This window comes from Leptodactylus fuscus, chromosome 6 (assembly GCF_031893055.1).
Source record: "Leptodactylus fuscus isolate aLepFus1 chromosome 6, aLepFus1.hap2, whole genome shotgun sequence".
In the NCBI taxonomy this organism is placed as follows: Eukaryota; Metazoa; Chordata; class Amphibia; order Anura; family Leptodactylidae; genus Leptodactylus; species Leptodactylus fuscus.
Genome location: NC_134270.1, coordinates 73,690,664 through 73,812,559, shown reverse-complemented (window position 1 = coordinate 73,812,559; position 121,896 = coordinate 73,690,664). Strand labels below are relative to the sequence as shown.

The following is a 121,896-nucleotide window of genomic DNA, read 5'->3' as shown; positions in this document are numbered from 1 at the left end:
GCCTATTTCGCAACATGTAACACATGCCTATGTAGATTTTCAGCAACATTTCTGCCATGTCTGGACCCAGGGTTTGAAAAAGACATCCAATAAGGGTCATATATAAAACACATTAAAAATATTTGTTCATAACAATAAATGAGAGAACTACAATTATTGTCTGGTAGTAGAAACCATGAAAGATAAGAAAAAAAATCCAAACAAGAAGTCTAATGTGGGGGGAATGATATGATAGTGAAGAAACGGCAATAAATATTGGGAAGAAAAAAGCATGAAGGGAAAGAGGCAAAAACATGCGGTTCATAAAAAGGAAGTGACAATAAGTTACATTTCTCAATATATATACACATATATTTATATTTATAGATATATAAAATTTACAAATAGAATAACCAATTTATAATAGCTTACAATATCACCTGCCAGGTACGTGTGGGCAGAAAAAAATAAACACACATTCTCCATGTCTACAAAATTATTCATCAAATCCAAATAAATTTTTCATTTATAATATCCGGCAGTTCAGCATTATTCATGTAAGGTTTCCATAGTGTAGTCATACAGGGAACACATAGATTGTCCGCGGGTCATTTCTTATCATTTGTGATAAAATTCAGTTTAGTTCTTCACAAAACTGCGCAAATTCAGAATGAAAAGGCACTAAATTTAGAAAGCACGGAGGGGTGACAATTTTGTCCCATCCTATGTGTACTGAGATCCGTATGGTTTCTTTTTGTATCCAGTTTTGTGCTCCTTCCGAACATGGTAAAGTTAAACCACTCCTGATGACAGCTGTCGTTCATGACGCTTCCATCCCCCAAACATAGCGTGTTTGTGGCATGACTCCAGGAATGTGTGATGTAGGCCATTATGCCATATTGTAAACAGCTTAAGGAAAACAACAGGAGCTCCATTCCATTTCCCTAACCACAGTAAACCATGAAGAGGACAACCGTCTGCCCTCTCCAATTTTACGTCCTTCCTCTTCTGCTCAACAGTGTGCAAACACATGCTGTATCAATCCGAATCCAGCGCCAGCCCACAAGCTTTTCATCCATGGTCAATGCTCTTACATAAGACTGCTTTTGTTTGCATTCTGATAACCACTGTCTTTTATCTACCCCACGACAACCATTGGTGGTACCTCCTTCGGGGTTACACTTGGTCTCAAAAAAGTACTGCTTTAGTGGTCCTGTGAGTGTCTGAATTTCAGATAGGATAGTGACAGTCTTACCATGTATATCAACAGCTGACCTCTTGTCAGTCACCCATATATGCCTGGTATCACACACAGAAAGCTCTCCTCTTCGAGATGGACTGATTGCATCTGACCCCTGTGCCCTTTTCACCCGAGAAGTCCTATTGGCTGGTTCTGAATGTGAAATCATCTCTTCTGCCAAAAACAAAAGAGGGGGTCCTGAGGGCTCACTACTAGTGAGGGCCACTCTTGGGGAATAAAGGTTCCACTCTTTACCAGCCATGTCAGGATACGTGGTTGCTAAATCTGGAAAATAACCATCATGTAGTCCTTCAGTAAAATTAAAGAAGTTCTGTGGTTGGTCTGTGGAGTTGGATGAATTCTTAGGGCCATAATCCAAATCAGTGGTCTGGTTTTGTAAGGGGGCAGCTTTGATGGCACAAAGGTATGAGATCACCATGACATAAAGGCGGAGGAGCATTACTTAATCCACCTCAAACAACTGTAAAAGAGAAGAGAATATAGTCATACATCATGAACTTTATATACACAACATATATAGAGTAAGGTCGTTTCTCCTATAATCACATCTCAATACTCATATATTATTAGACACATATTACAAATCCTCTAATACGTTCATTTTGATGTAAGAAATGCTAACAAATATGTGGACATCCAAGATATAGTAGAATTTCATTATGTAATATCATTGTGGCTTACAGTATTCTAAATTCTGACTTAAGGTGCATGTGCAGTGTACATTGGGGCTATACATTGAGAGAATATCCTGACAGATACCTCGGACAGATGCCTCAGGCTTATGCCAGTGTATAGTTGTACAGAGACACACATAATCTATAGGCTCTCATGTATAAGATAAGATAAAATAAGATAATCTTTTAATAGTCCCACCATAGGGAAATTCAGTGTGTTACAGCAGCATGGATAATACAGTAATATATTACAAAAAAGAACACATACAAGCTCAGAATAGCAGATAGAAAAGATACCAGGAGTCATAGCAACTAGGAAGAAAAAAGACTCAGGATCATTTAGTTCTCTGTGCGGAGTGATCTCCACTTAGCCTGATGTTGATTATACAGCCTGAAAGCAGTTGGGAGGAAGGATCTCTGATAGCGCTCCTTCTCACACTTGGGGTGAAGCAGTCGGTCACTGACAGTACTGCCCAGTGCTATAACGGTCTCATACATAGGATGGGAGTTGTTCTCCAGCATGGAGCTCACCATGGACAATATCCTTATGCTAGTTTTATGCAAAGTTTCTCATATACTGTAGACCATTGAGGAACAGTGGACCTCCTGTCTAATTTAGCATTGCTTCCACAAAGACAGAGCAAATATTTCTCCAGATTTTCATGGATGCACATAACCCAGTGGATCCTTGTATGTGCCCCGGGGTCGTGTCTGGCAGTTCTTTCTTATGACTTTATAAATTGTAAATTGATGTTTAAGGACCGACCACCCTTTTAACTACAGTTCAATGGACAGCCAAGAGAACTGGTATATGACCATCGCTTTACTGATAGTAGTGCCACAAATGTTTCAGTAAAATTTTGTAAAGGATTCTTTGAAAGACATTTCAAGAATGCAGCAAAGAAGTAATGGAAGGAAAGTCGATATCTAACGTTAGTACATGAGTGCATTAAATTACTTAAGTGAAAGCTAAGGGCCCCTTCACACGGAGGATACGCTGGCTGATTTTGAACGTGTAAACTTTCCGAATCAGCAGCGTTTAAAACAGGCCCATTACTTTCTATGGGAGCCGGCATACGTGAAATGAATGGGAAAAAGCAGCCCATTCATTTCTATGGGGAGCACACGTATGCCGGCTCCCATAGAAAGCAATGGGATCTGTTTTAAACGCTGCTGATTCAGAACGCTTACACGTTCAAAATCAGCCAGCGTATCCTCCGTGTGAAGGGGCCCTTAGGCCGTGGAAAAACAGTGTTTTAAAGGATCAGCATAGTGACTGAGATTCTGGTTAATACCATCCACACATTGCAAAAAAAAAAAAAAAAAAAAAACAGCTACAGAGAATCTACATTCTCAAAAGGCAAAGCATGTCAATTTTAGCTGCGGAAACGCTGGGTTTTCCCTATAGATTTCATAGAGATATAAACAGCAGAGAAAAATGCAGCAAAAATACAATGCTTTTTTCCACAGCAGTTTTTTGCTGTGTTTTGCTACATGGGGTCTTAACCTAAATTGGTTTTTAGGCCCCTGACAGATTTCATACTAAAGAGCTCTCCTCATCTAATATGGGGGTGTGCCGGAAACTATACAAGAGACAGTGCCAGTAGGAGAAAGTACCATCCACTGTATACGGTCTGTGCTAGGGTGCTGCAGCTCTACATTTTTTCCCTGCAGTGTTTTTAGCTGTGGTTTACTATGTAGAGCCGTAGCCTTAATGAGTTATCCACGATCCCAATAATATAAAAAACAGCATCATACTCATCTACAAGTTCTGGTATTACAGCTTAGTCACATTCACTTCAATGAAGCTGAGCTGCAATACTAGATGAATCCATGAACAGAAGTGGTGCTGTTTTTGGAAGAAAGTAGCAATGTTTTTCTATTCCTGAACAACTATATTATATATTCAGTGTGAGGCATTCACCCCTTCTTACCATAGCCATCTAATAACATGGTACAGTAGATTACAGTTGCCAATGAAACCTAGATTAGCTTTAGTGTCAGCTTTAACATAATTCAATAAATACACCAAGAAAGGAAAAAGAAACTTCAGAAAGCTATAGGAATTTGTGACCAGACAAATGACAGCAAAGTTTCCTGTTATGTGGAGTCATTTATTTGTCATCACAATTGTCCACCTGTGTATAACTGATATTTTCTCGGAAGCAGTAAATTGTAAAACTTTAATAGGTACAATTTTCTAGTAGTTTAGATATAAAAGTTGACATTTAGCAAGTTCCTTTGTCAACACTCATAGAAACAGAACTTCAGAGAAGAGGGAGAAATTCTCCTCAGATTTCTTCTTCTTCACATAGTTGGTTAATTTACACAACAATTAAGTCAAATCCATACTTGACTGGAATTGCTGGGTCTTGACCTGCTATGCAGCTCTGTAGTATATATATCCGTAAGCCAGTTAATCCTGAGATACAGATGGGGGAAAGCTATAGAGTGAGAAGGGAGGATTTCTGAAATACTCCCTTCATGGCAATATGCCAAGTAGTAATAGCAATAGGTTTTTCCTACCTTTCCCTATATGAAAGCTGCTGCCTCTGTGATGTTTTAGGCCAAGACCCCACGTTACAAAAAAACTACGATTCCGCAACGCGGGGCTTTAGCCTGAAGAACATTTCCTTGAGCAGTCTTCAACTCTCATTAATAAAAAGAAATAATGAGTAATTATGGGAAAAGTAGATGTCATCCAATATGGCTACTCTTAAAGGAAGTCAGTTACCAGGAATAAGTAAATGGTAGTAAACATCTGAATGTAATGATCTTCTTTTTGAAATTCGGTCCTCCATTGAAAAGACATGTTTATCAATTAGCACTTATGCAAATGAAATTTTTTTGACCATAACCACCTCTTACACTCACCAGGCCGGAGTGAGTGTAGTGCGTAAACACAGATACTGCAAAGTTCAAGAATACAGGGCCAGGTAAGATTTTGGGATCTCTGCCTGTCCCTGTCGGTCAAGGCAGCCAATCGAAGTGCAGTGCTCCAGGCTGTTACCCACAGCACTATAGTTAACTATGAGTTGCTATTGGCAACTGCACAATTTAACAGTAAAGCAGATACCCCACATAACTGTAATACCGTATGCTGTTAATAAATGGAATGAAAAGAATAATGTACAAAATGCTGTTGATGTTGACATTAACATAGAAGAATATATGAGAAACTCATTGTATCTGTCAAAGGAAATAATGAAAGAATGAGCAGATAAAAGTATTAGTTATTTTTAGAATTGGTTCATGAAGAAGATAGATATGACTGTAACCCACTATGATCTACGCTTAACCCAAACTCTTGTCTTTACCTCTGTTACTATACTATCACATCACATCGTTTGGCCTGACCATGCAGCATTTTCTTCCTTTGTACATATAAGAACAACATACTAATACTTTGGGGGGGATTTGCTCTCTGTGCTGAGTCAAAATTTGCCTGAGGATGTGTAGGCCTTGTCATAGTTTAGGCACAGTCTGTACACCGAAATCTACAAAGATCTTGGCTAGCGTAGATTTCAATCAGTATTTATGCCAGAAAACTGACGTAAGCATGATAAATCTGGTGGAGCCAATGGTCCCACCCACAGTACACCCTCAACACATCTCCTTTGCAGAAAGTGGTGAGGGTGGTGCAGACAAGTCACTTATTGCAAGTGGCATTCAAAACATTTTAACCAGAGATTTGAAACCTCTGCCCCTGAAAATAACTACACCCCTGAGGTCACCCCTCCCATCTCTTTTAGATTACAAGCTGTAGCAGGGCCCTTTTGTTTTGTTATCTTAACAACTGTTTGGTGTTTGCTGGTGGCCCCTAAATGGGACATGGTCAGTGACAAAGTCACCTTCTGGGCAAGGCTCTCCAATGAGCTGTGCTCATCCAAAGAGCTTCAACACTACATGGTTCTGTCTGTAGCCATAACATTTACCTGCTGAAGCACGATCCATGGAGCATTGCAGAAAGGCACTGAAATATTTATAGTACATGAAAAAGAAGCACGTGTGGAGATGTAGGAACGTTTCGGATGTGCTTTTGATCTGGACATCTCTTGAGTCTAGGAGACTTGGTGAAAACAGTACGTATGTTTCAAATTATCTTCCCTCCTGTGATATGAAGAAACCGATACACACTTGCACATAGACACAGACTCGGAAGAGATCGCATTGCTTTCATCCACACCAGCTTGGTCCCTGGCCAAGAACCTGAGCACGCTCCTCCGGCACAGATCAAATAGACTTCTGTAATTCCACCCCAGGCTCAGGTTAATCCTCACATGGGGACTGAAGAACAGATCGGGACCCGCCTGTCTCTATTCTAACGCTGATAGTACTGATAAGAACCATGCCACCCAGCTGCTGCTTTGTTGGCTTGCTGACATGGAGTTGCTGCCCCTGGGGATAGGTTCTTCTTGTAGCTGGGCCTCCAGCTGTTTTAAATGGCATGGTTAACTTACTGTAAGTGAGCTGTTGTACCCATCATAGCTCAATCTGTCTAACTATGGCACTATGTCATTCATGTGGCTCTTCTTGTGAATGTTAACTATTTGCTTACTCCTTACATTTTAACCTACAGCAAGCAGGATTCTGTCTCCAGTAGATATATTAGGTGCCCCTGTATTACTGCATAAGGCGTTTGTGATATTCAAAACGTGACTTCAAACAATGTGTGAATTTGTTAAAAAATATATACAGTATATATATATTGAAGGGCACCAATTGCCAGACAGAGCTTTTTTTTCTTTAAATGGAAACTATGATGCCTACTATCTTTCTCTTTTCTAGAATTATGAACAACACCTTTAGTTATCTTCATAGTCGCCTGATTGGGAAAATACAAGAATCTGACCAGGTAATTCAACCTTTTGCATAAAACTGTATTATGGCTGCTTACAACCTCCAATTTGTAGGGGTTATAATTGCACTCATATTTCTATGGGGCCTCATTACTGCTTCTGATTTTACGTCATGGCATGCTTCATTCATAGTATCTCATAAGCACTTTGCATTTCTAGTACGCAGCAGCAGAGTCTCCGTATGGCCCCATAGAGACTTCCTGCACAGCACTCAGCCGTGTAAATAAAGCCTTAGTTGTTTTAATCATTTCTATTATGAAATATCGGAGATGTGGGATCTCCATGGGTGACAAAGGAGGATACATGCTTATTTATCTACTCGTGCATAATCCTTTAAAGCAAAATGATAACAATAACGTAAACAAGGCATGAGGATATATAAGGATACAGCATGAACAGCACCATAGCAACCCATATTTAGAGCTACTGATAGAGTACAGCTCTACGATTCCATACTTCTGGGAATATATCTAAACAAGGCCTGTATTTTGAAGAGTTGCCATTTTGAGACCCCAACACTTAACAATGGAGTACAGATCCTAGCTGCAGCAGGTTTTTATGTGCAGCAGCCATCATCCAGAGGGACTAGGTTAAGAATAAAAACACATCAAATTACTGCCTTGATCTCTTATAAACAGGCTAAGCCTTGTAAAGCCCAAGTTGGCAGAAAACAGGTTAACTCATGATGGTTGTGAGATCCTGCTATGACTGCAGAGAGCACGTCCAGCAGGAAGCTGGGATCTTGATATAATTACATTCTGTTATGGCTGCAGAGCTGGCTTGCTGCACTCTTATTTTTTGTGTGTTTAATGTAAGACATCATTAACGTGAACCATGTGTGCTGGAGAAATCCAACAGGTTTATATTGTTTAAACAGTTTACCTTTGTCAGTGCCTGGAAACATCGAATCACCAAAGAAAGGAAGGGAGAGATTATAAATTACTTGACCAGAGTCAACTAGATTTACTGGAGGTTGTAGGGATGGGCCATAGATCAATCGGGAGTGGCCACATATACCCAATGGTTGGACCTCCACTATCTATTTTTTTTTTTTTTTTGTCACCTATCCTATTGATGCTAGTTTCACATTAGTGTTGGGGTTTCGGTTCTTCGGGTCCACTTGAGGACCAGAAAAACAGAAACCCTATTCGTTTAAAAAGTGGTTACCCTTGGAAACCCATAGATTACATAAACTATAATGGGTCCGCTGGGTTTCCACTCCAAATTGGTGAAGAGAGAAGTCCTGCTTGCAGTCCCCAAATGGTTCCCCAACACTGGTGTGACCACAGTCTTATTGGTCATAAAACTCATTTTGAGGAAACCTCTGAAGGCAGGGCCCCACGGGCTGGAAACACCGCGATTTGCCCATGGCTGAAAATCGTGTTATACAGTAACTGCAAAGTGGATGGCATTCATGCAAATCCCATGCCCATATTTAGAGCTACTGATAGAGTACAGCTCTTCGATGCATGCTGGAGAAATCGCAGCATGTCAATTATATCTATGGAAACGCTGGTGGCTTTTGTAACAAAGTCCGCGGAGGAAAAATCAGCGAACTTTCTGTTTGAAGCGCTGTGGGAAGGACCGTGATGCATTCCCGCCTAAGGCTAAAGCCCCACGTTGCGGAAATGCAGTTTTTTTTGTTGCAGATTTTCTTGCGGTTTTATGAGCCAAAGCTAGAAGTGGATTAGGTAGAAGAAAGAAGAGCCTTAGCCTCAGTCGGGAAAATTCTGCAGAGTGAGAGTGCCTCCGCAGATACGTCCCAAAACTGAGTGACTCATCTGAAGAAATCACCACAGGTCACCAGCTGTCGACAGTCTTTGCAATGTAGGGCTTACTGTCCAAGGCAAGGAATAGGCACCATGTTAAATATCTATTCACACATTCGCTTTTAGTGGATGTGTTAGGACAGCACACAATCCTGCCAATCTTTGGGTAATGTGCAGTCAGTGGTTAACCAGGTTTTCATCATTTCTGGAACACCAGATAAAGCTTTTTTTTTTTTTTTTCATTTCCTAAAAGGGGATATTTGAATAAGCCCTAATAAAAAAATATGGATTTTTTTAGTTTGAAGAATTTGCAAATGTGGGGCAGGAACATCTGCATGTAGCTGTACTGTGAGTGCCTGGAATTAATTTTACTGATGGACCCTAGATGTATCCATTATACAATTATTTTATGGAAGCATGAAGTTTTTTGTCAGATGCATATGAAATTTGTTAGAACAAACATGGCATCTCTAAACAGCACTGCTTCTAGGAGAGAACAACCATGCATTACCTGGCCTTATGAAGGTGCCATATGGTGGCACATGGATTGTTTCTGCTGCTAATAAAACACAACAGGAACACAATAACCAGGAACAGAGACTACCATACTAAATAACTACACTATTACATGCAAATACAAAACTGCATCATGTGAACATATACCGTACTTGTGTGTAAACATGGTGAAACACTATATCATTCTGGTGTATTTGTGAAATTACTGTTTAAGTGGCCGCACACAACTCCAATTCACTTATCAAATTACCACATCTATAATCCATATATTCATGCCTGCAGTTAGCCAGATGGAACATAGTTGGCAATACTGTAGTAAAAGCAGATGAATGTGGTGTATGAAACCCTATAAAATGCATCTGGATTCGGTTCAGAAAAAGCTAGCATTTGGTCAGACTTGACAATACAAAGCGCCTGTTAAAATACACTAACAGTGCGGAAGATTATTCTCTAAACGGAATAACAATTAGATTGCCACTTGCATTCTCCAAAGGTTCCCAACAAAAGAAAACCGGAATCTAATATATTCTATCTCTGACTTCAATGCTATCTTCATGACAGTTGTATACTTAAAGGGGTATATCCATCTCAGTATTTATGACTACTGTATATCCATATTATATATGATAAATACCAAATGGATACAGGTTACACATCTAGCTCAAGGCTCTGTCTGTTCCTGAAAATAAATAGTGAGTGGCAGCTTTGGCTGTTTCCATAAATATAAATAAATGGTGCACATACGCACAGCCCCTCTTCATTCACTTACGGGAACTTATTCTAGATCCAAAAGTAGTACCCGCAACTGTAAAGTATTTATGACATATCCTATGAATATAAAGCACCTTGCACTATTCCATTTTGAAGATGGTAGCAGCCATCTTGACCATTGACACCCTGCTGAAGTGCCCAAGAAACTTTGATTTGAGGCACTTATTCCTTTAGATCTTACAGTCAACTTCTAAGGGATTCCCCCAACTGACTTATGCTACAATCGGTAGTACCATGGCAGCAGGGGGTTTGATTAAGGTCCCAGGATCTGCCATCATTGTCACTGTATCATCATCATAGTTACCAACTGTTCCTCAATGCCCGCGAGGCTCCCAAAAAAATGTCTTCTGGTCCCAGTGGATAGCAGTCAATTCAAAGATGACTTGGACATTTTATGTGCCTGTCACACCCAAAAATGGGCCATGGTAGCATATTTCAGGCTCTTATCACAAGACAAAGGGTATAATGATGTGCTAAAGGGTGTTCTCGTGGACATTTTTTGCAGCACACTGGCACTGTTCTTCCAGACGTCTCACCCTAAATATTAGCAAATGTCATCAGAATAATAACAGGGCGGATGACCATAATAAATGACAATAGATCAGATGAATACAGACTGTAGTTTAGTCCAACCAGTGGGAATAAATTTTTTTAAAAAAGTTTGAATATATTTAAAATATCAAAAGTCATCCTAGGTAAAAAAAAAAAAAAAAAAAATTGAATAAAAACCAATACATATTAACTATTGTTGCAAAATCACTTCTTGAAATGCTGTTTTTGGGGCAGTTCACACGGAGTAAACTGGCGCGCAATCTGGCACATATACGCGTGTCAGAGTTTCCGCGCTCAAAAAAGATCCCATTGATTTCAATGGGGATTACGATCGTATAACACGCATTATTTTACGCCTGTAATTTTGCGGCCGTGTGAACTGCCCCTTTGGGTCATGTCATGAAAAAGTTATGGCTTTTAGAAGAAGTCAAAATTAGCAAAACATAAAAATAATATAAAAATGAGTTACCACTAAAATATTGATAGTTTGTAGTCATGGAAACACACAGCTCTGCATAGGAGTTGTATGCCCAAAATGATAGAGTACACTTCTCAACACTGATATTGCAACACCAAGAAGGACAAACTTAAATCAAGAAATACCAGGAGTCCCTAAAATATGCAAATGATAACATTTTCAAGCACCTAACACTAATCTGTGGCATGTGGCATAAAAGCCAGATCAAAAGCAAAGTTTTTAGCCATAAGAAACCTGAAACTTAAAAAATTGGATCAAGCGGCCTGGGATAACTGTGATGTCTCCTGTTTTTCAACTTGCCAGTTATCGCTACTTGTCACAAATTGAGAGGGACAGAATCCTTGAACTGAGAGACCTTGGTTTACCACTCGCAAATTGCTACAGGCCTAGGCCCAGATGTCAGCACTGTTCAATGTTCAAGTTGGGATGGTTGGGAGACCAATGACCAACTGGAACAAAAGCAAGAGGTACGCAAAGGTGATTTGATTGGATCGTCTGCTTAGAAAAATAGCGCATAGTGATCCATTCTGTACTGCAAGTGAAATTGGATGTCACATCCCAAGCTTAGGGTGGCAATAGTGTCAACACAAACCAGCAGAAGGTATTTACACAACATTGGACTACACAAATGAGCTGCTCTTAAGGTCTATCATATTGCAAAGCAAGGCAGCAATGGAGGCTGTATTGGAGATCTTTCTTCTTTAGTGATGAGACCTGCTTTTGTTTCTGATGTAATGACAGCTGTAGATTGCTCTTGAGACCACATAGACAATGCCATTAAGAGAACCTTCACAAGGAAACTTTACACTGGTCACTCCCAGGATTATGGTATGTGGTGGTATAATGTGTGGTAGTTGGACCACTCTTGTCTTCATTTCATGTACACTAACAGCTTGGGGTTACATTGATTTGGTCGTGGAACCAGTGGTATGGTCATTTCTCCAAAGTGTCCCAGGAGCCATTTTTCAAGGCCAACAGTAGCTCGCATGTTGCTTGTGCTACTGTGAGCAGCCTATGCGGCCTAAATTTGCTACCACGACCTGCCTCTCTGGACTTGTCTCCCATGAAGCACACCTGGAACATCATCAAATTGCAATAGAGTTGCCAGCAGTCAATCTTGATTATTTGTGTATCCAAGTGTATTCAGCCTGGCATAACATTTCTCAGACAGCCATTAACCCTAGGGGGCTTGAACCTGCAATCCAGTACAACTGTACTGCAGTCTATGGGAGATTCGCTACATTATGACCAGCCTCAATATTAAAGGAGTTGTCTGGGATAAATTCATAATTCTAATCTAAAATAAACACCCCTCCCCCCACCTACCTTCTAATTACTTAGGTTACCAAAAATCTATATTTACCTAGATTGCCGGGGCACATTTTCTGATTTTCCAGTGATGTTTTGTTTCCCCGTTTCCGGTAAAAACATCAACAATACTAACCCCCGTGATTTCCATCATTCTTAAGCCGGATTCACACAGGGATTTTGGACCGGATTTTGAGATGGAGGCCGCCTCAGAATCCGGTCCAAAAAATGGCTAGCTGCATGCTGCATTCCGCTTCGGACTAGACCCAAATGAATGGGCCTAGTCGGGAGGGAGGTGTCGCGCCGCAGATGCTGCGGCGGATTTCGACGCAGAATGCACGTCAAGCAAAGGCATGTCGGTTTGTTCCCGCTCGAGGGAAAAAGGAACCCATTGAATTCAATGGGAGGCGGTATTTTGAGGCGGATTCTGCGGCAAAATCCTGTCGAAAAATCCACATGTGAACCCAGCTTAAGACTTTTCCTTCTTGATGTTGCAATTTTAATATTGAGTAGTGTATTTTCAATCAATACTATATGAAAATCTGCCTCATTTTTTCTTTTTAGATGTATTGGATACATAAATAAGAAACAAGTTATGAGACTACTGGAATGGTGGTGTATATTTTACAGGTGAAAGAGATGGGTGTACCAAAGATAACATACAACTTACATGCCAGACTCCTGTGTGAAAGACATGTGCTGCAGAAAGGGGCAAGGCTTTCCTCCCTGAATGATCCATAGCTCTGTTTACACACCTCTTATTCACTTGTTATCAGGGGCAGCAAATCCCTCTAATAGTAAAATGAGCAAACAAAACTTTGCTTTCATCTCCGCTGCATTAAAAGTTTCTTGCAATCTTGGAACAAAATCTGTTGAAAGATCATAGCCAAGTGTGAGACAAAAGGAGATTTCTTTATTCTTTTCACTCATTCAGCGGCAGATGCTGTTTAACTAATTCACATAGACAAGAGTCACCTTGCAGGTGCTTAGGTCACATGACCTTAGATATGTTCGGCTGGCCTCATGGTAGTGGGAAGGTCACATGGCTTTATGCAGCAAGAAAGCATGATAAACCATCAGACCTTAAGGCACACATTATAAATGGAATGGAATTGTTAGTCTGAATGAAGCTGTATACAGGCTGTATACACATGACACATGAGTGCCCTATATTTTAGTAATGGATGTCATAGTAAAATATAAAATGGGGCCATCTGAACTGTTTCAGCTTCTCTTATTGGCTAAGGTTGGTTCACATGAGGGCCTCTTCCAGGAGAAAAGTTTAATCAAATGTCTTGAAACATTCTTATGGAATCTGGCAGGTCCAAAATGCATCCCAAACCAATTGTTTAGGGGCCTTTAGTAGGTGCAGAAACATAACTTTGTGATCACAAACCGATGAAGTTATATAAAGAAAATAACTATTTTAACCGGTTAAGGACCAGGCCCAGAAGTACATTAAGGACCGGGCCTCTTTTTTCAAAACTGACATGTGTCACTTTAAATGGCAATAACTTTGAGACGCTTTAACTTACACAAGTGATTTTGAAATTGTTTTTTCGTAACACATTATACTTCATGTTAGTGGTAAACACTAATCAATATTTTTGTATTTATTTATAAAAAAACTAGCAAATTTGATGGAAATTTGGAAAAAATTGCAATTTTCAAAATGTGAAATTCTCTGCTTTTCAGGCAGATAGTCATACCATCCAAATACATGAATAAATATTATCTCCCATATCTCTGCTTTATATCGGCATCATCTTTTGATCGTCTTTTAATTCATTTTGGATGTTACAAGGCTTACAAGTGTAACAGCAATTTTCCAGATTTACAAGAAAATTCCTCAAACTAATTTTTTAGGGAACACTTCAGTTCTGAAAGGAATTATAAAGGCCTATATAATAGAAACCCCCATAAATCACCCCATTTTCAAAACTACACCCCTCAAATTATTCAAAACAGCATTTGGGATGTTTGTTAACCCTTTAAGCATTTCATAAGAATAAAAATAATATGGAGGTCAAATTTAGACATTTCATTTTTTTTCACTAATACATTCATTTAGACCTAAAATTAACACATTCACAAAGGGTTAAAGGAGAAAATGCATCTCACATTTTGTTATGCAATTTCTCCCGTGCACAGAAATACCCCACATGTGGGTGTAAACTGATTTTTGGGCACACGGCAGTGCACGAAAGGGAAGGAGTGACACTGGGTGTTTGAACAGCAGATTTTGCTGGAATAATTTTCAGGCACCATGTCACATTTGCAGAGCCCTTAGTGTACCAAAACAATGGAAACCCCCCAAAAGTGACCCCATTTTAGAATCTACACCCCTCACAGAATTCATCAAGGGGTATAGTCAGCATTTAGACCGTACAGTTGTTTCACAGATTTTACTAACATTGGAATGTGTAAAAGAAAAATTACTAAAATGTCACTTTATCCCCAAAGTTTTCATTTTCACAAGGGGTTAAAGGAGTAAAAGCCCCCCAAAGTTTGTTAAACAATTTATCCTGAACACGGCAATACCCCATATGTGGCCATATTCTGCTGTATGGGAACATGGCGGGGCTCAGAATGGAAGGAGCGCTATTTTGCTTTTGGATGGCAGATTTAGCTGGAATAATTTTTAGGTGCCATGTCGCATTTGCAGAGCCCCTAGAGTACCAATACAGTGGAAACCCCCTAAAAGTGACCCCATTTGGGAAACTACACCCCCCACAGAACATATCAAAGGGTAGAGTGAGCATTTTGACCCTACAGCTGTTTCACAGATTTTATTAACATTGGGACATGAAAATGAAAATTTACTTTTTTTCCAACAAACTGTCAATTTAGCCCCAAATTTTTCATTTTCACAAGAGGATAAAGGAAAAAAAGCTCCCTAAAGTTCGTTACACAATTTCTCCTGAACACAGAAATGCCCCATATGTGGCCATAATCTACTGTATGGGAACATGGCGGGGCTCAGAATGGAAAGAGCGCTATTTGGCTTTTGAAGGGCAGATTTTGCTGGAATATTTTTCAGGTGCCATGTCGCATTTGCAGAGCCCCTAGTGTACCAATAAAGTGGAAACCCCCTAAAAGTGACCCCATTTTGGAAACTACACCCCTCATAGAATTTATCTAGGGGTTTGGTGAGAATTTTGGCCTCACAGCTGATTCACAGATTTTATTAACAATGGGACGTAAAAATGAAAAATTACTTTTTTTTCCAATTAATCGTCCATTTAGCGCCATATTTTTAATTTTGCAAGTAGCTGAAGAATTAAAAGCCCCCCAGAGTTTGTTACACAATTTCTTCTTAACACGGCAATACCCCATATGTGGCCATAATCTGCTGTATGGGTATACGGTGGGGCTCAGAATGGAAAGAGCGTTATTTGGCTTTTAGAAAGCAGATGTGGCTGGAATAGTTCTCAGGTGCCATGTCGCATTAGCTGAGCCCCTAAAGTATCAATACAATGGAAACCCCCCATTGTGACCCCATTTTAGAAACTACACAGGTGACAGTAAACTGGAATTCACCAAGAAGTGACCCCATTTTGTAGGGACAATTTTAGGGCCTCTGCAAATGTGATGTGGTGTCCAAAAACAAAGAATATAAATCTGCACTCCAAAAGCACATATCGCTCCTTCACATCTGCGCCCTGCTGGGTACCCAAATAGCGGTGTATGCCCACATGTATGACACTGGTGTACCCCGGATAACGGACTTAATGCCATATGTGGGTATAAATGGCTGTTTGGGCACAACCGGGCACAGAAGGGAAGGAGCGCTATTTTGGTTTTTGGAGCACAGTTTGGTTTTAGGACACCATGCCACTTTTGCAAAGCCCCTGAATTGCCAATAAAGTGGAATCCGCAGACATGTCACCCCATTTTGGACACTAGCCCACTCATGGGATTTATCAAGTGGTGTAGCAAGCATTTTTAACCCCTGAGTGTTGCATTTATTTAGTTTCCAGAAATGAAATCACAGCTGATAATGAGAAGTTAAAAATGAAAAATTTCCAGAGATTCGCCATTTTAGTGCCCGATATGTTGTGCCCAACTTATGTCAGCATAGACACTCCAAAAACTGGTAAGCGGGTATCCTGGGCACAACAGCTTTTAGAGCGTTCATCTCTGATACAAGCCGGGCACAACATATTACGCACTGAAATGACGGATTCCTGGAAAAATTGTCATTTTCACCTCTCACAATCAGCTTCGTATTCATTTATGGATAATAAGTTATAGCAACACTTGGGGGTTAAAAATGCTCTCTGTACCCCTGGAGAAATCCTTCAGGGGTGTAGTTTCCAAAATAAGGTCACATATCAGGGGATTCCACTTTACTGGCGTTTCAGATCTACAAAAGTGTCATGGCATCCAAAAACCAAACCGTCTGTGCTCCAAAAACCCAATAACCCTTCTTCCCTTTTGCGTCCAGCTGTGCCCTAATATCAGTTTATACTCACATATGACATTACGTCCGATATAACGGGTACACCAGTGTCATACATGTGTCATAAACTGCAGTTTGGGCGCACAGCAGGGCGCAGAAGCGAAGGAGCGCGATGCGGCTTTTGGAGTACAGATTTTGATGTTTGGTATCTGGACGCCATGTCATGTTTGTAGAGCCTGTAAGGTACCAGAAAAGTGGATTCCCCAAAGGAGTGACCCCATTTTGAAAACTGCACCCCTCAAAGAATTTATCAGGGGGTGTAGTGAGTATTAGTATCCGGACGTGACTGCACAGCGGATGGCGAAGAGGGAATATATAAGCTGTGCGGAGAACATTGCAGACACCAAATTCCCTACTATGTCCCAGTAGCTCCTATGATTGGTGGAGTTACTCTGGGGGTCACTTTGGGCGTCACTTCTGGTGTTTTTTCGCTCATAAGCTGTAAATCTGGGGTGTCCCCTGATATTCGCTCGCACAGCTTATATATTCCCTTCCTGACGCAGCCAGTTGTGTTCTAATAATTTGGCAATTTTTGGGGGGTTTTGCCTTGACATTGCTAGATGCTATAATTTCTTTATTTTTCTGGTGACATGGCCATATAAGGGCTTGTTGTTTGCAGGATGAGATGCATTTTGTAATGGCACCATCTTTGGGTGCCTACAACTTACTGATTACATTTTATTAACTCTTTCTTGCTGGATTAAAAAAAAAAAAAATCAATCCTGAATAGAGTTTTACATTTTAAATTTTTCGCCATGCAGCGTACAGCATAAGTAACATGTGGCCTGTATTCTGCGGGTCGGTACGGTTACGGCGATACCTCATTTATGTTATTTTTTTATGCGATACTAAGTCTGCAGAACAAAAACACATTTGGGGACATAAATCAGTGATTTTTGCATCGCCATCTTCTGAGAGGCGTAACATTTTTATTTTTCGGTTGACAGTGTTGGTTGAGGGCTTATTTTTTGCGGGAAAATGTGCGCTTTTTATTGGCACTGTTGTGGGGTGAATATGACTTTTTGATCACTTTTTATAGCATATTTTGTAGGATGAGATGGCAAAAAATCATTATTTCCGGCGAGTTTTTTCCGTTTTTTTTTTTCCGACGTTCACCATGTACATTAAATATTATTTCAGTTTTATTGTACAGGTTGTTACGGACGCGGCGGTACCAAATATGCATTGCTTTTTTTAATTTTTAGTGCTTTTTTTTATATAATTCATTTTGTATAGAAAAAAGGGATTTTTGGACTTTAGAACTTTATTACTTTTTTCATACACTTTATTTATTTTTTTTTTTAACTTTTTTTTTAACTTTTTCATGTGTCCCTTTAGGACACTTGAATCAGTTGATGCTTTGATGAAAGCATCAGCTGATTCAGCACAGTAGCAGACAGGACACGAGCAGGACATGAGCCTGCTCGTGTCCTGTAAGCTGCAGAGGAAGTGAGACACATCGCTCACTTCCTCCACCGCCTGGCAGGATCACCAGGTATGTGGGGGCTCCGGTAGTCTGGGGTCACTGGCCAGACCCCAGACTACCTTGTACTGACATCGGCACCCCCCGATCTCGCCGCGGGGGGTGCCGATCGGGTTAACCTGTCGGCGGATCCCTTTCGATCGCGCCGCGATGTTTGACGGCGCGATCGAAAGGGTTAACACGTCCAGTCGGACTCAGTTCCGACTGGACGTTATGGAGGAAGGGGTTAGGTGTTAGTAACACCTAACCCCTGTCCCCCCCGCACCCCTCCCCCCGCCAGAAAGGTACCTAAAGGCCGGACGTATTTCGGCAATAGTCCGGTCTTTAGGTACCAGCACATGAGGCCGTAAATTTACGTACGGCGGTCCTCATGTGGTTAAGCTAAGGCCCCATGTAGCAAAAAAGTGCTGCGGGAAAAAACATAGTGGCAATGTATTGTGGTTTTTCCCACATCGCCTTTCATGAAAGTCTGCCGGGGTTTCCTCTTCAGACTTTCTGCTAACTATAAAGAAACCGCCAGTGTTTCCATAGGTATAATTGGCAAGTTGCTATTTACAAAACTTCGATGTCTTTGGAGATTGCAGCATTTCCACTGCGCATATTTTTCTACAATGAGTGGATGGGATTCGCTAGACTGTAAAATGCTAACAGTTTCTTACCGCAGCATTTTCACCACGGCGAAACCACTATGTTTACGCCATGTGGGGCCCCAACCTTATAGATAAGTAAATTAGCCTACAAGTGAACCACATGAGGGCCCAATTCATCAAAGTTTCATACAGACGCAGGCACAAGCTGTAAATGTCGTTCACAGAGGGATTGCATTGGGCAGTGATTCTAGACCACTTGTGCACTTGCTGTTCAACAATTCAGATTTGCCCTCAATGCACTTGTAGGCTTATTTCCATATTCATAAAAAGATGATCATCTCAGCATGGCTTTATTGGTTTGTATGCAAAAACACACTCACCACACTGCTCTACCTTAAGGAACGACTCCAATTGAAGTGTAAAGAGCATGAAGCTATCGGCTGCTTGGACAATCTGCGGACTGCTACTCGGAGCAATAATAGCATAGAAAAAATACCTTCTCCAGCATGATTTGTATATTGGTTTGTGACTACACAAGTTTGTTTCTGCTTCTATTAAAGGCCCCTATATCACTAATATTGATCTGGGGAACAATTAAATTTCCTTATCATATTTTAGTCCAGTCTTGTCAGATGCTTTAGTCTCATAAGATGTAATCGAATCGTAAGATCGTATTTTTCGGACTATAAGACGCACTTTCCCCCCCCCAAATTTCGGAGGAAAATGAGGGTGCTGTCATGACCTGATTGCGTGCGTGTGTTGGTGTATGTTTCTGTCGGAGATTCAATCCGGGCTTCTGTGATCTGCTGGTGGGTTCCCTACCATTGAGCCATCAGTGTGTACATGGTGTTCTGGTCTTCTGAACACACTTGGGGTTATAAGTGTAACCTCAGGTGTTATGTATTTCCATTATCCCATGGAAGGAGGCTGGGGCCTTTATTAGGCAGAGGGCTGTCTCACCAGTTGCCGGTTTTCATGGTCCCAACTTAGAATTCTTGGGAGGAGGGAGGAGGGGTGTTCTGCTTGTGCTTACAGACTAGAAAGGAGTTTGAGTGTTGTTTGTGTGTGAGTTGGTTTTTCCCTCCACACTTCTACTCTGCCCTTCACGTCTGTTTGTTTGGCACTGTCTGGTTGTTTGAGGTGGGTTCCAGTTTATTTTACCCCAGTCTTGTGTTTACCCTTTCCTCACCTCTCCACTGTCCCTCTCCTCATTCCTCTTGTTTTGTACTTTGTTGTGCTGCGTGTCAGTTGTCCAGCACCTCCCGTCCTGTTTGTTTGTCCGCAGCTGCACCTTTATTTCTGCAGGGGTCACCACCCTAGAATCCCCAGTCCCTAGCTTCTTGCAGCTCTTGCCCTGTCTGTCTGTCAGGTCTTCGTGCTAGAGAGCCAGGAGTCGTCGGGGCCAAGGTTAGCTTGGAGACAGCTGACCACCACCCGTAGGCAGGGCCTAGCTAGCCACCGTAGTGCCAGGGATAGTCTCCTTCCCCTGTCTCCTTAGCGGTGCAATCTGCAGCCTGGAATCTGTGTCTGGACTCTGACACGAACGTGACAGGTGCGTTTTATAGTCCGAATGTGGGGGAGGAGCATGGCCGCGCTACTGCCACCGCTGGTTTTCTGCAGCGGCAGGAGCGTGACAATACTGCAGGCCCCGGCAGCTAAAACACTCCCCGGCATCCGCTGGTCTATTACAGCAGATGCCGGGGACTGTCTTAGCTGCCGGGGCCTGCAGATTGCCACGATCCTGCCGCTGAAGAAAACCAGCGGTGGCAGTAGCGCGGCCATGCTGCAAATCCGCTCCTCCTCCGCAGGTCCCGGCAGTTTAAAGTTAGCCTCGGGGCCGGTCCCCACCGGCCCCATACCTTTAGTGATGCAGGCCGGCTCCTGCACGGCGAGGCCACAGGAGCCGACCTGTTCCGATGACAGCCGGGAGCCTAATGAAGGCTCCCAGGCCTGTCATAGATATATATTACTATCGCGGCTGGTCTATGACATGCCGCGATAGTAATGTATAGAATCTCCCATAGACGGCAATACACTTGTATTGCCGTCTATGGGACTTGCAATCAAATGATTACAGGTTCAAGCCCCCTAGGCGGGGGATAATAAAATAGTAAAAAAAAAAAAAAAAACCACTTAAAAAAATATAATAAAAAAATAAATAAATAAATGTTCACCTCCTTTCCCTAGAATACATATAAAAGTATAACATTACTGTGAAACATATAAATGGTATCCCTGTGTCTGAAAATGCCCGGTCTAATAATATTTTTATGTACAGTGAACGTCAAAATCAAAAGTGCTAAACCGCCGGGTTTTTCTCACCGTTTTGCCTCTGATTTAAATAAAAGGTGATCTAAGCAATACACATTTCCCAAAATGGTATAACTAAAAAGTACACCTGGCCCCACAAAAAAAACGCCCTATACATCCCCGTACAGCTGCAGGGTCACCTGTCAATGTGGCCTTGCAGCTGTTCCAAAACTACAGCTCCCATACATTAAATATTTTACCATTTTTTGCCTGAAAATTTTTTTTCCCTATTTTCTCCTCTAAAACCTGGATGCGTCTTATAGTCCACATCTGAGGAGCACAAAGCATGGAATCCCTAAACGGTCCTATGCACAGAGGCTGTTTGGGACAACCTCTTTGAGGTTAAGGCCCCACAGGACGTCCCGCAGCCAAAAAGTGCTGCGGGAAAAACTGTGGTGGCAACGCATTGTGCTTCTTCCCATAGCGCTTTAAACAGAAAATTTGGATTTTTTTTTCTGTGGATTTTCTGTTACAGTTATATCTATGGGGAAACTGCTGGCATTTCCATAGATATAATTGACATGCTGCGATTTCCAAAACTGCACCCATATCAACAACATATTCCTCAAATTTCCTCCAATGTCATTTCTAGGAACAAATCAGAAAAATCAAAAAAAGTTGGGGCACTGTGTAAAATGTAAAGAAATCAAAAATGCAATTACTTGAAAATCTCATTTAACCATGTCACAATAGAACATAGAACCTTTTGCATTGATTACAGCAATAGATATTAAAAAAACACAGGGCTAACAAAGGCCAGAAAAGTAAGTGGATGTAATGAAAAACAGCTGTAGGGTCAATTGTAGCTGTCAGATGACTGTGCGTAAAAAGAGCATGTTAGGCCAGGACCCCACGTTGGTGGAAACACAGTGGAAAAACACGCAGTGCGTAGCAAATCCCATTCACACCTTGCAGAAAAATATGTGCGGTTTTGAAAATCGCTGGATGTCAATTACACCTACGGAAATGCCAGTGGTTTCCCTATAGGTATAATTGAAGCAGAAAGACTTTCTTACACCTCGTTCACATCTGCGTTTGGTAATCCGTTCAGGGAGTCTGCATGGGGACCCCCCCCCCCCGAACGGAATACCAAACGCACTGGCAAGCGGGGTGCAGTGAAAGCACACGGACTCCATAGACTATAATGGGGTCTGTGTGCTCTCCGTGTGGTGTCTGCACAGAACATGCGGACAGAAAAGTGCTTCATGATCTACTTTCATGTCTACTTGATTCGTGTGGGCAGCACACGGAAAGTACACGGACCCCATTATAGTCTATGGAGTCCGTGTGCTTTTGCCTATGCGTTTGGTATTCCCTTCGGTAGGATCCCCATGTGGACTCTCTGAACGGATTACCAAACGCAGATGTGAAAGATGGGTTAGAATTAGGGTCCATTCACAAGGAGTAAACGTGCACTCATTTTGGCAAAATACACGTGTAAAGAATACACATGTAAAAATAAGACTCCCATTGACTTCAATGACATTTTACACGTGTATTTTGACCTGTACTTTGACGTGTATCTTGATGTGTTTTGTTACACGTGTAAAAAAATGTCATTGAAGTCAATGGAAGTCTTATTTTTAAACGTGTATTTTGCCAAAATGAGCATACGTTTACTCCGTGTGAATGGACCCTAAGAGGCAGAGTCTCTCACAAGCAAACATGGGCAGAAATTCACCAATCTGTGAAAAACTGGGTCTGAAAATTATGGAAAAATTTCAGAAAAATGTTCCTCAACATAAAATTGCAAACACAATATCAAAAGATTCAGAGGATCTGGAGAAAACCATGTGCACAACGGACAAAGTCGCCGGTCATTACTGGATGCTCATGATCTAAGGGCCCTCAGACAGAAATGCATTAAAAACAGGCATGACTCAAACGTAAACCACTGCATGAGCTCAGGAATACTTCTATTGTCTGTGAACACAGCTCGCTATGCAAATAAATGTAACATGAAACTGTATCATGCAAATAAGAAGCCATATATCAAGACAATCCAGAAATGCTGTCGTCTTCTGTGGGGTAAAGCTCATTTAAAAAGGACAAAATGGAAAACTGCCCTGTGATCAGATGAGTCAAAATCATAAACGGTTTATGGAAACCTCAGACACCATGTCCTACGGAGTGAAGAGCGTTAGTGCCTATGGCATGGGCAACTTATACATCATGAACGCATTATCAATGCTAAGCAGTATGTAGAGGTTCTCATCTAGACAATATCTTTTTAATGGAACGTCTCTTGTATATTTCAGCAAGTTGCTAAACCACATACTGCATCCATCACAACAGCATGGCTTTGCAGAACTAGCCTGCCTTCAGTCCCGGATTTTCACCAATAGAATATATGTGTGGCATGAAACAAATCAGGCAAACAAGATGTAGGGCTCTTAGGGTCAGTGCACACAGAGTTTTTTGGCATTGATTTTGACGCTAAATCCGCCTCAGCCTTGGAGGCTGATTTTGAAGCGGATTCAGTGTCAAAATCAGCGCCAAAAAACTCTGTGTTCACTGACTCTTAGGCTAAGGCCTCACATTGCAGAAATGCAGCTTCTCTTGTTGCAGATTTAGTTGCATTTTTTGAGCCAAAGTCAAGATTGGCTTCAAAAGGAATGGGAAATACATAGGAACCTCTTATATTTTTCCCTTCTGCTCAATCCACTCCTGACTTTGGCTCAAAACGTCGCAGCAAACTCTGCAACAAAAAAAAGCTGCATTTCTGCAATGTGGGGCCCCAGCCTTAAAGGGGTATTCCCATGTACATAATCATATCTAAATGTAAAGCACCATGGAATTAATGCTGCTATATAAATAAACAATAATAATAATAATCTATATTTGTAGATAATTAAAAAATAACATTTTTGAAAATATAAGTAATTAAAAATTCTGCAAAGTTTTAAAGATTTTCTCTAACTGTCTTAGTGGTGACAGTCTGTTATCTTGATCGGTTGCCAATGGTTACGACCACTAATGCAGAAACTTTCTATGGTCTTTGTCTTGTCAGGAACCCAGCTAGGATTTTCTTATTGTAGCTGGGTTATCACTACCTGTATCAGAAGATATCCCGGCCACAATAAAGAAATCATGGCTGATTTTCTGACCTTAGAAAGTTCCTGCATTCATGGTCATATCCACTGGCAACCGATCAAGAAAACAGACTGTGACCACAAGATATGTAGAGAAAATCTTTAAAACTCTGCAAAATGTTTAATTACTTATATTTGCAAAAATGGGAATATCCCTTTAAGCATCTAAAATCCTAAAGATAACAACTATATTCCTCACACACAACTCAAGCAATTGCTCTTCTTACTTCCTAAATGTTTACTGACGGTTGTAAAAAGAAGATGGGATGCTACACAATGGTAGACATGACTTCGTACTATTTTCAGATTTGTTGCTGCCATCAATTTATAAATAAGTTTATTTTTTCAGATAAAATGGAAAATGTCCAACTTTTAACTTTTGTTATGTGTCCTATGTTCCCTTGTAAATACAACATGGTGATAATAATGGTGAATATAGCCGATGAGTTTCATTGTTCTTTCTTTTTTACCCAAACCACAGATCAGTTTTTAATGGACGTCAATTTGTTTTTCTTCCGATAAAAACAGATCCAATGATTTGTTTGGGTCTGTCAAAGCATGGGTCAGTTTTTTCACTGCCGTTAAAAATGGTAAAAAAAAACAAACAACAGATGTGAATAGACACGTTAAAAATCAATGTTTTCTCAAAATGGCTGTGTGATGGATGTTGAATAAGGCATTTGTGTGACTAAGGCATTAGGGTTTATACACAAAGTATGGTTATGCTGCGGGTTTGCAGCATGTTTTCCAAAATTGCTGCAAAATCAATTTTTCGCTGTGATTTCAGGAAACGTATGCCAAATATGACAAGACCTTAAAATACATTAATCTTTGTGATAACCATGTGATAATTTTCTGAATCTGCATTTGTTGTCTCAGCTCTGCATTGGTTATATGTTAATATATTATAGGTGTGGAGGACTGTACAATACCTGCCACCAGTCTCGGGTAAAAATGTATATATATATATTTAATGAAGAACACACGGGTGACAGATTTATGTGCGCAGCTCAGCTCAGACTTCACAGCTGGGTAAAACATATACTGTGGGTGGAACAGACAAGGCTAAGACAAGAAATACACTGCTTCTGTCAAGGAAACATGTTTATACTGCAGGTAAGAAAAACAAAGCCATGACAGATATGATTTAAAGACAATTAAGTGATTTTCACCATGATAGTTATTTAACCAGAGGCCTAAAGCAATAGAAAAACTGAAAGACAAATGATTAAAACAATCCAAGAATAAATGATGATTCACCGATCCAGGTATATAAGGGCAAAACCAAGAATTCGATTCTGCATGACATTTTGTGAAATGGGTACTTGACTCTAATAACAGAGACAGGGCTACCCTAAACCCAATACTTCCACCACATCCATGTGTCAGTGCCTATATTGCATCATAAACTAATCCCGTGACGGAGTAGGGGACTGGCTTAGGCAACTTTCACACTGTGTTGTTTTAGTCTGTTGTTCTGATCTGACATAACATTAGAACAAAAGACTGAAAAATAGACTAGATTGATGGATGCCGATGGAGTATCTTCCCTTTGTTATTTGTCACCATTCACTCTAATGTTAAAAAGAATTAGAAGCTTTCTTCTGCATTGTTATTGTTATACACAGAAGATAAAATCCTGGATATATATAAATCCTGTAGACTTTATCCTCCATTTGATAAATAAACAAAGACGACAAAATAAAGAATCCGTCTTCTTTTTAGCATTAAAGTGAATGGTGACGGTTACAAACACAGAAACCTGAGAGTGAACCACAAGAAAAAACATCCAAATTCAATTTCAAGCGTTATTTGCCTGAGTGGCTTTCAGGAGTACACGGTGTCTCTGTGGCCCCAGGAAACAAACAGTGGTCACTATTGATGGCATCTCCTTGTAAGAATATAAACATTGAAGCTGCTTATAGGAGAAGAACATTAATGAATAATGCCTGACAAAACGCATTTCAGAGCCATACTGGTACGAATTAAAGAGAACCTGTCACATTCCAATCTGTGAGCAGCGTGTGGGAGTGTAGCAATAGGGGAGCAGATTGTGTATGGATAATAGCTGTGCACTCTGCTTGGAGTCAATGCCTCCCAACAACATACTGTTCATACACTTGGTACACACTAGTGTTTGCTTGTTTCTGTCACAGATTCCGCTTAAATCGGCAGAGAGAAAAGTCCTTCAAAGATAGCAGAAACCCGGCAGACCCCATTATAGTCTATGGGGTCTGTGGGTTTCTGCTTGTAACCGCGTTTGAAGTGTATAGGTTTCCATCTTTCGGGTCCCCATGCATAACTCATTACAGTACGGGACAGTATGTCGCTGGAAGGCAGGGACTCCTAGCAACATAGATGACTATTATGTTAGAAGTTCCATTCTTGGGATTATGATCAGGCCAATAAATCCAGAAAACACACAGACCAGATACATGTGCTGTTTTTATACATCAAAATGAGTAACCCCATATTCACACAGCCAAATTAATTTCACGTTCTGTAAATGGGGGCTATTCAAATGACAAATAGGATCTTACCTTGAGGGCCAGCTTGGGACTGCCCTTGTTAGGGCGGGAGTCTATGGGGAGCTAGGGTGTATCGGCAGGTTAAGAACAGGGATTTATTATCCTCCTGTGGTATGCCTAGCACTGACTGTGGTTCCCTATCTACAGCCTATGGTAAGACCATTTCATTATTATTATATCCTTTCTGGCAGACTGTAAGTACATATGTTTATGGTCACCATGCTTTCTCTATTCACTTAGAAGCATAGGGTGCCATGATGGATATTTCTCCAGTATATTGATGTTGTGGAGCTAAGTGGGACACACGAGCATACATCAATTTTCTATTTTGTCATTCCTTGTATAGGTTATTAATGTTATATGTCTGTCAACACATTTTAAATATATTTATTAAGTGCTAAGTTTTATTTTGCATCAGAGCGCTAGTTGTATTTGGCTATTCAAATGATCAATATTTTGACACTCCATCAAAATATAGGTCATGCTCTATTTTTCTGTTTTCACGGATCCCTTCATATACTACAGAGTATGAAGGATCTGTAAAAACGCGCACCGCCTGGGTGAAAAACAACCTTAAAAAAAGTACGTTTTAAACCTCGGCCATGTGAATGAAAGCTAATATACTGATCAAAAATACAAAGCATTTTGGTTTCAAAAATCGCAGGCTTAAACGCAAGCAGAAATGTGTTATAACACCATCATGCAGTATAAGATTAGTCACATTTGTGCCGGTGTCACCATCACGATGTCCACCTGAAATCAGCAGATGACAAAGTCAAACAAACACAAGTCCTATATTCATGATTTGCACCTTTTTTTTTTTTTTTTTTAAAAAAAGGCCCAAAAAAGGCGCAAATGCATTCAGGTTATAAAGCTTTAAAAAGGGGCAAAATTTTTTTGTGCCTTTTTGACCAGAAAAGGAGGCAAAATGCACATGGCTTAAAAAGCACATCTACACTAACATGTACACAACATTTAACAAGGAGGTGCGCCTACATCATAAATAGGCACCACAGTAAAGCTAGTCTAAAGAAAGGCGCACCTGCAAAAAATATGGCCAAAAAAGGGAAGATGATAAATAACCCCCAATAAGTTTTGGCTGGAGAGTTCTTTTACAGTGAGGCAATTTCTCCCTATGTTATGAATGTTGGAACAAATGTCACCAATTTCATGAGCGTTACACAAATCATTAGCTGGTCTCTTCTCATCTTCTTGCTTTTTCAGTACTTCTTAATATAAAGGTCTCTCTCAACATCTTCAAAATATGTATATCCTAAACTGAATTACATAAACAGCCAGGGTGTCATGGAGTCTGGGAATAGATCACTCTGATTATTTGTCTTAGGGTAAAGGCCTTTGATCCTTAATGCTTGACATTTACTTGGTCACTTTGAGGTCTATACCCTAAAGATGTATTACAGACTCCTTGAAGAGTGGTGTCTGAAGTGATCTGTGACTGATCTGTCACCCCAGCTGCAAACATTTTCTACATTTAATTGGATAATCTTGTTAGAACAACTTCCCTTTTATATACAATCAAAGAGAAGTTACGGGCAAGGATCAATAATCCCTCCACAAGTCATCATAATGCAAACATGAAGCACATTGAGCTTAGGGAATATGTTTTTAAGAGGATTAAAACCTGATGCATACTGTCAGAGTCCTCATCCACATCATGTATTGTTTGATTGTTGCTATGCATTATGCTTGAGACTTTTATGATGTTCTGTTACGGGCTTGTACATACACTATTACAATGATTGGTGGACACAACTCCTAAAATATGTGTATCAATATATGCAGATGGATGCTGGGACAGGCAGTCACAATGAGGCAGATTTACTGTACTAATAGGGGGAATTTATCAATCCCTGAGTGCCAATATCTTAAACCCCACTCTTAATAAAAGTCATGGGAGCAGCAGGGAGTTGCGCCGGAATACAGGAGTGGTGAGTACCACTGGACTTTCACGGTGTGCCGCACCTCCCATGAGGCGACCTGAAGCGAGCGCTTCAGGCGGCGCTATGGCAGGGCCTCAGGGAGGGCGGCATTTTTTCTTACCTAAGCCAGTCCAGGACAAGCTGTCCTGGACTGGCTTAGCACGGAGAGGTGGATTGGGGAGGCCACTGGAGCAGCGCTGCTCCGGCAGCCTCCCCTCACACTCAGGCAGAGAGCAGGCCTGCTCTCTGCCTGCGAACGGCGCTAAGCCCTGCCCCCTCACACTCAGGCAGAGAGCAGGCCTGCTCTCATGCCTGTGAACGGCGCTAAGCCCCGCCCCTCCGCCAAGCCCCGCCTCCTCCCCGGCGGGGGGGGGGGGGCGGCTTTCTCTCGTTCGCTTCGGGCGGCGAGAGGGGCAGGTTCACCCCTGCTTTCACCTCCTCAGGGCCTCTGCTCATTAGACTCTGGGGTGTGAAAAGGCCTATGGAATATTTTACTGTCTGGAGGCCACTTTGGGACATTACAGTGTGTGGAAATGGGATTTTATATTGTGTGGAGGCCAGGAAAGGGGACACCATGCCATGGAGCTACCCAAATCAAAAGTTTGCTATGGGGCCCAGCCTTTGCTAGTTACACCCCTGCTTTGGCTAAAAAAAACCGCAGTAAAATCAAACGTCACTGATGTGAATAAGGCTTAAGGGTATTTCGAGAGGATTTTTAGGCCGCCTTCCACCTCAATTGCTCTCCAAAAACCAGCTCTATTCTGCCTCTCATTGTTTTCAATAGGCAATAGTGACAAACACTTTCCAGTACACGGAAAAAAAGTATCTTGTTTGATCTTCTTACAATTTCTGCAGCAGTATTAAAGCTGAAACCAAGACCTTATGTTGTTTAGCACCATTGTATGATGCTACAACAGAAACCCAAGGCTCAGTCCTGACTTTCTGCTCCATGTTCCACAGTGCCAATTTTTGGAGAGGATTTTGAGGTAGAAGACCATCTCAACAACCTCACCAAGTTTCTCTCTGCGAACATACCCTAAAAACGTGAAGAATTGTGCTTCTGTAAAGACGTGTCTGTCCTCTACGAGAGACTATATGTAAACACCAAGGTAAGTACTGTTGTAACTACTAGGCAGAAATTCGCATGGATTCCGCCTCAAAATTTTCCACAATTTTCCACCTGACTTTCCCTCCCATTCACTTCAATTGGAGTCATTAGCATATTTTTTCCCGTCTAGCTGATATGTTGATGCCTTATCTTCATATGAGAACTCCCACAGAAATGAATGGAGGGCAGAAAGAAAAAATTCAGAAACTATGTTCACACAAAGTATTTGGGAGCTGATTTTGCGGCTGATTCTCCTCAAAGGCTAGGTTCACAGGGTGGATTTTTCACAGCAGAATCCATTATTAAACTGACTCCTGTTTATTTCAGGTGGTAAAAAACAGCTAATGAAAAATAGTCCAGGTTTATTAAGCAGAGAGTAGAAGACCACCTAACATTCTGCTCCAAATTCTAGCCGTGTCCATCCTGTGCTGGAAAACTGAAGCAGAGCTCAAAAAGCCACAGTGAAATCTGCCACAAAGAAAGCAGATTCTCCACAAGGTGGGTCCTTAGCCATAGACTGTTTCCCCTTGTAATGTTCTATCGCACACGACCGCTTCATTCAACTGTATGGATCAGTGAAAATCACGGATGACACTTAGATTAGTAGATATAGATATAGTCCACTATACTACACAGAATCATGTGCATTGAGCAGAGATCTCTATAACTACCAAACCTGTTGCCTTAAATCTTCAGTAAACACCTGTGCTAATTCTTCTGTTGTGTCTTCCTGAATTACTTCTCCTTGAGTGGGGCTCCATGACATGTCACTCATAGAGCCCGTGTAAGTTCACACGGGTTTTTCTGGATCGGAACCTGAGGCAGAGGCCGCCTCAGGTTTCGATCCAAAAGCCGTGTAGCCATGGCCGAAAGCCGGTGCAGTATACCGGCATCCATCCGCGCACTCCGATCCGAATAAGGTCAATGAATGGGCCTAGTCTGGAGGAGGGAGTGTCTTCAGGCCAAATTGCCAGGCGAAACGGCCTGAAGAATGAGTATCTCGCTTCTTTTTCCGGGAGCCGGCTTCCATTGATTTCAATGGGAGCCGTCTTTTTGGTCAGGATTTTGAGGCGAATATGGCCTCAAAATCCTGAACAAATAATCCCAGTGTGAACTTACCCTTACACGTTGGCTCTGGACTTGATTATAAGTCAATGAATAGGACACTCCAATACTACAGGGCCTTGTGCTGCTGACCTGCTGCCTGGCTTATAGAATAATTCACATTGAGCTTTATTACACACTCAAATGGCCTATGTAGAAGATCCAAGAGCTGGCACGGGATGACATCACCGTGCAGAAACTCTAATCATATTTGTCATAGTTCTTTACTCTGTTCTGGAATATTAGTACCAGCGGAAGGGCAGATGTTTGCCACGGATGCCCGATGACAGGAGAATGATTGATTAGCTATTTATGTTTCAAATCTGCTTAGCTGGATACAAAATACTAAAAAACAGACTTTATTCTTTTTATACAACCTTTTGAAGCTGGTGCTGAGGATTTACTGTAAGTCATCAATGGCTTCACGCCAAGTACTCTTTTACTGCCGTATTCTCTATGTTGCCTCCCGTCATTTACAGCTTGGCCTTATGCAGCTGTTGATTGTTTCAGCCTGTAATATTATTGGACTTGTAGTTCTCTTCAATATTACTATGCTGCTTAAAAAATTTCTGTATGTACATCTATGTAAATGAAAGTTACCAGTCTGATCATTAATTGTCTATTCTTAAAATAAGTCATCAACATACCGTATAGTGAGTAGCGTCAGACCCTTGGGACCTCCCCTAAATTAAGAGACCTGTGCAATTGAATGGGTTGTGCTGGGTCTGTTACTTATAATGTATCCATCATGTAGATCTTATTCAGTTACATTTGGTAGATTGTACTAGACTCACTTTACACATGGACTTTCAATGTAGCGCTATATTCTGTGTGTATTATTGTGTGTGTCACACAATTAGATTTTCTTTATTTTGTGAGTGTGACCCATACAGCATCCACACCTTTCATGCTCCGATAAACCTCCTTATTTAATAAAAATTATCCAGCAGTCAGCGAAAAACTAGCGAAACCAAGCATTTCAGGGAAGGAAAGCACAGTCTATTCTCTATGCACTAAGAAATGGATATGCAAATTGTATAATTAATGCAAGCAATGCAGGAGACAATGTGGATATTCCTGAAAATCTATTCTCTGCTTTTCTTCAACTGGCTAAATTCTTAAACATATCATTATATCAGAGTGTTAAAAGAGTGCAATACTAAAGAGATGCATACGTCTAGAGCCATGTGTGCATATTAATATGGACACTGACCTGAAAGGCTGCCAATATATCTTGCAAAACGTTTATTTAATATATATTATTTTTGTACTGATTTAGATTTTCCACTATTTAAGGCTGTGGCATTTTACAGTACCTGCAAAATGGATGGAATTCTGGATCATCCCATCCACACATTGCAGAATATCCGCAACGGACATGCTGCGATTTCACAGTATGTCAATTATACCTAAGGAAAAGCTGGTGTTTTCCATATAGGAAAACTCTGCAGACTTTCTGTGAAAAGCGCTGTGGAAAAAAATGAGTTGCGCAGTTCCTCAGCGCTTTTTGGCTGCAGCTCGCTACATGTGGCCTCAGCTTCAAGGAGAATTTCCCCAAAAAGTCATCTTCTGTCAAACTATAAGGAGTCCTTATAGCTTGACAGAAGATGACTTTCTGGGGAAATTCTTCTCAGAAGCGCATTATTTCTTATATGCATCTGTTTTCACATCTGATCACCAAAATTCTCCCTACTATAAAACTGATAGCATAAGATATTCAGGTGTAGACATACCATATGTGCAATCTGTGCAGGTGTACAGGACCTACAGGCAAGGCAATGGCATCTGTAGAGGCTGCTATGAGTATGTGAATATCAGCCATTACCTGCTGGGATAATCCAGTAGGTAGCGGAATAATGTGCCACTGTGGGGCCAGCATATTGTGTGCAGGCTCGTATAGAGGGCATTATACTATAGGGAGGAGGGGGGGGGGAGTAAAAGTCTCAATATACCATGTGGGATTCATAAAGGGGACAATATACAGTACTGTGTATGGGCCATTAAAGTCTTGTATCTGCAACTTTTGATTTCTTAAGGGGTTGGTGGTGTGTAATTTGTTATTGCCCCTTATGTCCCTGTCTTTACTAGTTATGCACCTCAGACAAGAATAGTCACTACCACCGTACAGCCTTTGGCTGATAATGTCTGCAGCAGGGAAGCACAATGAGCACCGAGCCGCAGAAATTACAGTTGGAGCCTGCAGCTCCACAGCAATGCAGTTCGGTGAGTATTTATTTATTTTTTTAAATGTAACATTGATGGTTGAGGGGGGCAGGAGAAATTGAGTTATGGGGGGTTATTGGGAGGCCCACTTTCAAAAAGTTTGCTCATGGCCCACAATACATTAAAATGGCCGTGAAGCCTATATATTTGTTGCTGTTTACCTGTAGCCTACAGTGACATCACAAGTTTAGTCTGGCTGGCAGAGGTGACTTCACAAATGTGGTAGAGGAAAAACAAACAGGGAATAGGACGGGTTCACACCTGCGCCCGGTCTCCACTTTGTAGGTTTCCTGCATGTCCGACTTTTTGTCCAGTTTAAAAAAATTGTTTCGCCACGGAGAGGCACAAGACGCTCATGGGCGGACACTTTGCAAACCCATTCAAGTGAATGGGTTTGAAAACTGACTGCCGGTATCCGTGTCCTGTCCAGTTTCTCAGGCAGAAGACGGAAACCTGCAAAGCGGAGACCGGGCGCAGGTGTGAAACCGCCCATACAGAGCAGCCAAAATACAGTAAGAAAGGTTCAGCTATCCTAATTGATTTAGATGGCAAGTAATGACACTGTATTGGTTTCTTCCTCTGGTACAAAATGACAATGGCCATGGAGTCATGTTTGCTTTCTCATGTACCCCATTTGACCTTATAGAAACCATATCTGTGCCTTCAGTCCAGGAAAGGACTTAGTAACCCCCTCTACTCCCATGCAATATCTTTATTTACAGTACTTAAGTTACCAGTAAGTTTTAACAGATATATCATAAACCACCCCCAAAAATGTAACTTAAAAAATAAAAATAAAAAATTCAAACATTACACTTCAAAAGAGAACCCATAAAGTATTCTTAACAGTATTTAGTACAGTGTTGACTTGTAGTCGTATTATAGGATCCGTCTTAATACTCTTCTTTCTCATAGGAGTGAAAACTGTTCCTGCAGAGCCCAATCATCTGTGCCAAGAACCCTTGCCAGGCTACTTGACATGTAGCAATAGCTTGTTTGAGACCCAGACAGACACAGAAAGTTAATGGGAAAGTCTATTGTACCCCAAGAGGAAATCAGACTAGAATATCAAACTGTGTAACTTTTCCTTTTTCCCAGTTGATAGTATACTTCAAAAAGGGCAATTACTATCAGAAAGAGTTGATGAAATGTCAGTGGCAATTATCAGCAAAGTGCACTCTCTCCTATGGTATTGTGGTTTCGGGATATTTTGCAGGAGGAAACAGACACCCTGCAGTTGATGGGTCATACAATAACAGCTCTTGACAGGTTGTATAATCGACGACAATACCTCCTGGTGTAAAGGGCCATAATGCACCCAGTCACATCTTGTCACTAACTGCACTGTCTTTAATATTCTGATGAAATTAGAGGGCGCCCTCGAAGCAGGTTGTTAATATGGAGTCCTCTTTCACATCTAATTGTGACAGCTGGAATTTCTATCATGTCCTTGAGGCAAACAAAATTGCAAATATCGCCGCGGTTAATACCTTGAAAGGCCACTTCACAGAATTTCTATTTACAGTGTTTAGTGAGTGAAAACACAGACAATAACACATAATCATTCCAACCTTCAAAGGGTTTTCTAGTTTAGTTATATTCTAATGTGTCACTTGGTTACGACAATTATGACGCCATTAGGCTGGATATACACAATGGACTTGTACCTTCAGTTTCTGGCCCTATGCTTCCTAGGGTGAAGCAGAACTTCGGCTTTCCACTATAGCAGGTCAGCCCTACTTTATCTGAAGCTGCTCAGCACAGGTTCTAGTGCTGTGCGCCTTCAGTGTCCTCCTTGAAAACAAGAGGAGGCAGATTGCAGACACAATTTGGAGCTTATTTTGAGGTGGGATCTGCCTCAAAATCAGCTCCGACTTATGCCGTGTAAATATAACCTTAGGGAGTTATAACAAAGGGGTACCAGTACAAACAAGGCCCCTTATGGCCATTTAGGCTCAGGTTCCACGTTACAGAAAGGCTGCTTCTTTATTGTAGATTTTGCTGTGTTTTTAGAGACATATTTAGCAGTGGATACAGAAGGAATGGCTAATATATAGGAAGTACTTAGACTTTTCCCTTCTGCTCAATCCGCTCCTGGCTTTGGCTCCAGTAATGCAGCAAAATCTGCAACAACAAAAGAAAAGATACTTTTCTGCAACATAAGGTCTTAGTCTTAGTTATAGCCATAACTTGATGTACTAGGATATTCTAGGTTCCACTGGTTTGTGATATATCAGGGGCTGCCAAGCTCTTGAACCCCTTAGACCATTCCAGTTTATTTGTGCCAAACATCCATGAAAAATGAATATATTGGTGCGTTTTTGAAAGTCTATGGTTGTATTAAAATGTTCTTTTTTTTTTTTTTATGAACAGTGAAAATGGCCTAATAAATAACTCACATATGCTATATTTGACCGACACAAGTCAATGGATTTATTTCTAAGGGCCCCTTCACACGGCGTAAGCGCTTGGCTCATTCCGAGCCATACACGCGAGTGCTTCTAAACACTTCCCATTCACTTCAATGGGAGCGCTCGTAAAGCCGGCTTTACGCACGCTCCCATTGAAGTGAATGGGAAGTGTTTAGAAGCACTCACGTGTACGGCTCGGAATGAGCTGAGAGCTCACGCCGTGTGAAGGGCCCTAACAGTCATCAAAAACAGACTGTCATCTGAATGATGGTGGTTAAAAATGCAGCTATTGACTTATGCACCTATTGAGTCTATATGCCCATCAAAACGGACAAATAGGGATGTCAGGTTTTTTGAAGGACCATTTAATGCAAAAACAACCATATAATTTTATGGTTTTAAAAATGGCCTGGTGATGGCTGTTCATAGACTGTCAGTCACTTTGCTATCACGTGAATGAGACCATATAATAATTGTTTATTAAGTTGGGATGTTCACTTCAGGTTTAGTATAGTTATAAGAGTTGTGTGTACAGGCCTTTACAACAATATTACAAACCACCTGTTCTTGTAAAAAAAAAAAAAAAAAATCATTATAGTTGTTTGATTTGGAAAACGATTTCCCGCATTTAAACCCTGAGTTAAAAGGGCTGGATCAGCTTTTTGTTCCAGAAACTGCCCCTCTAGTCCATTCGCTGTATCTAGGTATTGTAGTTAGAACCATCAAAGCAAATGTGACTGAACTAAGAACACAACACAAGACACAGCCATATCATATTTTATAATCCCTGACAATCTGAGTCAGGCTACATTCACGCTGGAGGCTCAGTTTGTCTAAAATTTCAGATGAAAGGTCTTAAAAGCACAACTTTTCCAACTGGTGATATCATGGAGAAAACAAAGAATAAACAACCATTGTGAGATAACAGAAAAAATGGCTGAAAACAATGCAGGTGTGAACCAAACCTTAGGCCCCATGCACACGTCCATTTCAGCTCTTCATCCATAATCCATTTTGATGTCTGAGCTTTGTATTTTTTCGTAAATACATTAGACACACCATATGCTCATAGATCTGTTAAAAGAACTGATGTGTGTGAATTACCCCAAGGCATAAATGGGTCAGTGTCCATGAAAAAAAAAATGGACAGAACACTGAAACTAAAAATTGAGGCATACATGATCCCTAAGGGACAAATCTAGCATTTCCCTTCTGCATTGCTATGGTTATATATTTAATTTTTCAAGTTTATTTTTCCAGCCATTTATTTTTGATGCATACAAGAGTTTGTAAATATAATTTGGGCAAGCCTATTTTTGCATAGTCAATTATAACTATTCCTGACAAACCGACCATGACCAGTAATGCCCCATTATTTTTCAGTCACAAGGTTTACTTTTTTTGGGTGATCATATTATATTATGAAAAGTCTGCAAAAGCCTCTACAGAAGAAGGTGCTGTCAAGATTGAGACTAAGGCCCGCAGCAAAAAAGCTCTGAGGGAAAAACCGCAGAGGCAAGGCGTCACGGTTTTTCCTGCAGCACTTTTCACATAAAGTCCGCAAAGGTTTCCCTCTGTGGACATTCTGCTTCCATCATACCTATAGGGAAACCACCGGTGTTTCTCAGGTATAATAGACATGTTGTCATTTCCAAAACTGCATGCATTTTTCTGCAAAGAGAGGATGTGATTTGCTAGAATTCCATACACTTTGCCCTCTTTTTTCTGTGGCGCTTCTGCCATGTTAGGCCCCGGCCTAACTTTGGTTTGGTAGCTGCAGCACCGCTATGGATATCATCTTTGTGCAGAACACATCTGATGGTTGTCACTTATGCTGGTGCCATTAACCCTAGATTTAGCTGTGATTTGATTTTTTGGCTACAATTTGACAAAGTTCTATTCTGTCCCTCACACCAAGCTTTAGCTTTCAATCACATCTGCAGATGTTTTGCTGGTCTTTGCATACTAAGATCACAGAACCAGTAGACAGAAAACCCATCATGTTATCAACTCTGGTCACATTCACCTCTACCAGTCTTGTATCCGTCCCCTTTGGAACTCTATCAGGTCTGACATTTCATGCCCTTAAAACAAATAAACAGATTTCAGCTCACTACAATTAGTAAAGTTTATTAATATAAGTTATGTGACTGACAATGAAAAGATATATTACCAGTGACTGCAGCTGTGTCAGAAATAATTTAATATAATTAGGTGAAAAAGGGGTGTTCAAGTCATTTTGTGTAAACCCTGTATATTTGAGGGTATGTTCACACAATGGAAACCATCCCGTTTCGACATCCCGCTCCTGATTAGGCCCGAATGAACGGACCTAAGCAGGAGTGAGTCTCAGGAGTTGTGGAATCCATGGGAAGATAGGGCATGTTGCTTCTTTTTTCCACTAGCTGAAAAAAATCGCTAGCTGGAAAAAAGCGAGGGACTCCCACTGAAATGAATGGGAGACATTTTTGCAGGCGGATTTTGAGGCAGATTCACACTTTGTGTGAACATACCCTATGAATTTTATTTAATAAGATACATATAAGAGAAATGCACTATCTAGGGATACCAAATAAACATATCTTACTTATCACATGACACATTACTCATTTTTATCTAATTCACATATTTTATATTTTATAAATCCAAAATCTGATTAATCAGCTCTGTGGTTCTTTCTAGAGATCCTATATTTCCTACGTGAAACCAAATGGGAAACTTTTACTTACCCTAAAATTAGTGTTGGTTGCAGTATTTGAAGAGTTAAATTTCCATTGCCTCTGCATTTCACATTACCTGCAAAGTGAATGGGTTTCTGGCTAATCCCACCCACACATTGTAGAAAAAAATCTGCAGTGGAAATACTGCAATTTCAAAAACCATTGCATGTCAATTATACCTATGGAAATTGTGCATTTTCCGCAGTGCTTTTTGGATGCAGCCCCATACATGGATCCTTAGCCTAAGGGTCTCTTTTATATGGGCAGATATCTGGTCGCAATGTTTTTTTTTTTTATGTAGATTGTGAGCCCCATATAGGGATCACAATGTACATTTTTTTCCTATCAGTATGTGTTTGTAGAATGGGAGGAAATCCACACAAACACAGGGAGAACATACAAACTCCTTGCAGATGTTGTTCCTGGCGGGATTCAAACCCAAGACTCCAGCACTGCAAGACTGCAGCGCTAACCACTAAGCCACCGTGTTGCCCCATCTGGTCACAATGTTTTCCTGTCAATGAGCTGGTTGGTTGTCTAATCCATTACACTGCCAGATCAATTTTTACACTCACTGATAAATGCATACAATATGGCTGGATACCTACAAGGAACTTTACACTAATATATCATATTATTCTGGCCACAACATACTATAATATTCTAGCTGTGTCAATTTTCGTTCTCGTTACTGAACTCAGTTGCCCAGGCAGTTTCTTGTTTGACCACAAAACCCAATTTAAGCATGACCAGATCATGGTAATAGAGACTTACGCTCAAAGTTGTAAGGTCTATTCTATTCCACAGCCCAGAAAAAGTTGAAAAGATCATTACGTCTAGTAGATATCATTTGTCTGACTCTTAATTTCTATGTTACAAATCCTTTTTCCTTTCTCACAACACCTATATGTGACAAGGCTATATGATAAATACAAATCCAACATCTATACCTAATCCTACTTACATAAACGTTCAGGCAGCAGCACAATGCTTCCAATCTCCATCATGTTTTATACTAGTGTAAAAACATGATGCATTAGTCATGAATGCCGTCAACCACAGAACAAGACATGAATAGCATGTAAGAGGCCATACAAGTTCTTAGAATTAAAAGCTGCTAAATGTACCTGTCACTCAGCCAACTTTAAGATAAGTATGATGATTTTACTATTCTGACTTACTTTTGGCCTCTACGCATGATTTTTTGCACCCGGGACCAGGAGCCTTAGGGGGCCCATAAACCCTGGCATAACCTAAATGGTTCACAGTGGTCTCATCTACCACTCGGTCCATACACCTGGGGGTCCATAAGTCACCCTCAACACACAAAGGCTGATTAAACTTCTTAGATCACCTTTCTGAATCCCTCTGATCAATGGCATTTTGCTCATTGTAAATTTATTACCCCCATCCTCTGGTGAACTGGAATGAGAAAATTTACCTTTTCATGTCAAATGGAGCAACTGGTCAGAGTATAGTCAAGGGAAGGGAGGGGGAGAAATTGTACCTCAAAAGGGAAGAACATTGCTGTGGGGGGCCCCAAGATGGAATTTCGCACCAGGAACTTTAAGAATCTAGTTACGATTCCGCCCTTCACCATTTATGGTCTGTAGATTGGTGAACAATCTCTTTGGACATCATAATAATGGCTACAAGTGATAGGAAATCCACTACCTGTATTACACAACGACGAGACTATAATACTATATGATGTCACATATGAGGAGCATTCTGGGACTCCTTAGTTATTTGGGGATTTTTTTTATTTTTTTTTTGTAGAAATACTCTATTACGAGTCCATGAACAGAATGAATAATGTGTGAATACTTTACATACCCTAGTAGTGTACCTGACAGCAAACATGCCAGTGGGGGTTTAGCAAATAATTTCCTCGCTAACAGTTTTTTACAAACAACTTAAGAATATTCTACACTCTACAAAACCACCACAGGGCATGACAACATTAAAGCCAAGAGAAAAGCATGTACCTAGAAGGAATTTTAGACTTTAGGTTTGTGACCTTTAAATCAAGACTGATAGAGTTACAGGAACAGCGACCTCCATAATGAACTTAATATTAAATGTCATTTATTTTACATACATTCTCATGGGAAGGTATAGGGAAGCCTTAAAGGGGTTTTCCAGGCAAATGATACTGATGACCTGTCCTTAGAATAGGTCATCAATATCAGATCGCTGGAGGTCTAGCACCTTTGATCAGCTGTTTTCAGCAGCTGGTGTATGGTGAACAGGAGCAGGTAGATCTGTTAGTGTAGTGTCACTAGCGCTGCGTAGTGTCTGCACTGAGTTACTGCAGCTCACTTCCCACTGACTTGTATAAAGGGCTAAGGAGCAGTACACAGCTAATAGACAGAGAACAGAACAGTACACAGCTAATAGACAGAGAACAGAGCAGTCTGCTTCTGGCTCTCTTATCCGTATAGTGGCTGCTGAGAACAATTGATTGGCGGGAGGTCCAGCTGTCGAACCCCTGCTAAAATGGTATTCATGACCTATTATAAGGATAGGTTGTCAATATCATTTATAGAGATGAGTGAATTGAAGCTGACAAATTGGAATTCGATCCGAATTTCAAGAAATAATCAATTCGCACATCCAATCTGGATTTTCTCATGCTTCGTGGTAACGAAGCACATTTTTTTTCTAAAATGACTGCTGCACATGTTAGGTCATGGGGCAAGGAACTCTGGGAGTGCGGGATCACCCACAATGCCATGCGTGCAGCCAGCCCTGTCATGTCACAGCTCTATAACCGCTACACGACCGCCCACTGACAGCTAACACCCGGTGAACGATTACATGATTTTCAATGGATTCAACCAGTTAAACAGGATCCTCTAACTATCTTATATATCTGTGGGTCTCAGGCAATCCCCTCATTTGTAACCAAGAATGTGTCATACAGAATTGCTTGCAACACTTGTATCTCCATTTGTGTCATCTCTTAATAGAGTGTGGAACTATAAGCTCTAGATCTACCCTTACAGGATAGGCATACAGTTGTCTATGTCATGGGTCTCAGGAGTAATATGAGTGGTAGAACATTTCACGTGGCCCTGCAGGACGCAAGTCCCTTTTCTTTAGCTTTTTCAGCCTTTATTTGTCAATCATAATTCTGGGAAATCTGTTTGAAACCCCCAGTGGGAGCTATTAAGATCACTGTATATATGTTTTTCCAAAATGGATATAAACTGGTAACTTGAATTTTTGACTTTACAATAGAGGAATTTTTTAAAATTAATTTATTTTTATGAATATTTTTGAGAAATTGCTTTTAATTTTGATAACTATTTCTTTAGGTTCAGTTCCTCTAGTAAAAATGCAACTTTTGAGCAAAGCTATGTCACCTTTTGAACCTCAGTTTTTTCTCATGTATGGTATGCACATAGCGATATTTTCAGCAGGTTTAAACCACATAGGCTAGTTCAGCAGCAATTGTATAAGAAGACATTTTTCATGTGTGGCTGTAATCTAATAGTAATGCACCTCAAGGTAAGGGTAACTTAACCCCACAAATGTACTGTCAGATGTACAACGTAGGGGGTCAGAAGCAGATATCCACCCAACACCTACAATTCATATTCCTGTTTCACAGCTTTACTGACAAAAAACAGAACTCCCAACAAGAAATAAATCAAGAGAATGAGTTTGGGAATATGTCAGAAACCGCACAAGGTGATGAAGTGGCAAAATGCTTTCTGGATAAAATCAAACAATAGAACAAGGGTCGCTGTGCAGGACTTTAGAGGAAATGTGTACTGCCAACTTACTTAAGTTATATTCACATGACAGTGATTAATGGCCGTGTGACGTCCATTTTTTTAATGGACGTCACACAGCAGCATTTACCGTATTTTTCGGACTATAAGACGCACTTGTTTTCCCCAAAATTTGGGGGGAAAAGAAGGGTGCGTCTTATAGTCCGAATGTGGCCGCCCGGCATCCGCTGTAATAGAGAGGTGGATGCCGGCGAGGGATAGACGCCGGCACAGGTGCCGGGGCCTGAGACATCGCTACGTTCCTGCCCTGCATGAAGCCAGCAGTGGCAGGAGTGATGCTGCTATTCCTGGCGGTGGACGGAGGAGCGGAATGTCAGCATCGTTCCTGCCACTGCTGGCTTCATGCAGGGCAGGAACGTAGCGATGTCTCAGGCCCCGGCACCTGTTCCAGCGTCTATCCCTCGCCGGCATCCGCCTCTCTATTACAGCGGATGCCGGGTCTGTATTGGCGGCCCCTTCTCCCCTGGGTCCGGTCCCCACCGGCCCCATACCTGTAAAGTTGCAGGCCGGCTCCTGCGTGGCGATATCGCAGGAGCCGACCTGTTCGGGTGACAGCGGGGAGCCTAATGAAGGCTATAATCACTGCTATAATACCATTGCGGCTAGTCTATGACCAGCCATAATAGTAATATACAGAATGTCCCATAGACGGCAATACAGTATTGCCGTCTATGGGATTTGCAATCAAATGACTGCAGGTTCAAGCCACCTGGGGGGGAAATAAAATAGTAAAAAAAAAAAAAAAAAAGCTTTAAAAATATATAATGAAAAAATGAAATAAGTAAAAGTTCTAAATCACCGCCTTTCCTTAGAATATATATAAAAGTAGAAAATCATATGTCAAACACATACACATTAGGTATCCCTGAGTCCGAAAATGCCCGGTCTACTAAAAAAAAAAAACACTCTATGCGTCCCCGTACAGCTGCAGGGTCACCTGTCAATGTGGCCTTGCAGCTGTTGCAAAACTACAGCTCCCATATATTAAATATTTTACCATTTTTTGCTTCAAAATTTTTTTTCCCTATTTTCCTCCTCTAATACCTAGGTGCGTCTTATAGTCCGAAAAATACGGTAATTCGATGTCAGTGAATGTGTACTAATCCCAGGAAGGTTATTCTGATGGGCCGTTGTCACAAACTCTCAAAATATAGGTCATGTCCACTTGTCCCTGTATATACTGAAATGTATGGGGAATCCGTGAAAACGCGTGGTGCTTCGGTGCGAGACAGCCATGAAACATGGAAGTTTTGCAAGGACGTTTTATACCTCATTCATCTGAATGTAGCCTAACTCAAAATATAAAAGCAAAACTTATGAATTTTTTACCCACTTACGCATCACCCATTGGGGATTTACAACTGGATAGTGGTTCTCTTGTTCTGCAAGGACGTACCAGTACGAAATTGTGCAGCTGAAGAAGTGGGGAGCCGGCTACAGCCAGAGCTTCTCTAAAGAAGACAGGAATGGTTTATTATCATCGCTACCTTTCCGATTTCTGTGTACACAGTCCTCAATATACGCTGTATACACAGCTATGGGAGCACCATGATTTGGCTCCACTCTCACCCGGCAGTCATATGATCTGCTGGGATCAGAGGCTTTTAGGGCTCATGGGTCCTGGAGGACCCAGATCAGATCATCAGTTATGGACAGGAAGCTGTATTCCTCCTGTAACTGGGGATAAATGTATCAGCCCCAGTTACAAAAGAAATCAGCCTCCCCCATCAACAAAAATAGTGTTCATGTGCCCCAAAGGCCTATTATGACCTTATGGGAAGACAATGTAAAAAAAAAAAAAAAAAAAAAAAAAGTTAAGTAAATAGAAAATTAAAAAGAAAATTAAAGTAAAATAATGGGAAAAAAATGCCAATCACAGAAATCCACATTAACAATCAACATCACAGGTTCTAGCGCCACCCATGACAACACAATACAGATTAAAATTACTGTATCTGAGAGGAAAAACTATTTTAAAAAGTTTTTTTTAGTAGCCCTATTTGTCACCGAAAAAAAGATGCAGAAACTAGTTGAATGACCCAAATTATAAAAATGTTATAGCCCTCAAACTGCACATATGGAAAAACCTAAAAATGTGTTTGGTCCTCTGGTGCTGAACCAGAGAAATTGCCCGGTAGTAAAGTGGCTAAGTTGATTTTTTTAATGTATGTGTGTTTTAATTTGTGTTCCTTTTTATAAGTTAATAGAATGATTGCTATGTATTTATATATAAATGTGCACATACAAAACATAACCTAACTTGCTACCTGCCAGTATTGAGGTTATTTGGGGAATAAAAAATCTTACTAGTGTATTCTCTGCACTGGATAAGCTTTATTAATAATATATAAGCATCTCCCCCAAGTTTATCTTTGCAGAGTGCAGTGGGGTTCCCAGAGCGGTGTGAATGCTGCGATTACGGCTGTCTCTGACATCACCAACTCTGCCCCCACTTACTGGCTGCGGGTACAATTAGTAGAATGGAGTTGGTCATATGACTCACAGTATCAGGAGGGAAGGCAAAGGCTTCCTGCCCTCTGTAAGGGTAATAAACTTGGCTGCGGGGAACATATATACAGTATATTGGTAATATAGCTTATTTAGTGCTGAGAATGCAACTTTATTATTCCTTTTTATCATATTGTATTAAAGGCCTTTTCCACAGGGCATTAATTCCCTGAATTATTATTTATGTAATATACATACCAGACATTGAAGGTATCTCTAAGGGTAAAGATACATGTTGTGTCTCTGGCCGGTGTCTTCACTCAGATTGTTAATAACCATTTCCCTGTTAACAGCCACATGGCTTTGTCGATTGACCTACGCTGCACTGTGTATCTTCCTCCTAAGGCTGACCTATTTGTGCATGTATTTTTGCAGATAACGCTCCATGAGAAAAAGGTATTCAAATTACCCCATACAAGCCAAACCAGAAAACCAGGCTTGCTTTGGAGTAGTCAAATATAAAAATAAACCCTGTTAGCTTTTTTAGTTAAGTCGATAGGAAGAGACTGGACTCACTAAGTGGACCACCATTGTTCCCCATCGTGGTGACTCTGGTATAAAGTTTAAAATGCCACTTTTAACCGGAGGGCTCATCTCACCCTAGAGGTATACTTTATATGGTTCTTCCATTTGATGATGGGCAAAGATCCATGGAGATCTTTATATTAGTACTTCCTAGGATAAGCTAATAACCTAAAAGCACAAGTCTTCATACACAGTTGTGTCACTGCAATAAGTACCCTTCAAGCATTTCATCCAGCCATTTTCTGAAGCTCCTCTGTACTGATGAAGAGCAAACACCATGAAATAATGCTGATCAGATGGGTGTATATGGTTACCTAATACTAACCTAAAAATCATTGTTAGTCAGCAGTAAATCCACAAGAGTAAGCAAACAAAAATGATTCATCTAATGTAATCCGTCTATGCTGTGAACATGATCATAAGAATGATTGTATTTACAATATAACAAATGATTGTTGTAACTTAAAAATGCAGGGAAATGAACACTGGCTTGCTAGATCAATGATGGGCACTTATTATGGGCAATGTAAAGGATATGCCCGTGTAAAGGATTCTTACATGACAAGTCTCACAGTATTCAGCAGTGACAAATTAAGCAGTAGGGTGATCCTATGAAATAATTTTTAGGAATAGTTAGTGACATCTACATTAGTTTAATAGTCACTCGTGGTAACTATGTATCTGGATCTGATGAGGAAGCTGTGATGAAGGAGCTACTAGTATGATGACCAGCATGGATCTATTCCTTCATCAAATGGTAGGATCAGCCATAAGTACAGTTTGGGGAGGAATTGTTATGGGGTTGTCTGAGACGAACAATTACTGAAAATGTAACTAGAATTGGAAACAGAACCCGAGTGTTACCTCTTGAAAAGTTTGACGGTTCTGCTGGAGAACAATGAGAATCTTCTAGGAAAGGTCAAGGTGTGATGTTAAACTTGACAATAGTAGAAAAGGCCAAGTATCACAGAATATAGGTTTGGTACAAGGATAAATGTGGGGAAGTATCAAAGGTCAGATTGTAAGAAAACATTTGGGAAAATGAGAAAACATTGCCAAAGGTGCATTTGGATGCTTCTACCAGCTTCCAGAAAAATTCACACTTGTCTGTAATACATGTTTTCTAATTTCCTATGTTGAAATGCAGAGGATAATGGTCTAGTGGAGAGAAAAAAAACCCAAAAGCCTTCATACTCTCTTAGCATGGACACTGTATGGCACATTTTTACACTGTTATTTGAACTCTGAATGGCATTCTTACTTGGCACTACATATTATTAATTATTTTTATTATTATTATTATTATTATTATTATTATTACCCTGTAGGGGATCATCTGTGCACCATATGGAATTGTTATTCACATGTGCAAAAAAATCTGCCTTGTTAGAAAAATGAAAACTTACTCTAGCACCACCTTTTGAAAAGTACCAACCTACAAATCAATGGTTTTCCAGAAACCTAGTAACATGATAAAACTTGAGCCACAATATCTTCTCCAAAAGGAAGAGAGACCGATCCTCACATAGCGGTTTCAGGGTTATTGACCCCCATCAGTGCAAAACAGGGCATTGGCTGACTAGGTAAGAATTCACACACATGAGTCAGAAGGGGTATTCTTCCTAAGGAGACTGCATTTGCAAGCCACCTTTCATTGTATTGTGACTTATAGACCATACATGTCCTACAAAGGCACTCTCTTTATGGAGATATAGTACCCATTCTGATCTACACAATTTTATGTATACACTATATGGTAGATTTATATTGTTCTGCTGTTTATAATCTTTATTGTAGCTGTATAAATGTATTATATTATTATGTTTATTGTTTCTCTTTTGTAGAAAATGAGCTTTCTTGACTTTAAGCTGACATTGATGCCTAAGGTGGTTATAAATATAAAATGAAAGGCCACCAAAGCCGCCAATGATGAGGGGACTAAGCAGCCATCTAACACGAATGGCAGGAATATTCAATAGGAGGATAACTGTTGTCCCCTGTTTCTTTCATCATGACAAATGTTGGGAGAAACACTCATCTCCCGACTGCTGTCCCCTAAGTCCTGATGCCTTACAATAGCTGTAGCTGGGACTGGCAAACATCCCTGATGCCTGCACAGCGCTGCAGGCTGCAGGATCAATTGCCCATCTCTGCTGCCAATATTGTAAGGTATCAGGGGTTAGAGGATAGCAGTGGGGAAATTAGTGCTTCTCCTGACACTAGGTTCACACCTGCGTTTTGGTCTCCGTTCTGTGGTTTCCGTCTTCTGCATGCAAGAAGACGGAAACCACAGACCAGGTCAGGCCTTGAGCGGCGGTGAGCATTTTATGCTCTCCGCTACGAAACCGTTTTTTTTAAAATCCGGACACAGAGTACTGCATGTCCGACTCGGTGTCCGGATTAAAAAACCCGGTTTCGCGGCAGAGAGCATAAAACGCTCACTGCCGCTCACGGCCGGACAACTTTCTCACCCATTCAAATGAATGGGTGAGAGACTCCTGCAGGTTTCCGTATCCTGCTCTGTTTTATGCAGGAAACGGAAACCTGCACAACGGACACCTGGGCGCAGATGTGAACGAGCCCTGACCAGTGTTTTTAGTGTCCATGCACTGTAGGGAAGCACTCAAAAGCATTATACCGTTTGGAGGTAACTAATGGGGCATTATACTGTATGGGGGCACTAATGGGTGCCATTAATAGGCACACACACACAGTATAATGCTCCTAAATGCCCCACACACCGTATAAAGCTCCTTAGTGCTGTACACAGTACAAAGCCACATTAGTGCCTCCCCCACAGTATAATGCCATAATAGTGCCATGTTAGTGCCCCACACAGTATAATGCCAGTAAGTGCCTCCCCAAACAGTAATATGAAATATTTTTTCTTAATTTATCCTGTCTATATCTGGAGCATCTATTACAGTCAAATGCATCTTATTGTCCAAATAATAGGGTACATAGTGGAAGTATTAGGCGGCGTTCACACAGGGATTCCGCGTGTCATATATATTGTGGCTTTCCACTCCGGATTAGGCCCAAATGAATGGACCTAGTCCGGAGGGTGCTGTCGTGGGGTGGACACTGTGGCTGATTCAGCCGCAAAATACGCCTGAAGAAAGGGCAGCTCGTTTCTTTTTTTCCGCTAGCGGCAGCGTCCCACTAGCGGAAACAAGAATGCTAGTGGTCTACATAGACCTCTATTGTGAAGGGGCGGATTATGACGTGGATTCCGCACCAAAATCCACCCCCCTCTTGCCCCGTGTGAACAAGCCTTAAGCTACTCCAGCTCTGATCTTCACTTGATAGTGGATTCCGGTCAGTGGACCCCTGGTGTACAGTGATGTTCTCCACTTTCCACCATGGCAAATATCAGGGAAGTGAAAGATTGGGCATGTTAGAATACAACATTCCAGACACTCTGTTTTCATTGGCGATAAGACAATTACCAAAGATCACCACCAAAGAAGTTTGCAAGGGCCTCATTCCACTATTTGGAGGACTCATACACAATCAGACAAGCAGAGCATGCATATTTATAGGCCGGTCAGGAGAAACAACCAAACGGCTGTCTAAGGCGTTTGGCCAAAATTTAGACTGCCTTTGTATATGGCTGTATAAACTTTGATACAGAAACATGTTTTTGTTCCATTTGAAAATACAGATGTTGACTTATGAATCTAGAACAAGCAGAGTTGTAATCTTACAATATTAGGTAATAACCAGGCAGTTTTTGAAATCAGTATGGATTTCGTCACAGTGAGATAGATAGGAACATAGAAAGTGTTTCCCCCCTCAACTTGTGGAATGTATTTTAATCAAACATAGAGGAAGTTCTCTGTCCACGGTGTACGATTAGACTGTCAGAAGGTGTTTAGATCAATGAGAGCTCCCTACTGGAGGATGTCAAGACCTCATCATGTGGACCACATAGAAATGTTACAGGCGTATGCAAGTGCGTAAGACGTTCACTCAAAATGTGGGCAGCTGTTAAAAGGTGCAGTCACGTTGGTGATAAAGGTCTAAAAGGATAATGGATGTGTCTGTATTGTTGTAGACTAATATTTTTGTAATGTATACAAATATACACAAAATTATGGGAAAGAGAATCCGATAATTCTTAAGAGATTCCAATGTGACCCTGTTTTTCCCCTGTTCTAGTGACTGTCTTATATTTTATAATACATGGACAAATAAGTGGATAACCATTAAAAAGGGTGTCCATTATGAACAATATCTTTTAGTTAGTAGGGTTCCCTAACCATAAGCGAATCACAAGGACCCCAAGTGATCAGCTGGAATCTGTGAAAACCTGGCAGCACTGCTACAGGAAAAAAATGAAGCATTACACTGTGCCCAATGAAATCTATGGACAGTCCATAAAAACAGATGTGCTGGAACAACTTTGTTCCTGTTCGTTACTCTAATAGATGTGCATTCTTAATAGGACCCCTCTCTTTCAACACAGTAAATGTCCTAATATGGTATTTTCCAAATCAGAAAGCATTTTTAAGAATCAATCCAAGTTATGAAACTAAACCTATAATCCATCTTATCTTTTCTTATCATATGAATAAATGTATTGTTTCCAGCTACCAGCCATCTCATGGAGGACAGGTCGAATTCTTCAATGAGATTATTTACATGTTCAGTACTTTATCTTGCTTATCTCTAGTTTTAGGAACCTCCAACTTTCTATACATACATTCTTGGAAAGTAGGCAGATACACTATGAATCATGTGTGTTTGGATGTTTGGATGTTTGCATGTTTGTGAGTTTGGATGTTTGTTCCTCAATCACGCTAAAACGCCTGGACGGATTTGCGTGCAATTTTCCACAAACATAGTTTTCCCTTAGGATTGAGTCATAGGCTACTTTTGGTGCCACTAAACAACATGGCTTCCTAGCAGGAGACTCACAAAAGCAGGACTCCTAGACGCAGCTATAGACTCACACACACTGCCTGGCATTTCCTGCCTCAACCTGCCTGCACACTCCTTACTGTCACCTCAGGAGTAGCCCTCACTCTACTCACTCACATTTACATATAGCTTTCCACTATATAACAGATCACATTGTCTGTATTACTATATACACAATACAACAGATCACATTGTCTGTATTACTACATACACAATATAACAGATCACATTGTCTGTATTACTACATACACAATATAATACATCACATTGTATTACTACATACACAATATAACACATCACATTGTCTGTATAACTACATACACAATATAACAGATCACATTGTCTGTATTATTACATACACAATATAACACATCACATTTGCTATCCCACCAAACGTTTTAAAGCACTTTTACAGTTTCACACGTCTGTGTCCGCCCAATTCTCAAATCACCGCAGACGAAGTCGCGGGTAAAAGCTAGTAACTATATATGTGACAAGCTTGATGTATATGAAGATATCTGAAATTTCCATCTAGTAACTCATGCATAAAGGAATTTTTTATTTAAAATTATTTGTAAACAAATCTGATGTGAACAGTGCTGGTTGAGCTTAAGATTGGCCTGACCTGACTATTGCCAGAATGATTTTCCGTTCCAGCGCACGGTCAGCACAATGCCAATCCAGCTTTCTGCAGCTATGTAATTTGAGAGAGTCCTATTGCCAAGCATGTACTACCTAACCATCCACTATCTACACTCATGGACAGGAAAAATAGAGTGGTTACAATATTAGAACAAAAAGGATATGTTTATTAGGGGAAATTGTACTTGGAGACAGGCATGGTCCCAAAAAAGCTCACTTGGTGATAAATCTAGTAATCGGGCAGGCTTAGGAATTGTTGCAATCTTGCGGAGAGACTCTTGCTGTGGGCAAGCATTATCCTTCTGGGAAATGACAGTGTGAACCTTGCATAATAAATATTCATTCTGTTCGTGCGCTAGAAATTTCAGTTGAAAACCTTGTGGTGAGAGGCAACTCATGTAACCGCAGGATATTCTACACATATCACTGATCTGTTAGTGTCCCTTGTGTCACTAATAGGGGTGACTGACTGTTTAATGCGATGGCTCCCCAGTATATCACATCAGCATGAGGGGGAATGTTGCTCAACAGCAAAGACATAATTGAAGTGCTCACCACGAGGCCTTTATACTCAATAGATCTCAAATAAAAACTGGATTCTTTGCTAAAGGTGATACAACTCCAGTCAGTAGCAGTCTAGGTTTCTTGTTAATGACATCTCTGGAAACAAAGGCGATGGTAACTAGCTGTCAATTTCACTAAAAGTAATGGGCACCGTGACACCAAATATATCCCATAAATCAATCAGCAATTATTTAAGCTCACTGAGGTGTGCAAACCTTCCCTCTACAGGGAAATCATGAAAAAATATGTATATTCCTGCAAACCCTATCCCATGACAAGCCACGCTCAATAAACCCCATCAACAAGAAGCCACACCTAGATAAACTATGCTATATGTCCCTAGAAAAATTGGAATATTGGAAACTATGCCAGTGTACAATGTGTTACATTTTTGGCCCTTCAGTTTCTAAGACCTGACTGAGAACCAAATCTTCCTTAATTTGACCGGAGTTGTAGCTGCATTATACTCCAGAGCTAAATTCACAATTCTGCAGAAATATACTGCACATATTGGCCCAGACTTACTAGTACTGTCTAAAAGCTATACAGCGCAAACTCTGACTAGACAATCTTAAACTGCACCAGGTTTATCAAACTGTCTGAGATTGTTTGATAAATTTGGTGTATTCTTAGAATGTCTATTATAAGATTACGCATTCTATAATTTGGCTTAAAAGTCCTTGCTGCATTTTTGTTGCACATAGGCTCCGCTTTCCCATGAAGTCACACCCATTTCCCACAAGGCTATTTCCACTTGATAAATGTGGCACAAAACATGTCACAGTTTTTGAATAGTCATGAGGCTTTTATGGCAAATACATGAGATAGTCTAAAGATGGCTTATAGGTGGGGGGTTTCAGACATGTAAGGCATATCCCATCAATTGCCATAGACATCTATGGCATACCTCCTATCTTTCAAAGGATAGAAAGAGGGACATCATGTGTGGCGCACATAGAGTGCCGCAGCAAAGTTAGCTCCACACACTTCTGTGTTGACTCCACACATTCTCATTCTTTTTCCTATGTTCCTGTCCCCCCAGTATAATGCTCCTACAGTCATCCTAACATTTTATGCCCCCACATTATAATTATATCATATCATAATAATTATTATCATGAAGTCCCTCTCCTGGTGCCCCAGTTTAAACTGGAGGTAACTAGAGGGGGACATTAATCTGGGGAAGCTGGAGAGGGACATTAAACCATGGCGGTTGTTGGATGGGAGCATTAGACTGGGCCAACTGAAGGGGGACATTATACCGTGGAGGTACCTGGAGGATGACATTAAACTGGGAAAACTAGAGGCACACATGTCCCCCTTAGGTTACCGCCACAGTTTAATGTCCCCTTTCATTTAACCCCAGATTAATGTACCCCTCCATCTGCCTGCAGTTAAATGTCCCCTCTATCTGCCCTAGGTTTAATGCTCCCATCCATCTGCCCCAATTTCTATGGTAGGAAACCCATTTTAGCCTGAGGCCCCACATTGTGGAAATGCAGCTTTTTTGTTGCAGATTTTGCTGCAGTTTTTGAGCCATAGTCAAGTGTGGATTTAGCAAAAGGTGGAAGTTTAAGTTCTTCCTATACGTTTCCCATTCCTTATACAGTCACTCTTGGCCTTCGCTCAAAAATTTGCAGCAAAATCTTCAATAAAAAAAGTTGCATTTCTGTAATGTGAGGCCTCAGGCTAAGCCCTTATTCACTCGTTTGCAGTCTGTGAATGTGTGAGGTCTGTGACAATCACAGGCTGCATGCACACCCATTTATTTTAATGGATGCATGTAGTCCCCCCGTTCTTTTCCACCGACTATGCTCTATTTTGGCCTATTTTGTGGACCATGGAACCCCATTAAAACCTATGAGTCCTTGAAAATCAAGGACAGCACGTGCTCTCTGCTTTTCACAGTCCCATTGACATTCAAAAGTATATGAATTTATTAAAAAAAAGTTAATCAAAAAAGTTAATTTAAGGTTATATATGTTTGTAATTGTAGCCATGTGCTGCACTAAAGACATCAACATTCACGTTGTTGATCCGAAACCTACAAGATGCATTGCTAAAATATAGTAGAGCAGGTTTTCAAGACATTTTGATGTTGGGTACATACTGTTTTATATGTTTCTTTAAAAAACAGATGGCACCAGTTTATTACCTCCTGTATATCAAGAGCAGTAAACCTCTCGTACAAACCATACTAGGGGCAATGTGGATATCACACACAAATAGGTTTAATATGCTCCTGTTCTGCTCAACATTTGGCATATCAATTCCAACAAACCCCTGGCTAGTTTATTATTCCAAGTTACAGAGCTCAAACTGACTGATGAATTGTGCTATAATTATGGCTATTTATCATTAGCTCTCAAGGCTATCATTTCAGTGTAGACCTCCCCCTGGATCAGTCAGCTCAAATTACTTTTACAGAAACAACTATTTAATACTAACTTACTAAGACATCCTCTGAAAGCAGTGTGAGAAGCCTCCAGTAACCTGAAGAATGGCTGAAAATGTTCATAAAGGGACCAAACACTTTATTATTATTAAGCAATATTCGAGAAAGACCACTGGGAATGCCAAAGTCTTGTCCAAGTAATGAGTTATTACAACTGCTGTCTTTGGAATGGATTTACCGTTACTGAAACCCAAGGTGAAAATCTGTAGTGAAACACAAATAACTTATCAAAGAAACAAACACAATGTCACAAATGGGAGAAATAGATAAACATATACTTTCCATGGTGCTCCCGTGTACTGAGTGTATATGTTGCCATTATTATGATTGAGAAAGCTAGTCTTCAAAAATGTAGGATGTATAGGGTCACTAGGAACCACTGACATTACTGACCCATGTACCTAACACTTTAGTCAAGTCAGGAAGGATTTTTAATATTATTAATATATTAATTATGTCATAGGAGATTTTTTTTTACTTCTGGATCAACACAGCAGAATAATATGTTGAAATTGATGGATTTGTGTTTTCTTTTTTATTTTAAAGGCTCCATGCACATATAGAGTAGCACACTAACCAATTCTGATGAACCCATACACAAGCTTGGGTATTATCAAGGATCCATGTATGGGACCATAAGCAAAACTCAGGACAAATCCTATGACTATACTGTATGTTTTGCCGCCTAAGCTCACTGCAGGAAATCAATGGGTTGGTGGAGACACGGCGGCACATAAATATCATTTAAGTACTGTCTGTGCCATTTTCCCATGAACCACATACAGGTAAAAAGTTGTGTGCATGTAGCCCTAGTATGTTAAACATTCTAACCAATATTTACACCAATATTATACTTTGGTCTGGTTGAAATGTTAGGTACATGTAAGTCAAAGATGATGGAATGGTGAACATCTAAGTTAAAGATTAAACACTGAAAGCTGGGGCGTAGCTTGAGGTGGTGCAGAGGGTGCAGTCACACCAGGGCCCAGGAGCCTTAGGGGGCCCATAAGTATAAAGATTGCAGCTTCCATCTGGCCCATAAGCCAAGGAGACCCATAGATTAACCTAACCACACTAAGGTGGATTAAACTCCTTAGCTCCCATTACTATCAAGAATTCACGGTAGGGATGAGCTAGAGGGCCCCGGACAAAAGATTGCACATGGCCCACAAAACTTTAGTTACTCCACTGACTGAAAGTGTCAATGCAATGGCCAGAAGGGAGGCTTTTTTAATTAATTAATTTTTAATTGGATAACCTAAATTATATTTCAGTGCATCTATGGTCTTTATTGTGGCAAAAAACAAATTAGTTTAAGACTTACATTGGCAGGTACAGGTGTTGAATCAGAAACATGTGGCTGCATTATGGTTGCTAATATGGTTGTTAACCACTTCCTTAAACAGAACTATATTAGAGTCCTACACATGTAAACCATTCTACGTAGAAACTTTTTGAGGGAGTTGACCTGCCAATACATTAATATACAAGAACTATTTTACATATATTGCGTAATTAAGACTGGACCAGTTAATTGTATAATAAACAGAAAAATGTCATTTTCCTTTCATTTTGGAAAAAAACATTTAATGATGCCATATTTTTAGTGAACCCCTCAGGGTGATGTTGTTCACAAAATATAATTATAGACACAGCCTTAATCTCTGGCCACAGCACCAAGGCACATAAGAAGTAATTAGACATTCCAAGAACGTCACATTATAAATTCCAGACATGTCCTCCACAGAAGAAAATGTGCAACACAACAAATACGCAAAGAGGAAGTTGACCCTAAATACATTATATTTTTCCACTCAACTTCATTACGATCTCTACAAGTGATCCTGATGGCTCCTAAATAGGAACAACCTTTTGTGCCAAGAGCCAGAGTGGATCCTGTCAAAACAATGCAAAAAATATTAATTAAAAGATTCCCCTGCTCAGTCCTAATGGGATCCTATGCTATCCTTGGCACACAATATTTTACTCCTACACACAGCCATAGACATCAGTTCATCTGTACATAATAACATACTGGTTGGATGCCTGTTGGTTTGACAACGATACAAGAGTAGAAGTCTTGAGAAAAAATATCCAGATGGCAGGTACACATTATATAAGTCCTATTCTGTATAAGTCTGCTCAATGGATTATGGAACTCTTTAAGAAGAATATCAATACCAGGAGCTGTCCACTTTTTTCTATTTTGCTCCAAAAGAGCTCACTAATCTCAGGGTTTCCCATTGGCATGCTACTTACATATTGTTATTCTGGAAACCTGCAGCAGATTTAATCCTCCTTCATAGCCACCACAAGATAATTTGAGCACAGCACAGCACTGGACTGCACAGAACTGGGTCTGAAAGGGTCCTACAGTATATCCCTGCTCTTCAGACCATCTTCCGGTGTACTCTTCTCCAATAAACCTCAGCAGAGAATGTGTAGTCAAGTTCCTGTACATAAAAAGGTGGCCTGAAAAGGCACTGCAATGTCCTTAAGGAGCCATAGTACCCTTTCTGACCCATGTCTATGACCTCTGACCTAGCCTACGGTTACCCAGCTTTGCACAGATGAGGACCATTGACCCCAAAACAGCTTTCTGCAGATGGCTCTTTCTTCCTTTTGAAGGAGATATCATGCAACCATGGTCTATAAGTCTCTGTACATTAAAAGGTAGCCTGAAATGGAAACCTCCTTAAAGAAGCATCATACCTCTTCTGACTCAAGTCTATGACCTCTCACCTAGCCACCCAGTACCCTGCTTTGCAATGATGAGAGGTAATAACCCCCAAAACAGCTGTCTGCCAATGGGACTATCCTCCTTTTGAAGGAGATACAGAATTATGGCCTGGCATTAACCTCAGATCATGCAGCTAGATTTCTGCACAACCAGACATTGATCTAAGATACCTTCCAAAAAGTGGCCCTAGAGCAGAACAAGAGATGCTCCTCAGCTAGCTGATGATGACCCTGAATGGGACATCACTTCTACCAGAAAGGCTATGTTATAAGATTTTTACCCGGAGCCCCAAAATGTCATATATCAAGAACCACTTTTTTTTCTGCATGTTTTGAGCGGAAAGCACATGGACACCATTATAGTCTATTGGGTCCATGTGGTTTCTTAGCTCACCACTTTTTAAATATAGGTTTTGGGGGTCCCCAAGTGGATTTCCTGAATGGAATACTGAACACAGATGTGAACCGGGCCTTAGTTATCATCTGTGTTCAGGAAATCCATTCAAATAACGATTGCAGGCGGACAGCAACCAATCCATTTTTTTTCCTTTTTACCACTGAGGTCTATGGAAAACGAATTAGAAACGGATAGCAATCAGTTGCTCTGTGCATGCATGACCTATATCAGTGCATAGGTAGGGACATGTGCATATAAGGGAGAATTTGGTAACAGCGGAGCCCTACACCTGACTCGTAGCAGTGATATTTGAGGGTGTTAATAGGGGGGGCATGAGTACCTAGCCCTGTACATGCCCTTAGGGGTTTTTGTTTTGTTATATGTAGGTGCACTTTGGTGTACCAAGGTGGTTGCTCCACAGGTTATAGCCAGTGGAGAACAGCTGGACAAACAAAAATATTTTTTTCCCTAATAAGCAAGTGCTGATTCTTAGTGGTTTTAATAGTTTTTACTATAGCACAGGCTACGTACCCTAAATAGACAAATGTTCCATTATTTATACTTTTCCCGTTTTAGTTGGTAAACCTCCACTAGTCAAATGTGGACAAATGAAAATTTGATTCATCGCACATGAAAATCATATAAAACCCTCTAATCTCTTTCTTGCCAGTGAGGTCACCATTGTCATTGTTCTGAAATGCAAATGCAGTGTTAAATACTTCCAAGCATATTGTGTTCATCTTAGCTGTATTATTGGACCCTTTAATAGCTCTAAGCATCAATGAGAAGGGTGGGAGTCCTGGTGTTGTAATATGGTATGTGCAGCATAAATCTAGGACAGGCTCTGACCTGCTCTACTGCAGGGCAAGTATCACTGCTTACAGGAAATTCCATGGACACCAGAGCCTTCTATATTCCTATTTATTCATTTCATTACTAATCTGCAGCAGTTTTGGATCTTGAATATTACAAAAAATACCTATAAACAATAAATACATAACTTAATGAAGATACAATACGATGTGGAACAAAAAAAGCAAAATAAAAAAATATAAAACTACGGTAAGTAGAAAATTATCTAAAAAAAATATCGCATGGAAAACAATAACGCAAATTTCTGTTGAAGTGGGATAAGAGCCTGGACAATGGCAGCCTGATACAAATGTACACATGGAAAATATGATAAGGAACCATTTTTGGCACAGAACACCAGCGGTATGTGGGAAGTCGACAAGCCAAAGAGGTGAATAGAGGAATCTAGACAAAAAGCAGAAGAAAAATGAAGTATAAAAGAAAACAATTAAAGCAGATGGTGAGTGATGGAATCAAGCCTGTATTCAGTACTCGGGGCAGAGGAGATATATGAAATGTTCCCTACAGATAATAAGGAAAGTTATTCAACCTTTAGTGGAATAGCCTTATCTAAGAACTGTCCCATTTTACCCCAAGAAGGTCTGATATGGGAGTAAATTCCAGAGGAACGTGCACATATTTCAGCTGCTTCTCTCCATGATCAGAATTGAATCAGAGAAGGTTGTATCCATAATCATGACAACATGTCCACCGGCCAAGCCAAGTGACTGCAGCTGATAGGAATGAGAAGTCTTCCTCCCCAACAATACACTTGTCTGATCTTATCAGGTAGAGTCTTGTACTAGTATAAGTCAAGAAGTGTCAAAGATTATAATGAAGACAGAGGCTACATCCCACATAAAAGTAATATGGAGATAATCAACATGAGCATGTAAAATCATGGGTTAGAAGTATCTACCATTAAAGGGTATGATAAGCCTGACCCTGTTACATTGTTTCCTTTGATGTCCCCCTCTTCACTTTCCTTTAGGTTTGTAAGATTTGTTGGAAAGGAAGACAGATGGAAGGTAGTTAGAAATGACGGGAGAATAATTGTTCTTTTATATGGCAGATAAATTGATGTAGTTGAATACTTATATAGCAAGTGAATTGGCGAGCATACACTCACCGGCCACTTTATTAGGTACACCTGTCCAACTGCTCGTTAACACTTAATTTCTAATCAGCCAATCACATGGTGGCAACTCAGTGCATTTAGGCATGTAGACATGGTCAAGACAATCTCCTGCAGTTCAAACCAAGCATCAGTATGGGGAAGAAAGGTGATTTGAGTGCCTTTGAACGTGGCATGGTTGTTGGTGCCAGAAGGGCTGGTCTGAGTATTTCAGAAACTGCTGATCTACTGGGATTTTCACGCACAACCATCTCTAGGGTTTACAGAGAATGGTCCGAAAAAGAAAAAACATCCAGTGAGCGGCAGTTCTGTGGGCGGAAATGCGTTGTTGATGCCAGAGGTCAGAGGAGAATGGCATCAACAACGCATCTCCTCTGACCTCTGGCATCAACAACGCATTTCCGCCCACAGAACTGCCGCTCACTGGATGTTTTTTCTTTTTCGGACCATTCTCTGTAAACCCTAGAGATGGTTGTGCGTGAAAATCCCAGTAGATCAGCAGTTTCTGAAATACTCAGACCAGCCCTTCTGGCACCAACAACCTTGCCACGTTCAAAGGCACTCAAATCACCTTTCTTCCCCATACTGATGCTCGGTTTGAACTGCAGGAGATTGTCTTGACCATGTCTACATGCCTAAATGCACTGAGTTGCCGCCATGTGATTGGCTGATTAGAAATTAAGTGTTAACGAGCAGTTGGACAGGTGTACCTAATAAAGTGGCCGGTGAGTGTATATGTTACAATTTTTGTTAGTTTTTTTAGGCAATTCACCCCCCTGTCTAGATGATAGGGGGTGGGTCTATCGACTGGGGACGAAACTTGTCACCTGCATGGTGTCAGGCAGAGTCATATCCCTTTGTCTCTGCAACTCTCTCTTTTAACCTCTGCTAGGCTGTTGATGACATACAGGCCGGTGGTGGGCGATGTATAAAACGGGCCTGTACTGGCACCAAAATATTATATTTGTGACTTCATATTGACGCCAGCCACTGGGCCTCTTTTAGTTGACATTGTGACAGGGTTCCTGGTGGCAGTGCTGCCTGATTGTACTCACACTCCATATGTCATGTTTCCATCTGTTCTGTCAGTATACTATGCCATCTCTGTCTTTGTGATAAATGTTAAATTTCTGACAACAAAACATGCACAAAAATGTTGGCTTAACATGAGTGAGAAAAAAGGTGAACAATAATTCCCTGGAGGTATTTGTTGCTTGATCAGAGGGATTTGCAACATTTTCTTGTCACTGAATTTAGTTTATGACTTCTCATCTGTAGGTTGATAAGTTCAATTCTGAGAAAATGTTCAATTACCCTTTTTGTGCAAAACAATTTTTACCTTCAAAAGCAAAAATCTGGAACGCACATATTTTGTTCATATGTTAGACATCGGAAACTCAAATGTAGCCCCTGCAAACTGGGGCCTCAATTGCTTAGAAAGAGTTAATATATTGTAAGGTGACCAAGCAGCAGCAAGGGTTACATTTCTCCACAGTGCCACCACAGGAGAAATGCAGCATTACGCTTTTCCAGTGAAAGCAATGCTCTTTATGTGTAGTGCAGACCAAGAGATGCTCTTTTCAGCCACTATTTGCTCTGCTAATGGTTGAGGGTCCTTAACAAAAGACCTTCCATCTGAGGGATATTTCAGGGAGGATACTGGTTGGTCTAACATTGAGAATTCATCTTTATGTGTCTCTGTATGATGTACAGAGAGTGTACTATGCCATGCCAGCATAAGCTAGAGGTCCACTGGGGGGGATTCACCTGTTCACCTGTGGGCCAGTCCTACCCCAATGGTTGGCCACAGCAGTCACAGCCTCTGTACTTCTGATCCGGGCAGTCAAAGTGAATCAGGGATACACTCCCCAAACTGAACACTGGAGTCCTGTCTCACTGAACCCAGAGAGTTTTGCATTTATGCCAGAAAGCCCCTTTAAGGCTAAGGCCCCACTTAGCAAGCTGCAGCCAAAAAGCGCTGCAGGAAAAACCACAGCGCTTTTCACAGAAAGTCCACAGAGGGTTCCTCTGCAGACTTTCTGCTTCCATTATACCTATAAGGAAAACTGCCAACATTTCAATAGGTATAACTGACATTCTACAATTTCCAAAACTGCAACGCGTTTCCACTGCGCGTACTTTTCTAAAGAAGTTATAGGTATTGTGGGATTGGCCCATTACATGGGGCATCATCAGATAACCGAACTTTATGTAAGCAGCAAAGATACTGCAACATTTCTTTTCCACAACTTTGCCTTGGTTCCCATCAGGGACGTAACAACCAATTATGGGCCCTATAACAGAAAATGTAGTGGGGCCCCATACTACCGTGACCATCTACAGTAAGTTCAGAACTTGAAAATTAGTCTCCTTTATATACACAGGGTAACGCACATACTGATTTTACAGTACAAATAATGCACACTGATATGTCACAGTATTAGAATAATGCACACAGTGATGTCACAAAGCAGGAATAATGCACACAGTACTGTCACAGCGCCTGGATAACGCACACAGTGATATCACAGTACAGGGATAATTACCGCTCAATTGCACAGAGTCTCCCATCTCCAAAGGGGTCCGGTGGATGCGTAGCACCAAACTTGTGGCCTGATGATTGAGAGTGAGGGCTCCACTTGCAACTATATCGGTATGCTCTGCACGCCAATACTATTGTATATCTGCCATAGAAGACTGACACTGACGGACAGGCATCACAGCACATGTGATGGGGTGACGCCATTGCATCGCGCTACCTGTGCCAAACTATTAGTTAAGGAGATTCTGGCTGCTCCAATTATGGGGATCAGGTTAAGGTGAGTATAGAATTTTAATTTATTTTTTTTTAATGAAAAGTGAAAGGACACAGATGAATAGTGACGTATTGCATGAGCAGAAACTATTAATAATAAGGCTGGAGAAACTATTATTCATAAGTGAGGGCTATATATGCAGCGCTATTACAAATAGCTCCCCCCTATAAATAATAGTTCCCCCAAATGTATTATTAATAGTTCTTCCTTCTAAACAACCCCACTCCACCTAAATACAACCCCACTCCACCTAAATAGGTAGGAAGTAATAGGGAGTCTGTTTATAAAGTTGAACTACTAATATTATTATTCTTGGAGAACTGTCCTTTAGGAGGGGCGGCTATTTATATGGAGGAACTAATATTAATAAGGCCAGCAGAAGAACTATTATTTATAAAATGGGGGCTATTATTAATAAGGGGTGGGGTCGATTCATAATGGGGGTACTCTTATTTATAAGAAGGGATTGTTAATTATAGGGGGGACTATTACGGATAAGGGAGCTATTATCTTTTAAGAGAGGACTATTAAGGAGGAACTAATACTGATAAATGTTTAAATGTGTTCTGTGGCGCAAACATGCATATAGATGCTGGGTATATTTTTCTTGTTTGTTTGTTGATGTTACATTATATTTTATTTACGATTTGATTGTAGAAACTATTGCACCTGAAGAAGGGCGTGGTTATACGCCCGAAACGCGTTGTGTGTGAGTTTGATGCCAATAAATCTGTATTTGCCAATAAGAAGAGCGCAGTTCCTTTCTTGCCGGATTCATCCGGATTGGTCCTTTGTGTATACTAATACTGATAAAGGGGACTATGATTTATATGCAGGGACTATTGTTTATAAGAGAGTACTATAATAACTAGAGATGAGCGAACAGTGTTCTATCGAACACATGTTCGATCGGATATCAGGGTGTTCGCCATGTTCGAATCGAATCGAACACCGCGTGGTAAAGTGCGCCAAAATTCGATTCCCCTCCCACCTTCCCTGGCGCCTTTTTTGCACCAATAACAGCGCAGGGGAGGTGGGACAGGAACTACGACACTGGGGGCATTGAAAAAAATTGGAAAAAGTCATTGGCTGCCGAAATCAGGTGACCTCCATTTTAGACGAATAGTGGATTTCAAATCCGGGTCATATGAGAATGTGAACTTTGTGACTATGAGACAGGGATAGCTGTACAGGCAGGGATAGCTAGGGATAACCTTTATTTAGGGGGGAATGTTATTAAAAATAACTTTTTGGGGCTCTATCGGGTGTGTAATTGTGATTTTTGTGAGATAAACTTTTTCCCATAGGGATGCATTGGCCAGCGCTGATTGGCCGAATTCCGTACTCTGGCCAATCAGTGCTGGCCAATGCATTCTATTAGCTTGATGAAGCAGAGTGTGCACAAGGGTTCAAGCGCACCCTCGGCTCTGATGTAGCAGAGCTGAGGCTGCACAAGGGTTCAAGCGCACCCTCGGCTCTGATGTAGGAGAGCCGAGGGTGCACTTGAACCCTTGTGCACCCTCGGCTCTGCTACATCAGAGCCGAGGGTGCGCTTGAACCCTTGTGCACACTCTGCTTCATCAAGCTAATAGAATGCATTGGCCAGCGCTGATTGGCCAATGCATTCTATTAGCCCGATGAAGTAGAGCTGAATGTGTGTGCTAAGCACACACATTCAGCTCTACTTCATCGGGCTAATAGAATGCATTGGCCAGCGCTGATTGGCCAGAGTACGGAATTCGGCCAATCAGCGCTGGCTCTGCTGGAGGAGGCGGAGTCTAAGATCGCTCCACACCAGTCTCCATTCAGGTCCGACCTTAGACTCCGCCTCCTCCAGCAGAGCCAGCGCTGATTGGCCGAATTCCGTACTCTGGCCAATCAGCACTGGCTAATGCATTGTATTGGCGTGATGAAGCAGTGCTGAATGTGTGTGCTTAACACACACATTCAGCTCTACTTCATCGGGCTAATAGAATGCATTGGCCAGCGCTGATTGGCCAGAGTACGGAATTCGGCCAATCAGCGCTGGCTCTGCTGGAGGAGGCGGAGTCTAAGATCGCTCCACACCAGTCTCCATTCAGGTCCGACCTTAGACTCCGCCTCCTCCAGCAGAGCCAGCGCTGATTGGCCGAATTCCGTACTCTGGCCAATCAGCACTGGCTAATGCATTGTATTGGCGTGATGAAGCAGTGCTGAATGTGTGTGCTTAACACACACATTCAGCTCTACTTCATCGGGCTAATAGAATGCATTGGCCAGCGCTGATTGGCCAGAGTACGGAATTCGGCCAATCAGCGCTGGCTCTGCTGGAGGAGGCGGAGTCTAAGATCGCTCCACACCAGTCTCCATTCAGGTCCGACCTTAGACTCCGCCTCCTCCAGCAGAGCCAGCGCTGATTGGCCGAATTCCGTACTCTGGCCAATCAGCACTGGCTAATGCATTGTATTGGCGTGATGAAGCAGTGCTGAATGTGTGTGCTTAACACACACATTCAGCTCTACTTCATCGGGCTAATAGAATGCATTGGCCAATCAGCGCTGGCCAATGCATTCTATTAGCGTGAACTGAGTTTGCACAGGGGTTCTAGTGCACCCTCGGCTCTGCTACATCAGATTGCTACATCTGATGTAGCAGTGCCGAGTGTGCATCAGATGTGTAGTTGAGCAAAACTGACTCAGCACTGCTAAGTCTCTGCATTCGCATAGGAATGCATTGGCCAGCCTTCGGCCAATCAGCGCTGGCTCTGCCGGAGGAGGCGGAGTCTAAGGTCGGACCTGAATGGAGACTGGTGTGGAGCGATCTTAGACTCCGCCTCCTCCAGCAGAGCCAGCGCTGATTGGCCGAATTCCGTACTCTGGCCAATCAGCACTGGCTAATGCATTGTATTGGCGTGATGAAGCAGTGCTGAATGTGTGTGCTTAGCACACACATTCAGCTCTACTTCATCGGGCTAATAGAATGCAGGCTCTGCTGGAGGAGGCAGAGTTTAAGATCGCTCCACACCAGTCTCCATTCAGGTCCGACCGAATGCACCCTCGGCTCTGCTACATCAGATTGCTACATCTGATGTAGCAGTGCCGAGTGTGCATCAGATGTGTAGTTGAGCAAAACTGACTCAGCACTACTTGAACCCTTGTGCACCCTCGGCTCTGCTACATCAGAGCCGAGGGTGCGCTTGAACCCTTGTGCACACTCTGCTTCATCAAGCTAATAGAATGCATTGGCCAGCGCTGATTGGCCAATGCATTCTATTAGCCCGATGAAGTAGAGCTGAATGTGTGTGTTAAGCACACACATTCAGCACTGCTTCATCACGCCAATACAATGCATTAGCCAGTGCTGATTGGCCAGAGTACGGAATTCGGCCAATCAGCGCTGGCTCTGCTGGAGGAGGCGGAGTCTAAGGTCGGACCTGAATGGAGACTGTGTGGAGCGATCTTAGACTCCGCCTCCTCCAGCAGAGCCAGCGCTGATTGGTCGAGTTCCGTACTCTGGCCAATCAGCACTGGCCAATGCATTTCTATGGGGAAAAGTTAGCTTGCGAAAATCACAAACTGACAGGGATTTCCATGAAATAAAGTGACTTTTATGCCCCCAGACATGCTTCCCCTGCTGTCCCAGTGTCATTCCAGGGTGTTGGTATCATTTCCTGGGGTGTCATAGTGGACTTGGTGACCCTCCAGACACGAATTTGGGTTTCCCCCTTAACGAGTTTATGTTCCCCATAGACTATAATGGGGTTCGAAACCCATTCGAACACTCGAACAGTGAGCGGCTGTTTGAATCGAATTTCGAACCTCGAACATTTTAGTGTTCGCTCATCTCTAATAATAACTAACAAAGTGGTCATTTATATTGTGTGCAGGTAAAAGGGAATTGATATTACTGTTTGGGGGGCAGGAAGAGGGTATTATTAAATCACATTTTAATCGATCCTATTTTTCTTAGGATAGTGTACCGTATCCCGTGCATTCACATGACTGAATTTCACGTGTAAAATTTGGTCCGTGTGTACCAGATTTGCCAGCCTCTTTATGATGCTAGGAGTCCCTGACGCCCAGTGACATTGTTCTGTAGTGAATATAGTATGGGAATAGATAACTATAATGCTAGGAGTCCCAGAAGAAACTCTGTTGAGTGTATGTGGAGTTACGTTTACTTTGTTGTGTTCTACTATTCTTTATAATGGAGCCACGGTGTGGAAATACTTTACTATATGCGACTTGTATATGGTTTACACACATGGTATTTATAGTATATGTTTTGCTCAGTACTTGTCAGTATAGTGGTAATAATTCTCCCCAATAGCGGTATTATATCAAAACTCAATAATTTTTTATTTTTATTTTTTAAATAATTTTTATTCCCTTGAGCTTTTAAGACCCTACTCTGAAAGTGCAACACTGCACCTTCTGAACTGACTCAATATAATGATGATGTTATTGGTATGTTAGCGTTTGGGGCCCCACTTTTCATTTTTGCCCACGACCACGCTTTGTCTAAAACCAGCCCTGCTGCCATGTCTGCTAGATATACCCATGACTCATACCACTGTTTTTATTTCACTGTATTTTAGAATATCCCAATTTGTATTAATAGATTTTTAAGGGAAATTGTCAGTTTCTTGCTGTCCTAACCATAAACATCATAAAACAGTGACAGACTACAAGGAACTATGTCTTGCTCTGAAATATGTAGAAAATAATAGGTTTATAAAGAGCAGAACAAAGTGTGTGCAAATCGTGGGAGACCTGTCAATCTAGTAGAGCCAGGTGGTGCCACCCAGCAGACACTTCTCCCTGTGCCTGCTTCTTTTACAACCTATTTTTTCAACGTAATAAGGGAGCCTATTTCTGTTTCCTGATGCCCACATAACGCATAAAAAACATCCATCTTGAGTGCCAGAAATATCTTGTTCTCCTGATGCCCACAGTTAGGATGGCATTAAATTAATGACAGGGTTTCCTTCAAATATATTGCAGAGAATCTGTCACCATAAAAGACCTATTTATATCAGGATAATGTTATATATTATATAATAATAATTACAGAGATAGAGCGTGCAGCTTTTATCAGGGCCCTCGGCAGAGGTGGCCCAGCTTTAGTTCATCTAGTCCCCGTTTTAATGGTGAAAATGTGGACAGGAATGCAGTCTACATATATGCTGTAATGTTACCAAAGAAGAACATGTAAGAGTCAGAAAAATAGAAAAGGGGCGTCCGGACAATCTGCTGTGAGTGCTTGGAAATGTGGCGGTGTCAAGTAGCTCCTAATTTTTATCTTTGCTATGTAACCCCCATCCTCTATGTACTCCGCTGTATAACATATGATACAAAAAATTGTAACATATATATATATATATATATATATATATATATATATATATATATATATTGCTAGACTTGACTTTTTCAGATAACATGAATGATGGAGCACCTTGTAAAACGGTATAAACTTTGATAAATATAAAGCATTATGAGAACAGACATAAATTTACTGCATAGCTCAAACTGATAGGCAGATTAAAGAAAATATAAAATTATATTATGTTCACGGAATACACAAGTTTGTCTTAACCAGCACTGCAGTACCTTCTATGTTCCATCTCTGTCAATCTGGTTACACAGTATCAAAGCGCAACCTGTCCCTGTCAGTCCATGGCAGTAGACACCAGCTGTAGACCAGATGTTTCTTCCAGTGCACTGAAAATACAGCTGCCCGCCTTACTAGCAAACATGGGAAATCACATCTACAAAACTGTATGTGCAGCAAATGCCTCCAAGGTCTGGGCTACCCCCTGCTGGGGTAAAATTGCAGCTCTCTCTGCTGGAATATAGGGTGGCGTAACCCGGGGACACTTTAAAGTGTTTCCACTTTCACACCTCATTAGCCAAAGCAAACAGACATGACAGATTATGGTTTCAGAGACAGGAGCTTGCTGGTACAGATATACAAGGATGCCGAAAAATGTATCTCACCTCAGCAGATGGATAATATCCCCTTCGTCATAAACAATGATGAAAAATCCTTTAAATCGAGATGCATTGAAAACTTGAAATGAACGTTGAATGTGCTAATATGTTCCTGACAATTCTGCTTGTATGTTTACGTATGATTCACATGATCTACAGCTCGCAGCTTTAATTCTCTATTTCACTGCTGTTGTTCATGTCCTATACCATAACATGATAAGATCTGCTTCATCTCTCCCCCACCTGCACACAGCCTTAACCTTTCCAAGTAAAAATAATACAAGCATCAGCTTATGAGAAAAAAACAACTGCACATTTCATGAAAAAAAAATGTATTGAAAAAAATATAAACAAAGATATAAAGTTAAAGATATCAAAAAAATTTTGCAGTTTGCTTGCATGGCCCTTTCAATCTGTCTCCATATGAGCTCAGCTGCAAGGGTGCAAGCAATAATGCACATTAATAGTAAAATGAGGAATGTTGTTAATATGGTATTAAAGAGGGTTAAAGGTCTTAAACGTCCTAAGAATACTTCAGCTTTTTCTTCACATTTCTGAAATAGAATTGCTTTCATTTACTGAATGAAGCTGAATGATCCTGATTTTGTTAGCGAAATAAAAGGCAGAAGGCACCAGAATCTGAGGCAGAAAATAGTTCTGAATAGCAGGATAAGGGGCAGAATGGAGGACAATAAGAGGCAGAAAGCAATGCTGAAAAACAGAATACAAGATAGAATGTGGCAGAATAAGGGGCAGAATTTAGTGCTGATTCCTTAATAAGACTCCACACACCTATATGGTGGTCTCTCCCTATGGAGTGACGATATCCCCTTAACCCTGTCTAAGTCTCTCACCTCTGCCAGATCAGTCCTCTCTACGCCAAGCTGATGAGATGCAAATACATCAAACGGCTGTCCTTGGCTGAGAAGACTGTATCTGGTATAATCCCAACATCATTGCAAACAAAGGCGCATTATTATCCCCGTAGGCTGCCGGGTTTTCCCACCACAAGCCCCGGAATCACGGTCCTTGTGAAGGACCTGATGATGAAGGACCTGAGATGACGTAACTGCTGTTCGCCAATTGGGGCTAGCGATTGGGGGCGTACCAATACAGGCTCAAGGCGGACACAGAGCCTTTGCGCTTATATCTAATTGGATCGGGCTACAGAGGGGGCGGAGCTATTGAGGCTCAAGCCAGCAGCCGAGCGACAGGAAGAACATGGCATCGCCCGGAGTACACAGCATGCAAGGCCCCTGGCCTCCTTTCCACAACCCCCCTCCATTTCTCGACCCTGGCCCTCTTTCCTTGCCAGCTGAGAGTGTTGCAGCGGGGGCTCTGCGGCTGCTCAGCTGAGGAATCTAGAGCAAGGTTGAGCAAATTGAAACTTTCTAAATGTGAACATAAAGGCCAGAATACAATACTGTAAAGCAAAATAAGGAGAACACAGCAGAATAAGTGGTAGAATATAGAGGAATAAGATATAGAATGGCTTATAAAAATAGGCAAAATATGGCAGAATAAGAGGCAGCATTAAAATGAATAAAAAGCAGCAAAATACAATGTAATAAGAGGCAACACACAGAATACAGATGAAAAATGGAAGAGAGACATAATTCAGTTGTTTTTAACTTTACGTGTATTTTTATTTTCGAATGTAGGTAAGTACAGTGTGTGGGGGAGGGCTCACAAACAAAATTCTCTCCCAAAGTTGGGTCAAGCAGAACTCCAGTGTAAATACATGAAATGAGACATTTAGACTATACCAAAAACCCATAAAAAAAATTCTATAAAAATTTGCTCAGTGATTACAAAAAAAGAAGAGACCAACAATTTTGTCCTCTTCCATCTTTATGTATACCTGATTTCCTATGGATATGTCCTTCAAATTAGTCCTTGCTGTGGTAATATTGTCATATTGTAACATTACACTGTACCTCTTAATGAATATAAGGACATACCTATGGAGGGCCTATGGCTGTAAACAATTGAGCGGAATATAAAGAGGAGGAGCACAAGAACCAAAGGATCCAATTCCCTAATAAGTCTAATGGAAATAATGCTAAAGGACATATTCCACGTCTACAGTCCAGTAGGTCCTATTACTAGATCTAAATGCATGGGTAACATTTACCCTGTCCTTTATTGATAAAGGTAGATCTACTAGTAGTTTTTAACAATCACATGTCTTTTGAAGACCATTGACAAGTAAGACTAAACTATGCAAAGAGTTAACATTATATTGTTTTTCTTAATATAGTTACATATGTACTTAATGGGATGATAAAAGACTAAGGTCTATCTAGTTAAACCTTATCTTTACAAACCCAGTTGCCCCAGGGTAAGGCAACACCCCCCCCCCACCACCACCACCACCACTGTTTAAATGGTAGAGACCCAATTTGTCATGAGAAAGAAAAAAATTCCACTTTTTTACATCGTTATAACCAATATGACCGTCCTTCACGGCTTACTGCACATCTCTACACTATTACTGTTCTTCTTAAGTCAAGTCCTTAGTAAGTAATAGTCTTTTTGCTGTCTGCTTTACCATGGGAGTTCATGGCGGATATGTTCAGTTGTATAATCATATACTTTTTTACAAAGCGTGGGGGTAGTTCTCTATAGACAACCCTAAGCATTGCATAGATGCTCATATAATAGCCTTAATTATAAGGATTGAGGAAAATCATGGCTGAAAAATTCAAAGTAGTGGATTTTTCATGTGTATTTGTGAGCGAGTGGATTACCATGTTTTAATCATGAGGATGTAGTTATTATGCTTTTGTGTGGACAGACTTTGTAATGCCACTTTTGTCTCAGATAAAATTCCTTACAGTTCAATTTGCACAGGGATCAAGCGTTCCTCAACCAAAAGACACGCTGAGGAATTAATTGCTGTAACCCGGCCGCAATCAGTTAAAAGGAGAAGATAACAAGGGCTTTGGACTGAACAAACTTGGCACCCGCATCCAAGTTCCCTAGTGAATCAGGCGCCTGTGTTCATAAGGCATCTGAGCATTTGTGTCTTGTGAAAATGGGGACACCTAGTCCCAGAAATGCAATCTCCCCTCTGCGGAAGACTTTAATGCGGTTCTTCTCTCATCTCCATGCAGCTGCTTTTAATTTAACAAAAACTGAATGTTACCATCTGAGTGGGAACAAAAAGAAACCTTGCAGGTTTACAAATAGGATGGAGAACACAAAAGGGGCCATTTTTAGAAGTGGCTGTTTTATGTCAATTTTGAAATCAGGAAATAGGCACAAAATATTTCAGGGATTGAATTGGGATGTTTTCACACAATGGGAACTGGAAATATGTTACAGTTCTGACATATCGATAAAAATCATTAGTATAAACAGTCATTTTACATTGTGTCACAATATGTGTCACAACCAGTTTTTAGAACCTCAAGAAACCAGTTTAACTGTGAAATTTATTTGGAGCTATCACCTCTGTATGTGTTGCATTCCTCATAATGGCAAAATTACAGAAAAGGAAGTATACTGTGAATCTGTCTTATAAAACCAGCACGGTGGCCTTGCAGCGCTGGAGTCCTGGGTTCGAATCCAACCAAGGACAACATCTGCAAGGAGTTTGTATGTTCTCCCCGTGTTTGCGTTGGTTTCCTCCCATTCTACAAAGACATACTGATAGGAAAAAAAAAAAAAATCTGCACTACTACAAAAAAAGTCTAATCTGTTATTTGTATAATCTTTAAGGCACATCAAATACATGCATTGCATATGACCATGTCCCTTGCTATCTACAAACAACAATATTAAAACTAGAAGATCTCCAAAAAAAGGCATCATGTCATATAAATATGTGCCATATAGGATATTCCAGTTTATTTTTTTCTGCAATGGTTGATAATTGCTCCATTATTTATAAGACCTGAAAATATCTCCAACATGGACCTTCTGTTATTAACACATGGAAACAAATGGTTATAAAGCAATATATAAAACTACAAACGGACAATACTATAAGCCAATGCTTGTAGGTTTCTGCATTGTATTAGACACTATAGGCTACAGGAACCCACTATTTAAATGTAAATGAGTCATTTTCAACGAGAGAACAAGCTGATCTATGATCTGAGCTTCAATGCTGAGCCTCCATTGTATCTAATGAAAAGAACAGGTGCACACCTAGAATAATTATGGATGTAGAAAAAGACAAGTTAACGTTTATAACCCCGTATGAATGTGCCCTAATGTTTGCAGTATATGAATGTCATCATCACCCACAAAAGAAGCACACGCTACACACTGGACAAACACGCCATAGACAACCCAACACAATGCCAGGGCTTTTACTCCTGATGACAATACCTTGAATTTCAACTATCTTGGAGTTTATGAGGGTTCTCTTGTCTCCCTGGTTCGAAGTTCTCCTTGTGGATGCATCCCACCAGATGTAATGTGACGAGTGGGATGGTTGCCTCTTCTTTCTTTGTTAATATAGTCTATAGGTTGGAGAATGCTTCAAAACTTTTTGTAATGCTTGCAATGTATGGAAGCAATGTAACTTCAACCTCTGATCTTGAGACTTTGACAGGACAGCAGAGGTCTTGTATGACTTTGGAACCCTAACCCTTCCAGCACTATACCTGTAGGCTGCTTCGCCAACATCAAACTGAAGTATAGGATGAATAGAGATTTTTTTCTCCTCTATCTCTTTCTTTCTCTCTCTCCTATTCTGCTATCACCAAAGAGTAAAATAGAGGGCGTTTCATCTTTCACATGAAAACTTAATAACGTTTTAACAGGAGGGAGATCGCCTTTCCTACTGCTATTCAAACACGAGGGGGGCGCGAGAGAAATAAAGACAGAAGTAAAATAGTTTACTATGTAGCAAGACAGAAGGAGAAGGCACTTTACACACTTTTGTCCTTTGATGTTAAAGACTGTGAGATCTGCGTTCGTGAAAAATCAGGGAAAAGCCGACAAAAAGAAGAAAAAGAAAAAAATGATTGTAAGACAGATTGGGTAACATAGCACCTCATCACAAGTCTTTCAGTAATCCAATCTATAGATAAAGAACCTCTAGAGTTACTTCTGCATATAGGCTTTAGCTTTGCTCTTTCTCAACAAGTCCAAGCTGCTTGTTTTATAGAATCTAATAGCTTGGTTTACACTGTTTGAAGATGTAAAAAGAGGTGAATGTCTTGATCTTCTCTTGAATGGTGGCAGGGAGTAGATGTATACAAGAGTGGCATATATTAGCTGGAAGTTTAGGTTACAGTGTTCCAAACTGGTGCCCTAAACTGGTCACAATATCCAAGTAGATGAATATTCTATGTTAAACGTCCAAGGCTGGACATCGACCGGTGGGTGCAATATTATAACATTACCTTTTGTTATTCAGACACAAAAACTTTTATAAAATGAGTAGGTTTTTGGAACTGGAACTGGAGATATGTGACACAGGGTAATGAAGTTATCTTTTCTAGACTTTCTGTTAGTAATTCCATTGGAAAATTCTACAATCTACCAGTCTGCTGACCACATGGCTAATTCTCCTAAATGAACCATTTCATGGTGGTTGGAATTTCGTTTTTTTTTTTTTTTTTTACTTAAAGGGAGTCTACTGCCACGAAAATGGCTACTGAACCACTTACATGCTGTTGCAGGGCCATTTAGTGGCATCGAGAACATACCTTTCTTGTGTTAAAGTGCAATATTGCTGCTTGAAATTCACTTTTATTTTACACCACATAACAAAATGATGTTCCAGCAGGTATGGCCCGAATAGTTCATTCTCATATGGAATAAAAGTTAATCTTGTCAGCTCTAAGATTGTACTTTGACACAAGAAAGGTATAGTTTCTATGTCACTAACCTACACCAGTATACAAGTGGTTTAAAAGCGATTTTAGTGTTGGTAGAATCTCTCTAAAGAACATGGGTTAGATGAACATCCACAGCTCTTTTTATTTTGTAATGCAACCCATGCTATTTCTGTTAGTTTGATATGTACCCTCTACCCTAACAGCTCATGTTAAATACTTAAAGAGGACCTTTCACTACCTCTACCAATTCAAGTTCTTAGCATCTGTGAATAGTCTTTGCTCCCCGGATTCCAGTAGAGCTGGAATTTCCTTTTATCTAGCCTCCACCATTCCTGAGCAACAAGCGCAGTTAGTTTTGGTGCTATTTAGGAGATAGAATATCAGAAGAGCAGTGTCAGACAGGGGCGTGTGATTCAGAGCTCCAGTCAGAGGCAGCCAGTGTCAGAGCTCAGGATCTCACCCCTTGCCTCTTCCTGACACACCTAACTGACAGTAAAAAACCTAAATAGCATATCAAAAATCAAAACTAACAGCATTCATTACTCAGGGACAGTGGGTGTTAGAGAAAAAAGTCCAACTATGGCAGAATCAGTGGAGCAGCGACTATTAAATGATATAAAGAGCTGGACTAATTGGAGGTGGTGAAAGGACAGGGGATAAGTATCAAGAGATAAGTGTCCGATCACTGGGGACCCCATAGAACAGGGGATAAGTGTTCGTTTGCTGGTGACCTGATTGTCAGGTCCCCTGGTGATCAAGAAGACAGAGGATCAAATGTCTGCCAAGACATTCTTGTGAATGGAGCGCCAGTGCACTAGAAGTGAATGGAGCACTGGTCACACAAGAGCACTGGTGCTCCATTCACAAGGAGGCCTTAGAGGGACTTTCAGTTCCCCATGATCCTGATCACTGAGGAACCCAACAAGTGGGCCCCCGGCAAATGGATGCTTATCTACTGGCCTGTTGATAGGGAATAAAGGTCTATAACAGGACAAATGCTGTAACTATTTATTGAAAGGAAACAACATGGATCAAAAAAACAGACACATTCCAAACAAGCACAACACTGAACGCTATAATTGTTCATTGGGGGTTCCGTCAAGTTTAACATATAAATAGCTTAGAATGTAGTGCTAATATTGCCTTCACACTAGTGCAAAACTTGTCAAAACCCCAAGCAACCCTATTATAACCATTTGGGGTCCACCAGTCACTATTATAACCTATTGTACAAAGGATTGGCAATACATCGAGGCTTCCATTATAAATGGGTGTCCTGGTGCCAGGGTGAAAAGAATCTAATAAATTCCTTTAAGTTTCATGGGGTGATTGGATTGTACAGTACTAGAGGCAGACAGCAGTATGGATATGTTCGATACACAGAAACATTTCAATATCATTTAAATGGTGACCAAGAAGTAAAGTTTTGAAGCCTTTTACATCAATGAATCAACTAAGCTTATTCCTTGAGAGACTAAGACCAATGGAATGGAATGAGATTACTTGACGTCTATGTATTTTAATTTGATAAACACACAGCTTAGGCAGGAAAAGGTCATTCACATCTTCAACTTCTCACATTTTTGCAGCTTATCTTGCCGTAGGCTATGTTCACATCTGCGGCAGAGTCTCTGTTCGAGACTTTGACGCAGTGTCTGCTGAAAATCGGCAGAGGAAAAGTCCTGCACGGAAGACTTTTTCCTCCACCGCTTTCAGTTTTATAACTGAATACCCTATAATCCCATTATAATCAATGACTCCATATGTAACCACTGTTTTAGCGGTCCACCCCTCCAGTTTTCAGGTCCCCTGACAGACACGAACAACGAAGAGTGACGCTAGTGTGAACCTAGCTTTATCTGGTATCTTCCACAAGATACTGGTCAAAATTTTTTAACTAGGACAAAGCCTGAGACAAAATATAGTATTTACCAAAGAAATGGAAACCAGAATCTTACCAAAAACATCTGACATCTGCAAATACATTATTACTTTAAGAATATAACTAGAACAAAATGATGAAAACTGTCATTGATTGACAAAGTGATATAACCATGTCTGGATGCTTAAAATGACCGACAACACTTGGTATTAACTATAATGAAGACAAAAAATCTCCTGTATTAAAGAATGAATTGCTACTAAAAAAAAGCTGTTCTGCCACTGGATGGCCTGACCTACCATCTATTCCATGGGTGTCCTTTTGCTATAAAAATCATCCAATTCTGGGGAATCTTGACAGCAAGCCCCCTCCCTTTACTATCAGTCGATACAAGCAGCACTTTTCTCTCCACATGTTTCATGTGGATACCGAGCGGAAACCACATGGACCCCATTATAGTCATGGGTTTCCTTAGGTAACTTCTTTTTATGTGTATAGGTTTCTGTTCAGGGGGCTCCTAAACGGACTCACCAAACGGAAACCCGAACGCAGATGTGAACCGGGCCTAAAGCTCTCAAAGTGTGGACTGTAACTTCTGGCAGGTTCTCGGCTACAAAAGCCTTTGTCATTCCATTAGTAAAACCCTGAGCACTAGACAAATGGAGTGACCTAAGGGCCCCCTTCACACAGCGTAAGCGCTCGGCTCATTCCGAGCCATACACGCGAGCGCTTCTAAACACTTCCCATTTACTTCAATGGGAGCGCGCATAAAGCAGGCTTTACGAGCGCTCCCATTGAAGTGAATGGGAAGTGTGTACGGCTCAGAATGAGCCGAGCGCTTACGTCGTGTGAAGGGGCCCTAAGGAAACAGGAAAAAAAACAAAAACAGATGGCTGGTTATACAGGAGTTGCCTAGAAAACCCCTCTTGGGTTGGCTTCTAAGGAAGTCTGTTATGAAAAATGACTACATTTACATTAAGAAGTATTTTAATCCCCATGTTCTGCGCTCAAGGTACAAATCCCAAAATGTCCCAAGTAATATTTTTCACAGGCTGAATAACACTGCAAATTCAAGACTGGGGTGGAAATAACTTATTGCTGAAATAGGAAAGTAGTTAGAATAATGGATATAGAAGCTAAGAAGCTTTTGTATTGTAGAGCCCAGTTCCCATTGCCATCACAGATTAGCAGAACTAGTGCATTTTTAGCATCACTCATGTCTCTTCATCCAAAAAGGACAAAGTAAAAGATACCTGTACCTTTGTAATCAATATTTACTACAGGAACATTCACGATGCATGCTGAGATAAAATCATGGCGCCTACCGGAACCTGAAGTTCACAGGAGGCAATATATTATTCCATAGCAAGCATTGACTCACAGGTTGCTGTCAAAATGGGGCACTGGACCCTGAGAGTGCACAATTGAACACATTGGTACTATAAGGCCCATGCACTTGACAGAGTTGCGTGCTCAGAGTCTGTACAGTGTAGAGTCTGTATAGCTTCCTATTTAGGGGCCATACAGCCTCCAGGTACTGTTGTTCAGGCTTCACTAGGTGCACATGTACATACTGCACTTTTTTAATACAAATAATTTTGTAAAAATTTAAGGGATACAACATGGAGTTATAATATAGCAGTGACACCGGGGGCCCTTTTGCAAATTTTTCATTGGGGTTTAGTAGCTTAAATTTATACCTCTGCTCCAAAGAAGGATTGCTGTAGCACTAGTATGAACAAGGCCCTCATATACTTTACTTTTCAATTGTCCAGTTCTCTTAAGTACGTCTGGTTTGTGATTCATTGTGTTGTTACAGGTCAGAGCCCTTGCACAGTCTAATAAGCTGCAGGATGGCTCTGAACTATGTAAAATGCAAAACAGCTGGCCAGGAAAGTATAAAAGAAGGTTTGCTGTAGACGAATCACACGCCCTTCTTGTTTCATTGCAGAGATGGTTTTATGAATGAAATAAAAGCAAAAAAGGGGTCAAGCTGAAAGCAATTCCAATTGATATTAACCTACTCACCATGTACCCTTATTGCACATAATTCTTAGGACACCAAATCTTGTGATTTAACCCACAAATGACAAACACAGGGTTAAACTTCTGGTCCATCTGCTCTGCTGGAATTTGTAGCACCACGTTGTATCTGTGCACGGCCAACTGCAATGTTTTGGTCCTATATAACTTTAGGCTGGAATTGCTAATGAATTCCTATGAGAAGGGAAAGAAAGATTAATCCTTCTACTTTGTATACTTTGATACCTTGCTGTGGGTATATTATGCATTTCATTTGTATCTATTGCTGCCACACCTTATGTTTATGGCATTCTATATATGTTGCTATAGAGAGGATTTCTCATTAATAATTTTGAGAGCTGGCTTCCCCCCCCCAAACACACAGACAGACAGACACACTGAATCCAAGAATGAAAAGCCTTGTCCCTTTTGCTAACATTACTTAGTCAGGTGAGGAAACAAAAAAACAAAACTGCCAAATGTGCTTCATGCATATTAGTGGAACAGTAAGGATGGTCCTGTTGCCCCCTGATGCCCACCATGATCACTCTTTTATCATAAATCTTGAGATATGCCATGTACATTACTCATGCAAAAATCTCTTTAAGGCCAGGGCCCCATGTGGCGTAAACGTCGTGGTTTGCCCACTGGAGGTGCGCAGCAAAAAAACAGTGGCGTTTTACATTTCCTTCAAAGTGGATCGGATTCTAGCGAATCCCATCCTCACATTGAGTGAAAATACACGCAGCTGAGACAATGTGATTTCCAAGACTGTTGCGGTTTTGGAAATCGCAGCATGTCAATCATACATAGGGAAATGCCGCCGATTTCCCTAAAGGTATAGTTGAAGCAGAAAGTCCACAGAGGAAACCTCTGCAAGCTTTCTGCGAAAAGTGCTGTGAGAAAAACTGTGATGCGTTGCCGCCACCATGTTTCCTGCAGCGCTTTTTTGCTGCAGTGGGGCCTTAGCCTCAAGAGTATAACTTGGAAATGCATAAGTAGCAATTCCATAATATAGTATATTATTAGTGTAGGAAAAGTATCTCCCACTCAGTATTCAGCTACATTCACATGAAACGATCATGAAATATGTCCATTTTTCATTGCTGTCTTGCAACTGATGGGTACCGCTTTCACGGATCCCCCCTACATTTCAGGGTATGGAGGGATCCGTGAAAGCAGCCAAAAATAGGACTGTCAAAATACTGGTCATGTGAATAGCCCTCATTCACTGACAATGAAATTAATGATGTCTTGTGACATCTGTCAAAAAACAAAAAACAAAAACAAAAAAAAAACGGACATCACACGGCCATTATACCCTGTCATGTGAATGTAGCCTTACTTTGACAGTCTATTAATTTCTATGGAAACACTGTGTGGTGCTTTTGCTTCTGTAACACATTGTATTTATTTCCACTGCGTTTCCGCAACAGTAAGAATACTGCATTTCCGCAGCATGGACAGGTTGGGGGGGCGGGGGAGTTCTTCCCCAACTGTTTCAGTTACTTATGTGCTCATTTTTATGACCATTAATAAAAGTCAAAAGCAAATGCCGAATGTAAATGGTGTTTTTAGTAGGTCACAAACAGAACATTTGCAAATTCCAGGTCGAGAGTTCTGCCACACTGCAACATTTCCTGGAATATGCATGGACACCAATGGAAAGCAGCGGTGGGCTTGTACTTTCTACCACTTGTCCTTACACAGCTGTGATTTTAGTTATGTAGTGACCTTATACAAAGGAATATACTGTATAGTACACTCTGGAATCACAGTACCGCATGTGCAACTTCTGCCACCATTCATTGTCAATGTTGCTTTCCTGTGATCATTGCCTCATATAACCTCACTTACAACTGTATTTACATAACACAGTAACATCAAGTCATATAGGCAATAGGCAGAATTAGATCTGACACCAAGAGACATTTGTCTTGGATTTACAGGGAAAAAAATAACATCAGCCAACTCATAACCAATAAATCTCTTTAATTTCTCTGCATTCTATCGTTTGATATAGAACAGGTTATTTTTCAAAGGGTTCCAAAATAGAACTAGTGTTTAGCGTATCCCTTCCAAATACAACGTGACTTCTAAGAATCAGAATTTTTACGGTCGCATCTGAGCATCAGAATTTTTTTTTTCCCGGATATCAGTAGAATTGCGTTTACCACGGATCCTTAGTGTATAATAATCTCATTTCCAGACCAGTCTCTAATTTACCATATTTCTTGAACTATAGAAAACATTGGATGATGAGACCTAATATCTGCCCATGGTGCTATTATATTGCAGAGGCTAAAACGCAGCAGTAATAGCACGTGTGAATGCTTCCTTATAATGCGACATATGTTTTATATATGCAGAATGAGAGATCAATGGGAACAATGTAAGCGAATCCAAACATACATGAAAACCCATGACCACTCAAGTATCTGCAATAAAAGATCATTGAAAACGAGAAGCGTCCCAAAGGATTTGTATAGTTTCAATGCGTATCATTACGAGAGTTCACTTATATGAAATATTATTAGTCTATAACCAGTGCCAGGACATAAAGTGCACATTGTATGTAGGATGTGCTGTATTTTGGAAGCACAACTATAGTTGGTCAGTGACTGACCCACCAACAGCGACACATGGAGATGAATTCAGCAAGCAGGAATTCATCTGATAAACACATTACACTAGATTCCATTCACTCTGGACAAGGACTGACGTTCTAGTGAAGACATACAAGCTTACCTTCCTCCAGCAGTAAGTTCTTCAGTCTCCCAGGCACACATGTGATCAGGGACATACAAGCTGCAGCTTTCTTATCTGTGTCTCTTCTGTCACTCCAAAAACATGTGGGGCTGCAGAATATAAGTGAGATGAAAGGGCACCCACTGCCCTGGTCCTTTGTGCACCCTGCTCCCTCTCAGGACACTTTAGTGCCAAAACTTTCAGGGAGAATTTGTATCCAAAGCAGGAAGAGAACAGTCATTCTTGCAGGCTGGAGGGGAGTGTTTCTTAGGCTCCTTACACTGAAGTATATAAGGCTGGAAAGTAACAAGCACAGGCTGGATTACAGCACCCTCCCCAGCTCCCTGTGCTAGTCCAGTGTGTACTATGACTGGCTCCTTGCAGATGTCCACTAAGCTCTGTCTCTGGCTGCTTGTTGAAATCCACTGAGCACCTTTCCCAGCTTCTTATAGAAGTTTACTATGCACCCTTCCCAGCTTTTTGTACTCCACTGTGGACCTTCTCCAGACCTTCTCCAGTCCACTAAGCACCTTTTCCAGTCTCTTGAAAAAGTCCTCTGAAAATCTGCACCAGTTTCTTAAGGTACTCCACGGAGGACCCTCCCCAATACCTTGTAGATGTCTACTGAGCACCTCCCTAGTTTGTTGTCCAAACCCTCAGAAGTCTCTTTGGGTCCTTGCACAAGTCCTCTGAGCACCTTCCTATCTTCTATGTAGTACTTCTGTGATCAATCCCAGCGAGCTCCTCCTGTCTGGTGCTGGTCCTGTTTCTTATTTATATATAACTTGATCCCTTCTGCTTCCTCTCTGCCACATGTGAGGTGAAATTCCCAGCAGGAGATGAAATATACTTTACTCATATACAAATTTATTCTTTTCACTCTTTACGAGTGATGACGTGTCTTTCCACTCCCCTTCTCCAGATCATTTCAACCTGATAATAACACCCAGGCCACTGGGCAAAATACCTGGGTGGATCTGCCTTACTCTAGCACTCAGTACTGCGACTGTCTGCGTAGCATGTGCATGAGCCTCTGCCTGCTGCCAAGTACTGGGAAAATCATTATTTATAACCACTAGAATGTAATACATAATATATGCTGTCATGTCCATATTCAACTCTCATAACAATCATTATGTCATATATAGTACAACCATGTACAGAATTTTATGTATATATATATGACATATCCTGGTCACAGATAAAGGCAATTTACCAACAAGATCAGCTTTCAGCTTCAAGGAAAAAAAATCAGTATTTTCTGGAAAGTCCCTTTAAGATCATTGCTTACTGACAATGAATGAGAACATTCTTGCTTACACCTCAAGCCAATGTTTTCGTCCAGGTTTTCGTCCTCAGCCCCGGCGAAACTGGACAGGGGATGGCTTCCCGGTGGTCAGCTTTACATGGAATGACACAGGGTGGACACGGGTGCAAGTGTGAACACCCCCTTAACAGGCTGGACTATGATATTTTACTTGCACAGACACACTGTAGCATTATATCAGAACCTAAAAGAGACTTGTGCTGCTGTTGTGCCATTGTCAAAAAATGGCACAAGTAGCTAAAATGAGCCAATACTTTAACCCTTAGCTAATATAAGCTATAGCTCTATACTTCTAGCTGAGAGGTTACTTAAAATAAATAAATTAGTTATAATAAATGAAATACATCAGGGAATTGTAGGATATTTCCCTACTGTATTGTATAGTAATATCCACTATTATATAATTTGGATTATTATTGGCCTATTTGAACAATTTTTTGGCATATGTCCTGCTGCCTTATAGCTTTCAGTGGAGTAAGGATTTCTGGGTAATGACATAGAACTGACCTATATACGGTATATACAAAGAAAATGGTTTCTTAATCCCTTTGTTTTGCTAAAAAATAACATCTCCCAAATAGGTCATATTGATAAAGAGAGGTAATGGGGCAGACCTGAATTACACTGCTCATAGTGATAAGTAAAATGTGAAATCAGCATAAGCCTGCTCAAAAGTGTATGAACGTATTGAAGTAAAACACTACTAGAGATGAGCGAACAGTGTTCTATCGAACTCATGTTCGATCGGATATTAGGCTGTTCGGCATGTTCGAATCGAATCGAACACCGCGTGGTAAAGTGCGCCATTACTCGATTCCCCTCCCACCTTCCCTGGCGCCTTTTTTGCTCCAATAACAGCGCTGGGTAGGTGGGACAGGAACTACGACACCGGTGACGTTGAAAAAAGTAGGCAAAACCCATTGGCTGCCGAAAACATGTGACCTCTAATTTAAAAGAACAGCGACGCCCAGCTTCGCGTCATTCTGAGCTTGCAATTCACCGAGGACGGAGGTTTCCGTCCAGCTAGCTAGGGCTTAGATTCTGGGTAGGCAGGGACAGGCTAGGATAGGAAGGAGAAGACAACCAACAGCTCTTGTAAGAGCTAAATTCCAGGGAGAAGCTTGTCAGTGTAACGTGGCACTGACGGGCTCAATCGCCGCAACCCAGCTTTCCCAGGATCCTGAATGGAATACACTGTCAGTGTATTCCCGTATACCCGATATATACCCCGATACCCGTTCCAACGGTGTGCCCCCCCACCTTCACCCCAGAAATACCCTGCAAGTCCCCTAGCAATAGAATTGGGGCTATATACACCCACAATTTTTACTACTGGTATACAGTGCCATTGTCTGACTGGGAATTCAAAGAATATATTGGGAATACAAATACCCTCATTTCTTGCTACTGCCATATAGTGCCAGTTTCTGACTGGTAATTCAAAGAATATATTGGGGTTACGTGCACCCACAATTTTTACTACTGGTATACAGTGCCATTGTCTGACTGGGAATTCAAAGAATATATTGGGAATACAAATACCCTCATTTCTTGCTACTGCCATATAGTGCCAGTGTCTGACTGGGAATTCAAAGAATATATTGGGGTTACGTGCACCCACAATTTTTACTACTGGTATACAGTGCCATTGTCTGACTGGGAATTCAAAGAGTATATTGGGAATACAAATACCCTCATTTCTTGCTACTGCCATATAGTGCCAGTTTCTGACTGGGAATTCAAAGAATATATTGGGGTTACGTGCACCCACAATTTTTACTACTGGTATACAGTGCCATTGTCTGACTGGGAATTCAAAGAGTATATTGGGAATACAAATACCCTCATTTCTTGCTACTGCCATATAGTGCCAGTGTCTGACTGGGAATTCAAAGAATATATTGGGGTTACGTGCACCCACAATTTTTACTACTGGTATACAGTGCCATTGTCTGACTGGGAATTCAAAGAGTATATTGGGAATACAAATACCCTCATTTCTTGCTACTGCCATATAGTGCCAGTTTCTGACTGGGAATTCAAAGAATATATTGGGGTTACGTGCACCCACAATTTTTACTACTGGTATACAGTGCCATTGTCTGACTGGGAATTCAAAGAATATATTGGGGTTATAAATACCCTCATTTCTTGCTACTGCCATATAGTGCCAGTTTCTGACTGGGAATTCAAAGAATATATTGGGGTTACGTGCACCCACAATTTTTACTACTGGTATACAGTGCCATTGTCTGACTGGGAATTCAAAGAATATATTGGGGTTATAAATACCCTCATTTCTTGCTACTGCCATATAGTGCCAGTTTCTGACTGGTAATTCAAAGAATATATTGGGGTTACGTGCACCCACAATTTTTACTACTGGTATACAGTGCCATTGTCTGACTGGGAATTCAAAGAGTATATTGGGAATACAAATACCCTCATTTCTTGCTACTGCCATATAGTGCCAGTGTCTGACTGGGAATTCAAAGAATATATTGGGGTTACGTGCACCCACAATTTTTACTACTGGTATACAGTGCCATTGTCTGACTGGGAATTCAAAGAGTATATTGGGAATACAAATACCCTCATTTCTTGCTACTGCCATATAGTGCCAGTTTCTGACTGGGAATTCAAAGAATATATTGGGGTTACGTGCACCCACAATTTTTACTACTGGTATACAGTGCCATTGTCTGACTGGGAATTCAAAGAATATATTGGGGTTATAAATACCCTCATTTCTTGCTACTGCCATATAGTGCCAGTTTCTGACTGGGAATTCAAAGAATATATTGGGGTTACGTGCACCCACAATTTTTACTACTGGTATACAGTGCCATTGTCTGACTGGGAATTCAAAGAATATATTGGGGTTATAAATACCCTCATTTCTTGCTACTGCCATATAGTGCCAGTTTCTGACTGGTAATTCAAAGAATATATTGGGGTTACGTGCACCCACAATTTTTACTACTGGTATACAGTGCCATTGTCTGACTGGGAATTCAAAGAGTATATTGGGAATACAAATACCCTCATTTCTTGCTACTGCCATATAGTGCCAGTGTCTGACTGGGAATTCAAAGAATATATTGGGGTTACGTGCACCCACAATTTTTACTACTGGTATACAGTGCCATTGTCTGACTGGGAATTCAAAGAGTATATTGGGAATACAAATACCCTCATTTCTTGCTACTGCCATATAGTGCCAGTTTCTGACTGGGAATTCAAAGAATATATTGGGGTTACGTGCACCCACAATTTTTACTACTGGTATACAGTGCCATTGTCTGACTGGGAATTCAAAGAATATATTGGGGTTATAAATACCCTCATTTCTTGCTACTGCCATATAGTGCCAGTTTCTGACTGGGAATTCAAAGAATATATTGGGGTTACGTGCACCCACAATTTTTACTACTGGTATACAGTGCCATTGTCTGACTGGGAATTCAAAGAATATATTGGGGTTATAAATACCCTCATTTCTTGCTACTGCCATATAGTGCCAGTTTCTGACTGGTAATTCAAAGAATATATTGGGGTTACGTGCACCCACAATTTTTACTACTGGTATACAGTGCCATTGTCTGACTGGGAATTCAAAGAGTATATTGGGAATACAAATACCCTCATTTCTTGCTACTGCCATATAGTGCCAGTGTCTGACTGGGAATTCAAAGAATATATTGGGGTTACGTGCACCCACAATTTTTACTACTGGTATACAGTGCCATTGTCTGACTGGGAATTCAAAGAGTATATTGGGAATACAAATACCCTCATTTCTTGCTACTGCCATATAGTGCCAGTTTCTGACTGGGAATTCAAAGAATATATTGGGGTTACGTGCACCCACAATTTTTACTACTGGTATACAGTGCCATTGTCTGACTGGGAATTCAAAGAATATATTGGGGTTATAAATACCCTCATTTCTTGCTACTGCCATATAGTGCCAGTTTCTGACTGGGAATTCAAAGAATATATTGGGGTTACGTGCACCCACAATTTTTACTACTGGTATACAGTGCCATTGTCTGACTGGGAATTCAAAGAATATATTGGGGTTATAAATACCCTCATTTCTTGCTACTGCCATATAGTGCCAGTTTCTGACTGGTAATTCAAAGAATATATTGGGGTTACGTGCACCCACAATTTTTACTACTGGTATACAGTGCCATTGTCTGACTGGGAATTCAAAGAGTATATTGGGAATACAAATACCCTCATTTCTTGCTACTGCCATATAGTGCCAGTGTCTGACTGGGAATTCAAAGAATATATTGGGGTTACGTGCACCCACAATTTTTACTACTGGTATACAGTGCCATTGTCTGACTGGGAATTCAAAGAGTATATTGGGAATACAAATACCCTCATTTCTTGCTACTGCCATATAGTGCCAGTTTCTGACTGGGAATTCAAAGAATATATTGGGGTTACGTGCACCCACAATTTTTACTACTGGTATACAGTGCCATTGTCTGACTGGGAATTCAAAGAGTATATTGGGAATACAAATACCCTCATTTCTTGCTACTGCCATATAGTGCCAGTGTCTGACTGGGAATTCAAAGAATATATTGGGGTTACGTGCACCCACAATTTTTACTACTGGTATACAGTGCCATTGTCTGACTGGGAATTCAAAGAGTATATTGGGAATACAAATACCCTCATTTCTTGCTACTGCCATATAGTGCCAGTTTCTGACTGGGAATTCAAAGAATATATTGGGGTTACGTGCACCCACAATTTTTACTACTGGTATACAGTGCCATTGTCTGACTGGGAATTCAAAGAGTATATTGGGAATACAAATACCCTCATTTCTTGCTACTGCCATATAGTGCCAGTGTCTGACTGGGAATTCAAAGAATATATTGGGGTTACGTGCACCCACAATTTTTACTACTGGTATACAGTGCCATTGTCTGACTGGGAATTCAAAGAGTATATTGGGAATACAAATACCCTCATTTCTTGCTACTGCCATATAGTGCCAGTTTCTGACTGGGAATTCAAAGAATATATTGGGGTTACGTGCACCCACAATTTTTACTACTGGTATACAGTGCCATTGTCTGACTGGGAATTCAAAGAGTATATTGGGAATACAAATACCCTCATTTCTTGCTACTGCCATATAGTGCCAGTGTCTGACTGGGAATTCAAAGAATATATTGGGGTTACGTGCACCCACAATTTTTACTACTGGTATACAGTGCCAATTTCTAACTAGGAATTCAAAATGCGCAAGGCTCCCGGAAAGGGACGTGGACGAGGCCGTGGGCGAGGTCGGGGGAATGGTTCTGGGGAGCAAGGTAGCAGTGAAGCCACAGGGCGTCCCGTGCCTACTCCTGTGGGGCAGCAAGCATTGCGCCACTCCACAGTGCCAGGGTTGCTTGCCACATTAACTAAACTGCAGGGTACAAACCTTAGTAGGCCCGAGAACCAGGAACAGGTCTTGCAATGGCTGTCAGAGAACGCTTACAGCACATTGTCCAGCAGCCAGTCAGACTCTGCCTCCTCTCCTCCTATTACCCAACAGTCTTGTCTTCCTTCCTCCCAAAATTCCGAAGCTTTACAGAACAATAACCCAAACTGTCCCTGCTCCCCAGAGCTGTTCTCCGCTCCTTTCATTGTCCCTCAACCTGCCTCTCCACGTCACGATTCCACGAACCTAACAGAGGAGCATCTGTATCCAGATGCTCAAACACTAGAGTCTCCTCCATCTCCGTTCGATTTGGTGGTGGATGACCAGCAACCCACCCTCATCGACGATGATGTGACGCAGTTGCCGTCAGGGCATCCAGTTGACCGGCGCATTGTGCGGGAGGAGGAGATGAGACAGGAGTTGGAAGAGGAAGTGGTGGATGATGAGGACACTGACCCGACCTGGACAGGGGGGATGTCAAGCGGGGAAAGTAGTGTGGATGTTGAGGCAGGTGCAGCACCAAAAAGGGTAGCTAGAGGCAGAGGCAGAGGTCAGCAGCTTAGGCGAAGCCAGGCCACACCCGGAATCTCCCAAGATGTTCCAGTTCGTACCCAGCCCCGAAAAACTCCCACCTCGAGGGCACGTTTCTCGAAGGTGTGGAGTTTTTTCAAGGAATGCGCCGAGGACAGATATAGTGTTGTCTGCACAATTTGCCTCTCGAAATTGATTAGGGGCTCTGAGAAGAGCAACCTGTCCACCACTTCAATGCGCCGTCATTTGGAATCCAAGCACTGGAATCAGTGGCAGGCAGCAACGGCAGGACAAAGGCCGACTGCCGTTCACGCCACTGCCACTGCCTCTGCCTCTGCCTCTGCCACTGCCACTGCTGACTGTGCTGGCGATGCACTCCAGAGGACGAGCCAGGACACCACTTCATCTGCCTCCGCCACTTTGTTGACTTCTACCTCATCCTCCCCTGGTCCTGTCTTATCTCCTTCTCCTGCACCATCAAAGGCACCATCAGGCGTTTCTTTACAACAACCCACCATCTCTCAGACATTGGAGCGGCGGCAGAAATACACTGCTAACCACCCACACGCGCAAGCCTTGAACGCCAACATCGCTAAACTGCTGGCCCAGGAGATGTTGGCGTTCCGGCTTGTTGAAACTCCCGCCTTCCTGGACCTGATGGCAACTGCGGCACCTCGCTATGCCGTCCCTAGCCGTCACTACTTCTCCCGGTGTGCCGTCCCCGCCTTGCACCAGCACGTGTCACTCAACATCAGGCGGGCCCTTAGTTCCGCGCTTTGCACAAAGGTCCACTTGACCACCGACGCGTGGACAAGTGCATGCGGACAGGGACGCTACATTTCACTGACGGCACACTGGGTGAATGTAGTTGAGGCTGGGACTGCTTCCCAAACTGGCCCGGTGTACCTCGTCTCCCCGCCTAACATTCCTGGCAGGGACACGAGAAGAACACCCCCCTCCTCCTCCTCCTCCTCTACCGCCTCCTCCTCCGCCACCGCCTCCTCCTCCGCCACCGCCTCCTCCTCCGCTGTTAGATTGACCCCAGCTACGAGTTGGAAACGTTGCAGCACTGGCGTTGGTAGACGTCAGCAGGCTGTGCTGAAGCTGATCAGCTTGGGGGACAGACAGCACACTGCCTCCGAGGTGAGGGATGCCCTCCTCGATGAGACGGCAATATGGTTTGAGCCGCTGCACCTGGGCCCAGGCATGGTCGTTTGTGATAACGGCCGGAACCTGGTAGCAGCTCTGGAGCTTGCCGGACTCCAACATGTTCCATGCCTGGCCCACGTCTTCAACCTAGTGGTGCAACGTTTCCTAAAGAGCTACCCCAATGTTCCAGAGCTACTGGTGAAAGTGCGGCGCATGTGCGCCCACTTTCGCAAGTCGACAGTAGCCGCTGCTAGCTTAAAATCTCTCCAGCAACGCCTGCATGTGCCACAACACCGGCTTTTGTGCGACGTCCCCACACGCTGGAACTCAACGTTTCAGATGTTGAATAGAGTGGTTGAGCAGCAGAGACCTTTGATGGAATACCAGCTACAAAACCCTAGGGTGCCACAAAGTCAGCTGCCTCAGTTTCACATCCATGAGTGGCCATGGATGAGAGACCTTTGTGACATCCTACGGGTCTTTGAGGAGTCCACAAGGAGGGTGAGCTCTGAGGATGCGATGGTGAGCCTTACAATCCCGCTCTTGTGTGTTCTGAGAGAATCCCTGATTGACATCAGGGATAACTCAGATCACACAGAGGAGTTAGGGATAGCATCCGATCCGTCACAGCTGGAGAGTAGGTCCACACATCTGTCCGCTTCACTGCGTTTAATGGAGGAGGAGGAGGAGGAGGAGGAGGAAGAAGAGTTGTCCGATGATGTGATGGTGATACAGGAGGCTTCCGGGCAACTTCGAATCGTCCCATTGTTGCAGCGCGGATGGGTAGACATGGAGGATGAGGAGGAAATGGAGATTGAACTTTCCGGTGGGGCCAGAGGAGTCATGCCAACTAACACTGTGGCAGACATGGCTGAGTTCATGTTGGGGTGCTTTACAACCGACAAGCGTATTGTCAAAATCATGGAGGACAACCAGTACTGGATCTTTGCTATCCTTGACCCCCGGTATAAAAACAACATCTCGTCTTTTATTCCGGTAGAGGGGAGGGCCAATCGCATCAATGCTTGCCACAGGCAATTGGTGCAGAATATGATGGAGATGTTTCCAGCATGTGACGTTGGCGGCAGGGAGGGCAGTTCCTCCAGTAGGCAACCAAGTTCTCACCGGTCCACACAAACGAGGGGCACACTGTCTAAGGTCTGGGACACCTTGATGGCACCCCCTCGCCAAAGTGCCGCCACGGAGGGTCCTAGTGTCACCAGGCGTGAGAAGTATAGGCGCATGTTGCGGGAATACCTTTCCGACCACAGCCCTGTCCTCTCCGACCCCTCTGCGCCCTACACGTATTGGGTGTCGAAGTTGGACCTGTGGCTTGAACTTGCCCTATATGCCTTGGAGGTGCTGTCCTGTCCTGCCGCCAGCGTCCTATCTGAGAGGGTGTTCAGTGCAGCCGGTGGCATCATCACTGACAAGCGCACCCGTCTGTCAGCTGAGAGTGCCGACCGGCTCACTTTGATAAAAATGAACCACCACTGGGTAGAGCCGTCATTTTTGTGCCCACCTGTGTAAAGCACCCCAACATGAAACTCCATGTCTGTACTCAACCTCTCCAATTCCTCCGCATCCTCATACTCATCCACCATAAGCGTTGCACAATTCTGCTAATACTAGGCTCCCTCCACCCTGATTTCCCCCAACTCTGCTGGTTAGAGGCTCCCTCCACCATGAATTTGCCCAAACTGGGCTGTTTAGAGGCTCCCTCCACCATGAATTGGTCCAAACTGGGTTTTTTAGAGGCTCCCTCCACCATGAATTTGCCCAAACTGGGCTGTTTAGAGGCTCCCTCCACCATGAATTGGTCCAAACTGGGCTGGTTAGAGGCTCCCTCCACCATGAATTTCCCAAAACTTGGCTGTTTAGAGGCTCCCTCCACCATGAATTTGCCCAAACTGGGCTGTTTAGAGGCTCCCTCCACCATTAATTGGTCCAAACTGGGCTGGTTAGAGGCTCCCTCCACCATGAATTTGCCCAAACTGGGGTGGTTAGAGGCTCCCTCCACCATTAATTGGTCCAAACTGGGCTGGTTAGAGGCTCCCTCCACCATGAATTTCCCAAAACTTGGCTGTTTAGAGGCTCCCTCCACCATTAATTGGTCCAAACTGGGCTGGTTAGAGGCTCCCTCCACCATGAATTTGCCCAAACTGGGCTGTTTAGAGGCTCCCTCCACCATTAATTGGTCCAAACTGGGCTGGTTAGAGGCTCCCTCCACCATGAATTTGCCCAAACTGGGCTGTTTAGAGGCTCCCTCCACCATGAATTGGTCCAAACTGGGGTGGTTAGAGGCTCCCTCCACCATGAATTGGTCCAAACTGGGGTGGTTAGAGGCTCCCTCCACCATTAATTGGTCCAAACTGGGCTGGTTAGAGGCTCCCTCCACAATTAATTGGTCCAAACTGGGCTAATTAGAGGCTCCCTCCACCATGAATTGGTCCAAACTGGGTTTTTTAGAGGCTCCCTCCACCATGAATTTGCCCAAACTGGGCTGTTTAGAGGCTCCCTCCACCATGAATTGGTCCAAACTGGGCTGGTTAGAGGCTCCCTCCACCATGAATTGGTCCAAACTGGGGTGGTTAGAGGCTCCCTCCACCATTAATTGGTCCAAACTGGGCTGGTTAGAGGCTCCCTCCACCATTAATTGGTCCAAACTGGGCTGGTTAGAGGCTCCCTCCACCATGAATTTGCCCAAACTGGGGTGGTTAGAGGCTCCCTCCACCATTAATTGGTCCAAACTGGGCTGGTTAGAGGCTCCCTCCACAATTAATTGGTCCAAACTGGGCTAATTAGAGGCTCCCTCCACCATGAATTGGTCCAAACTGGGTTTTTTAGAGGCTCCCTCCACCATGAATTTGCCCAAACTGGGCTGTTTAGAGGCTCCCTCCACCATGAATTGGTCCAAACTGGGCTGGTTAGAGGCTCCCTCCACCATGAATTTCCCAAAACTTGGCTGTTTAGAGGCTCCCTCCACCATGAATTTGCCCAAACTGGGCTGTTTAGAGGCTCCCTCCACCATTAATTGGTCCAAACTGGGCTGGTTAGAGGCTCCCTCCACCATGAATTTGCCCAAACTGGGGTGGTTAGAGGCTCCCTCCACCATTAATTGGTCCAAACTGGGCTGGTTAGAGGCTCCCTCCACCATGAATTTCCCAAAACTTGGCTGTTTAGAGGCTCCCTCCACCATTAATTGGTCCAAACTGGGCTGGTTAGAGGCTCCCTCCACCATGAATTTGCCCAAACTGGGCTGTTTAGAGGCTCCCTCCACCATTAATTGGTCCAAACTGGGCTGGTTAGAGGCTCCCTCCACCATGAATTTGCCCAAACTGGGCTGTTTAGAGGCTCCCTCCACCATGAATTGGTCCAAACTGGGGTGGTTAGAGGCTCCCTCCACCATGAATTGGTCCAAACTGGGGTGGTTAGAGGCTCCCTCCACCATTAATTGGTCCAAACTGGGCTGGTTAGAGGCTCCCTCCACAATTAATTGGTCCAAACTGGGCTAATTAGAGGCTCCCTCCACCATGAATTGGTCCAAACTGGGTTTTTTAGAGGCTCCCTCCACCATTAATTGGTCCAAACTGGGCTGGTTAGAGGCTCCCTCCACAATTAATTGGTCCAAACTGGGCTAATTAGAGGCTCCCTCCACCATGAATTGGTCCAAACTGGGTTTTTTAGAGGCTCCCTCCACCATGAATTTGCCCAAACTGGGCTGTTTAGAGGCTCCCTCCACCATTAATTGGTCCAAACTTGGCTGTTTAGAGGCTCCCTCCACCATGAATTTGCCCAAACTGGGCTGTTTAGAGGCTCCCTCCACCATTAATTGGTCCAAACTGGGCTGGTTAGAGGCTCCCTCCACCATGAATTTGCCCAAACTGGGGTGGTTAGAGGCTCCCTCCACCATTAATTGGTCCAAACTGGGCTGGTTAGAGGCTCCCTCCACCATTAATTGGTCCAAACTGGGCTGGTTAGAGGCTCCCTCCACCATGAATTTGCCCAAACTGGGCTGTTTAGAGGCTCCCTCCACCATGAATTGGTCCAAACTGGGCTGGTTAGAGGCTCCCTCCACCATGAATTTCCCAAAACTTGGCTGTTTAGAGGCTCCCTCCACCATTAATTGGTCCAAACTGGGCTGGTTAGAGGCTCCCTCCACCATGAATTGGTCCAAACTGGGGTTTTTAGAGGCTCCCTCCACCATGAATTGGTCCAAACTGGGGTTTTTAGAGTCTCCCTCCACCATGAATTGGTCCAAACTGGGGTTTTTAGAGTCTCCCTCCACCATGAATTGGTCCAAACTGGGGTTTTTAGAGGCTCCCTCCACCATGAATTTGCCCAAACTCTGCTGGTTAGAGGCTCAATCCACCCTGATTTTCAAAACAAATGTTGGTGCCAACCTCAACTTACTACAAGGGCCAAATTCACTGCTGGTGACAAGCTCTCCTCACTGCAAGTGCCAAATACACATGTTTCAAGGTGTTTTCCTACTGTCAGAGAGGTGGTATTGAGTGTGTAAAGTGTGTAGTTGTTAGGCTGTGATGTTGGGGTAATAGAGGGTCTTTGGTGTGTTAGATGCCCCCAGACATGCTTCCCCTGCTGTCCCAGTGTCATTCCAGAGGTGTTGGCATCATTTCCTGGGGTGTCATAGTGGACTTGGTGACCCTCCAGACACGGATTTGGGTTTCCCCCTTAACGAGTATCTGTTCCCCATAGACTATAATGGGGTTCGAAACCCGTTCGAACACACGAACATTGAGCGGCTGTTCGAATCGAATTTCGAACCTCGAACATTTTAGTGTTCGCTCATCTCTAAACACTACCTTTGAAACTGTTCCTTAAGACATATGGAACTGAAATACAGAAACTTATTTCTTATAGGCGGTGCTCGTGAGAATGAGGGTTCCCTGATTTCCAGAATAAATGGCGCATTTAACTCCATAGAAGTTAAGGAAAGGCCTTCATTCAGTCTGCAGCTCGCAGTGGTTAGGGGATTTCTGTTCTGCCAATAGGTGGGGGTCTCAGTTCACATTCTGTGAATATGCCAGAAATGTCTGAGATGGAAATACCACTTTAAATATGAATTCCCTAATATGATAAGACTTGCTGTCATTTTAGGACGGCTTGTTGTTAATGTTTCATATTCGATGTGTTTGCCCTGCAGACCTCCTGTTTTATGAAAGCCTGTGTCTATAGCGCCTTGAATATCACATGCATAAATAGCAGCCTATATTTTATATTTAGATAGTTGCTGCACCGTCGCAAGACTTTTCATAAGTCAATAGTACAAGTGGGTACAAGAAACTGGAGGAAGATTTTTACAGGCATTTATCAGTAATAATGAGTACAAGGGTCTGTTTACGATAATAGAGGCGACAACCAGCGCCGCACCTCACATGAGGCGACCTGAAGCGACCGCTTCAGGTGGCGCTATGCCAGGGCCCCCGGGGAGGGTGGCATTTTTGCTTACCTAAGCCAGTCCAGGACAAGCTTCCTGGACTGACTTAGCGTCACCGTCACCGAGCGGTGGATTGGGGAGGCCCTGTGGACGCAGCGCTGCTCCAGCGGCCTCCCCTCACGCTCAGGCAGAGAGCAGGTCCTCTTCCTGCCTGCTCTCTGCCTGCTAACGCCGCTCCGCCATGCCCCCTTCGCTCCGCCCTGCCCCCTCTTCCCCGCCACCTCCTCCCGGGCAGTCTGCCGTATAATGGCAGACTGCCTGACTGACTGACTGCCATTATACGGCTGCACATTGCAGTCGACTTGGATCCTTCCTGGTTGGAGCGGAATTTTTACCAAAGGTTTTTGTACGCACCACTGGCTTGAGTCCACACAGTCTTTTCTCATCTCCTAGGATTGAGGATTTTATTGAATTTATATGGTGAACTGAAAATTATATTTTTCTATCTCTGCAATAATAAACACTGCATTTCCGAAACGTAGGGCCTTAGTTTTAATGGTAAGAAGTAATACTACTCCCTATGTACGCGCAGTGGCTTATACTGAAGGGTTACCTGATATGACAAGTAGTCTTTAGTGACTAATGACATTGTAGCTGCAGGAAAACTGAAACTCCTTTTAGGCTTAGGTCCCACTTAGCGAGCCACAGCCAAAAAGCACAATGTGTTTTCGCCCCAGTTTTCCCACAGCGCTTTTTACAGAAAGTCCCAGACCTTTCTTTTCTGCTTCTATTATATCTATACCGAAAACGCCAGAGTTTCCATTGGTATAATTGACATGCTGCGATAGTTTTTGAAATTGCATCATATCCGCTGTGGATATTTTTCTGCAATGTGTGGATGCGATTAGCTACGTGAGGCCCCGGGGTTAGCCAGATCAATAAAGGGGTTTTCTGGTCCCAAACTGATTTTTCATACTGATATCAGTATGTGATCTGTTGCACAGATAAGCTGTTCTAGCAGCTTCCGAGTACTTAGTGGTGGACCCAGGGAATTGCAGCGCCACTTCTCTTACTTTAATAGGAGCAAAGTTGTGCGATCTCACTCTCTACTGGCAGCTTCTGGCACCTGGAACAGGCAATCTGTGCGGGGTCTGGGTGTCGGTACTTCATAGATCCCACAATGATGATCTATCCTTTATATAGGTCATCAGTATGAAAAATCTATTTGGGGCCAAAGGGCCCCTTTAATACTAGAATAACAATAAAAGTAGCATTACTGATAATACTAATACTTTAGAGAATTGCTATTTAACTCATTCCCCCCAAAAAAATCTTTTCTGCATGTTAAGAATTTCTATAATGCTATCATTCCCAATAGTCTAAGCCAGATTACAGGCTGCCATACACAGATCTAGAGGACTGTACAAGGGATTTAAAATTCTCATACATCATTATTATTATTATTATTATTATTGTTTATTTATATAGCACCATTAACCCCTAGCGACCTTTGACGTACTATTACGTCATGGACGCGAGGTACTTCGCGCACCATGAAGTAATATTACGTCATGGTGATTCCGCCCGCTCACTAGCTGAGCGGGCGGAATCGGAACTGAGTGATAGCTGTTACTGACAGCTATCACCCTTTTCCATAACCTCCGGTCGGTACTTTTACCGATCGGAGGTTTTAACCCTTTGATTGCGATGGTCAAACATGACCACTGCAAACAAAGGGTGCCGCGATCTCTCCCCCCCCCGCTGGCACCCCCCCGGACCGAGATCGGGGGGTGCCGGTATCTGTAGTACGTAGTCTGGGGTCTGGTTAGTGACCCCAGACAGCCCTGAGCACTCACTTACTTACCTGGTGCTCCCGGCGTCTTCTGGAAGTGAGTCTGTCCCGTCCGCACAGCTCACTTCCTGTGTCTAGAGTGAGACACGTGCAGGCTGTCACTGCAGCCTGTGTCTCAGTCTAGAGTAGAGAATCAGTGATGCAATCTTCACTGATCCATGTGTCCCATAGACACAAGAACAAGTAAAAAAAAAAAGTGTAAAAAAAAAAAAAAAAAAGTATTTGAAAACAATTAATAAAGTTATAAAGTCCCAAAAATCCCTTTTTTCTATAAAAAATTAATTATGTAAAAAAAACACAAAAAATTAATAAAAACAATACATATTTGGTATTGTCGCGTCCGTAACAACCTGTACAACAAAACTGAAACAATATTTAATGTACACAGTGAACGGCGGTAAAAAATAACGGAAAAAACCCGCCGGAAGTATTGATTTTTCGCCATCTCACCTTACAAAATGTGCTATAAAAAGTGATCAAAAAGTCATATGCACCCCAAAATAGTACCAATAAAATGCACAGGTTGTCCCGCAAAAAATAAGCCCTCAACCAACACTGTCAAGCGAAAAATAAAAATGTTACGCCTCTCAGAAGATGGCGATGCAAAAATCACTGATTTATGTCCCCAAATGTGTTTTTGTTCTGCAGACTTAGTATCGCATAAAAAAATAACATAAATGAGGTATCGCCGTAACCGTACCAACCCGCAGAATAAAGGTCACATGTTACTTATACTGTACGCTGCATGGCGAAAAATGTAAAAGGTAAAACTCAATACCAGAATTGATTTTTTCTCTTTTAAATCCAGCAAAAAAAGAGTTAATAAAATGTAATCAGTAAGTTTTAGGCACCCCAAGATGGTGTCATTACAAAATACATCGTATCCCGCAAACAACAAGCCCTTATATGGCCACGTCAGCAGAAAAATAAAGAAAATATAGCCTCTACCAATGTGAAGACAAAATCACGCCAAATCGCCAAATCATTAGAACACAACTGGGTGCGGCAGGCAGGGAATGTATAAGCTGTGCAAGCGAATATCAGGGGACACCCTATATTTACAGCTTATGAGGGAAAATATACCAGAAGTGACCCCCAAAGTGACCCCCAGAGTGACTCCCCCAATCATAGGAGCTACTGGGGGTACAGTAGGGAATTTAGTGTCTGCAATGTCCTCCGCACCGCTTATATATTCCCTCTTTGCCATCCGCTGTGCAGTCACGTCCGGGATACTAATACTACACTACACCCCCTGATAAATTCTTTTAGGGGTGCAGTTTTCAAACTGCGGTCACTCCTTTGGGGAATCCACTTTTCTGGTACCTTACAGGCTCTACAAACATGACATGGCGTCTAGATACCAAACATCTGAATCTGTACTCCAAAAGCCGCATCGCGCTCCTTCCCTTCTGCCCCCTGCTGTGTGCCCAAACTGCAGTTTATGCCACATGTATGACACTGGTGTAACCGGGGTAATGTCATATGTGAGTATAAACTGATATTAGGGCACATGTATGACACTGGTGTACCCCGGATAACGTACATAATGTCATATGTGGGTATAAACTGATATTAGGGCCCAGCCAGACACAGAAGGGAAGAAGGTTATTTGGTTTTTGGAGCACAGACTTAGACGGTTTGGTTTTTGGATGCCATGGCACTTTTGCAGAGACTCTAAAATTTCCCCTACAAAATGGGGTCACTTCTTGGGGAATTCCAGTTTACTGGCACCTCCAGGGCTTTACAAAAACAACATGGCACCCAGAAAGTCCCTCTAAATCTGTACCCTAAAAGCTATAAAGCGCAGTGCTCCTTCCCTTCTGAGCCCTGCTGTGCACCCAAGCAGCAGTTTATACCCACATATATAATTTTTTTGCCCCTCGGGATCGCCCACTTAATAGTTTTAGGAGTGCAGGTCTCTGACAATACAAAGTGGGTGCAATGCATTGGATACCAAAATGGCATATTTCTTTAAAAATTTCAAATTTTGGGAAGCATTTTTAGTCTCAAAATCATAATACCACTTGATACATTCCTTGATGGGTGTAGTTTCTAAAATGGGGTCACTTTTGAGGGGTTTCTATTGTATTGATACTTTAGGGGTTCAGCAAATCCGACATGGCACCTCAAAACTATTCCAGCAATATATGCCCTCCAAAATCCAAATAGCGCTCTTTCCATTCTGAGCCCCAACATGTACCCATACAGCAGATTATGATCCCATATGGGGTATTGCCGTGTTCAGGGGAAATTGTGTAACAAACTGTGGGGGGCTCTTAATTCTCTAAGTACTTGCAAAAATTAAAAATATGGCGCTAAATGGACGATTTATTGGAAAAAAAAGTAATTTTTCATTTTCACATCTCAATGGTAAAAAAATCTGTGAAACACCTGTAGGGTCCAAGTGCTCACTAAACCCCTTGATAAATTCCTTGAGGGGTCTAGTTTTCAAAATGGGGTCGTTTTTTGGGGGGGGGGGGGGGGTTTCCACTGTTCTAGCACTTCAGGGGCTCTCCAAATGCAACATGGTGCCTGAAACAGATTTCAGCTAAATTTGCCCTCCAAAATCCCAATAGCGATCCTTCAGCTCTGGACTTTACAGTGTGCCCATACATCACTTTACATCCACATGTGGGGCATTTCTGTAGTTGGGGCAAAGTGCTTGACAATTTGTGGGGTGCATTTTCTTTTTTAACCCGTTGTGGAAATGCATAATTTGGGGTTAAAGCTACATTTTATAGCAAAAAATGTCACTTTTCCTTTTGTTGGGCCAATTCTGTTACACTCCTGTAGGGTCAAAGGGCTCACTAAACCCCTTGGTAAATTCCTTGAGGGGTATAGTTGCCAAAATGGGGTGACATTTTGGGGGTTTCCACTGTTTTGACACATTGGGGGCTCTGCAAAATTGACATGGTGCCTGAAAAGTATTCTAGTAAAATCTGGCCTACAAAATCCAATTAGCGCTCTATCCGTTCTGAGAGCGACCGTGTGCCCGTACATTAGGGTACCAGCACATATGGGGTATTGTCGTGTTCGGGAGAAATTGTGTAACAAAATGTGGGGTGCAGTTTCTCCTTTAACCCTTTGTGAAGATGAAAAATTTGGGGCTACAGTGACATTTTATTATAAAAAAAGTAATTTTTCATTTTCACATCTCAATGGTAAAAAAATCTGTGAAACACCTGTAGGGTCCAAGTGCTCACTATACCCCTTGATAAATTCCTTGAGGGGTCTAGTTTCCAAAATGGGGTGACATTTTGGGGTTTTCCACTGTTTTGGCACCTTGGGGGCTTTGCAATCGGGGCATGGCGCCTGAAAAATATTCTAGCAAAATCTGGCCTACAAAATCCAATTAGTGCTCCATCTGTTCTGAGAGCGACCGTGTGCCCGTACATTAGGGTACCAGCACATATGGGGTATTGTCGTGTTCGGGAGAAATTGTGTAACAAAATGTGGGGTGCAGTTTCTCCTTTAACCCTTTGTGAAGATGAAAAATTTGGGGCTACAGTGACATTTTATTATAAAAAAAGTAATTTTTCATTTTCACATCTCAATGGTAAAAAAATCTGTGAAACACCTGTAGGGTCCAAGTGCTCACTATACCCCTTGATAAATTCCTTGAGGGGTCTAGTTTCCAAAATGGGGTGACATTTTGGGGTTTTCCACTGTTTTGGCACCTTGGGGGCTTTGCAATCGGGGCATGGCGCCTGAAAAATATTCTAGCAAAATCTGGCCTACAAAATCCAATTAGTGCTCCATCCGTTCTGAGAGCGACCGTGTGCCCGTACATTAGGGTACCAGCACATATGGGGTATTGTCGTGTTCGGGAGAAATTGTGTAACAAAATGTGGGGTGCAGTTTCTCCTTTAAACCTTAGTAAATGTGTAAATTCTAGGGCTAAATGAATATATTAGTGACAGAAATTGAAAAATGTAAATTTGACCTCCATTTTGTTTTAATTGTTGTGAAATGCTGAAAGGGTTAAGAAACTTTCTAACTGCTGTTTTAGATTCTTTCAGGAGTGCAGTTTTTAGAATGGGGTGACTTTTGGGGGGTTTTATTAGAGAGGCCTTTCAAGTTCCCTTCAGAACTGAACTGGTCCCTTGAAAAATGTGTTTTGGAAATTTTCTTGAAAATTTGGAAAATTACTGCTTGACTTGTAAGCCTTATAATATCTGAAAAAAATGAAAGGGTGCTTAAAATTTGATTGCTACATAAATCAGAGACATGGTTAATTATATTTATGAAAAAATTCGGGTAGTATGACTTTCTATTTCAAAGGCTTGCAATTTCAAAGTTTGAAAACTGCATTTTTTTCAAAATTTTCACCAAATTTCCTATTTTTTCATAATTAAAGACAAAACATATCAACGAAAATTTACTACTGACATGAAGTACAATGTGTTACGAAAAAACAATCTCAGAATCACTTGTGTAAGTTAAAGCGTCTCAAAGTTATCGCCATTTAAAGTGACACATGTCAGATTTGAAAAAAGAGGCCTGGTCCTTAAGTCACTTTTGGGCTGTGTCTCTAAGGGGTTAATTCCATGGTGCTTTACATTTGGGGGTTACATACAATTCACAAAATATACAGGTACATATCATACTAACAGTGATCGGCTGGCACAGTGGGGTAGAGGGCCCTGCCCGCGAGGGCTTACAATCTATGAGGGAAGGGGGTAGAGACAGAAGGAGAGGGGGAGACTGTACAGATGGTGGTGCGGTGATAGTGTTATTGGAGGTTGTAGGCCTTCCTGAATAGGTGAGTCTTCAGGGCCTTCTTGAAGCCTGTGATTGTGGGGGTCAGTCTTATGTGTCGTGGTAAGGAGTTCCAGAGTATGGGGGATGCACGGGAGAAGTCTTGGAGACGGTTGTGTGAGGAGCGGATGAGGGCAGAGCGGAGTAGGAGGTCGTTGGAGGATCTGAGGTTACGTGCGGGCAGGTAGCGGGAGATGAGGTCAGAGATATATGGAGGGGACAGGTTGTGGATGGCTTTGTATGTTAGCGTTAGTAGCTTGAACTCAATTCGCTGGGCTATGGGTAACCAGTGGAGGGACTGGTAGAGGGGAGCAGCCGATGAAGATCGGGGGGTGAGGTGGATTAAGCGAGCAGCACAGTTTAAGGTGGACTGGAGGGGGGCGAGGGTGTTTGTCGGGAGTCCATGCAGAAGGGTGTTGCAGTAGTCTAAGCGGGAGATTATGAGGGCCTGGACGAGCATCTTGGTAGTTTCTGGGGTGAGGAAGGAGCGGATTCGGTGGATGTTCTTGAGCTGGAGGCGACAAGAGGTGTTGAGGGTTTGAATATGTGGTTTGAAGGATAGGTCAGAGTCCAGGGTTACCCCAAGGCATCGGGCCTGTGGGACAGGGGTAAGTGGGGTTCCATTATCAAATTATTCCTGTCTCTCTAGGAAACTTTTTGCCCTACTAGGATTACTGTTGATAACTGGGGCTTTCAGCATTGCAGCACAGTGGCCCAGATTTACTATAGTGGTTACAACTATACTCTGGCTTAACATGGTACATCTTTGGTACAATGTGGCGCTTCTAGTTTGGGCATTTTTTTTGCCTTATTAGACATGTGGGTGTGGATTCTTTGAAAAAAGGGGCAGGGCTTAAATGTGCCAAAAATCCACCAAGACGAGTTGAAAATTTCTGGCTCAAAGTAAGCCAGCTAAAAATTGCTATAAATGTGGACTAGACAGGACTAGACAATATAATCTTACACTACATCTATTATTCAATGTCAGCTACTGTGATAAATCTGGCATATTTTCAGACTTCCTAAATTCGCATAGTCTAATTATTAGTAAATCTGTGCCAGTATGATTGGTTTATAATGGCGGCATGAGTATCCTTCTACCAATGAAGCACTGCTGTTACATAAATGGGAGGGGGCAGGGGTTTGGGGTCCTTTTATAGGCTTACTGTATTTGATGATGACTTCTTTCTATCAGTGTAGACTGCACAGTTTATTAAATGAAGGCTATGGAGTTACATTTTATGGGTGATCTCATCACAGACAATACGGCATATGGAAAGAGGTTGTTATGTTGAGAGCAACTTGTTTAAATCAAAAATAACCTAGAAAATACATTTTTTGTGCTTTGGTTTCAAGGAAATGTAGGTGACAACCAGTATGGCTCCAATTATAGCTCCCATTGGGGTGCCAGCCAGCTTTCCTAGATGGAAGATTTACCACTCAAGAGCTTGAGTATGCTTCTGGAAAGACAGATGAGGGCAACGATTCCAAATAAAATCACATGTTTGCGATTACTATAATTCAATGTCTTCTCTAGGATTAAGCAATTTATTTTGGTTTCTAGTTGATGAGAAACAAGAAGATGAGCAGCAAGGGGTTGACCTGCGAGAGGTCAAACAAAGCTGACACAAAGTCTCTGTTCCTGGACACGGAGCAGTCATTGCAGGACATGGATGCTTTATCACTGTCACTGGCAGCATATGGCTTTACCATTAGCTTTACGTTACAAGGTGCCAAAATCTCTCCCGGACATCCATATGGACTCAATCATTTCCCCTTCTGTCTAATCCAATTAGCAATTTAAGTCATTCACTTTCCCATAGAGGATAAACAAATTTTCTGGCCTCTCTACCACTGATGACAGTGCAGATTTTTAGGATATCCATTCTTTAAAAAAAAAGCTAAATTATTGACAGTTTGGCTTTGGTAGACTCAGAAGAAACCTTATGTACAAAGCTGGCTGGGGACGATGCAGGTGCAGTTTATCATTAACACTGGTGGCAAGAGTTCTGGGCAAAAAGACCTGGTGCAAGGTGTTATCAACAACCCTACCGGCAGGTTATTTTCTGCAAAATCAAAATAAAAGTATGCCAGTCATGACAGGCAAAAGCATTGAAAGTAAATTGACTGATGGACAGGGTGCAAACAGTGTCACATCTTCTATAAGGTGACCTGAGGTGATGGCCTCAGGCGGCGCCTCATGGAATATACTGGGGGTGGCATTTTCTAAAATGGCAGTTACTTATTGTGTTATTGCAATATTTAGTAGCCAATAATTTTTAAAGACCTATCCATGCTCTTGTCTAGACCGCCCTTTGCTGCCGCCTCCAGATGGCTCTGTACTTACGTCAATGCTACAGAACACCAAGACACTACAAACAGCATCCTGGTGTTGGCTACAGTGCGCTCTGGACGTGACAGTGGAGGGCAACCTAGACAGGAGAGTTGACAGGTGAGTAGGGGATCATATGCCACATGGAGGTGGTAAAAAAGTGGTTGTATACTGTGGGGAGCCATAAAAAGCAGGGTCATATACCATGTGGGGAACCAGAAAAAGATGGTTGCGAATCATGTGGTGGGCAAAAAAAGGGGGTCGTAAATCTATTGGGGATTTCTTGATCTGCCAAAGGGAGTCATGTCCTAATTAGGTGCCCCATCACGCAACCGAAGATAGATGGGTTGGGTAACCCTCTGGGTGGGAGTAAAGGAAATGGCAGGAATAAAAGGGAGGGAAGAGGGAGTATTGATTAGATAAGTGAATAGAAAAGAACTAGGATTGGTGTAATGTCCCCAGGATGATCATATTTTGTAGAAACTGTCATTCTCATCCAGTATTTTTGTATTGGCCATATATTCCAACTATGACTGGTGATTCTTGATGTTAAGTTATAGTTTCCATTGTGGGCAAAAGAAAAAAGAGCAAATGAATCTACCACTGGAGTAACTTGAAGCTTCTGGGTTCACTTCAAAATTTGGGAAGCTACCAGATGCGCCATTTATAGCGGGTCACCCCTGCACGAGCCCTGATAATTGCAGCAAGACAACGAGGCATGGACTCGATGAGGTGTTGAAAGAGTTCTGGAGGGATATTGATCCACGCAGTCTGCACTGCAGCCCACAAATGGTCCTGTGTAGTTGGCACTGGGTTCATGGAGCAGACACTGGTATCCACAGCATCCCATAAATGCTCTATTGGTTTGAGGTCGGGTGAATGGGCAGACCAATCGAGGGTCATGAGGTCACTGGTGTGTTCATTAAGCCAGTCCCGTGCCACTAACGAGCGATGACATGTTGCATTGTCCTGTTGGTACACAGCATCCCCATCAGGAAACTCCAACACCAGAAAGGGGTGCAGATGGCCTGCCATAAGTTGCTCGTATCGATCACCGGTCATTGATCTCTGCACCCAGACAACGGGGCCCGATTACGACCATGTGAACACGGCCCAGACCATGACGATGCCACCTCTTGCCTGGACACGTCCTGGATCGGCAAACCGTTCCACTCTATAGTAGTGGTTCTGGAGAAGTGCAACCTGCATGCACTCCCCATCCACTCTACTAGTGTCAGACACCCACAGATCACATTGATAAAGATCTATCCCATGCATAGGTATGAAAACTTCATTTTGGGCCAGAAACCCCTTTTAAATTTGTTTTGGTTCCTGTGTCAATGCAGCTTCTAAACCAAGTGGGTGAAAGATGCAGTTGGGTTCAGTTTTATACCCTACATTCTAATTCTCCCACTCCCGTGACATACAATACATTGTCAGGGTTTACATCAGTCCATAACTTTACAGACAGCTCAGTTATATGAAGCTGAGGTTGTGATGTTCAGGAAAAAAGTATTGATCATACCATGTAATTTCATATAAGGTCAGTGCTAAGTACTAAAAGGGGTTTTCAAGCAACAGGTCTACAGTGGCCTCCTGTGTTCCCCCTTTCCAATACCAGCGATGATGATTTCAATGACCCCTCATGTGGCTGCTGCAGACAATCATTGGGCTCAGCATACTACAAACTGCATGAATTCATAGCGAATAATGAAATATCATAATCACTATACTGCCAGATGTAAAGCCTCACTAGCTTCTACATTGGTCATTTGCCAGGGAAACCTGTGAAGTCATCATGATGTCATGGGAATTTGAGTGTCAGAGAAAGTGTCAGAAAGTACAGGGAAGTGGTGATATCCAATCCTGCATTTCCCTATTTATAGATCACTGGTAAGGGTTATGTCATGGACAGCTGCCCTTAGTTTACCGCTATCTATACATAGGGAGAAGCACTAAAGGAAAAGCACTGATCAATATATACCGTAAATCATAAAGAAAATGAGTAAATGTATAGAGAAGTGAGTCTTCTGTAGAGGCAGAAATGCAGCTTTGTGTCCTAGTAAAGCTGTCTGTTAGGTAATTACTAGATTAGGCTCTTTGAGACATTTAGATTATACTTTCTCGAGATGATGCAACATGTGAGGACTAGTCTCCTTATTAGGATACAATGTAGATTGTTCAGCTTCTTGATTCATGTTGTCTTAAATAGACTTTTAGTGCTGAAGAGAAACATGCGTATCAATAAAGGACGGCTGAGTGTTGAGCACCAGGTTTCAGACCAAGGCTGTGTCCTTAAAAGCAATGTTCCAAGTATACATTAATATATCAAATCATTTCTAATATAGAACATGTCAGACTGATGGACAATTAAAACCAATTGTAAGTGACAAACAGAAGAGTATTTGTATATCTGGCTATGGGAAAAGTAAGGCACAATTTTTATATTTAAAGTCCGTATCCTCTGTTTATCACCATGTTCTTTGTAAATCCAACATTTAGTCACTGCTGCTTGTCAGTATATAAATGGAGCACATTTTATGACTTGACAAACCACCCCTCCTTGTCTAGACTTTTCAAGTGTCTAGCAAACTACAAGCATCTTTTTGAAGCAAATCAATAATAAATATGTCATCGTGCTGCAACCACATTACAGAGATGCCAATGGGGAGGATGCCGAGCACCAGCTGCTTAGATGCTGCAGTCACTATTGCACCCAGGGTCGGCATTAGACAAACTGTGGCCATGGGCAAAACTAAAGGCGAGACGTTAAACGCCATCATATTTTCAGTGGCAGCCCCTTTAATAATGCCCCCCTTTCTGCCCCCAAAACAGTAGAAACCATCCCCCCTCATCAATTATTGTAGTTCCTCCTTATAAATAATAATCTCTGCTTATAAATAGTGCCCCAAATCAGTAATAGTTCCCCATTACCAGTAATAGCCACCCTTATAAATAATAGTGCTCCTTTATAAATAGCCCCCCTTATTAATAATAGCCCTCTCATACATAATAGTTCATCTTATAAATAATAGTCCATATTATCAACATCAGCTCTTTCATTACAATAATATCCCCTTATAATTAATAATTCCCCCTTATAAATAATATCCCCTTATATACAGTACAGACCAAAAGTTTGGACACACCTCATTCAAAGACATTCTCAGAGCTACAGTAAATCTTTTTTTCCACCTTCAATTTTTATTATTTTGGCATTTTCCTAATTTGTTGTAACATTGATATGAACACAACTTTTTCTTTAATTTCAACGTTTTTATTGATTTTACATATTCAATATAGTATAAACTATTACAACTATTTTTTTTAACTATTTGGTTTATCAAAAATTACAATTTCTGCCCCTTACACAAACATATAAAACATTTACGCCCAATTATCAACCCCCCTTCCCCTCCCTCCAGTGTAATCTATAAGTAGTTCATGGACCAAAGAGTAAAATTGGTTTCCAGTTACACAACTATCTATTGTAGGGCTTTTTGGTAAACAATGTTTCTGGTTTTACCTTCAGGTGCATACTGTATATTAAAAGATTTTTGGGGTTACCCACTGAAGAGCAAGCAACGTACCACTGTCCATGTGAAAAACACAGGCTCTCCAAATTAACGCCGGCTACTTTAAGTGATTGAACTAGTGCTTTGTTTAGGATAAGTTCACACAGAGTTTTTTTGGACCGGAACTTGAGGTGGAAATAAGGGTCGCGCACTCCGCTCTGGATTAGGCCCAAATGAATGAGCCTAGTTGGGAGGGAGTGTCTTCAGGTGGATGCCGCGAGGTGAAACGGCCCGAAGAATGAACATCTCGCTTCTTTTTCCAGGAGCCGGAACAAAACGGGAGCCGTATTTTTGGTCAGGATTTTGAGGCAGATACGGCCTCAAAATCCTGACTAAAAAACCCAGTGTGAACTTACCCTTAGGGCAGGGCCCCACGGACCGAAAATGTCGCAATGTTGCGGGAAAAATCGCAGCGTTTTACAATACTTGCAAAGTGGATGGGATTCATGCGAATCTCATTCCCACTTTGCGTAAAAAAACACAGCGTGGACACGCTGCTATTTCCAAAACCGTTGCGGTTTTGAAAATCGCAGCATGTCAATTATATCTACGGAAACGCCGGTGGCTTCCCCATAGATATAATTGTAACAGAAAGTCCACGGAGGAAAACTCCATGAACTTTCTGTTCTAAGCGCTGCAGGAAAAAACGCAATGCATTCACGCCGCAGATGTTCCTGCAGCGCTTTAATGCTGCGTTTCCAGCCCATGCTTTAAAGTATTAGCAAATGCAAGACAGATTGGGAATTGCAGATGCTTAAAATTGAAGGGCATGTCGCTTGGTAGCAACACCTGACACTGATAAGAGATATAATAGGATGTATTTGGCGCTGAATTTTCAGAGCTGAACAAAAGCCTCCCATTGATTTCAATGGGTTTGGCTAACTTTTTTTTCCACTCGCGTAATTTTCCTCTAGCTGAAAATTCAGCTCCTTTTTTTGGCACTGATTTTGACGCTGAATCTGCGTCAGAATCCACCTGGAAAAAATGCCTTCCCATAGAGTTCTATGATTTTCACTCGCTTTTTTTTCCACTTGCGGAAAATATAGCTTCCTTCAGGCAGATTTTGCCTTCAAAAATCAATGCAGTCAACGGGTGGTGTAAAATCCACGTCGGGGATTTGGGTGCAGAATTGGCAAAAATCGCACGGAAAAAAACGCTAGCGGTTTTTTTCAGGGTCCATGCATTGTGCTGAAGGAAAAAAAACAATAACAAAAATGCTCCAAAAACTGCTTCCAAAAACCATTTCTTAATTCCTGAAGCTGTTTTTTTCCTCGTCAAAAAACTCAGAAAAAAAAACCCCATTGAAGTCAATGGGAGGCTTTTTTTTCAACGTTGAAATTCCACACCAAATTCCTCACCATTTTCCTCATTGTGAATGGACTCTTACTATGACCTGAAGGAGCTGACATCTCAGTAATGAAAACTGCCTCACAGGTAGATTTGTGTAGTTGCCCATAGCAACCAATCAGAGCTCAGCTTTCACTTTACCTCAGCAGCTTTAGTGATGAAAGCTCCCTGTATAGTAAGCAATCATGACAATCTTACTATCAGGCAGATTTCACATGAACAATATTACTGCTCAGTAAGGCTCCTTGCACACTACAGGATTTTTCATGGGTCTCTGGGCCGTGGATTCTGCAGCTCCATAGACTTCTATGGAGCTGCAAAATTCACAGCTTTGTGCACAAAGAAGTCTATGGAACTGCAAAATCCATGGCCTGGAGGCCCGTGAAGAATACTATAGTGTGCAAGCAGCCACTAAGGATGCCAGACGTGTTTTGTCTGTGCGTGCGTGTGAAAGTATGTGTGCGTGTGAAAGTGTGTGTGTGTGTGCACGTGTGTGGTCCATGTGTGTGTCTGTGCATGCATGTGATCCATGTGTACATACCTCCCAACTTTTGAAAAACGAAAGAGGGACAAAATGTGGCCCCACCCACTTTTGTGTTGACTCCGCCCACTCATTAATTTTTCATGTGCCCGCACACAGTATAATCCTCCTACAGTCACCCGTAAATTATATGTCCCCCCCTCTATCTCTCCCCCAGTTTCATATACACCCTTCATCTGCCTCCAGTTTCATGTCCCCCCATCTCTGCCCCCAATTTCATGTCCCTCCATCTCTGCCCCCAGATTCTTGTTCCCCATCTCTGCCCCCAGTTTCATGTCCCTCCATCTCTGTCCCCAGATTCATGTCGCCCATCTCTTCCCCCAGATTCATGTCCCCCCATCTCTGCCCCCAGATTCATGTCCCCCCATATCTGCCCCCCAGATTCATATCCCTCCATCTCTGCCCCCAGATTCATGTCCCCATCTCTTCCTCCAGTTTCTTGTCCCCCATCTCTGCCCCAGTTTCATGTCCCTCCATCTCTGTCCCCAGATTCATGTCCCCCCATCTCTGCCTCCAGTTTCTTGTCCCCTCCATCTCTGCCCCCAGATTCATGTCCCCACATCTCTGCCCCCAGTGTCATGCCGTTCTCTCCTTCATTTGCCCCCAGTTTCACGTTCCACATTACACTTACTTTCTCCTTCGCTCCCTCGCCACTCTCTGTGCGCCTCTCTCTCTCGCTGACACAGTTGTAGACGCGATGTGACATCATCACATCGCGTCTACACAGCCAGTACGCGGTGTGCAGCGGCGAAGCAAGGAGCTGACCTGTGTCAGCTCCTTGCTTTAGCCGCGTATGTGTTCAACTCAGATCTGCGTCCTCTGGACGCAGATCTGAGTTGAAATCGGGACATACCTTCCTCCAACTGGGACCACGGGACACTTCACCCAAATCGTGACTGTCCCGCGGAAATCGGGACAGTTGGGAGGTATGTGTGTATGTATGCATGTGTGCATGCACGTATGTGGTCCATGTATATGTATGCATGTATGTGCGTGTGTGATCTATGTGTTTGTGCGTGTGCAGTGCAAAGTGTCTATGCGTTGCTATAATCCGTCCCTGTCAGTCACAACTGTTGTTTTCCCCTCAGCACTTTCCACTTTCACATTTCCCCATTATATGTATAGGGCCTAACTTTGTGGGCCAAATCTCATGGCAGGGGGACGCTAGCGAGATGTAACGTGTGCAGTATTCTGCTCCTGTGGGTGGAGAGGGGATGTGCCAAATTTCACCCAAATCGGGCGAGAACTGTGGATTTGTATAGAGCAGACTACTACAGAATTTGAGTTATATAGATAGATAGATAGATAGATAGATAGATAGATAGATAGATAATTCACCCTTACAATAGCCCCTTGTATTTCATAGTTCACCCTCTATAAATAATAGCTCCCTTATCAGATCTCCTTTCCCTTCCCAGAAAGCAATACATATTTTAGAGCGGGTTAACATCTGCGCCCAGTCTCCGCTTTCATGTTTCCATCTTCTGCCTGAGAAGCTGGACAGGAGACGGAAACCGGCAGTCAGTTTTCAAACGCATTCATTTGAATGGGTTTGCAAGTGTCCGCCCATGAGCGCCTGTGAGCGTCTTCTGCCTCTCGGTGGCAAAACAGTTTTTTTTTTTTTTTAACCAGACATGCAGGACTTTGTGTCCGGTTAAATAAAACCGGTTTTGCCACAGAGACCAGAAGATGCTCACGGGCGCTCACGGGCGGAACACTGACTGCCGGGTCTCCGTCTCCTGTTGGCAGAAGGCGGAAACCGACAAAGCGGAGACCGGGCGCAGATGTGAACCCGCCCTTACTCAGCTTACTGTCTGCCCCTTAATGCCAGCCCTGACTGCAGCATCTATTGAGTTAAACACCTTTAAACTGTGTTTTCTCTGCTCATGGCTCTTAGACTAGGGTCTCAGCTATATGTTACAGCTGACTCCCGCTCCTGATGGTTTAGGTCCTAGACTGGCATCTTCATCATGCCATACTGTTAGAGCATTTTGTGTGACTACTGCAGTCAGTCATTGCTGTCAGTTAAGCAAACACCGGTGAGAAACTTTGGAGCTATAACATTGGAGTGACAAAATAGTAAATAGGTAAGGTAACTGTAATTTTTTACTATTTTACCTCCATAGTATTCAATGGAAACCAGCCAACGAAATTTCTATCTTTGTACCTGCTTATCACCTATTGACCTATTCGCTGGGATCTAACAAATCACAAAAATGGGGAAGTTTCTGCATCTCTTATTTGAATGTAGTGATGGTTGGGCAAGCACCCTGTTGCTACAGTCAGTCTCTATAGGACTGGAAAAGATCGATAGGTGATACGTTGTGGTTGAAGGACAATAATTTACAAGGAATGATGGATACAATGGATATATCTGTGGATATGTTATATCCATTGTTCCTTGGATATCTATCTATAGTTTCATGGGATATACATGTCATAATGATCTTGGGATAAATGTCCAATGCACCCACGAAATTGCAGTGGGAAGGAGATAAAATACACAGTCCTGCCCCTGCTGCAGATACCAAGATCAGAGCTAGCTCTTTAATCCCTTAGATCAGGGGTCCTCAAAGTTTTTAAACAGTGGGCTGGAGGCAGAGCAGGTCGCACAGACATCGGGAGCGGTGCCCTCCAATAGGTAAAGTGAAGTGCGCTCCATGGCCTGGCCCGAGCTCCCCAGGAGCTTCATTATAAATGCACGCCTGCCGGCATTGTCGGCGGGGCCAGACAGAAGTGCTTGGTGGGCCGCATGTGGCCCTCGGGCCGCAGTTTGAGGACCCCTGCCTTAGATGATGTGGCACCAATTGCAACTGTACAGGAAGACCACGAGTTACAATGGCAGCCAGTGGCCTAGCAAAGATCAGAGGTCTGCCATGTGTAAGTATGTTGTAACGTCCCTGCCTGTTTGGCTCTCTGAGTTTTTCATTGCACTGTATGAACACTGCTGTATTACCTATCTCTGTAATTGAATTTCCACCACACCCATCTCCTGCACCTTGTTCATCAAATACTTAATTCTAGCCTTGCCTGTGTGATTGGCAGCCTGTCTTCCAATCAAGCCTAGGATGGGCCTTTGGCTTTCTATATACAGGCCATCAGCCCACACAGGCTTGCTGGCTATTGTGACTCTGTCCTTAGACTTTGCCCCTGCTAAGCTCCTCTTTCTGCTACTATTGTATTACTGATCTCTGACCCTTGGCTTCCCTTGTCACTATTCTCTTGGATTACGATTTTGTACTGTGTTGCTTGACTGTTGCTGGACCCTTGACTAGCTGACCTCCCTTTGATGTTGTTTGTTTTGTCTGCATTGTGTGTTGTTACTTATATAGGAAGGGCTTGTCAACTAGTTGTCCTCTGCTACCTAGGGCAGTGAGCCAAGCAGGTAGGGGCAGTGGTGGGTTCACCTTAGGGCTCACTGTCTTGTTGTGCCCCTTCCCCCAGGGTTCACCAGCAGCTACTGGGGAACTGCCCCTATTGCGATTCCCTTATATATGTACTATACAAACAATGGCATTTTGAAGTCCCCTAATGCAAAAAAAATCATAGTGAGATCCAAATAATAATATGGGTATAGCAGTGTATTTGTATAAGAGCTTGTTTTTTCAGGACAAGTTGTAGCTTTAATTGTATTGTTTTTGGGCTACATGTATTGATCACATTAATATATGTAGAATAAATATAATTTTGTATGATAATAAAAAAAGTGAGTTTCTCAATGGATTTTTATGAGAAGCACATTGAACATCTTATGCAAATGTAAAGAGAAAATAAATTCAACACACATAAGCGGCAGTAAAAGTCTGACATTCTCATGTATGTAGTAGGAGGACTGGTAAATAGCTTATCTCCCTATATTATAAAAATGAATTTCTGTCTGTCTGTCTGTCTATCTGTCTGTCTGTGCTCTAATGCGAACCAAACGACTGGACCGATCTTCACCAAATTTGGTACAGAGATACTTCAGATATCCGGGAAGGTTTAAGACGAGACTCCAACTCGCTCGGACGTACCGTTGCTGAGATACAGCATTTCAAACACAGTGCCCCCCCCCTTAGCCAATACAAACCTGCAAGACTTTCACTCATATTCCAACTGCAATACACACGGTCACTCCACATGCACAATACAACACTGATATCCAAACTGAGATACACGCATCAGAGGATTAGATACACAGATCAGCACACAGTATCACACACCAGAGGATTAGATACACGGGTCTGCACACAGTCCCACAAACCAGAGGATTAAATACGCACTTCTGCACACAGTTCCACACACTGAAGGATTTGATACACGCGTCTGCACACGGTTCCACATACCGAAGGATTAGATACAGGCGTCTACACACAGTTCCACACTCCAGAGGATTAGATACACGCGTCTGCACACATTTGTACACGCCATAGGATTAGATACACGCGTCTTCACACAGTTCCACACTCCAGAGGATTAGATACGCACGTCTGCACACAGTTGTACACGCCATAGGATTAGATACACGCGTCTTCACACAGTACCACATGCAGTAGGATTAGATACGTGCGTCTACACACAGTTCCACACGCCGAAGGATTAGATACGCGCCTCTTCACACAATACCACACAGGGAAAGACTAGATACGTGTGTGTGCACACAGTACCACACTTTGGAGGATGAGATACATGCCTCTACACACAGTACCACAAGCCAGAGAATTAGATATGCATCTCAGCACACAGTACCACATGGGGGAGGATTAGATACGCGCGTCTACACACAGTACCACATGCCATAGGATTATATACGCGCGTCTGCACACAGTACCACATGCTGGGGGATTGGATACATGCGTCTACACACAGTTCCACACACTGTAGGATTAGATACGCACCTCTTCACACAATACCACACAGGGGAGGATTAGATACACGTGTCTTCACACAGTTGTACACGCCATAGGATTAGATACACGCGTCTTCACACAGTACCACATGCAGTATGATTAGATACGCGCATCTACACACAGTTCCACACGCCAAAGGATTAGATACGCGCCTCTTCACACAATACCACACAGGAGAGGATTAGATATGTGTGTGTGCACACAATACCACACTTTGGAGGATTAGATACATGCCTCTGCACACAGTACCACAAGCCGGAGAATTAGATACGCATCTCAGCACACAGTATCACACAGGGGAGGATTAGATACGCTCATCTACACACAGTACCACATGCCATAGGATTATATACGCACGTCTGCACACAGTACCACATGCCGGGGGATTGGATACATGCTTCTACACACAGTTCCACACACTGTAGGATTAGATACGCACCTCTTCACATAATACCACACAGGGGAGGATTAGATACACGTGTCTTCACACAGTTGTACACGCCATAGGATTAGATACACGCGTCTTCACACAGTACCACATGCCGTAGGATTAGATACGCGCGTCTACACACAGTACCACATGGGGGAGGATTAGATGCGCGTCTGCACACAGTACCACATGCCGTAGAATTAGATACGCGCGTCTACACACAGTTCCACACTCCAGAGGATTAGATATGCGCGTCTGCACACAGTTGTACACGCCATAGGATTAGATACACACGTCTGCACACAGTACCACATGCAGTAGGATTAGATACGCAACTCTTCACACAGTACCACACAGGGGAGGATTAGATACGTGTGTGCACACAGTATCACACTTTGGAGGATTAGATACATGCCTCTGCACACAGTACCACAAGCCAGAGAATTAGATACGCATCTCAGCACACAGTATCACACGGGGGAGGATTAGATACGCGCCTCTTCACACAGTACCACAAGCCAGAGAATTAGATACGCGTCTCAGCACACAGTATCACACGGGGGAGGATTAGATACGCGACTCTTCACACAGTACCACACAGGGGAGGATTAGATACGTGTGTGCACACAGTATCACACTTTGGAGGATTAGATACATGCCTCTGCACACAGTACCACATGCCAGAGAATTAGATACGCGTCTCAGCACACAGTTCCACATGGGGGAGGATTAGATACGTGCATCTGCACACAGTACCACATGCCAGAGTCATTAGATACGCGCGTCTGCACACAGTTTCACTTACTGGAGGATTAGATACGCGCCTCTTCACACAATATCACATGGGGAGGATTAGATATGTGCATCTGCACACAGTACCACACCAACAAGAATTAGACACTTGCATCTAAACACAGTACTACACGGGGAAGGATTAGATACAGCTTTACTCCAGGTATCCATAACAACTGATCACAGGTTTTTTACTGACATCCAAAATGAGATACACATAATCACATGATGCTTATGGACATACACACAAACCACATACAAAATACACCAGTGCAAAATTGGACAATTCTTATGGGGCCACTACACAAACATAAAATGTAATATACCCGTGCGAAGCCGGGTCCTCCCTCTAGTAACTCATAAATTCAGAGGAATACCTGTACTGCTATTTTTTATCATTTACAGATATAACAAAGTTTCACATGACGTAGATATCACTGCATGCAAATAAGTCTTAACTATCCAAACATAATGATACTCTTCCTGTATGGTGAACACTGTATAAAAAAAATAAGTACTGCAAGGTATAGATTTATGTATTTTGGCCAACTTGTCTCTCCTAAAAAAGCAAGAAAAAGTGACAAAAAAATTGTACATACCAGGAAAAAATCTATACAAATAAAAAACAATCCCCACTTCCTAAAAAAAAATATGACATGGACATAAGAATACAGTATCCCCCTCTCGGCTTGCCTAAAGACCACCTCCACTTGACCTCTGATTTGAACACCTCGTGACCTCCAGTGTATGACCCAGGCTCTTCTGACAACTCTTTCGCTGCACCCCCTATTACCTTGTGACCTCCTGTGTACTGACCTGGCTTGTTTGACTATGTCCTGACTACCCCTTGATTCTGCATGACCTCCTGTGTACCCACTTGGCCTATACAAATTTCCTGCAGTGCTGCCGCCATCCCCTGGGGATCATCAGAACTGCACTCAACTCTGCTGATAAGCTTCTCCTGTTTCTTCATCCACTGAGATGAGTGGTGTTTGGGTTTTCTGTTTCCACTGCAACTTGTGGTGCACTGAGTGGGTGATGCGCTCTGGGTGGCTGCGGTTCTGGGTATCAGAATTTACCAAGTCCAACTCCACCATCAGGAGCTCTGGCGAAAACCTCTGGGGCCTGGTTCTGTTCCAATTTGGAGAGCGTTGGTCACTTGGTGCTGCTGTGCCTCAGTGTGTGGGGGATTCTGGTTCCCCGAGACTAATGGTCCACTATTGTTGTACTAGGTTCCTAACAGACCCATCCAGTGGAAAGGCCTTCAGTATCAAAAATGTTCAGATCCTGTTCAATCCAATCCCCTTTAAAGTAGTTGTCCCATCTCATGGATCTTATCTATACTGGTAGCTTATGTAAATTGAAGACTTTTCCTAAATATATTGCTTTAGAAATATTGCTTTGTTTGCCTGCTATGTGGACTTATTCCTCCCATTGTTTACACAATTTTGTTATAACCAGGGACCTGTGAGATAGGATAAGTGACAATACTCACTCACTGTTCTTGCTGGTAGTAAAAATTATCTGATCTGCATGGAGGAATGGAGGGGGGGGGCAGGAAGTGAGAAGAAGAGATAACAGGCAAACTACCGAAACACTGAGATGGGAAAGCTCCTTTAATTTTTGAACACTTGCTGCTAACTAAACTATCTCTTTTTATATAATTCAATATAAATGTAATATATATAATTGCAATATACCCTGGCAAACATTTTTACTTCACTGTCAACAATATTGATGTCCAGTTATCTCACTGGGGTACAAGTGGTCAGTCCAAGAACACCATTTAAAAAGCAGTTCAAGTGTAATATTTTGTCAGGGGTGCTGGTCAGGTTCTTATCCAATGTATACTTTATCACCCCCTTATAGGCACACAATATTGACATACAGAATTCCTTTTTAATTTATTGTGAGAAAACAGAAACTACATACTGGGACTACTGGTAACATATATGTATTATGCAGTGTAATAGTGCTACAATAAAATACTGAATGTGTTGTCGGGTTCTGTGACTGCTCACTTGTCCTGCGTGTCAGGGCGATTCCACAGGTTAATGCTGCCCTGGTCAAATGGCAAATTGAGTTCATAAATCTGAAGGTAGTAAATACTGAAATAATAGAATTCCTTCAGTGGCATATGTGCACTGCTAAGTATCACTTTGCTGCTGGGATAAAGGACACTGCTGGATCCATTGCAGATCAACCTCATTTTTATTATTCTACTTTAGTTTAATAGGCTTTCTGTGCTCTACATACTTGTGTATAAAAAGTTGAAGTATGTGCAGAGTCTTGCTGGACAGTCTGTTCTATGACTATATAAGCCTTTATACAGGGTATCCTATCAGTTTTTCTGCTGCTAATAATCAGATTATGGCTGAAACACAATTTACATTTGCCTCAGCCAGGGGGTGTATACAAAAGAAGAAGTCTGCCCCTTCTCCTATCCAGTACTGATAATGTTCTGCCATTCTGCCAGAAGTAACTGTACAATTGCAAACAAATACTTGAGAAAATCACAAGTTACCATGACATAGATGATCCAGGAACATTGGACTACAAATACAGGGCAAATACATCCAGCCAATCAGCTAAAACACGGGGAAAAAAACAATCTTGTTGCTTGCTGTGAATAATATCCAATCTCCTAAGTGCACAAGCATTCAGAAGTAGATACAAGTATATAGAAGACTTTTCTTACATTGTAAACTGTGAGATTAGCAAAATTTGCAGTCTTTTGCACATATCAACAGATTTCAGACATGCTTGTGCAGCTCCTCCTCTCATCAATCACTGTGTGAAGAACGAAGAGGCCTATCTTCTACACTCATTGAGATAAACAAGATGGACTGTAATGTATCTATGGACAGACTTCCTTGGTCACAGAAGAGTGAACTGTAAATTAGCTAGAAGGGAGACACCTACTGGCAGGAACTTTAGAGAGGTTTAGAAAGCAGCCACATTTTTAATTGAAGTGCATTATATTTTGGTCCTGAACCCCATATTCAATGAAATGAGACTAAGTTGTTTGAACAGTTACTGACCATTTAAAGCTGAGGCCTCATGTTGTGGAAAAACTGCTTTTCTGTTGCAGATTTTGCTGTAGTTTTTTGAGCCAAGAGTGGCTTGAAAAGGAATTGGAAATATAAAGATAGCTCTTACACTTCTCACTTCTGCTCAATCCACGTGTGGCTTTAGCTGCAAAATCTGCAATTAAAAAACGAGCTGTTCCGCAATAATGAGATATTAACTCAGAATGAAATGTTGCTTTTTCCAGCAATGCATATTGATAGGTTGTGTATAATATTGCAGCTCGCTCAGCTTCAAGTGAAATAATCTAGACTGTGATACCAGACATAGCCCATAGCCAGGACTGGCAGTGTGTCTGCCAAAAAACTAACTTTTTCTAGTTCCATACAATTCCTCTAATTGATGCTATAATTTCAATGCATAATTTGGTATTAAAGGGGGCCTATCATTAGATTTAGGTAAACTTTCCTAGCAACATGTTGCAATAGCCTTTAGAAAGGCTATTATAGCTCTAGCTTTCTAGCCATTTTGAAATACTTTATTGTTATATGCTAATTCTCTGTACAGAGCACAAGGGACGTTCCCTCTTTGCTCCGAGCACTGCACCGACTTATCCAGTATTCCGCCTCCTCTTGCTTCTTGTGAAGATATCCGCCTCTTTTTATTCTTTGCATGCGCTGTAGTGATAATAATAAGAAGAGAGCGACTGCTATTTTTAAACACCCGGCATCTGAAGTACTAGTACCGCGGATGTTGGGAAAGGGTTAAACTTAATCTAATGCACCTGTATCCCTCCCAGCTGATCTTTAATTCCTGGTATTGGCACATGCAAGAAATGCCTAGAGATGCCCACTCAGGTATTATCTGGCTGGGGTGGGACACCAATGATTGGTTGAGCTGTTTCATGTTATTAAAAGATACTAGGAAATTAAGGCCAGAAGGTCTCCAGGCTGAAGGCAATTAAACAGTGTTTAGCAACGTGCAAAACTCTGTCAACCATCTTGTTTTACCACAGATCTTAAAGCATTTTCAAGTATAGAGGGGACTGTCCCATTTAAAGGGAGTCTATCATTGGCTCTAGTGATTTTTAACTAAGCATATATTTGCATAGCCTTTAGAAAGGCTATTCCAGACATACCTTTTGTTTAGTAATCCCCTCAGCTATCTTTGAATTAGCCCACTTTTATTGATATGCTACGGAGCATCGGAAGTCTCAGTGAGCACTGTCTGCTGTGTGTACACATGGAGGTGAGAGCAGGGAAGGCTGATGAGTCATCACCATTATCAGCAGCAGCCTTACTGCTCTCACTTCCTCCTGTTTACACACGTCACACAGTGCTCAGTGAACTTCCGGTGCTCCGTGATGGCTAATTAGCATATCAATAAAAATGGCTTAAATAAAAAATGGCTGGGAGGATTAATGAATAAAAGGTATATCTAGAATAGCTTTTCTAAAGGCTAGGTAAATATGCTTAGTTAAAAATCACTATAGCTAATGATAGACTCCCTTTAAGACTCTCACATTTAACCAGATCTACAGGCAGCTACAAGATGTATCTCTACATTACAGCACATTCATGCATTACTAAGTGGTCATTCACACCTCATTTTAGCAACTGTTTAAACTGATAGCAATTCACTGATGGTCATTTCTACAAACTAGGTAAACTAGGTTTCATAAGTGGCCCCCAAATAAATTAATCTCCTATTCAGATGTCTCATGAAATATAGTTTTCCCTCAGGTAGCCCCCACATAATGCCTCCTACCCCCTCAGTGACCATTCAATTAATATATTACATACAAATTAAAGGGAAAAAAAAAAACCACATATTCGCCTAATCTCATTCCCGTAGAGTTTCTTGCAGGCTCTGGCTATAGTGAAGCCTGCAGCTCTACATTCTTTGCCCCTCATTTCCACGGACATTATGAGTCAAAGCCTGAATGGTACAGCATGGAGCTAATAACAGAAACAGCTGGACAGCCCCCAAAATGTAGGACTGTCCTGCTCAAGCATGGCTGACTGTTTTTATGTCCAAAAAACCCCAACAAAATTGTATTTTAATGGCAGAAAATAAATGTGTTGCTGTATTAGGGTTTGTGTTTTTTGAGGGATGAGTTGTAGTTTTTATTGGTTCCATTTTAGGATATGTATAATTTACTGAATAAATATTATGCATTTTTTAAGGGGAGAAAGAGAAAGACAAGTTTGTAATCTTTTTTATGGCTATTGGTGTACGGTATAAATAATTTGTTATTTTTACTCTGCAAGCCATTATAATTCTGGTATTACGCAAATATTTTTTCACTATTTTTAGACAAAATTTAAAAAATGAAAATAGTTTTTTTAATTATAATCTTTTTAAACCTTTATCAAACAGTTTTTAGTACTAATGAAAGATGAAACATGATCACAAGCACAGCTTATCATAATGTTATTGTATTTTATTTATTTATTTATTTATTTTTACCCCTATCAGTATGTCTTTGGAGTACAGGACAAAAAACACACAAACATAGGGAGAACATACAAACTCCTTACAGATGTCGTCTTTGGCAGGACTCAAGCCCAGGACTCCAGCGCTGCAAGGCTACAGTGCTAACCACCGAGCAACCATGCTGCCTGACATTACGTTTTCATCATGATGCCTGGGGTATGGCAAATAATGATGTACAGTTACACCATTGTTCGATAAGGAGTTAAACAAGTACAAGAGATGACTGGATACCTCTGTATAAAAATATAACATAAACTGAGATGGAGATGGGATATTGATCCAGGTATTTATTCTGACTATTGTACTTTTGGAGTTGGTAAGGAATTTTCCCCTAATATTGGACACTTAGTATCTCCCTAATGTTTTTTCCCATTTTTTGGATTAGGTATAATCCAGAAATTTAATGGATTTGAGTTATATTTGATAGCCTTATCACATACTTATGCAACTATTTCCACCTAGACTGCATTACATAAATATTTTTCAGTGTATTTCTATTTTCTATAAGTATAGTGGTGAATTATTATCCATATTTTGTCAAACCTCTTTGCTCCTCTCTTGTCATACCACTTCACTGCCTTGGCTTCATTAGGGAATTGATAGGGATTTAGCTGGATTAGTATTCCTTTATAATGGATGATTAAATCTTGAGATGCTTTACACCCTCCCTCCTTTCTCAACTACATGTTAATGTAAACAAAATTAAAGGATTGAAATTTCTGAAGATTTTCCTAGACCTGCAACACGAAAAAATGTATTAAGGTGTGGGCCCTCTGGCCAGAATCCTGCGGCAGTAATCTGATCATTTCACAACACTTGTGCTGGGTGAAGCGTATAATTGATTTTGGACAATTATCCAACACCTACGTAAACAGGAACTCTGCACAGGAAGAATACATTTATTCCCATGTTATTCACATAACATAGTAGTTGTTGAATGCTACAGTGGGCTACCAAAGAATGGACATTTATGTACCGGGCCACCAAAGATTGGAGATGCAGTGGTACCATGATATAATAGGCTACATACAATTATATACTGGAATACCAGATGCTGGACAATTACATACCGAGCCAACAGAGGCTGTAAAACTATATATTCAGTACTAGAGACCTGATAATTATGTACTAGGCCACCAGAGTTTGGTCATATAATGAGATACTGGGCCACATGAGATTGGACATTCAGTTGTTTACTGAGCCACCACAGACTGGATATTCAATGATATGTTATTCCACCAATGGCTGAACATTCAGATGTATACCAAGCTGCCTGAGATTGGACATTCACATTGACTTCACCAAAGGAAACCATTTTAAGCAATGACCTATACATGCTGGCTATGCTAACACTATGAAGATCCAGGTCAGTATTCCAAAAAGTTAAAGAAAATGAGAGATTTAAGTATTCTAACTATAAATAATATGAAATAGATTATTAGAGATTTATTCTGATTGCCAAATTTGGAGTCAAGAACGGAATTTTCCCCTAATATGGTGTCCACATCATAGGAATTTTTGCTATTCTTTTTTTTTTTTTTTTTTTAAATGTAGATTGTGAGCCCCACACAGAGCTCACAATGTACATTTTTCCCTATCAGTATGTCTTTTTTGGAATATGGGATGGAAATCCATGCAGACACGGGGAGAACATACAAACTCCTTGCAGATGGTTTTTTGCCCTTGGTGGGATTTGAACACCAGGACTCCAGCACTGCAAGGCTGCAGTGCTAACCACTGAGCCACCGTGTGGCCCTGAATTTTTGCTATTCTGTGATCAACACTGTAGGGTTATAGGTTGAACTTGATAGGGTCATCTATATCTTTAGGCCTGGCTCACATCTGCGTTCGGTATTACATTCGGGGAGTCTGCTTGGGGACCCCGAACTCATTGATAAGCGGTAAGTTTATGAAAGCACGGATCCCATAAACTTAATGCAGTCCGTGTGTTTTCTACGTACTGTCCACATGAGTCATGCAGAGAGAAAAGTACTTCATGAACTACTTTCCTCTCCAAATGACTCGTAGTCTATGGGGTTCGTGTGATTTCAGTGTTCACCACTTGTTGATGCGTTTGG

The 121,896-nt window shown here is 41.9% G+C and overlaps 1 protein-coding gene across 1 annotated transcript; it reads right to left on the bottom strand.

The window, feature by feature from the left end:
* Positions 1-927: 927 nt before the first annotated feature.
* Positions 928-79,936, bottom strand: LOC142210813 (neurotrophin-4-like). Its single transcript, XM_075280252.1, has 2 exons — positions 79,917-79,936; positions 928-1,700 (listed from the first exon to the last, which is right to left on the bottom strand). The coding sequence occupies exon 2, from the start codon at positions 1,677-1,679 to the stop codon at positions 972-974; it is 708 nt and encodes a 235-aa protein (XP_075136353.1). The 5' UTR covers positions 1,680-1,700; positions 79,917-79,936; the 3' UTR covers positions 928-971.
* Positions 79,937-121,896: the final 41,960 nt, after the last annotated feature.

Coding starts and splice junctions, on each gene's coding strand:
- LOC142210813 (XM_075280252.1), bottom strand. CDS start 1,679: ATGCTCCTCCGCCTTTATGTCATGGTGATCTCATACCTTTGTGCCATC.